This window comes from Eublepharis macularius, chromosome 15 (assembly GCF_028583425.1).
Source record: "Eublepharis macularius isolate TG4126 chromosome 15, MPM_Emac_v1.0, whole genome shotgun sequence".
In the NCBI taxonomy this organism is placed as follows: domain Eukaryota; kingdom Metazoa; phylum Chordata; class Lepidosauria; order Squamata; family Eublepharidae; genus Eublepharis; species Eublepharis macularius.
Window position 1 is genome coordinate 17,405,385 of NC_072804.1, and position 144,179 is coordinate 17,549,563.

The window sequence follows — 144,179 nt, forward strand, 5'->3', positions numbered from 1 at the left end:
CCTGTTCACTTGCCCTCCACTTGAGCTCCACTCAATCCACTTGCCGTTCAAGTGTCATTCATCACTTGTAGCTTGGCCCTAATTCTGTCTAAATCAGGCAAACTGTGTCTGCACCTGGGTCAGCTGGTGTAGATCTGAGAGAAAGATTAATCTCTCTAGATCAGGCGAGCTGTGTGGAAAGGCCTGAGTGGATTTATGTTTTTATAGGTGAGAAGAGAGATTATTCTGTTAGTGAAGACCTGTGCAGAAAACTACTCTGTGTGAATATACCTTTAAGAAGATACAATCTTCCAAAACCACCAAGCTAAAGAACTATTATGAGACCAATAAACTTATCAAAACTCTGCAATCATCACAGTTAAGTTCTTATAAATAAATCCTACTTTTGTTTAAGCAAGAAAGATCCCTTTTCCCCCTCACAATCATCCTCATGTAGGGGTGTACACAGGAAAAAATTCAGTATATTCAGTTTGGTAATAACAAACGGGAGAAAAAGTGCAGTGTTCCCCAAATACCAAATTGATTCGCTAGTTTGGTTCAGTATTATACAGCAAATTTGGTAAAATTTGACCATTGTTTCCTATGGGAAACTTAATTCGGGTTTATCCGGTGACCAAGGAGTGTGTGTCATTTTTTGACCTATTTTCACCAGATTTTCAAGGGACCTACTCCTCCTGACTGTCATCTAAATACCCCCCTAGTTTCATAGAAACTGGACCCCAGGGGGCTATTTTATGGTCCCCCAAGGAGGTGCCCCCAGCAACCTCCAATCTCCATTATCCTCTATGGGGAAAACTATGGGGGCTATTCAGGGGTTGGGGTGGAGTTTTGCAATTAAAAATCACCAGATTTTCAAGGGACCTACTCCTGCCTATATTCTAAAGACTCGTCAAGTTTCAGGGATATTGGATGCTAGGTGTCTCGCTCGGGGCTGCCCACGACAGACAGGTGGCTCACTGGCACTGCAGATGGTCTCAAGGTTAGTTGCCAGGAAGTCAGTAGCCAAGGAGCTGGCAAATGAGAGTCCAGAAGTCAGGCCAAGTGTCAGAGCCAATATGCCAGTCAGAGAGAGGAGCAGGCAGAAGTCAGAATGCAAGCCGAGGTCAGAGTCCGATCAATCAAGAAGCAGAGCAGGGCACAAGGCAAGGGCAGGTCAGGAGCTTCCAGGTACAGAGCTCTAGTCACAGGGAGTGGTGAGCTGAGTTGCTTCCACACTTGGCTTCTTCAGCTTCTCTCTCTTATACTGTCCTAACGAGGAGCAGGTGTTGTCTCTTTGCCTGATAGCCCCAGCCGGTGCTGTGCCTGCAAACGAGCACTTTTTCTCCTCTCCCACAAAGCTGCCTTTGCTTTGTTTTTCCTCTTCTCAGCTGGCCCAGGGAGCTTAGGTTTCTCTTTTGCTCTGGGGGAGTGTTTGTCTCCAACAGCCTCTGCAGAGGCTTCTGGCTGCTCCTGCTGAGCAGCAGCTGTCATGGCTGACTCTGGCTCCAGAGTAGATCCTGCTGGCTCTTCCATGGCTGTCTCTGGCTCTAGAGTAGCTTCTGCTGGCTCTTCCTGCTCATCCTCTGAGGAGGACTCTGGGGCAAGAGGTAAGGTGGCCAGTTGAGGCTGAGGCTGACTCATGACACCGGGGTCCAATTCTGAGGGCCTCAGAACAAGGTGCCCTCAGCCACTCTGTTTGTTCCTATTGTGGAGGGGAAAGTCCAAGCTGACTCCCACTGCAGAAACACATGGATCAAGGCCACTATGGCCAGATGTATACCCTCCAATACAAGCTCCACGCCAGACAGTCTGACAGAACCAAACTGATGCCCCCCCAAACCCAGTGCCCCCGGGCCAGGCAGAACAGCCACTCTCCGTTGCTCCCTATGAGGACCAACATCACACCAAAGAATCGCTCAAACCAAAGTGAAGCAAGGGGGACTCATGCAACATAGCCCAACAGAACCAGTACCATTCACAGCAGGCAGGCACTGGGTTCAGCAAGTGGGGGGGACACCACAGAACAGAACCAAGCAATACTCAACCACAAGCACAAGTTAACAGCAAGCAAGCACAGTCGCTGACTGGTATGTAAACGACCATCTATAACAAACCTATACTACCAGATAACCGAAAAAGTCTACAGCGAAAGCCTTTGGTGGTAGCAAGAACCTTTTGAGGGAGTCAGGAAGTCAGCAATATATAGGTCACACTAACAAATAAAGGAAGATGTCCTCAAGGTAAAAGCCTGGGTAAAGTAGAGAACACCTGAAGCTCTGTGAATGTGGAAGTAGAAGGAGCAGGGCTTTTTTTCAGCTGGAACACAGTGGAACGGAGTTCCGGCACCTCTTGAAAATGGTCACATGGCTGGTGGCCCCGCCCCTGATCTCCAGACAGAGGGGAGTTGAGATTGCCCTCCGCGCCAGCGGCGCAGAGGGCAATCTCAACTCCCCTCTGTCTGGAGATTAGGGGCGGGGCCACCAGCCATGTGACCATTTTTGCCGAGGGCAATTTAAACTTTAAAAAACTCCCTCCTTGTTCCAGCTGACCCAAAGTGATTTCATTGTGCGGGCCTGAGTTCCACCACTGAGTTCCACCACCTCTTTTCCCAGAAAAAAAGCCCTGAAGAATATTGATCGGGACAAAAAGGTTGAGGTAATGTAAGCTGAACTACAGATCTAAATGCGAAGGTTTTTAAAATGTTTTAAAAGTATAATCAAACAGCAAATCCTTACAGGAGGTCTTAAAATTTGTTCTGCAATGGCCCATCCACATAGATAAGTTCTCTCACACAGTGTTCAAGTTATCCTTTAAAATGTTCAGGCCCCAGTTTTCCAGCCAAGAGGCATAATTACGCACAGACTTAATGAGCGATGTTGATTACATTCTATATAACCACAATGTTTAGAAACAAGGTATTCCGATTGCATGAATACATTCATAATGTATAAGAAAACACGGCATAAATAACAACCAGCAGCCATCCTTCCTTCAACCCAATGGATGCACGAATACTGAACTGAAGTTTTAGCTTCGCCAGGATTGTGCAGGAACCATTAAGGAACAATTATACTTGGAAAAGCAACAAATTGACTTCAAGTACCAATACATCCCAATTTGCTTATTTAACTAGATGCTGCTACATTCCTGCCAAATCTGGTTTTCATGAAAGCCAATTTATTTGTTCATTATGCGACATTTGAAACCATTTAAGCAATTGCGAGATGGGCTTTGTGTCTCCAAAGCAACATTTTGTTGGTTGGAAAGCCCTGACTGGCCCTCTTTGGAATCCACTTCATGTGTTGTGAAACAGTGTTTTTTAAAAAAAGCCCTGAAAAATGGAAGCTATTTTACTGATAATCCTATAATTTCCCAGCATTGATACTTTCTCTTTTTTGACCTTTAGTATTTGAACAGCAAATATGAAATACTTCACACTTATTTAGAATCCCTGGATCCAAAGGACTAAAATTTAAACCAATTTCAAAAGAAAATTATCTGATAACATCAGCACTGTTCCTTCACCAAACAAAATTCCATTAACCAGCTGAAATGGGATTTAATAACAATCATGTAAACCAATTACGCTCAATTTATAACTCCATTAGGAGCCTCTGCTCATCTTCCCCTTGCTTTATCGGTCTTCGTTTCCTACTGACTTCAGGCAGATTAAATAACAAAACGCAACCTGGGGTGAGAAACATGAAACGTTAATGTGAATGTCTCGTGGAAGATTTATTTCCTGAACATGGGATCATTTAGAAATCCTATTCCTGACACAAGCAATTAAAGCATTAGGAGTAAAGCAGTTTGGAAGAAAAACGCAAGTACCTGAGCCAGGGTTCCTGCTGGCGAAACGAGATGCTGGATCTCGTTTTATTTACTGCCACATGCCAGACGGGTGGGCATGAGCTTGAGCCACAATAAATTCATTTGTCGAATTAAAATACTTCATTATTTTATTTATTTTTTGTACTCTTGCTTAAGATATTGCATATCAACTAATGTGGAACTCTGGCATAAGCACTGAGCCCATTTTGCTTTAGGAGAGACAGCAGTATGCGCTCCCAAAATATCCCCAGGTTCAGCTTTGAAAACAGTGGGTTGGTCCCAGCCAGCTTTCCCACTCAGGGCTAAACTACATGATACATTTTTTTGGCAAGTCAGATCGGAATTTCCTGGGCCCGACTCACTTTCCCATCAGTTATACAGCAGCTGTAGGGAATGCTCATTCTAAAAATCATTGGGACCCAGATTCAGCTGGGAACTGTGGTATAGAGGGAGGGGCTCTCTTCCCCTTCCTTCATCATTTTGCAGAGTCAAAATGGCCCTGGATGGTTTTGTTTACATAACCTTGGAGCTGCATTTGCTCAAACAACTCCACATGCGGCTCCAACCTTTTACAAATAACTCACTGCTGATGGTGTTTTGGCTAGGGAAAATGGCACAGGGTGGAGGTAGGAGCCACTCCTGCCTCCATGCCACGATGCCAAGCTGAATTGTGCTCCCAACAATTTTTAAAATGACATTTTCGGCAGCTGATGTATGGCTGCAAGGAAAGCGAGTTGGGTTTCCTAGACCGAACTCACCAAACAACAAACGATGTAGTATGAGCTTCAGTCTTGCCTAACTCCCCTTCTTATGTCAGCCCCCTCTCGCATAGCTTTTATGCCTGCAGAACACATGCATTTGCTGGTGATCTAAGGGGACCCCCTCCTTCCCTTTTTAGTGGTAAAAAGGCAATTTGCATCCAACCAAGTAAGTGTCCTGCATGAGAGATCGGCAGGAGGAAATGGTTGCAAATGGGACGCAATTTGGCTCTTGTTTTTTAACTATCACTAAAATGATTCAAGAAATCCAAAACCTCTGGACAGATTCCTGAGTTTTATCTACCAGCATATGAAGCCCATGTTGTACCCTTGCTGGATTTGTCTTTTGGGCTCCCGAGAGAAAGTGCTGAGACAAATTTCCCTTTTTGATGTCCCCAAGTAGAAATTAATCAGCAGGCAAATACATCGGTGGGCTGAGCGTCAACTGGATCTAAGCTGGGGCACAGCTTGTGCCAGTTCTGAGGGTCAGGAGCCTGGGGGTGATCCTGGATGCCTCCGTGAAAATGGAGGCACAGGTCACAGCGGTTGTCAGGTCTTCTTTTTTCCACCTGCAGCAGACCAGGCAACTTGTTCCCTACCTGTCTACCTGTGACTTAACTACAGTGATCCAGGCAATGGTCATCTCTAGGTTAGATTACTGTAACTCGCTCTACAAGGGCCTACCCTTGAGCCTGACCCAGAGATTGCAGCTGGTGCAAAATGCAGTGGCGTGTGTTATTATGAAAGCACCAAATAGGGCGCATATTACACCAATACTGCATGAGCTGCATTGGTTGCCAGTGGAATGCCGGATCAGGTTCAAGGTTCTGGTATTGACCTATAAGGCCTTGTGCGGACTGGGGCCAGCGTACTTGAGGGACCGTCTCTCCCCGTATACTCCCCAGAGGACCCTCCAATCAGGAGAAAAACCATTGTTATCGGTCCCTGACCCCAAGGAGGCCCATCTCGCCTCTCCTAGAGCCAGAGCTTTCTCAGTCCTGGCTCCTACCTGGTGGAACGCTCTGTCTACTGAGACCAGGGCCTGGCAGGATTTACTATCTTTCCGCCGGGCCTGTAAGACAGAGTTGTTCCACCAGGCTCATGGCTGAGGTTGGGCCTCCACTGGCTGAAGGATGGAACATCTACCCCCCTCCCTGTGAAAGCTGCCCACCACTGTTCAGCTGCAGGTTTTTCAGCTGCTGTTACTGTGCTGCTATATCTAGTTGTACTGCTGTATTGTTCGTTGATAGTTGTATTGCTGCTGCCAGGCAAAGAGTGCTGCTATTTTTATATGATATTTTAATGTTTTAATATGGAATGTTTTAAAATGATTTTAAGGTGGTTATCCGCCTTGTGCCCGCTTGCGGGGAGGGTGGAATACAAAAATGAAATAAATAAATAAATAAATAAATAAATAGGTCCACTCACATCCTTCTCCTGGGTCATGATCACATGAGCCAAATCTACAACATGCTGTTTGTCTACAGTATCTGAACAGCTTGCAGGAAAAGTTGACTCTGCATGTCTGAACAGATCCTGCTTTATCACAGCTGCTGCTGCCACTTCCAACTTAATGGCATACTGTTCCAAAGGGAAAAAAAGTTTGACATTTTTTAGTAGAAACTTAGTACTTTGGAGTTTTTGCGTACCTTCAGCTAGTATTCCTTGGTGTCCATCAATGGACAGCCAGATCAGTTAGTGGAAGCATGTTCCTGACCCTAGCACACAGCGATTGCATTGACATCTGAAAAGGGTGTGTGCGTTTTCTTTTGAATTGATTGTTTGGTTGCTCAGGTAATTTCTTCAAACAAAGGTGCGTGACCCACCTGGAGGATGGGTCATACCCCTGGAGGATATATGCTTCTGGTGATTGAAAAGATTTGGTTAACTGCACAGAAGCAAAAGCAGTCATAAGTGGCAACATCTTAGACACGAATGTAGCTTCTTTACCAAGACACAGTCTTCCTGTTTCCTTGTAGCACAGCTACTGCACAGGAGCAAAGCTGTTTGGCATTGTGATTCCAGAACAACAACAGCAAAATGGGTTTGACTCGTGCTCACGTGAGGTAAGTTCAGATGCCTATCATGGGTGTATCAAAGCTCTGCATCCTTGTAGTTCGTAGATTCTCAAGAACAGCATGAAAACTTGAAAAAGAAATACAAAACAGATATCGAATGCTTGTGACACTGGATTTCTCAACTACTCAGCCTCTGGATTTGATCTCCTTGGCAAGAAAATCCAGCTCTTAATTGGAGACAGGGCTCTTCAGGACTCAACCATGGAGCCAGCCTTCAATGCCAGGATTTGATCCAGGGACAGAAGAAGCCTAAATGAAGGTGTTGGAGCCATACTGTACACGATGTCCTAGAGGACATTAGGGCCACCCAAAAAGCACCCATGATCTCACACAATGGATCACTGCCTGAGCCAGTCCTACACATTTCTGAAGCCTACTTCTCCCGATGTCTCTGTTTAGCTGTATTGCCTTGTCTTGAATTAATTTAAAAGATGACAGTGTTTGTCGTGTTGGTTAGAGATATGCAAGGAAAACAGAATTTTCGTGCAACGAAATAGTTCAGAAAGAACCTTGCCAGTTGCAGGGCATGAAAGGTTTGTCTGCAATCTACAAGGTGCTGTCCTTTTGAACAGATTGCAACTGTGCAGACTGCAAATTCACAGTGGAATCCAGTGCACCAGGTTGGAGGAAGAGGAGAGCATTTTACTCTCCCCCCCCCCCAGCACATTTCCCCCACTTCAGCAGCCTTGACCCAACTCCTGTAACATGTTCCTACAACCAGAGGAGTTAGCTGTGTTAGTCTGTAGTTGCAAAATAGTAAAAAATCCAGTAGCACCTTTAAGACTAACCAACTTTATTGTAGCATAAGCTTTCAAGAACCACACCTCTCTTCATCAGATGTATCTGACAAAGAGATCTGTGGTTCTCAAAAGCTTATGCTACAATAAAGTTGGTTAGTCTTAAAGGTGTTACTGGACTTTTTACTATGTTCCTACAACAGTTCTTGTTCTCCCCCGTAGCCCCAGATGTGAGGCTGGGCACGTCCTATCCTGCTTCTTGCCCTGAACCTGGACAGCTCTTCTGATTTCTCCGCAGTTTCCACCATTCTTGCCTTGCTAGATCCATCTTGCCACTAGAATTCTGAGGGGCAAGAATGGGTTGAAGGGGGCAAGGTGTGGGAAATTGCTTCCTCCCCTCCTCTGGGTCACCAGAGCCTTTTGCATTTTTTAAAAAAATCAGCACAAAAACACCACTATCACTTTGTAATGATAGGTGTAGCGGGTCCTATAAATTCCCAACGTTATTTTTTTTTTAAAGTAAGTCTCTGACCCCTGCCCATGCAGACATAAAAGAGAAAAGCAACCAGCAGCCAAGATGGTTCATAAAGACTGTTTGAAAAGGGCCAGACACTTGCACAAACATTTTGCATAGCGCACACAAATGTGCACACTAGATTACTCATACAGAGATCACCTTCTGCTCCGGACTTATCACCCACCACCTTCTTTGCTGTTCTGATGTTGGTGGAGATTTCAGGAAATCCACAGAAGTGGTGATGGAGGCACCACTAACTGCAAACATGGAGTAAGATCCAAAGATGTCACTGTCAAGGCAGGATATCTAACAGAAGAATTCAGGGCCACCTAACGACACCCACTTCAAAAGTGAATACTCATATATTCAATACAAATACAATTTGCCAGATTACATGCAGTTCATACAATATTCAAAATCCATTCACAATGCAAGGTTACATTAATACATACAGTCTTCGTGACAAGACCCATAAAGTGCTCAGTGCTGGTATAGCAAATAGTCCATAACCACAGCTATATAGCTATATACATAAATCCATAAACAGAATAACTCAATGGTTGTTGTGGGTTTTCCGGGCTGTATTGCCGTGGTCTTGGCGTTGTAGTTCCTGACGTTTCACCAGCAGCTGTGGCTGGCATCTTCAGAGGTGTAGCACCAAAAGACAGAGATCTCTCAGTGTCACAGTGTGGAAAAGATGTAGGTCATTTGTATCTACTCAGGAGGGGTGGGGTTGGTACATCAAGTACCAATCCATATGCAAAAGAACCCCCTCAGGATACAGTGAAGCCTCCCGCCATTAGCATTCCACACCCTGGGAAACTCTTACAGGATGACTCAGCTCAACCCCACCCCTCCTGAGTAGATACAAATGACCTACATCTTTTCCACACTGTGACACTGAGAGATCTCTGTCTTTTGGTGCTACACCTCTGAAGATGCCAGCCACAGCTGCTGGCGAAACGTCAGGAACTACAACGCCAAGACCACGGCAATACAGCCCGGAAAACCCACAACAACCATCGTTCTCCGGCCGTGAAAGCCTTCGACAATACATAGAATAACTCAATCCAATGCAATTCAATGCAACAATATAGATGGCCAGGAAAGCACTATAGGTTATAAATCATATAGAAACATCCATCTGACGGGAAACCGGTGTACAGTCCTGTTTCTGGAATCCCTGGGTCTTGTCATGAAGACTGTATGTATTAATGTAACCTTGCATTGTGAATGGATTTTGAATATTGTATGAACTGCATGTAATTTGGCAAATTGTAATTGTATTGAATATATGAGCATTCCCTTTTGAAGCGGGTGTCGTTAGGTGGTCCTGAATTCTTCTGTTAGCTTACTCTGTCAGGACTCTTCAGTTTCTGTTACCTTGTTCCAAGGCAGGATATCGGGCTTCCTCTGGGGGGGGGGTCCAGTAACTTTGTTTCCTCTTCTGAACCATCAGATACAAGTTGTTAGGACTCATAGTACGTGAGGTAACTGTTGTGAATTGTTATGCATACTGAGTTGTACATATAAATCTAGAAAGCTATGTTGCATTATATTAATTCTATAAAAAACTGAATCTCCTCAGATTATTCTTTTGTTCCCAAGTGTTTCTGACCACCATGGAACATAGTCCTGATCTTCAATTCGATGACAAGGAAATGTAATGTTTCAAAGATTCAAAATATGTTGATAATAATGAATGCTGCCTAATCAAGCACATTTGATCTATCTGATTTGTGTTTAGTGTTGGCTGTTGTGCTGGACCATATTTTTGAATGGTAACACAAGAGACCTAATTCCTCTTAGGCTGTCTCTGGAATTTAAAGGAATGAAAGAGGGGTGGTTAAAAAACAGACCCTGAGTAACAACGTTATTCTGTGCTCCGAATTGTGAAATAAAAAGGGGTTAACTCTGACTTCCAGATACCCTGTTTTTCAATGTGTGTACTAGAGTCAGATTTATTTATTTTTTGCTTATAGCACACGTTGTCAGATTATACAATATACCAATTAAACCTGGTGGATCTATATGATAGTTGTGTAATGTTATTTGCAGTGAAATCCAAAACAGAGTTACACCATTGTAAGCCCATTGTGTTCAATGAACTTAAAATGGTTTATTACTAGGATGGCCCTATTAATATTGCCACCCCAGCCAGGGGCTATAGCCCCTTAGGCTGGTGGCAGCCATTTGCCTCCCTGGCTGGAGGGAGGCAGAGAAGACCAGCCCTGCTTATGGGGCTTTACTGAGGGGGGCGGAGCTTATAGGCAGTAGGCTGCCGCTCCGCCCTCCTGCAGACTAGTCTCGCCTCGTGCTCGGCTGGAGAGGACGTTGCTTTGCTCCGCCGGCACGAGGCCTCATAAGACACTGTTTCTCCCTGTGGGGAGACAGGCTTGGTTTATCGGGGGGGCCCTTGGTGGTTGCGGGGCCCAGTTCCTTTGCCCACCGAGCAGTCTTTCTGCCGCTCCCGGGTGGGCGAGACTCGGTGGCGGTTTCTGCGGCTGCCTGTGTGCGCCGCCCCCCCTCATTTCTTCTTCATCTCGGGGGGGAGGCACCCGTGCCCGCACGTTGCGCGCCGCTGCCCGCAGCGAGGCGGCCGCGCCGTCGCTCGCCCGTTTACGGGCCATTTCTCCTGCCCGCCAGTGGGTGAGGCGGCCGCGCCGGCGCTCGCCCGTTTACGGGCTGTTTCTCCCGCCCGTGGGTGAGGCGGCTGCGCCGCCGCTCGCCCGTTTGCGTGCCGTTTTTCCCGCCCACTGGTGGGGCAGCCGCACCAGCGCTCGCCCAGTTTGCGCGCGGTTTTCCCGCCCGAGGGTGTTTGGGTGCTGTGGCAGCTCGCTCAGTGCTCAGCCGGGAACAGAGCGTTTTTGGCCACTTATTCTGTGGCCTGTTCTTAAGGCGAGTGTTAAATTGGCGGCAGCCATTTAGGGAGGACAGGGGCATTGACGGCAGCCATTTTGAGGGCCTAAGGAGGGCAGCCATTTTGTGGGGGTAGTTTTTAAATTTGTTCTGGACCCCTCGGCCTGCACCTGCTCACTGGGTGCCTGCCCGCTGTGGCCTGGTTTGCATCTTGGGTGGTGACTTGCCTGGCCTTGATAGGTGCAGTGGCTGCCGATTTTGCTGGCCTGAATCATTTATATTAAAAAGGTATACATTGGTGCTTAATTAGTTGCTAGGCACCTGGCAGTACCTTTCTTGCGGGTGCTAATAGGTCTCTCCCGAGGGCTGGGATGGGGCCTAAGAAAGGGGTCGGTAGTTCCAAGGGCAAGCAGCCCACCCCACGCCCCCCGAAGCGTGCTGCAGTTACCTTGTCGTCCGACGAGGAGGAGGAAGGGTCTTTAGGTCGAGCCATCATGGCTCAACTTACGGCTCTGGAGCAAGCTAGGGCTCCTCACACAGGAGGGGGGGGCAGTAAACGGCCGGCGCGGTCGGCGCAGTCTGTATCCATGACTGACATTCTTTCTCGTTTGTCTGCTCTTGAGGGAACGTCTGAAGGGCCGGCAATCCCCTTGGCGGCGGTGGATACACACGCTATAGAGGAGGATGTTGTCGGGACAGCAGCTGGGGAAATTGTGGCGAACTGGCCTGCAGAAGCGGGCCAGCTAGCGTTGGTGGTCCAACCTCCTGAAGCGCAGGGTAAGTACGATTATCCCCAACAGGTCACGGCTTGGCCCTGGCCGTCGGGGTCTCAGACATCACAACATAATGTTTCTATGCAGGGACCTCCCACGGGTGGGGCAGGTGGGGGCCTTCGGCCCTCTGATTGCGCCCACTGGGGCCCCCTGTCCTTCCCTCACCAAACGCCCTGGGCCACGGGCTGGCTTTCCAGCCCTTCAAATGCTCCGGGTGATACAGGTGGGGCCAGGGCATGGGGTTGTTGTTCAGGAGGGCCGTGGAGCAATTATGGGACAGTGCCCTACCGGGCTCTCCCTGTGGGTGACACGGCCATGCCGCTAGGCGATCACCTTACCCCAGCCACGCGAGAGAAGATTTTGCGCGGGGAGTATGTGGACGTCTTTACCCTTCTCTTCAGGGATCTGGAGAAAAGGGACAAGGAGGACCTGGAGGATAGAGATAAAGAACGTATTAAGCGCCGCAGGATTGATAGAACCTGGGCCAATTGGCTCCCAGGTTTCTTTATATATGCAGGTGTGATAGCAAGGGTTCAGCCTTGGAGGGCCGCCCCACTCATTCAGTATATGGACATCATATACAGGGTGCATACGGACTTCGGCGGTGCAGCTTGGCTGCAATACGACGAGGAAATTAGGATGCGGGCGGCCCTTAACCCTTCGTTACCATGGGACCAGGTGCACCACCATCTGTGGATCCAGCTCATGACACCTACTAAATTCGGTCCGGGTGAGAGGTCAGATAGTGGCCATATCGTCCAGAGATCCGGTTTTGGACCAGCTGGCGCTACTGCTCCTAGTTCAGGCTCCCGCGCGTTCGCGGGGCAGTCAGTTCAGCCCCGGCTGCTCTGTTTTGAGTTCACCTCGCGGGGGTCCTGCAGCAGGAAGAACTGCCGGTACGGCCATGAATGCCCCATCTGCCGGGGTCCTCACGCCATTAATGCTTGCAAAAGGCAGAAACCCTTCAGTAAAAAGGGGGGGTGGATTTGGGGGGCAACAGGGCCCTGGAAAAGGGCCCCAGCCCAATAAGGGTGAGGGTACATGAAGCCATGTTGGTGGATTACCCTAGAAGGGCAGATGCCCAGTTTTTGTTAGACGGGTTTTTAGTTGGCTTCCGTATTCCCTTTCAGGGTCCCCGCTCTCCCTTCATGTCTGCCAACTTACGTTCTGTGGCAGGCATGGAGGATGTAGTTAGAGACAAAATTGCGCAGGAATGTAGGGAGGGACGGGTTTTAGGCCCTTTTCCCACCCCTCCTGTACCCAATTTGAGGGTTTCCCCCCCTAGGTGTGGTGCCTAAAAAGGCTCCAGGTGAATTTCGTTTAATTCATCACCTGTCTTACCCCAGGGGTGGGTCTGTGAACGACGCGATACCTGAGCACTTGTGCTCGGTGCGTTACACATCGTTTGACCAAGCCGTTAAGGTGGTCAGGCGTTGTGGCCGGGGAGCTGAGATGGCGAAATGCGACATCAAGTCTGCATTCCGGCTTCTCCCCGTGCATCCTGAGGACTTTGAGCTCCTCGGCTTTGCCTTTGAAGGTCACTACTATATGGATAGGACCCTCCCCATGGGGTGCTCTATCTCTTGCGCAGTGTTTGAGCAATTTAGCACCTTCCTGGAGTGGGCATTGCGTCACAGGCAGTGCTGCCGTGACTCCGCCCACTATTTGGATGACTTTATCCTGGTTGGGCCCCTGGGGACGGGTCAGTGTGCGCGCCTTTTGGCTGACTTTGTCAGCCTAACTGAGGAGCTAGGCGTTCCACTGGCACATGAGAAAACAGAGGGCCCAGCGACTGTCCTGACCTTCTTGGGCATCGAGCTGGACACGGTCCAGCAGACTTCAAGACTTCCAGTGGAGAAGCTCTTGGATTTGAAGGCGCGATTGCACACCATGCTGGGGAAGCGTAAAGTTTCCTTGTTAGAGCTCCAGCAAGTAGTGGGCCACCTTAACTTTGCCTGTAAGGCGGTGGCCCCCGGTAGAGCCTTTTTGCGGCACCTTTGTGACGCCATGGGGACCCTCCAGCTCCCTCATCACAAGATACGCCTGTCTGAGGGCATGCAGGAGGACCTAGGTGTCTGGGTGCAGGGTTTCAATGGGGTGTCCTTTTGGAGGCAGGAGCTCCTCCTTGAAGGGGAACTGCAAGTGTCATCAGATGCTTCAGGGGCCATAGGGCTGGGGATTTATTTTAGGCGGCACTAGTGTGCCGCCACCAGGCCCGAGGAGTGGGTTGCAGACGGACGGTGTAGGGATTTAACTTATTTGGAATTCTTCCCAATCTTAGTGGCAGTTTATCTTTGGGGAGAGGAGTTTGCCAACCACTCCGTGCACTTTTGGTGCGATAATATGGCTGTGGTTCAAGTAGTGAACTCCCTTTCATCCAAATCGCCCCGGGTCATGAACTTGGTCCGCGCCTTTACTTTGAGGTGCTTGCACCTTAACATATTGTTTTCAGCCAGGCATATACCTGGTGTCAAGAATGAGGTGGCAGACGCCTTGTCTCGTCTGCAGATGGACTGGTTTCGACAGCTTGCCCCCGAGGCCGATTTGGTTCCAGCTCTGGTGCCGCTGGAGCTGTGGACGATTGGCAAGTGGAAGCCTCCAGGGCCATCCAGTTAGCCATTGCCCCTAGAACCGGGAGGGCGTACGACAGGGCGGTAAGGAACTTTGATGCCTTTAGGCAGGCTGTAGGCCTCCGCCGGATCTGGCCCCTCCCAGTCGAGCATCTGGCGCATTTTTGCGTAGCTCAGAGAGGTAAGGGGCACAAGGTGAAATACATCCGGAGCCAGATTGCGGCTCTACCCTTTGCTGCAAAGGCTTGTGGGTTTACAGATACCACGGGAGACTTCCGCATTCGGAAAATGCTGGAGGGGTGGGCAAGGGAGTCTGCTGCGCCCAGGGATGATAGGCAACCCATCTCTCCGGGCATCCTTCAAGGATTGCAGGCTGTGTGGTCACAGGTTTGCAGCTCTCAGTTTGAGGAGCTGCTGTTTCATGCAGCGTCGTTGATAGCCTTCTTCGGGGCTCTTAGAGTTAGTGAGCTGGTTCAACAGTCCCTTAAGGACAACTCTGGACGTGCCCTCTCTGCGGAGGACGTTAAATTCAGGGGCGAGCAGCTGGTCCTTAGAATTAGAAGGTCCAAAACTGACCAGCATCAAAAAGGGGTGGACCTGACCCTTGGCAGGTGTTCTATCGCTGAGTCATGCCCCATAGCAGCCTTGAGGGGCTATTTGAAAGGGCGGGGTGATCGTTCAGGAGTCCTTTTTTGCCACAGTGATGGCGCCCCGTTGACCAAGTACCAATTTTGGACGGTCACGGGCAGGGCCCTTCGCGAGTTGGGTCTGGAAGGGGTCAAATTTGGGACCCATTCTTTCCGCATTGGGGCGGCATCCACTGCCGCTGTCATGGGTTTCTCGGGGCCTGACATCCAGAAGGTAGGCCATTGGCGTTCAGGAGCTTATGCGTCATACATCAGGCCGCTTGGACACGGTAAATCATGCTGACTTGTGTTTTTTGCAGGTGCTGTGGGTCGTCAGGAGAGGGTACGGATCCTCATCTGTGGCCACAGCATGATCTTCTGGGCGGCGCACCAAGCGAGAAGATCCTGGATCGGGTCCCAGCTTGGACTCAGCCGGTGGGCTACCATCGAGTGGCAGGGCAGAAGAGGCCTACGTTGGGCGGGGCTGCTGCCACTCTTGTTTGAGGGGAGGTCCGCCCCTCCTCCTCATATTCTAGTAGTTCATCTTGGTGGGAACAATCTGGGGCTCATGAAAGGGGTAGCCCTCTCTTGGCAGGCGCGGGACGACTTCTTGGAAATCAGGAAGCGATGGCCCAGTGTCCTGATTTTTTGGTCCGCTATGCTTCCGCGCCGTGTGTGGCAGGAGGCATTGGACCACAGAGCAATTGAAAGGGCTAGGCGAATGGCCAACAGAGCCCTGTTTAGGATAATGACGGGTGGGTTGGGGATTTATTTGCCCCATCCGCAGATTCGGGCCGAGTCTGTTTCCTTCTACAGAGGGGATGGCGTGCACCTCTCTTACAGGGGCAACAGCATCTTCTTGGATGACCTACGGCAGGGGCTCAGGTTGGCTTTATGCCATTTGTGGGGCGCTGAGGCCTAAGCAGAGGCTTGGCCTCTGCGGTGGCAGGATTTAGCTAGGGATATATTTGTGGCGGGCCGGTGAGCACCCTTGGCACCTCCCCATTGGTGGGGAACTGGGGTCTTTCAGGAGCAGCAGGCTGCTGTACGGCCCAGCTGCGAGGTCAGACGCCCTGGGTGGGGAACCCCTGGATAAGCCGGTCTCACTCCGCTGCCGTTTGGCCGGTTGGGGGAGCTTTTCAGGGGTGAACCACTCCGCCTGGCCAAGCCGGGTCGCAGCCATTTGACGGATGGATCGCACCCGGGGCAGCGGGTGCTCGCCCAGACAGGTCAGGGCGGGGTCCCAGTGAATGACCCCAGGGCCTGACCTGTACCGCTAGTTAGGCCCCTTGCCGTAATTGATGTTTGCTGTTTCATTTAATAAAGCGGCCCATTTTACCCAAACCTTTGTGTCTGACTCTCATTCCGACTAGGGGGGCAATAGTACTTCTCTCTCCCCAGGAATTCCAGAGAATCATAGACCTGGGAGAAGGAGCTGTAGACCTTTGAAAATTCACAGCTCTTACTGCAATTCTCACGATTCTTTGAGATGTCGTGACAGTATTTGGTATATCCATATGTAGTGTAGGAGTTTGGAATTTGTCTTTCAGCTAGATGAATGTTTTACCGCGTGTGATGTTCTTGTTGCAAACAATTCCAATTATTCGAGACTCAAAACAATTTGACAAATGGCAAAGGAAAATCTCAGACTATGTGTGGGCAGGCAAGAAACCACGTGTGAAAATGAAAGTATTACAAGATGCAAAGGAAAGAGGTGGCTTGCAACGGCCCAATATAAGACTATATTATGAAGCAATATGTCTGGTATGGCTAAAAGATTGGATAACGTTAAAAAACCGTAAATTGCTGGCCTTGGAGGGACATAAAAAAATATTTGGATGGCATGCATACATGTGGTATGATAAAGTAAAAGTGGATTCGATGTTCTTGCACCATTACATTCGGAGAAGCCTCTTCACAGTCTGGAAAAAATACAAGGTTTATATGGAAGATGGAATTCCTTCATGGGTGGTTCTGTATGAAGTAACAGATCCGAGAACTGTCGATAATGAGCAGCAATGTCTAACCTACAAGGAGATAACACAAGTACAACATTCAATGCTAAGAATAAAAACAGAAGAAGAGCTGTCTCCTTGTTATGGATGGTTTCAATACAGGCAGATCAGAGATCTTTACAATTCGGACTGCTTAAAAGGAGGTATAAGAATGGAAAATTCCAAACTAGAAGAAGTGATGCTACAAGAAGGCAAGAAAGAAATATCTAAGATTTATAAATTACTTCTGAAATGGCATACGGAAGATGAAACAGTCAAAATCCAGATGGTGAAGTGGGCAATAAACTTTCACAAAGAAATAACAATGGAGGCGTGGGAACACCTGTGGAAAAATACAATGAAGATTTCAACTTGTACAAATGTTAAAGAGAATGTATATAAAATGATTTACAGATGGTACTTAACACCAAAGAAAATAGCGCTAGGGAATACCAATATGTCAGACAAATGCTGGAAATGCAAAAAGAATGAAGGATCACTGTATCATATGTGGTGGACTTGTGAGGTAGCCAAGCAATACTGGGGAGTAATAATTGAAGTAATCAATGAGATTTTACAAATCCAAATAAATAAGAACCCAGAATTGTTGCTACTGAATTTGGGAATGGAAGTTGTTCCAATGCAGTATAGAACATTGTTATTCTATATGACTGCAGCAGCAAGACTTTTGTATGCGCAGAAGTGGAAAATACAAGAAATACCAACTATAGAAGACTGGATTTATAAATTGCTGTACATGGCAGAAATGGACAAAATGACAAGGAAACTCAAAGATCTTGACCTAGGACAATATATTGCTGATTGGGGGAAACTGAAACAATACTTAGAGAAAAAATGGGATGTGAAAGGAGAACTGTGGCAGTTTGAGAATTTCTAAAGTGTGATGTTGTAAATAGAAGAGAGAAGTGACTTTACCATCAAGGGGGAAATTTAATTATTACAATCTAAGCTAGTATTATGTTTAAGAAAATCTGATTTAGAACATACAGTTTAACAAAGGAAGAGTAAAACGGATATATTAGAGGATGTATACTATATATTATATACAACGTACTATGGTGTATGCTGTTAGTACATCATACAGTATACTATATTGGGCTGTTCTGTTCTGTTATATTATAATGTATGTTATGCTATATTGTATGGTATAGTATACAAAAAAAATACTATATTGATAGTATATTTGATAGAGTATATGTATAAAAGAACTAGAATATGCTTAGAGTAAGAGATATGATATATATGTTGTAGAAAAATACAAGTGAAATAGAGCTAAGTAATAAGAGGAGGTAAGGGTTGGAAAGCTGTTGGAAGTCAATAGGGAGGGGGGAGGAAAAGGGTGGGGATTAGAATAAATGAGATATAAGGGGAATGTATGTATTAAATTAGAAATTTAAACTCACCAATAATTTTTTTTTTAAGGAATTTGTCTTTCAGCTAAAAGCAGGGGGTGAATTAAACCACACATTGCTTTTAGAAGATTAGATGTTTTTGCAATACATAAAACTCCCAAATGGTACCCATAATATAGAGTTTGTTTTTCCCTTGGAAGGGGCAGTCATGAAGATACAGACAGAAGATAGATACACTTCTTAGACAATTGTATTTATGTACACGCAGCCTTTTAAGATTCCATTGACTTCCATAGGAGGGAACAAGGAGAGAATTTCATACAACAATGATGGGAAAAAGCCAGTTTGGCTTGAGTGTTGTGTTTAGTTGTGGGAAAGCCAGGTTCCTATCTCCACCCATCTCAGCAGTTCACTGGGTAGCCTTGGGCTAGTCACTCTCAGTCTACTCTACCACACAGGGTGGCTGAGAGGCAAAATACTGCTTTGACCTCCTTGGGTGGGTCAGGGTAAAAATGTAACAAATAATGTGAGACGGAACAATGGACTTCTGTTTCCAAAACACTTTCATGTCGCTAGACTCACCAGAAATTTTGGATGGACACCAAGTTTTTAGCAGTCATTTTTTGCATGACTATGCCTGGAACAGGCCAAATCAAAAATGAACAACAAAAATGGCAGTCTTAGTTTCTCTGCTACTTATTTGCCACCGGTGCAAAATACACAGACTCATCCCAGAGACACCTCTTGACGGGAATGGACTATTGAGAGCCAAGTTTGTTTTAAAGCCTTCAATTGCCTTGAAAGTGCTGGGTACAACCTAACTTTATCTCTTTCCAACTGTCCCATCATGATCCCTAAGACAGCCAATAGTGCCTTTTTAAGATGGCCACGGGTTAATCCAGTTGAGTCATCCATGGAATTCGGAGAGGTATTTACTGTAGCTGCTCTGGCCCATATTGTCCTGTGTCTGGAGATTTGTAATGATACTATCCTGAGCTCATTTCAGAATCAGCATAGCTGGGATGGAGCAAGTATCTGGTGGCCAGGGTTAAGGATCATCTAGACACAAGCCCTGTTCAGACAAGTGGAGTGGAGAGTGCCTCAAGTCGGAGTTGACTTATGGCAATCCCTGGCAGGGTTTTCTTGGCAAGAGACTAAGACAGGTGGTTTACAATTGCCTACCTCTGCAGCTCTGGTCTTCCTTGGAGGTCTCCCATCCAATTACTGACCAAGGCCAAACCTGCTTAGCTTCTGAGATCTGACGAGATCAGGCTCAACGGGGCTGTTCAAGTCAGGGCATTTACTTTTAAAAAAACATGGTTATGTTGCTTTTCCACCCAAATAGGGTCTCCATTGTGCTCACAGTAGCTCTCTTTGAATTCCTTTAACTCCTCGTCTTAATAAATCAAAGTGATGAAATGGAGGCTAGGACTTCTCTCTTTCTCTGACTCTCTCTCTCTGCATCGGGCAACGCAAGATACGGGAAGGAACCCAGCAAAAGCGGATACATTTTTAAACTGATGTTTACTGACACATGCTTGTATGTGCTAAATAATTTACACCACACTGTACACACCAAACCTGCTGGCCTCTCTTCAGGATGCAAGAACGGTAAAAACAGGGCTCATTTCGAGGGGGAACGCACAGGAACACAGTTCCGGCAGTTCCCCAAAGAGGTCACATGTCAGGTGGCCCCACCCACCTGACTCTCAGATATTTTGGGCCCATTTCATCCTGCATTGGGGCCGAAACGGCCCAGATTGGGCCTCTGACGGGTGGTGGATCACTCTCCTGCTCAGCAGCGGCCCAGTCCTGACCATTTTGGGCCCCTTTTTGGCCATTTTCAGCCCCTTTTTGCCATTTTGGGCCCAATTTTGGCCCTGAAGGGCCAGGAATGGGTCTATAACAGCCAGGAGAGGTGATGTCAGGGGGTGTGGCATATGCAAATCAGTTATGCTAATGACACACTTCTGATGATGGCAATACTGCTTTGACCTCCTTGGGTGGGTCAGGATAAAAATGTAACAAATAATGTGAGACAGAACAATGGACTTCTGTTTCCAAAACACTTTCATGTCGCTAGACTCACCAGAAATTTTGGATGGACACCAAGTTTTTAGCAGTCATTTTTTGCATGACTATGCCTGGAACAGGCCAAATCAAAAATGAACAACAAAAATGGCAGACACACTTCTGATGATGGCAAGGGACATAGCATATGCTGATGAGTTATGCTAATGAGGTATGCTAATGAGTTCCTCCAGCTTTTTATCTATGAAATGACCCCTGGGTAAAAAACACACAAAAAAGGCTTTAAAATGTAGAGGAGGAAGGGCCTTCCTTTACTATGTCTTCAAGCTACATTTCCATGCTTTTGATTTCTTTGATTACTGTATCACACAGGAAATCTGAGAAGAATATCCATCAAGAGATCAGTGGGTCCCCAAACACTGGGGAATGTACTTATTAAGGACGTGCAGCAAGATGGTGGGCTGGATAGATTACACTGAAAATACTAGTTGGTTCTAAGTCATGGAGTCTCTCTACATGTTACTAAGTATCTAGGGACGCTCAAGAGAACCTCATTTCACGTGTTCCTCCTCCAACTTCCCATGCACTCGCTCGCACAGTCACACTTCAATTTTCTCCCTGTGAGTACATTCATGCATTTCATATCAGTTCCTCTTCAACTGCTAAAAGAATCTCAATCTCCCCCACATCCATTCATTCAAAAGCAGATCTTGTGTTAGATACACCTCCAGCGTATCTGTCATGGGTTATGGATTTCTTGCTGCAGTGTGTAGTGTACCTCTGAGAACATGCAGAGGGAACCTATTTTGCTGACTGGTGGCTAGCTGCTTATCTTGCAGGTGTTTTGGTTACCGTTTCCTGGCCAGCCTGAGAACGTGGCCTTGAAGTTCCAGCCGAGACAGCACCAACCTCCTGAGAGACTGAGCAGAGCTCATCCTTTCCCTCCTCCCCTCTCTCCTGGGTCAGTGCGCCAAAACCCTAACAGACTTTTTTCCCACTGGGGGGCGGGGCGGGGTGGCCTTTATCCTACAATTAACCTTGCTTTGCTACCTTGAGCCAATGATCCTGTCTGACCATCTTGATACTGGTATTCTTCTTTAATAAAGTAACTTTAACACATACACCTGAGTGATGCAGTGAAGTCCTTGGGGAAAATACCTGGCAAGACCTGACATCTTGACAGTTTCTCTCACCTTAGAGAAATGAAAACTGGCAATTCAAAGGAGCCTTCAGCACTTGTTCTTGCAGCAAAAACAGAGCGGAATTGGTGCTTTGCCCTTCAGAATCACTTGCACATGTAATCACACAAAGGGAGCTCCCATGAAAACCGCATTCACATGTGCTGAGCAGGAATAGCCTGCATGTGAATTGAGGACTACACATATAATCCTGCACTTGAGTGTCCTTAGGTACTTAGTAACATGTAGAGAGACTCATGGTTTTATTCCATGGGCCATGATGGGATTTGTTGTGAACTGCCTTTTTAAGAGGCTACCCCAGAAGGCTTCAGTGGAAGCAGTTTGTCTATAGGAACAGGAAGGGAGGGGACAGTTCCACTTGCTTGCTAACTGTATAAAGCCAGGCCAGCACTAAAAATAATAATAATTAAGTTAACCGAAGTTAGTTATTGCTGGTTGCTCCACTAAACAACAGTATTAATAGTTTTCCTTGAAACTTTGGAAAAAAGGAAGATGTTTGTAGATGAGCAAGTGGGGGCTCACTCCTATGTAGACAGGGAATAGAGTTTGAGCTACTGGCATGATCATCTTGACACAAGCCCTGTTCAGACAAGTGGAATGGAGAGTGCCCTCAAGTCAGAGTTGACTTATGGCAAGCCCTGGCAGGGTTTTCTTGGCAAGAGACTAGAAGAAGTGGTTTGCCATTGCCTGGCTCTGCAACCTTGGTCTTCCTTGGAGGTCTCCCATCCAATTACTAACCAAGGCTGACCCTGCTTAGTTTCTGAGATCTGACAAGATCAGGCTCTCCTGGGCTATCCAGGTCAGGGTGTTCAGCCAAGTAACAGCACATATATTCTCCATGCATCGAGGGGACTGGGATTGTTTGTGTCCACTTGATCTAGCCCTGGGTGTCTACACAAACAGACAAATATCTTCTGCAAGCTTTATGTGCATATGGGTAGGCTTTTTAAGTGCAATTGAAATGCTGAAAAAAGCAGTTTCTGGATTGTGCATACAAAGCATATTCACATATATTTGTATACCCATAGAGCTTGCTGCAGATACTTGGATATCCAAGCAGACGTCCACGGGCAGAGCCAGCGGACACAATCAGAGCCTATATTTTATGTGTTCTGAATGAAAGAGAATGCAGAATACAGATGGGTAAACAATAGCAATTTTTGCAGAATTATTCTTTGGGGTAAAACTGGCAGAAGGCCAGATTCTTTCAGTTATTTCATCCTTTTCCAGTTGTATTAAGGCTTTCAAATTTAATTAATGTGGCAAAATATTAAATGCATGTGTACATACCATAGGACAGACCAAGATATTTATTAGATTGTATGACAACTACAGAGCAATGCTGTAAAGAATGACTTCAGTGAAAACCCATTGAAATCAGCAGGCTTAGACTGGAATTAACTGTGCATAGCATTGCACTGCTAATACGAGAAGTAAGAAATGACGAGGATAATGCTGAATCTTATTTGCCCTACCATTTTTTAAAATCCATCTATCCAACATCATTTCATTTGTGGACAATAATAATGATTTCTTCAGTCCTGTTAGCTCTTTTATTAGGTGCAAATGGAAAACACAACTACATGGTCCCTCTTAATCGAAATGTGTGAGAGAAAGTCTTGTAAAGTGCAGGCACAAATCACACTTGACAATAGGAAATCGATACCTGATGGTATGGAGGAGAGATTTTCCTCTTTCTGGAGAAGCCGTTACGTGCAAAGGGGAGCAAGACTTGTTGAAAGTTAGCTCTTTACTTGACGACTCATCCCAGTATTGCCCAAAACCATGTTCTGAAAAAGAACCATAAAATAAGACTTAATTGCTATGGACTGTGCTTTTTGGGGGGGGGGGTCTCTTTGGTGAATTATTAAATGTGATTTTAGAGAACGCATCCATAGTCACACATGATGGTTGGCAGCTTTGACTCCTATGGATCCGAACAGATGAACCAGATGTTTTCCTTGTAGTGCAGGTTGTAACAACCACATTTGGGATGTCATCTATAGCAGCCTGGGTATAATCCCATCATGAATGCGAATGGCACGTTAAGCACTGAAGCAAAAATTGTTGCCCTCCATGTGAAGCTGAACTGAAGGACAAAGTGCTACTGAGGAGGCTTCCTCCTTTCTTGCACCACACAGATGCCCTCAGAAAGGATCAAAGTCAATGTGCCAGTGGCTCTCTAACTTGGCCTGAAATGGGCATGGAAGAGGCCAAGTCAGAAAAAACAGCAGTGGTATACAGTAGACCCTTGCCATTCACAGACATCTATGAGTGGGGAAACTATAAATGGTGAAATCCACTATTACTTGGAGGCGGGGATCTGCTTTCTTTCAGTAGCCAAAGTACCAAATTTTCTGCAAAATTTAATGACGTTATGGTGACAATGATGTCATGGTAGGAGTAAAACAGGCTGGAGAGTGTGACATGTGATCCACTGCAGACCATGAATAGATGAAGAAGGAAAGGTTGAAGCAGCTTGATATGTTTAGCCTGGAGAGGAGATGACTGAGAGGTGATATGATAAGGATGGTGCCAAGTTGTTTTCCACTGACCCAGAAGATCAGACTAGAACCAACAGTTTGAAATTAAATCAAAAGGGTTATTGGCTAAACATTAGGAAGAACTTCCTGACAATTAGAGCAGTCTTTCAGTGGAACAGGCTTCCTTGGGAGGTGGTGGGCTCTCCTCCTTTGGAGGTTTTTAAGCAGAGGCTACATGGCCATCTGACAGCAATGCTGATTCTGTAAACCTGGGCAGATCATGACAGGGAGGACAGAAGGGGTTACATCAATACTTAGTTCTAATGGCCCCTTCTTACATGCCCAGGATCATACCAATTGCCACCTTAGGGTCAGGTAGCAATTTTCCACAGGCCAGTTTGGCCAGGGCTCCTGATAGTGTTTTGCCATCTTCTGGGCATGGAGCAGGGGTCAGTGTGTGTGTGTGTGTTGTGGGGAAGTATTTGTGAATTTCCTGCATTGTGCAGGCGGTTCGACTAGATGACCCAGAGGTCCCTTCCAACCCTGTGATTCTATGATTGCTGCCTAAGCTGAGGCCCGGCGGGCAGGGGACGGCACGTAACAGAAAACAGAACACACCAGAGCTGGGGAAAACAGGCCACAACTTTATTACAAAATGCAAGGAGCATTGGCAAGCAATTGGATCGGATCCCGAGTCTCGGCTGGGGCACCAGCCAGCTGGTGAGACCTCCCCCTCCAGGGCCCCGCTGGAGGGGGGGACCGAGGAGTGACATTAAGAGGGGGAATCACATGGGTGTATACCCCTGCATGATTCCCCCTGCCACCTGGGAGTGATGGACCCCTGCAGCCCCCCGAGCTGGGCATGCTCCTCCCCTCACTCCCAAGATTCCATAGGGGAATCCCCTCCCTGAGGGATCCTGGGCTGGGGCCCTGGATCCCCGAAAACAGATCCGATCCAATGCTACCCGCCAAAGTTGTGACAAGGAACAGGCAAAAGAACATCAAACAGGGAGTGGAGGGTGGGGAATCGTGTCAGGAAGCAAAGTGAGGGCGGCGCAGGGCCGGCATGCTTAAATGTGGCGTGGCCAGACCAGAGGGAAACCCTCGCCCCCACAGCCCGCCGCCGGCCCCACCCCCTGGCAGCCCCTCCCCGGCTGCCCACGATTGGGCAGCCGCGTTTCAAACTGATTGGCTGCCCAAAACCGCGGAGCACGCAGCCCCGGACGTCCCAGCCACCAAGCCGCCGGCAGCAATCCCTCCGCCCGGTAAGTCGGGCGTCCGCTGCTTCTCAATCACAAATCTTGAATGTGTGAAAGGCAAGGGTCTACTGTATTTGGGTACAAATGCATAACTGCACTGAAGTGTTGCGCTGTATTGTATTTTGAAGTAGTATGTTCTCTGCGACTTTTAGATGCCCGTTCATGCTCTTGGTTTGCAATATCGCATGCTTCAGTGTCTCACAAAGGTTTTTTCGGGGGGGGGGGTGTCTATTCTTCTGCAGTATCCCGTCATACAAATTCCAGCAAGTCTGCAACAATCTTCTTTCATTCTGCTTTCTGAAGGAGGAATGGTGATGTGGCAAGTCCTCAGGTTTCCCCCCTCTGTTCCCCAACATGCTCATTCCAACACCAAATCATTCTGTTTTGAACCTGAGGTTTGTGTACAAAACAGCAATGATTTGCACAGATATCTTCCTACTATTGGGGTGCAGTATCTGCACACGTTGTATTTGGGCTGTTTTTACATTACATGACAAACTGTCTTGTGCATCTCACAGCTCTGACTAATGAGATTATTATTATTTCTATTTCACAGTCCACCAGATGTTTGGGCTTGAGGTTTTGGTCCTTCACCAACTTGGAATTTATCCAAGAATCGAAGAGTCAGTGAGGTATGATGATGCAAGCATCTGACGAAGAGAGCTGTGGTTCTCGAAAGCTTATGCTACAATAAAGTTGGTCAGTCTTAAAGGTCCTACTGGACTGTTTATTATTTTGCAACTACAAACTAACACAGCTAACTCCTCTGGATTGATGATAATAATGACAATGATCGTGATGAATGTGCAGAGAAATTTTCCACTGCCATTTCCACTGCCTTCAACGGGACACCCATTTTGGGGCATAATTCTCCATCCATCTGATTGGGATGGGGAGAATTAGGAATTACACTCTTGTTCAATCCTAAATTTCAGACAAATAGGGAAAAGATTCCCTGTTTTAGAAAGAATAAACATGTTCTGACTTGCAGAGCTGGCACAAGGTGTGTGAACCCCACCCCCTTTTTGGGATCCTCAAGTAGGAGGTAAGGAAGGGAGTGAGTCTAGGTGAGGAGAACTAATCCAGCCCTTACCTGATTACACTCTGCTGATTTCAGATTTTTCTTCTATTCCAGCTGGTTTCCAGTACTGGAGCATTTCCCAGTCCGCAAAGCTTGAGGCAGGTCACCCATCACTTTCAGCAATGCAATTACACCACCACCAACTCTCAACATAAGCAATGATCCAAATGTCTTCAAGTAATCTCTTCCAACAACCTAACCAGTGCAATCCTATTGCAGAGTTACTTCAGTATGAGTTTTATTGGGCTTTGATCAGAGTCGCTGTACACAGGATTGCACTGTCTGGAGAACACAAGCATGTGGACATTGTTGTACATGCATTTGAGGTTCTGGCTGGCTGATGCAGGTTCAGGTGATAAAGATTCCCTATAGTATGAACAAATTGGCTCTGTTGGCTTATATCTCAGTAACATGTGGTCCCTTCTTTCCCGGCAGATCTTACAAAAGCCGCACATGCTGGGATGTAGCAGCGACGCAAAGCAAAAACATTCTGATTCAAGTTCTCAGAAGCAAGGAAGACACTGCCAAGAATGACTCTGATATTTCAACGTCTTTTTTTGCTTGCTTGTCTTTGATTTCCCTCTCCTGTTAATAATTAAATAGATCTATTATTTGACTCCAAATGTGTTTTCTCATGCTACTTAGGTTTTGTAAACTGATGGGAACACATTAAAATGTAGCATAGGTTATTTTTAGATCTCAAAATATAATTGTGTCGGCTCCAAGTCTATTCTGTGAAATTTAAAAATATGCTGTCAGTAACAGGAGTCGAAACCTGAATGTCTGGGGATGAGATGTCTGCACCCCTCGGACTTTCCACAGCCACGGCACCCAGCGCCTGCAAAAGGCGTACCACCGCCACAGTGAGTAGAGGGCGACTGGGCATCAGCATACGGAGGAGATACGACGCAGCCCCAGCAGGCAGAGAGTGGCAGGAGCAGCCACAGGCAAGTCCCAGGACCCTCCCCCCGGCGCAAGGCACCAAAGGGCAAAGGCACATGCTCAAACAGCCAAGTAGACAGGCAGGAGATCCCCCCACCCATGCACACACTGGGAGGGGCTGACAAGATGGGCGTCAGGCCCACAGGAATGACACCTGCCCCAGGGATCTGTGTAGCCACATGGAAACCCAGGGAGAAGCAGCTGCCACAGAGAGAGAGAGAGAGAGAGAGAGAGAGAGAGCTGCTGTGCCCATGGCAGAACATGACACTGAATTTTGTAGCAAAAAACAAAGAAGTTTGTTTGCTTGTTTGTTTGTTTTATTTGATTAATATTCTGCCCTCCCCACATCAGCAGGCTCAGGGCGGATTACAATTTATGCAATAATATAAAATGCATGTACCTTTAAAAACCAATAAAACTCATTTAAATATTTAAAAACGCACAAACAATACAGCAGCAGAGTTTAAAAAGACATATGGCAGCAGATTTCTCCAGCAACCACCACCCCACCAACTCCAAGAACATATGGCAGAGGCTAGGCGGTAGGTACCCTTTGCAGGGGCACAGCTATCTCTAGGGGGCCGGCAGGGAGGCCCAAGGCATCGACTATATGCCTGGCGGAACAGCTCTGTCTTACAAGCCCAGCGGAAGGATAGCAAATCCGGCCAGGCCCTGATCACTTTAGACAGAGTGTTCTACCAGGGTGGAGCCAGGACTGAGAAGGCCCTGGCTCTGGTTGACGCTAAATGGGCCTCCCTGGGGCCAAGGACCAGTAGCAGCTGTTTATTGCTGGTTCGAAGCGTCCACCAGGGCTCATATGGGGAGAGGTGGTCCCATAGATACGCCAGTCCCAGTCCGCATAGGGATTTATAGGTTAGTACCAGAACCTTGAATCTGATCCGGTACTCCACCAGTAACCAATGCAGCTGGTGCAGTACCGGTGTTATGTGTGCAGTGCAAGGCACTCCGGTGATGACCTGCGCCGCCGCATTTTGGACCAGTGGCAACTGCTGGATCAGGTTCAAGGGAAGCCCTACGTAGAGCATGTTACAGTAGTCTAGCCTAGAGGTGACCATTGCCTGGACCACTGTAGTTAAGTTGTGAGTCGAGAGATCGGGGGCGAGTTGCCTGGTCTGTCAAAGATGGAAGAACGATGACCTGGCAACCACCTCCATTTCCAAGGAGGCATCCAGAATCACCCCCAGGCTCCTAACTCTCGGGGCCAGTGTAAGTACTCTCCCCATTGAGTATAGAGAGCTGGAGTCCCAAATTCATGCTCCCGTGACTCAAGTACTGGATTTCCGTCTTCGAAGGGTTTAACTTCAGCTGACTCCGCCGCAGCCATCCAGCCACATCTTCAAAGGCATGCTCCAGGGCATCTGGCGCCGATCCAGGCTGGCCGTCCATCAGCACATATAGCTGGCTGTCATCAGTGTACTGATGACGCCCAAGCCTGAAACTTTGCACCAGCTGGGAGGGGGGGCACATATAGATATTGAACAGTAGCGGGGAGAGTATTGCCACCTGCAGTACACCACATACTAGTGGATGGTGGGATGACAACTCCTCCTCGAGCGCCTCCCTCTGTCCCTGACCATGAAGAAAGGAGACAAGCCACTGTAGTGCCGTCCCCTGTATTCCCGTGTCAGTGAGGCGGTGGTTCAAAAGGTCATAATTGACTGTATCGAACGCTGCCAAGATAAAATAGCATTAAAGATTGTAATGAATGAGGAGATAGGTACAAGAAAGCAGCCCTCCTGAATTAGGCATCTTTTCACCTGCTGTTCTCATTAAATAAATAAAACTCAGTCTAAAGGCCAAGGCCCCATCTGACACCAGGGATCCCTGATGGATCTCCCAACTGTCACTGAGGCTAGCAAATTAGATCAGATAAAACCCAATCATCGACCTTCTACATCATAGCAGTAGAAAAGAGCAAGAGTCCGGTAGCACCTGTAAGACTAACAAAATTTGTGGCAGGGTAGGAGCTTTTGTGAGTCACAGCTCACTTCCTCAGATACCTAAGGTGCCTTCTTCAGATATTCCTTCAGAACCTCACCCTGAGATTTTCCAGGCCCTTGTAAGTGACAGCCAATTTATTGCAATAAGAGAGAGGAGCTGATCCCGCCTAAGGGGGTGGTGGTGGATTTTGGCTGATTTTCCCCTCCCGCAGGACAAGTCCCCCTAAGCTATTCCTGCCCCTCCCCATTCTCCAGAAGCAGCATTTTGAGGTATATTTGGGGCTGCTGTAAGAGGGAGGAATTGGATAATATCACACCTCCTTGACCCCTCAAAGATCTAAGCAGGACTGAAGCCATGATAAACATAATGATGATGCCTTGTGCATTTCTTTGGCCAAATGGTTCTAAGGATTTGGTGAGAGATAGTCCTGCATCTCCTGTAACGTTTAGTTCTGCCCCAACGATGGATTTTGAGAACCATTTTGTCCCCCACACAGGTTAACTTTTTGACCCAACAGATAACTGGGGCGAGGTGAGATTGGCTTTTGTGTAAAACCTACCTTGCCCTTTGAATACTGCCTGTGATTGCATTTGATATAATAAAATAGCTTCCCAGTTAAAAAGAATTGGGGCTTTTTTTCTGGGGAAAGAGGTGGTGGAACTCAGTGGGTTGCTCTCGGAGAAAAAGGTCACATTTTCCACTGAGCGGCACGGAGGGCAATATAAACTCCCCTCTGTCTGGAGATCAGGGGGTGGGGCCACCAGCCATGTGACCATTTTCAAGAGGTTCCGGAACTCCGTTCCCCCGTGTTCCCCCTGAAAAAAAGCCCTGAAAAGAATAATAGAGTTGGAAGGGGTCCTGCCCAATGCAAGAACACCCTAAGCATCCCCTGCAAGTATTTGTCTAGCTGCTCCCTGAAGATTGCCATTGAGAGGAAACCCATGCCATCCCTAAACAGCTGATTCCACTGCTGGATTACTCTTAATGTGAAGAAGTTTTTCCTAATATTTAAATGGTACCTTCCCTCCTGTAGTTTAAACTCATTGTTTCGAGTCCTCCTATTCTCTGTTGCAACATTCCCAGAAGCCCAGAGGTCTCATGTTCCTTATACACTAGTAACTCCATTCTCCCTTGCTGTTCATCAAACCTGGACATCCCTTCACCTATCTAACACAACCTCTCTTCCTTCAGATACCTCTTCCTCAAAATGTACTTCTTCGAAGAAGAATTTGGTTTAAGACCGTGGCCATTTTCACACGGCTTTAAAATAGCACGATACTCACAGAAGGTTGCCTGCTTCCTTGTGCAATTTTTGGGGCTGTCTATTTACAAAACACCACAAATGTGTCATCATCTCTGCCTGCCTCTGTTTTTTTTTTAATTTCACATTTCTATTCCACCCTCCCCGTGAGTGGGCTCAGGGCGGATCACAACCCATTAAAATACAATAAAATTCCATTTCCATAAAACATTTTAAAAAGATCTGATCTGCCCATTTGATGGGGACCATTGCAAATCCTATATGCACATTTAACAAATACAGCGAGGGGAAAAAAGCATCTCTGCTCTATACTACTGATCTTACCACTTTTGTTGACCTTTCCCTGCGTCGAATATATTATAATTACAGCAGAAGGAAAGAGTAGACAAGAGGAGGTCCAGATTCAGAAGCAGCATTTTCCTTGGTATCCAGGTTTAGATATGCAGATTTATCATAATGAAGACAGAAAACACTTAAGTTCAGATGAAATTCTTTTACTCATATTGAGTAAGCAACAAACATGGTGGGGGGGGATTTGTTCACAATGAATGCCGTGATACTTAACTAAAGACTGTCAAACTGGTATTTTACAAAATTACTGCTCAGATTCTATAGGACCTGGATACATTATTGTTAAGTATGCAACATTTGTTGTATCATAATAAGCTGTTTTGTAAATGGCTTTGTATCAAAATAAGCTGTTTTGTAAACGGACAGCATCAAAAATTGTGCAAGGAAGCCAGCAGCCTTCCGTGAGTATCGCACTATTTTAAAGACGTGTGAAAATGGCCCAACTCTTCAATTGTTGTCTAAATTAGAGGATAAAACCTAATCTAGCCATCTATTACTTTTATAACTCTCTTTCATCTCTCACCCTGCTGCCAAAAATCTGATTGTAAGGTCATTAGGCCCTCCACCCCTCCTTATTGATGTAGCTAGAACTATAGGAGAACAATTGCTGGATATGACCAAGAAAATTATTCAAGACACCTATGCACACAGTAAAGAGTCCAGTAGCACCTTTAAGGCTAACCAACTTTGTTGTAGCATAAGCTTTCGAGAACCACAGCTCTCATTGTCTTAAAGGTGCTACTGGACTCCTTACTATTTTGCAACTACAGACTAACACGGCTAACTTCTCTGGATCTATGCACACAGAAACAGGGCTAGCCTGGCCCCGTAACTAGATAAGCCACTAAGAGATTCTAGAGGCCTAGAATAAAATAACCTTGGGGAGGGGCATAAAACAATGGAGTTACACAGTTGTATTGCCAAATTTAGATTAGAAGAGCCATCTAACTCACACTAATGCATACAATGTACCAAGGCCCAGATACAGGGAGTATCTGAGAATGGTATGAATGTATAACAAGCCTATTTAAAAGAGAGCATCTTCTTTGGAGGGGTTCCTTGCCAGTGACCTTTGTATCTCCGAGTAAGATACTTTCTTTGGACTCGTGTAATTGCTCTCTTTTAATGATCTATGTAGTTAAAATGGATGGTATGATTTTCTGTTGATTGAATTGATATCAAGCATACTGAATAATTACTTTGTAATAATAAAAGAATGGAAAGGAAGTGGAGACTCCATAATGGTATTACTTGTCTACAATACCCAGTAACAAATCTAAAACATTATCTGTGTTGTAACCAGGGCCGATTCCAGATGGCCCTCCACCTCCCGAAACGTTGCGCGTCATTGCGCGGAAAACGCGAAATATCGCGTTTTCTCGCGTGAGAAAACGCGATATTTCGCATTTTCCGTGCGACGATGCACGACGACGCGCGATGTTTCGGGAGGTGGAGGGCTGTCTGGAATCGGCCCAGGACTTTTTTTCAGCTGCAACGCGGTGGAACAGAGTTTCGGAACCTCTTGAAAATGGTCACATGGCTGGTGGCCCCGCCCCCTGATCTCCAGACAGAGGGGAGTTTAGATTGCCCTCTGCGGAGGGCAATCTAAACTCCCCTCTGTCTGGAGATCGGGGGGGGGGCACCAGCCATGAGACCATTTTCTCCGAGGGCAACCCACTGAGTTCCACCACCTCTTTTCCCAGAAAAAAAGCCCTGGGTGTAACTCTAGCCGACAGGTAAATGATTTGATACAGGAAAGCTAACTAGATTCTCAGGGCTTCTTAAATGCAAGCCTATATCTAAATCAGGCCTGATCAGAGTCATCCAGAACATTATGCTATCAAGAGCAGATTAGGAAGTGAAGATGGCCCCAAAAAATAATCCCAATTTAGCTGATCGTGATTCCGCGGCGGCGCTGAACGCAGGTACCCGAACCTCACCGATCAAGTCCCATTTCCGATACAGAATCGGGAATCGGGAATCAGGAAGGCCAACGCGGGAGGGCGCCCCGCCGTTTCCAGCACTAAAGGAATGGTGGGTGAGGAGGATGGCGGCCGCCGGGCCCGGCAGGCCCGTGGAGGCGGCGGCGAGCTGCCTCCCCTCAGGGGCGTGGGGATCTGTCCCTACGGGAGTGTGCCAGTACTGTCACGGGGGGGGACCAGAGGAGATAGCTCCCTATTCCCTATCTGCTGAAGCCCAAAGCTAAAGCTCCCTCTCTCTCTCTCTTGCACATTCTCTCTCCAAAAGCGGCAAGCGAGAGCTCGCCTCTGTCCCACTCCACCCGCGAGCGGAAAATTAAACTTTGTTGTGCAGCACATGGCTATTTATAAAGCCCGGGTCTGCTACGCAGGAGGGCTGTGTTTGGAGGTAAGAGCTGCCTCTCAGGCTTTGCAGGGATGAGATTCGAGTGCCCATGGCTACAGAAGAACACCCCCTTCCCCCGCTCTCCCCTCTCTTCTCCCAAATGGACGAGACGGGTGCATGCTTTTCTGGCTGCTCCGTGGTTGGATGGAAGCCCTGCTGATCAAGGAAAGCTGGGCTTCCATTCACGTTTCCAGGGCGACAGAAGGAGGGCAAACAGCTCCGGCATTCCCCAGGCTCCGTTTCCACAGGGCTCCATTCCCTCGGTAACAGATGGCTGGTGCCAGACTGTCTGCAGACTGCAATCCCAAACGTAAACCGATCGATCCGATCGAGACCCGATAGAGCGCCCCACCCGAGCGCTGAACCGGGAGCCGTGGATGGAACCGATCAGCCCGGTTCCAATGGTGCAAACGCCAAAATTTTCAGTCCGTAATTCCGATTGTGCCCATGTCTACCCTGGAGCAAGCCCCTGTGCTTATACAAGCCAATACTGCAGGGGTCACTCAGCTCAGGGTGCAAACAATAGCCATTAACTCACCCATTGCTTCCTCCTGAAAACTGACAGCAGTGCAGAAAATCACATCTGGTCAACTGCTACCAGTTACCATTGCTGATAAACCATGCAGCCTCTGATGTTCTGGCTTGGCTCTGCCTGCTTTGGGCCACCAGTTGCCCTCTAGGGCACTGGCCCATTAGGAAATTTCCTGTAAGTTAACTGGCCAGTCCGCCCCTTTATGCTATTCTGTCAAGTGGAATGTACATTGATGGAATGAATGACTAAGCTAGCTAGATAATGTAGTTTTGCTATTTTTAAGTTATATAAATATTTACAGGCCTAAAATGCTATCCGGCCATCCACAGTTTACTGCCAGTGATGGGATTCATTAACATTTGCAAAACTCCATGGCACCTCAGATGTAAAATTCAAACAATGCAAATATTCTGTTCCGTGGTTTTCGTTTCCTTTCGCTAATCCAAATTCCTACAGCAACATGAAAGAAAATAGTTTTTGTTGTGAACCTCACATATCCTGCGTAGTTAAGTTCAAATCAGCTCTAATTCAGTTTGAGCAGCTCGCTGTCCGTATTCTCCTTTCATTCCCCTCCCCTCCTATCGTTTCTTTAATGAAAAAAGAGTAAAAATATGAAGTGAAACATACTAAAATAATTATAAGTGTAAGCAAGTTCCACTGCCATCACATTTCATTCCTAGGCTAGTCATTTGTAACAGGAATTCTGGTCTTGCTGATAAAGTCCTTGATGATAATGATCAAAGAGTCCTGTAACAAGGAGATTTCTTTTACAATTACTGTCTTGAAGCAATGCACATTCAAAAGAGTTCAAAGACAAGACAACATTTCAGCTTGTTTTCACTGTTATGTTTTTTCCTCTCTCTACCCCCGCCCCCCTGTTTTCATACTGTATACATTTCTTGATTAAGATTGTTACACTAGTTGTTTACAGAAAATTATGTTTCAATCTGACATTGTTTGAGATCTCAGATGTAGTTGGCATCAATACCATCACAATATACCAACAGCATTAGATATGTGAAGGCAATATTGGCACTCTCTTGAAAGTCTCAGATTATGTGGCAATCTCCACAGGCTGTATGAAAAAAAGGGTGTATAAAATCTTAACCCTCCCTGTGGAGGCTGTCTACCATCCTGTTTTAAATGTGTATGGATTTTTATTGTATTTTAATATGTTGTTTTTATTGTATCTTGTATTTTAATGTGTTGTTATCCGCCCTGAGCCCTAAGTTCGTCATTCTCACTGTCTAGTCTAAAACTTTGTCTCACCCCAACCTCCCCCCCTTATTAACTGTCCTTTCCCCAAAGGTAGGAATATTCCCTATAACTGACATTGCTGGCCCCATATACGTCACTTCTGCCAATTGCACTGTCTGAGTACCTTGTACTGAATGGATCTCTAATAAACCTTCTTCAACTGGAACACCTGTGTGTTGGGGATCTAACTGCCAGGGACTGACAGGTCCCTTTACCCTTCCAATGGGAGGGGGGAACCCGGCTCTTACCTGTTTACTGATACCATCATGCTGCTTGCACATGGGCAATCCTGTGCTTGCACAATGCCCAAATCAGCTCACTGCAAACCACGGGAGTGTTCTCGGGGTGGTGCATTGATGCCACTCCCAGGAAGAGACGTTGTTGTGCTGCCCTGGGAGCTTGGCTAGAAGGCCTGTTCCCGCACCTCCCCCCCACCATGAGCTAGGAAAGTAGTGGCAAGGGATGGAGGATGAAAGCAGGAGATCCCCTGCCCCCACCAGGGGAATGGAATCCCAACCTGGAACCCCCCACAACATGTATGACTTGGGAGGGGGGGCTTTCCTCTTCTTTGGAACCAGGAGTTCTGGTGGGAATCTTAATAGAAGAGTTCTTCCATTCTCTTGGACTTAGGTATGAAAGATCTAAATTAATATTCCAAACTTGCCGCATAATTTGCCATAGTTTAGAACTGTGGTCATGATATAGACCTTCCATAGAGGTAGAGCTAAGCATGGAGGATAGGTTGAGAAGGTTGGTGGATAATTAGGGATGCTTCTGAAATTCTCTGCTTCAAAGTGTGTCTCTATTGGATTTCTGGATCCTGTGATAGCTTTGCTAAAGGGCAGGCAGGGGCCATTTTCCATTGTCCCATTTCTTATTTCTAAATTTCATCAATAATGCTCTGCCGTGGCTGTTTGTTTGCTGCAGCTTTCAGACACTTTAGTTCGCATCCTTGTCCTCTCTATTTAATCACTGTGATTTTGTACATTGCAGAGATGTTGCCGGGAGTGGGGGGAATTGGAAACACTTGCGTACAGACAGTTGAATCAAGATGATTTTTTAAAATATATGTGTGTTTCAGTAAAACACTGCACAAAAAAATTGTAGGCAATCTTCCATACAATCCCACCATGGTTGCCTCTTGCCCTTTTCTTGTCAATGCATACATTTATTTATTTATTCATTTATTTATTTATTTACTACATTACATTTCTAGACCGCCCTCCCCGTCAGACGGGTGCACTGGTCACACAGAGGGAGGCAAAGGTATATTTGAAATGAAGTTGACCTACCTTCCAGAAATGTTGATCATATTCTTATTTTCTTTGTCTCTTCATTCCCTTCCTAGCTTTTTGTATGCAAAGATCTAAGTAGCTTATTACCATAACATTTGAAAAAACTTCCAAACAATCAAACAGATCGACTAAAAAAAAGATTATCAATGGAGAAAGTGACCGTTCTCAGATTCCCAAAGTTCAATAAAATAAAATAAAAATAAGTTATGCCTTCTAAGATCAAGACTCAACCTACATCTGACAGGGCTTACGATATGAAGAACCCGTTCACAACACAATGAAGGTACTGCAGCTGGAAGGGCCCTGCTGCTAGGAGAAAGCAGCGTGACATAGAGGGAAAGGCACCAAAGAAGAGACCCCTAAGAGTTAAGCAAATTACTTGAAGTATCCATTTCTGACTCTTTGCTTAGGCGCTTCTTCCCCTGCTTTTCTTCCTAACAGGTATCCAAATAAATCAACAGGAAAAATCCAAGTACAATAAATTGAAATTAAAATACTATGAAGATACTAGAAAATAAACTCCAATAGGTTACATCAAACTATGGTATTCCCCATTACTATGTATGGATGTGAAAGTTGGACAGTGAGGAAAGCTGACAGGAAGAAAATTGACTCATTTGAAATGTGGTTCTGGAGGAGAGTTTTACGGATACCACGGACAGCCCGAAAGACAAATAAGTGGGTTCTAGATCAAATCAAGCCTGAATCCTCCCTAGAAGCTATAATAACAAAACTGAGGCTATTGTACTTTCGTCACATCATGAGAAGACAAGATTCTCTGGAAAAGTCAATAATGCTATGAAAAGTTGAGGGCAGTAGGAAAAAAGGAAGACCTTAAACGAGATGGCTTGACTCAATAAAAGAAGCCACATCCTCCCGTTTGCAGGATCTGAGCAGGTCTGTTAATGATAAGACGTTTTGGAGGTCTTTCCTTCATGGGGTTGCCAAAGGTCGAAGGTGACTTGATGGCACATAACACACACAGGTTACATCCTGGGCTGCCCCTAGATCCACAAAGCCAGCATACTGAGGGCCAAGGCCAAAAGACCTCCATCTGGCCATGCCAAAGCTTCCATTATCTGCCCAGATTGTATTAGCTCACACAGATGTTCCAGAGTTCCTGTCCTTTTGTTCAAAGAGCCTCTGGCCATGCTGAGCCTTAAAGCACCTGCAAACAGGAAGGGATCCAGAAGCTCAGTTGAAATGTAACAACGTGAAGTCAAGAACTAACAGATTTGGACTTGAAAATGGAAACTTCATCTTTTTCAGAAGTTCCAAAGTTTCTCAACCTAGCTTGGAATGTCTTCTACATCCTCATCACAGAGAGGTTTACATTTGCTTTGATATGAGGAAATTGTCATCTAAGAAAGGATCCTAGCTTCTCTTTCCCGAAGCACAAGAGAGCTCCTTCTCACCCCGATGATTGAAACCAGCTCAGCGGTGCAATTTGACTGGCACCTATTTCATCATCACCTTGATGATACAAAGGAAATGAAATGGTGAAAGAAAAGGGACTCCCGTTTGAGGCGCACTTGCTAGTTGGGGAAAGTGGCAGGTCTTTGAAGCCGCTCAAAGGTTCAGGGTGCCGAGGAAACAGATGACGGACCAAAGTGCAGGTGACAGAGTCAAAATTGCATGATTAATGAGATCCCATTTGCCTGTTTCTGTTCTTGCTCAAACCTGTATCACTGCCACATGTGTGAAATCTGCGATGGATAAACTACAGTAGGTGAAATACTGATAAAGCAGAGATTTACCTCATGAAGCAAATTACACTCGAAAGACTTTGTAATGGAGAACACTTCTCCTGTCGTATGTGTTTGATTTACTACTTAGCTTTATTCCCCAGTGCAAGTTTCTGAGCCAGGTATTCATTTCTAACAACAGGTTTTAAATTCTGGTTGCATGAATAAAAAATGTTCTCTCTTTTACAGCTTGATCTTAACCATGTTACCTAGAAGTCAGTTATCTTGTCATAGGTAAACATTGGTTGGATTCTATGAACCAAGAGCCCCATTTGTTCATAGAGCTGGATCCTCACCTTCCATTTCCCTCAGCAACCCACTATCATTTCCAAAGATTAGTGCTTGGGGTTAAGGAAACCAAGTGGGCATAATGTATTTTTTTATTTTAACTTCATTTATAGTCTACTTTTTCTCTCCTGTGGTAACTCAATGTGGCTTATAACAGTCTCCCCTTCTGCATTTCATCCTCATAGCAACACTGTGAGGAGAGATGCTAAGAGTGTGTGACTGGCCCAAAGTCACTCAAGGATCTTCCGTGGTAAAGTGCGGATTCAGACCTTGCTCTCCCAGAGCCTAGTCCTACCCTCTAAACACTACACAATGCTGGCCACTAGTTACCTATCTGTTTCTGGGCACAATTCAAAGTGTTGGTTCTTACCTTTAAGGCTGTCTGCTGAGTTACTCCAGTCTAAGCCCATTTAAATCAGTGGGTTTAGATTGGCTCTGTATAGGGTTGCGCTGAAAATGGCTTAGGGGTACCTGAAGGATTCTTTCCTCCCATATTATCCAGCCTGCCAGTTAAAACTGGAGGCTAAAATCCTGCTTAATGGCAAGTAGACAGGGCATTTTCTGTGGTGGCACACCTCATCTTTGGAATCCCCTCCCCCTTGAGGTTTGCCTGGCACCTACTTTACTTTACTTTCTTTTAGGTGCCAGGCCAAAACACATTTTTCTGCCCAGGCTTTTGATTAGGGTTTTATTTTACCAGTTTTTTAACCGCCTGCGTCTGTTATATAGTAAAGAGTACAGTAGCACCTTTAAGACTAACCAACTTTATTGTAGAATAAGCTTTCGAGAGCCATAGCTCTCTTCGTCAGATCCATCATGCATCTGATGAAGAGAGCAGTGGCTCTCGAAAGCTTATGCTACAATAAAGTTGGTTAGTCATAAAGGTGTTACTGGACTCTTTACTATTTTGCTACTACAGACTAACACGGCTAACTCCCCTGGATCTTCTGTTATATGACAGTTTTTATGCTGCTTATATCCAATGACTTGTTTTAATGGCTTATTTATTAATGCTTTGTTTTTATATTGTGTTATTTTCACCTGCAAGCTATCTTGAGCAGGTCTCCGAAGAGGCTGCATAGAAATGTCCTAAATCCTACTATGTAAAAGAGTAAGCATGTTCTAGACGACTCACTTCCTACCCCGGTGCGCCACCAGAGGGCACTGCCACAGAGGGAAGCCCAGATGAGGCAGCATATTCCTCCAGAGAGCATGCCACAGCGGGAAGCCCAGACTGGGATCAGGAGGGGAGAAGGTGGCATTGACTGCCCCCCACCTTCACTCAGCTGGCATCAGGAGTGGAGCAGGTAGCAACACCTGCCCCCCATTCACCCAGCTGGGATCAGGAGCAGAGGAGGTGGCAGTGCCTGCCCTCCACCTTCTCCCTGCTGAGATCAGGAATGGAGAAAGTGGCAATGCCCACCCCCTTACCCAGCTGGGATCAGGAGTGGAGCAGGTGGCAATGCCTTCCCCCTGCCATCACTCAGTTGAGATCAGGAGCAGAGCAGGTGGCAATGCCCACCCCCCTTCACCTGGCTGAGATCAGGAGCAGCACAGGTGGCAATGTCAACCCCCATCTTCACCTGGCCGGGATCAGGCAAGGAGCCGGTGGCAATACCCGCCCCCTTCACCCAGTAGGGACCAGAAGCAGAGCTGGGAGCAATGCCTTCCCCCTTTTACCTGTCCTGTAAAAAATGCAAAGCAGGTGGCAGTGCCCACCAAGACTTCACTTGGCCGAGATCAGGCGTGGAACAAGTGGCAATGCCCACCCTCGCTTTCATCGGCTGGGATCAGGAGCGGAGCAAGTAGCAATGCCCATCCCCTTTACTTAAACTGTATCAGGCACAGAGAAGGTGGCAATGCCCCCTCTTCACCCAGCTGGAATAGGGTGCGGAACTGGAGGCAATGTCCATTCCCCCCTTCACCCAGCTGGGATAAAGAGCAGAGCAGGTGGCAATGGTTACCTCCTTCAACCCACTGGAATCAGGTGCAGAGCAGGCAGCAATGCCCACCCCCTTCACCCAGCCGGAATCAGACATGGAGCAGGAGGTAATGCCCATTCCCTCATCACACGGCTGGGATCGGGAGTGAAGCAAGTGGCAATGCCTGTCCCAGCCTTCACCCAGCCAGGATCAGGCACAGAGCAAGAGGCAACCCACCTTCACCCGGACGGGATCAGGAGCAGAGCAGGAGGCAATTCCCTCCACCTGCCTTCATTGGCCGGGATTATGAGCAGAGGATGAGGCAATGCCTGCCCTCCCTTCACCTGGATGGGATCAGGTGCGGAGCTGGAGTTAATGCCGTCTCCCCTTCACCCTTCTGGGATCAGGCACGGAGTAGGTGGCAATGCCCACTCCTTGCCTTCAACTGGCAGGGATCAGTACTAGTGGAGGTGGCAATGACCCACCCCCACTTTACCCGGCCGGGATCAGTCATGGACAGGCAATGTCCGCCTATCTGCCCTACCTTTTCAAGATCCTGTGATATTTTTTTCCCCACAACAAGCTTTGTTGCTAGTAAATAAATAAAGGAGGCTGCAGAAAGAACTGGGAACTAATAATCCTCCTCCTTCAGCTGGTATAGGAGGTACAACTGAGCAAGTGTTCTGTTTGTGCAAGAGAAGGAAATGCAAGAGCATTTCCCACACACAGTTCATAGGGTCTAGGGTTGTTATGGGGAGGGGGATTTCGTGTCTAAAATTCACTTTTTTAGATGTAGCCATTGATTTCTGTTATTCTTTTTTTCTCTTTTAAGAATGGAATTTCTCTTTCATTTCTCCTTGAAAAGAAATCAAGGAGCCTTTTTGTAACTTTAACTCTTACCATTGTTTTATGCTCGGCATCATGAGGTGATGCTCTGGCAAGAGGGCAAAAAGGTCTGGAAAGATAGTGCCTGCCTCTGAGCATCTACAGAGGGAAATTCTGAATTTTTGCATGACCTCCCTTCCTGCCCCTACTTTCTTGGAATTTATCTTTGATAAAAATGGAATTAGTAACTGACTCCAAATTACTAAAAAGAAGAAAAGGATTGTTGGATTTCAGGAAAATATTAGGTAAAGAGGAATTAAGAGAATTTTTCTTAACAACTGTACCCCATGAGACCTGTGTGATGACATCACTTCCAGGAAGTGACATCATTACTCAGCCTAGGAGTGACTGCCAGGTTTCCCACCTTCCACCCAGAGGGTAAGGGGACCTGGCAACCCTACTACACACAAGTCAGATATTCCTTGTCAGCAACCAATTTTATTAGAAGTCCTGTTTAAACAGAGCGTGAGAGATGGCATGCCAAATACCCCCTCCCCAGCCTGCCAGGAGACCCTTTTGCCATTTACAGTTATAGCTCAATCCCTAATTCTGAATTGATAAATAATGAACATGAAGGAATCCCTCAGAGGGCCAAATCTGAGCCAGGGCTACTGCTTGCTGATCTCCTTAATAAATTAAAAAGGAACAGCCACCCATAGTTCTTAGGTGTCAGCAGCCATTCCCCGCCCCCCCATTCTCAGCTCATAACTGGTGAGGTGAACCAACAGGAGTTCGAGCATCCAAAATCTCTCCCTTTGAAATCAATGTTGATTAAAATGGTTTAGCGCTGCCTGGATTGAGCCAATTATAAAGACAGAGAAAATAAGTAAATAAATAACAAGATTGAACGGGTGTAAACTATTCCTTCTACATGAGGCTTAAGAAACCAGGGAGAACAAATCGCCTGGCTTCCTCACCTTTCCTACAAAAATGGCGCTTAGCCTTTGAATTTGGTAGAGAACCCTTCATGTGCATCCCTCGTTCCAATGAGTGTGTGGCCAATTAATGGCTGGCTTTCACATTCTCAAAGAAGGAGTGCCCTTTTCTTTTTCATGTGATCTTTGCCATGCCGTCAAGTTCATTTCCATCCACCAGAGGAACATTCTGACACAGGATAGGTTATCGCTCTTTAGAGAATACAAATAAGAGAAATAGGAAGGCTGAGTGTTTCCTTCAACACAAAAGGCATCACAGACACCACATTTTGGTTCTACAAAAGGAAAAACAGGACAAAAGGCAACACACTGACATCTTAACAAAGTTATTAAAGAGTCTTGGGAAATGGACAAACTATTTAGCGTTAGTCCTTCCTCAAACATTCACTGCTTTTATAAGCCAGAAGGTATCTGTAATTTTTTAGAAGTCTTCTTATAGGAGCACAGCTGACCACATTTCTCTCCCTTTTTCTCTACTTCCTAATCTCTGCATGTGTTTGCCATATGTTTGGCTTCTGTGCAGAGGAATACAGCACGGCAGAGAAGTCTGTTGTTACTTTCTACGTTAAAATGGTAACTCATATGTATACTCACATGAATTAGCCCTCTGCATAAAACTGCATACTCTTAATTAATCTTCAATGAAAACTGTGAAACTATTGTGGAAGAAGGAGATTTGTGGAAGTGCTACGTAGATGAATCCTTTTTCCGGTGGCGTAGTGTGGGTTGCAGGCACCTGAGGCAACTCCTGGCAGGTGGTGCCCCCAGTGAGCTCCCCCCCGTCAGCACAGCAGGCAGCCAGGGCAGCGTGGGCAGCCTCCCGGCCCTCCTGTGCATGCAGCCGCCAGCTCCGTGTTGCCGTGCCCACTGCCCTCTCTTTGGTGGCACCCGGGTCAAGTTACCCCCCTGCCCCCAATAAATACAGCCCTGCCTTTTTCTGAGAAAAAGGGCAAGTTACCAGATTACTCAGGCCTTTCAAGTGAGGGCTTAATGGCTGAATTTCCATATGCTGCAGAATGAGGTAGGGGAGCAGGTAGGATTAGTTCTTTTCAGGCCAGTTCAATTTTCACAATAAAAGTAGGAACTGTGGGCGAGATCTGAATTTCCCATTTAAAAGCCCTTAATTCTACCTTTCCAATGGCTGATCATAACAATTTTCAGCCACTATTTTCCTCCCTGCTGCATTTATAGCCATTTTTCTCCACATTTCACTCTTTTTCAAGGGATAACGTATTGGACATGAGGACGTCACAATTTAACACAGGCCGATATAACCGTGTGCTTCTGCCACTGATGCCAAATGAAAACAGTGAGGTCCAGCTTGGCTACAGAGGTCACATCAGTGATCCTTGCCAAAAAGTGTCAGAGGAGATCAAGGAGATCCAAGTTCATCCTGCCTTAAAATTTTCTGGTGACCTTAAACCATTCGCACTCTCGGAGCTAAACTACAAGAGATGAATTACACAAGGATGCTCACGTGAAGGGCGTCGCAATGATATCTGGGAAGCTGAGTTTTAAAAGACAGATCGGAAGGCTTTGTCAATTTCCCCTCTCTACAGAGTCAGCAAAGATTGCTCTTCAGGGGGTTTATTTCTTCTTCACCTCTTGAAGGCTCTGACAGTTTCACCTCCCCTTGGAGGAGGCAAAGAGGAAATAAACCTTCTGAGGAGTGATCTTTGCTGCTCTGTGGAGAGTGGAAATTGACAGAGCCTTCTGACCTGTCTTTTAAAATGAGGCTTCCTGGCTAACATTGTGACTCCCTTCACGTCAGCGTCCTTTCGTAATTCATCTCTTGTAGTTTAGCTCTCATTTTCTCCTACCCACAGGGCAGTTGTGAGTACAAAATGGGGAAGCCTGTGCTTTGTAGAAAGAGGGAACAGTAAAAATGTTGGTAGGTAGGTAGATAGGTAGATGGATGAATGCTTGACTCCAACCCACTGCATTTGCTGTGTTAATCTTCTCTGTCATTGTTTTGAGAAAAATATTTAGCGCATGACCCAGCCCTATAGAAGAAACTTGAAAGTTTCTTTAATTTCAAAATTTCTCCCTTTGAAATCAATGGTGTTTAAAATGGTTTATTGCTGCCTGGTTTGAACTCTCTAAAGAAAGAGAAAATAAGTAGATAAATAATAAGCATCAAAATGGGTGTAGGTTATTCCTTCCACATGAGCCTTAAGAAACTGGGGAGAACAAATTGCCTGGCTTCATGACCTGTCCTACAAAAGAGGGGTTTTGTTTTTGAAATCAATAGAAAATCCTTCATATGTTTTGCAGCAACTCTGAATAATCCGTACTATGCAGGTATCATGAAATGAGTAGGTCTTTCAGGTTGACTTACTTTATGGATTAAAGATATAGGTTAAAAAAACCCTTTTCTATGAGACTCTGAGCCAAGCTACAAGCGACGAATAACACTTGAATGGCAAGTGAACAGACTCACGTGTATTCCTTCCTGTTCACTTGCACCTCACGTAGTGATCAAGTGGAGCACAAGTGGAGTGCAAGTGAACAGGGAAGAATACACGTGAGTCTGTTCACTTGCCGTTCAAGTGTCATTTGTCACTTGTAGCTTGGCCCTCTGTTAAATATTCAGGAAACTTCTTTCTTTATTCAGTCGATAAAAAATTCACTTTTGTATGCAGCATACTCACTGGAGATTCATATTCTTCTCATAAACCTTGTAATAAATTTTTTACCTCTGATTTCAAATGCCGTGATACTTTTATAATAATAAATGTTATCCCAATGGGAATGTGAATATGCTAATCACAAAAAGAGAACAAAAAATTGTCAAGAGAAGTTTCCGAATTATGAATAGAGACCTCTTGCTTTGACACACAGAGAAGAAAAATTCCTCCTGACTTTTTGTGACTGCAATTTCAATTTACGGTAACATGATTTGGATTTATTTAGTTCTTTTCCCCCTGCTGTATGCATAGGGTCTCAGGGATGTGTTCCACTAATGGCAGCAGTGATGGTGGTAACGTCCCTGGAATCCTATGCAATTTGTTATACTTCTCTTCAAACAAATATATTTAATGCATAAAACAGAAAAGTTTATTTGCCCCCCCCCAATGGCATGAATTGGAATACTCAAGTGTTGGGAACTAAGGCCATTTATTTGGCAACAACATAACATTAAACATAATATGGTAAGGGCCTGACTAGCAGTACAGGTCAAAGTCCGAGGTCACCCTGAACCTCTGCCTTGACCTGTCTGGGTGAGCCCTTCTGCCCCAGGTGTGAGCCATTCAAGTGAATGGTTGGGACCTGGCCAGCCAGCATATGGATCTCCACCAAGCCTATAGCACCCCAGCCATCAAACACGAGGGCCATACTTGTACAGGGGATCCCACACGGCAGTCTGCCATCTCAGCTGGCAACCATCAAACAATACCAGTGATCCTGACAGGCTCCGATTCCTCCTCAAATGAGGACGTGCCAAAGGTGCTCACTGGCCCACTCATTTCTCCCAAACCCTATTCTGCCAGAGAGAAAGCTATTTGTGGCTCCACCACAAGGCCAATTACCACAACTTATGCAAGAAGTGCAAGGTAAGTGAAAAACTCCATACTCCGTCAGCTAATTGAAGTAAGGAGAAGGAATTTTTACCTGGCCCTGGTAACCGGCAGCGACTAGCTAAACCGGCACTACTGCAGGGTGATTCAAGGCAACTGCTGAGGAGTGCTGGGTGGAGCCACCTTATAAACACTTGACTCCACCCCTCCTCAGATCCCCAGATAGCTGGGAAGAGTGTGCTGCAACTCTTCCTCCAGCAGGGTAGCAAAAGACAGCCCCCGGCTCAAGGCAGCTTCACTGTTAGCTGAGAGGGCTGCAATGTTAAGAAATATTCATTAAAATACTTTGTAAGATTTGTTTGTTTGTTTGTTTATAGCCTGCAAATGTCATTAATATCCAAGGCAGCTTACACAGTGTAAGTTCATGTAATCAACCGGAGGGACATTCTGTAAACAATGAAATAAGGTATGCATAGCAGAAATGTGAAAAGAACAGTAAAATTCAACTACAGGAATACAGAGATGAAACTTAGTGGAAACAAAATATAAGTAATTTGATGTGACCTATTAAACAATGTGTAAACTACCCAGTAGGATCATACCTACATCTCTAGATAGTATCCAGTAGTATAGTCTATAGTCCGTGTCTCTTTCCAAAGCATCTCTCTGAGCCATTCTTTCCAGCACAGCCCTATTGCCAGAGTTTAAAAAGCCCCTTTGAATAATTCAGTTTTGCATAGTTTGCAGAAAGCCAAGAGACCGGGAGCTTTCCTGACCTCCTCAGGCAGGCCATCCCATTAGGTGGGGCCACTGCAGAGAATGCGCATGTGCAGACAGCTGTTGATTTTTCCAGTTTGCAGTGTGATATCTGCAGGAGTCCCTGTTCAGATAAGCAAAGCTACCTTGTCATGGAAGAGCAAAGATATGAGGGGCTAAGACCATGAAGGGCTTTGTATGTGACAGCCAAAGCCTTGAACTGAGCCCGGTAACTGATTGGTAGCCAGTGGAGCGACTGCAGAATAGGACTAATATGCATGCTTTGTCTAGCTCCTGAGAGTAAACGAGTGGCAGCCTTCTCCTCCTGCTGGAGTCTCAGAGTCAACTTTGAGAGGAGTCCTATACAGAGTGCATTACAGTAGTCTAGTCTTGATGGTACCGTGGCATGAATCCAGGCAGCCAGATTGGCCATGTCAAGGTAGGGGGCCATACTGCATCTCCAGGAGGAGGATTCATTCAGTGTGAATTGCAGCTATTATGCCTCAAATGGCACCAGCTCTCTGGCCATTATTTCCCCTGATATCTGAATGTACATAAACATCACTCATAGGTTTGTTGGGGTTTTTTATTTTAACTTCACAAATGTAATTTTTTTCTGCAAACCTGAGCAGTTCACAAAACTCTCATTGTTATTAGTCCAGGCTGGACTGATTGCACAAGTGTTGCTATCCATGAGAGATAGAAAGAGAGAGAGAAAGAGAGAGGGAGATTTCCCATTGGTTAGAGTTAGTGAGACAAAAAGGAAAAAAGTAAATATTTAAGGATATTTTCCTACATAACTACATTTCAGCTTTCTCAAGCAACTGATCGCTCAGAATAAAATTGTAGCATGTTACTGTAATTTGTCATAATTTCCATGGAGCAGACGTACAACAGCAAATGAGTATTTGGGGACAGTGCTGGCTTCTGCAAGCCATTGTTTTACGTGGAACATTTAGCAGAGTTGAACAGTGTTACATGATTAAACTCCCATATGTCGAACTGCCAAAGCGGTTGTTTATTTTAAGTGGTTTGTATTTCTCCTAATAACAATCTTGGGATATTACTAGAGCAAACAAAATGTCTTAATTAGATGGTTTGGGGATTTAAAATAAGTTAAGTGATCATCGGCTAATTAGTCCTCTCACTAACTTGTTGATTAAACAACTCCTGAGAGGTTTCGAGATGTCATCTGTTTAGCTGAAAATGATTTTGAGGGCATACAGATTAAATGCAATGGTATTTATGCCTCCCATTTCTTTATTCTTATTGGACACAAAATTCAACGAACAAAATGGGCACACCTCTAAATGAAAACTTGCTTTCAGTTGAAATTTCAAAATTTAACCTTGAACGAATACATTTTTCCTCATTATGTATTCCAAATGACGCGCGGGGGAGCATCCCTTTCTTTCCACCTATTCATGCCTACTCCGTGCCAGCTGATGTTTTTACTAGAGTCTTGGCTTGAACAGAATGGCTTGAACCAGTGGTTGGCTCACCACCAGCTCAGTTTTCACCCAGATCGTCTTGATCAAAGGTGACAGCGATGGCCCATCAGAATCAGCATTCTGTATACAGGAGTGGCCAGCCAAATGCTTCTGATATGCTGATAAAGGAGGCAAAGGTTAACTCACAGCCTTCCACTGCTGTCTGTCCCATTTAGCTCTCATGGCCGATAATCACAGATAGATTTATTCATCATGAATGAGTTTAATCCTTTTAAACAGCCTTTTCATGGCAGGGTTTAACTATGCAGTGCAGTCAAATGAGTGAAGCCAAACTCCAGTGGCTGGTCCTCTCAGGGAACAGAGGCTTTAGAAGGTGGGTGATTTTCTGCAGAGCAGTAGCAGCACAGGCTCAAGGAGATCTGCTTAACTCTTCCCCTTTCCCACCATTTCCCTCTTTCACATCCTTCCTCCATGACACTTTTCCCATACATGATTTTTAAAAGGTTAATGTCCATGAAAAAAAATTAATCCAAAGGTGGTTGGCATACCCCCTGGATTATGAACAAGATGGGTAGCCATGTTAGTCTATCTGTAGCAGTAGAAAAGAGCAAGAGTCCAGTAGCACCTACAAAACTAACAAAATTTGTGGTAAGGCAGGAGCTTTCACATGAGTCACAGCTCACTTCTTCAGATACAGCGAGAATGTGAGTCCATCTGTCCTTATATCTTGGAGAGTGGAGAGATTTCAGATGCTGAATGACAATAGCTGGTGAATGACAATAACAGGCATGATTTTATTAGGTGTTATATGCAGAAGAGTGGTAGGTGTGGAGGAATCAGCATTGGTAATGAGACAAGAAGCCTAGATCTTGATTCAATCCAGGTGGAGGCATTGTCTTGAGCTTCGTTATCAGTTGCGATTCAGCAGTCTCTCTTTCTAATCTCCCTTTGAAATTCCTCTGCAGGACAACTGTTACTTTAAATCTCCACTCTCCAAGGTAAAAGGACAGATGGACTCACATTCTAGCTGTATCTGAAAAAGTGAGCTGTGACTCACGAAAGCTCATACCCTACCACTAATTGTGTTAGTCTTATAGATGCTACTGGACTCTTGCTCTTTTCTCCTGGATTAAGGTACAGTAGAAGTTAGCAAACATGGTTGGGACCTCAATGGATCATGAATGGATCAGAGGAGGGAGGATGAATAACTAGGTGAGTCATTCAAGGGTTAACTGAACTGAGATTCTTGCATTTTATGTTGGGGAGGGAGAAAGGAGCATAGAGATACTTTGCAATATAATTAATGGATGATGTTTAGAAGAAGGTTCCACTTCAAAAAATTTAGAAAGACTAGAGTACAGAATAATGAGGGTGCCCCTTCAGTATCCTGGCCTGCCACTTCAACCCAGTAGATTAAAAAAACCCTTTACCTTTACCAGACAGAGAGCATTCAAGTTGCTCTTTAGAAGATTTTGTGATTGAATCCCAGTCACCCAGGGGGCATTCTAAGGAGTAGCTTGAAGGAACTCATTGGCCCGTTGTCCTTTTGTTTATCTTCTACTCTGGCTACTACAGATAGAGTCTCTCTACACAAAACAAATTACATGAGGACACAAGTGAAGGGAGATGCAATGTTGGCCAGAAAGCCAAAGTAGAGCTTCTTAAAGAATTCCTGCCGTCGTTCTGTCCTGCGCTGTCCTGATTTTATTTATTAAAAAAAGGTCATTCTTGGCATATTAGGAGAACAAATACTATTATCCAACCTCATCTTTCCCCTTCTAATATTAAAGTATTAAGGCCTAGTTCACAAGTATTGATTAGTGATGCGAAAAACCCCAGCCTTGAAAACTGCTCAATTTTTATGAAGATGCTTGATAAATACGCAGAAAACCTTAAAAGGTTTGTCAAGTCTCAAAGGATTTGTCAGAGCTGCCAGTATGGAGACACAAGGAGCTCCAAGCAAATAAGCGCCGTGGGATGCAGTAGAGATCTTGGGTCACTAACTGACAGCTGTGGTCAAATGGTTGAAAGGAAACAAATTGAAACTAAACCCAGACAAGATGGAAGTGATGCTGATTGGGAAGGCAGAGATCTTGAAGGACATTGTACTTTCCATCTATGATGGGGTTCAGTTGACCCTGGCTGACTCAGTTAAGAGCCTAGGGGTTATACTGGGTCCAGCACCACTGCTTGAAAAGCAGGTTAAGGCAGCGCAAAAAGTGCTTTACACAAACAGCCTAACTGGAAGATGGCCCCCTACCACAACGTGGCCAATCGGGCCACCTAATCCCATGCCAGGGTAACACTGAGACTTGACTACTATAAAATAATAAAAAAGTCCAGTAGCACCTTCAAGACCAATCAACTTTATTGAGGCATAAGCTTTCAAGAACCACAGCTCTCTTCGTCAGATGCACCAACATACATAGGTCTCCCCTCTAAGGTAACTATGAAACTCGAGTTAGTGCAGAAGGCTGCAGTTTGGTTGTTATTGGGAACTAGGAGGAGCATGGATATTATTCCCATTCTGCAGTCATTCTACTGGCTGCCTAGCATCACCCGGGCTCAATTCAAGGTATTGGTTGTCACATACAAAGCTCTTCTTGGCCTTTTCCCATCATATTTGTGGGACAACCTTTCTCCCTGTTCTGCCATGGCAGCTTATCTGAATAGGGCCTTCTGCAGGTGCCACCTTGCACAAGGGCAAAATCAACAGCAGTATGCCCTCATGCATTCTCTGTGGTAGCCCCCAGCTTATGAAACTGCTGACCTGAAGTGGTCAGGAAAGATCCCTCTCTCCTGGCTTTCTGCAAACGATGCAAAATTGAAGATTCAAGAGGGTTTTTTACTCAGATTGGACAGTTGCACTGTAAAGAAGCAGTATCAAAGAGATGCATTAGTAAAGGGGTAGGGTCTACAGACTTTGCTACTGTGTACTGTCTGCTGCTGTAAGTATGACCCTGCTCATTAGTTTTTATGTTTAATATGTCAGATTTAGAATTGTTTCTGCTCTGTTTCAGCATTTCTTCAACTCTGTATTGGATTTCTGCTGCTTTGCAAATTTGCATTTATATAGCCTATTATTGAAATGTCTTTGAAATTGGCTGTACCGACTCAGCCTGTGTAAGCTGCTTTATTTAATGTAAATAAATAAATAAGCAAGTATCCTTGGTCTGATGAGCAGCTTGCTTCTCAATTCAAGCAAAGAATTGCTTGTGCTGAAGAGGCAGGCCAGATTTTGTGGTTTCATCGGTCTAGGTTGTTACCCAAATAGAAGGTCTTCTTAATTAGCTGGGGATTAGCATTAAGGAGGCAATGAGAGGTCGTAACTGAGATTCTCCACTTATGTCTACAGGGATTATTCACTTAGAGAACTCTCAAATAAATCAGGTGGATGCACAACAAGAAATGCTTCTTCATTTAAAGAAGAATAAAAGGCAATCAAGTAAGTGTACAGAACATACACAGCTCACATTCAAGGCTAGCTAGAAAACAAGGAGGAAAGTTGGAGAGAGTAATTGGGATGGGGTGATATGTACCAGTCCTGAAGGGGATGTGTGTGGGAACAGCAGCAAAATGACCAGCATTTCATGGAGAGAAGCGGGGGCTCAAGTGAACTTGAGAGTGGGTGTTTGTTCCAGAACACACACACACATAGTACATGGCTGGACAGCCCAGTAATAGATCGAAACGTACCTTGGAGCAAAACTGATGTCTTGCTTCCAAAAACAATACCTTAATGGCTTGCCCAGAGGTGGAACAATAAGTTGGGAAAGGTGTGATATGAGTATCTAGGTGGGACTATAGGTGAAAATATTGCTTGATGAACTGGTAAGTGGTGGGCAGGAAGGCTATCAGGTTCACTGAATAGCTTAATTAGGCTAGCTGGGTGACAGGAAGCACAGAAGGGCATTGATGGAATTAAGCTGGGAGTTTCCTCTGGAAGTTTCCTCGTTATCTCTGCTGCTCTCCGAGCTGTGGGGGCTGCCAGTCAGTCATTCCTCTATGACTCATGTCTTGGTAACTTTCCAGTTTCAAGGCTACCTGGCATCTGCGCTGCATTTCAAGGCAGTGTTTTGTGCTTATGGCACGTTGAGGAAGGGGCTTATATTTCATATCCATAAATTGCCTTTTTAGCATGAGGGCAGGGTCTGACTGCATTACCTGACAGTGACTAGTAAATAGCAGGTTCAGTATTCTCTTCTGAGTAGCGTCTCCTAAATGCAGCAAAGAACATGGATACCATCACAGAAGCCCAAAGAAATAATAAATCTGGATTTTGAAAGATTATTAGAGTTATCATAAGCAGAAGATCAAAATTTGAGTCCAGTAGCACCTTAAAGACCAACAAGATTTCATCGGATCATGGCTAACCACCTGAAATTATCCTAAGCCGAGTTACACTCTTCTAAATCCATTGAAGTCAATGGGTTTGGAAGGGTATAACTATCGCTTAAGATAGTACACCACATAATTTAAACAAAATGCCCAACCTGTGCACGGAGACAGCTTGAGATTTACACTTTGCATGAGATGATGGCCAATGCAGGGAAGCTGAATTCAAGAGATGAGATGAAGCTGACTCAAGCTATTGGGGAGGGGGGTAGAAGGTAGGAAGTAAGAAACAGCTAGAACCGGGTGGGCTTCCAAGGAAAAAACTTTCATGACTGATGAATCCAAGCAAGTCTATATAGGGTCATTTTATTGGAGTGATTTGTTTAATTCTTTAACAAATACTCATTATTGCTGCAGAAAAGACACACTGAGGAATGCAATTTACTGCTGATGGTGTGGATTTCTGGACCAAATGTAAACTGAAGAACCTTGTTCTCATTTTTCTACATGGACTGCAGTTCTCAAAGTGAGATGTCACGACTGTTCATAAATGCCTTCTCTATCGCTTTAGCTTTCTTCCATATTAAGAGACCATACCTTCTGCTGATTCTACTCATTGCTGCTCATTCTTTTTCTCAAATTTTGTCTGTTCCTCTTATTTTGGGTTTTTTCCTTTATTGGGAGCTTCACAAACTAACCTGTTCCTGAGCATTTTCCATTCATTTCAACAAGTTTGGACAAGAGAACATAACAACAGCAGCAATAACAACATACAATTTATATACTGCCCTTCAGGACAACTTAATGCCCACTCAGAACAGTTTACAAAGTGTGTTATTACTATCTTCACAACAATCACCTTGTAAATCACACTCCTGGATGTTTTCAACAGCCGTACTATCATAATTTTGCCTCCCTGTATTGCTCCAGCATAGCTATGCAAAATGGCTGTGTAGAAGCAATTGTTAGTTCCATGTTACACACTGGGAGGGGATGGGTTGAGGGCTGATGCCACAAGGCGAAATGGAGAAAACTAGAACGAGGATCTGCCCTCCAGGGTTCCTCCTTTCCTCTGAGTGTGCTCCCTTGTAGCCTCAGAAGCAGAGAGGAGGGGGGTTTACAGCCCCCTCTGCCCTCTCTCCCTTGAACAAGTCGTGCTCCCAGCAGCAAGGAGCTAAAGACTGTCTGTCTCCTCCCTGGCTGCCTATGGGAGTCCCCCTTTTAAAGGGTCCTCTCTGGGAGTGGTGCTGCCCTCTCCCTCGGCCCCACCAATACCCATAGGAGGCTCCCCCTCCCTAGTGAATTGACCCAGATATGGACCTATCCCTATGCTCTGGGGCTTTCCCCCAACTCCTCCCCCTTCTGTCCCATTAAAGCCCAGACATAGGGTAGGGCCAGCCAACCCTCTCCAGGCCCTCCCAGTCATAGGCACCATCCTCCTTTCCAGCCGCTCAACTGCTGGGCTTGCTTCCCTTTCTTTGCAAACACAGGCGGCATCTTGGCGTCCATCGGGGCTGAGGCCAACCCTGCTGGAATGTGCAGTGGTGTGGAGTCATCTGCCATCACTGTTGGCTGCCTGCCCTCAGTCCAGCTCTCTGTGCTGGGCGTCTCCTTCTCTAGTGTTGGGAGACATCTTGAATGTGAAGCAGCACAGAGCTGTCTGCCACCACTATCTGCCTTTCTTCTGCCCAGCTCCCCTCCCAGGGTGGCTCTTTCCCAGTGCTGTGGCAGCTGGGGCTGCTGCTGGGAAAGGCCTTGGCACCTGTATGGATTCGGTTCCTGGGAGGAGAGGTAAGGATAGGGGCAAGGACCTCTCCAACCCTGGACACAGGGCAATACTTACTGTAATAGTGAGGACAGCAATGGTAGATTTTGCCTCCTCTCCTGGGAGTTCTGGAGCCTGTTCCCACAAGCTCCAGAACCTTCATAGTCATGCCAGGAATGACGCCATTCCTGACATAACAACAAAGGCAAGGTCCGACTCCTGACCAATTACAACAAAAATACCCACATGGAGGGGCGGGGTCTCTTTGTTGTCACCCTGGGAATGAAGACATTCCCAGTGTTACAAACAAACCACTGTCTGGAGGTACAACAAATCAAACTACTCATGCATAATGAATTTATGAACATATAACATATATATGTTTTTGTTAGAAAGTGCAATGGTGCTAAAGTGCTGAACTCAGAAGACATAAATCTGATCCAGAATGATGACCCTAATATCCACTCACTCCTAAGTCAATCCATAAATATTACTCAATAAATATGAATAATAAATAGTAAACATGAGGTATTGTACATTAAATAATATTCACAGTAAATAGATAACATTCATAATGAATAGCAATCGTTAGATATCCTCAAAGTCTAACTGGTAAAAAGGAGTCCTCCATGGAAAAATACTCTATACCTCTTTTACAACATGAAGGTAAGTACATAGAATAAAGTTGTAGAAATCATGATAATTCCATGTTTCTGGTGTTTCTTCTAGATGATGTGCCTCTCGATGTGAGCAAATTTTTTAGAGAGTTTTCCAATTGTCAAATATGAAGCCAAGCAAGAATCAAAAAGCCTGAAGCCAAGCCAGGATTCAAGAGCCAAACGGGTTTTGTCAGCATATTATATTTCTTCCATTTTGCAACAAACTTCCTCAAAGGCTCATTTTAATAAAGTATACAAATCTGAAGGTAGTTACAATCACATTTCCAAGTTGGGATTAATGTGACGGTCAAGCATGACGTTCCCAGTGTGACAACAAAGGGTCCAGAGCGCAAACGCAATTTGTGCACTTGTACAATGAGTATACCTACCCAAGTACACAGCCCCAAGTTACCCACCGTCCCCCTGTTTGGAGACAGGGGAACTTGGCAATCCTATCCTCATTTGTTCCTCATATTTATAAACTACTCTTCCTCCAAAGAACTCTAAGTAGTATAGATAGATATCCAGTGTCCAATTTTTCCCCTAACAAAACCCATGTGAGCTTAGGCTGAGAGAGAATGTAAATGTATCTAGCCAAGAGTCACCTTATATTGGCCCCCTTCAAATTCACACTCAGATTTCTCCTCTAAAGTCACCTCTCCCCAGATCTGAGGAGAGGGACAAGTTTTGCTATCCTTCAAATATGTGCCAGATTACAACCCTCAGAATTTTATCTCTCAGATAACTTACTTGGGCAGTACTAAGCAGGGCTTTTTTCGGCTGGAACGTGGTGGAACGGAGTTCCAGCATCTCTTGAAAATGGTCACATGGCCGGTGGCCCCACCCCTTGATCTCCAGACAGAGGGGAGTTTAGATTGCCCTCCGTGGCACGGAGGGCAATCTAAACTCCCCTCTGTCTGGAGATCAGGGGGCGGGGCCACCGGTCATGTGACCATTTTCGCCGAGGGCTACTTAAACTTTTAAAAAGTCCCCCTTGTTCCAGCTGATCCAAAGTGACATTATTGCACGGTCCTGGAAGCGTGTGCGCACTTTGCGCGTGTGTATGTGGTACCGGGGCACCACCTCCCTCTAGGAGTTGCCCCCTGTGCTGGCAACCCACTGAATTTCACCACCTCTTTTCCCAGAAAAAAAGCCCTGGTACTAATGATCTGTCTTACCTAGCCTTACCTTAAAACCCTTTTCTTGGTCGCACAAGAGTAAAAAGACAGAATCCACACTCTAGATTTTTATCATGTTTAGTGGAAGGGATCCCTAATTCCCCTTGGAGTGCTTTCAGCCTCACAGTGAAGAAAAATCACTTTATTCCTGGAGACCCATTCAATCAATACGGCTACAGTAGCAAACCAAAGGAGGTACATGTTTTACGTAAATGACAAAATGAGATTTTTTTTAAAGATTCCTGTTGCTCTGGTCAAAATGTAGGTCAGCCAAACCTTGCCCAAAGCCAGCATCTATCAGTACAGATTTGTTTTGAAAAAAATAAGAGTGACAGAAATCACTTATCTACATCTATCTCATACAAAATTCTGATGATATCTCTGAGCAAGAGCTTCAGGAAAGGCCATACCACAGAAACCCCTCTGAAATACAAGGGTATGTATGAGAGGCTGACTTTTCACCGTCCTTGAGAAAGGTCAGTTATACGAAATAACTACCATTACAGCAGGGCAGGAAGCATTTTCTTCAGTCACAAGGAAACATCAGAGTTGCCATTAGTTTGTTCATTTCAGTTACATTTTAAAGGCATAAATGCCCTAAAGAGCTGCCATTTCATTCAGAGTTAAAATTTAAATGATATTGTAAGCAACTGTAAGGCACCCTTTGGGTAGAAAAGCGGGGTATAAATAGATGTTTGGAAGACTTGGCCACAAAAGGGAATGGGGAAGTTTTGCATCAATATTGTTTCCCAAATTATGTTGCATTTGAGTTCAGTTTTGCGCATTTTCCCCTCCTTCAGTTTAAACACACAGGAACCTGACCTAACAGTACTATAAAAAAACATTTATAGCAATGCATTGTGTACATGGTTAAGAGAGGCAAGACTCTAATCTGGAGAACCGGGTTTGATTCCCCACTCCTCCACTTGAAGCCAGCTGGGTGGCCTTGGGTCAGTCACAACTTCTAGCTCTCTCAGCCCCACCCAACTCACAGGGTGATTGTTATGGGGATAGTAATAACATACTTTGCAAACTGCTCACAGCAGTATATAAATTGAATGTTGTTGTTGTCATTGTTGTTATTATTACATATGTGCTTATCGTTCCCTTCTTAAAAAGGTGCATTCATTCCAAAGACTGAACCAACTCTGGAAAAGTTTGAGGAAAGGTAAAGGAAATTGAAAGGAGTTGGCAGAGACAGAAGTTGGCAGGAGCATGAAAATTCCTATGAACTGGATGGTTGAATTATGAGGAGCTGTGGGGAGAAGTGGTAAGAATGTTAAATTTAAAGGCAGGGCTGTGCCTTGTGCAGTCATTTTATGGGTGTGATAGAAAAGTACCATTTAGAGTGTAAAAGAGTAATACTCTAAAACAAGGTAGTTGTTTCTGATGATTTCTAGAGAAAAACTCTTAAAAGGGGAGGAAGCCGAGTTATTTGTGCTCCCCAGTTGCAAATGCAAAATGAGATGTAGCTTTCTCCTGGAGGGATTTACTAGGGTGATCTAACAGTAATCCTGTTCTATTCAGTTCATTCCCTAGGAGGGATAACTTGCACTATCCAAAAGACTAGTGTTTTTTTGTTGACTGTTTACTAGTCATTCTGCAAAGGGCTAGAAGTCTCTCGGGACAGACAGACCTCTGCACTATATGTCCCTGAAAATGAATTAAGTTGTTGGGCAGGGGCCAAAGTTTTGAGGAACTCTTGGCTCTGCCCAATTCTTTTCACCCAAAGCAGCTTGCACTGCTAACCGCTCTCTGTTCCTCACCATAATCAGCATGTTGTCTAAACAGGCTATTCTTTGGAGCCCTGGCTCACAGAAGGTTGGTACCATGGAGCTGACAAGAGGCCAAATGGTAGTTTGGCGCCCTGCCAAAAGATCTCCTTCCCAGCAAAGCTGAGAGGAACCTTTGACATTCTTTTACTTGTCAGACAGAGAGGCATCCTTCTGGTCTAATCTCGGCAGCCAATCATCTTGCAGCAAGATGTCTCTTAGGAGATGGAGACTGTCAATTTACAATGTCTGTTATTAGTATAGTATTCAAGCTTTCAGTTCTCACTGATTTACTCTCTTGTTATTTTGGACATTGCTTGCAAAATGCTGTTCTCCTCGGGGAGTTTGTACCATTGCCCTTTTCTTTTCATAAAGACCAGCCTGTTCTCTTGAATCAGAGTTTTATTTGCATTTCATGGAAAGAACACACATACATGTATAGGACTTTTTTTTTCTCTGCTTGATTACTGTACGCTTGGGGCTAGTTCTCACATCAAGTGATAACTTGCATAAGTGAAATGGTTCACCCCAGATGGAATGCTGCAGAATTTCTTTCCAGCTGATACTGCCTTGATGAACACAATGTTTTCATTGTTTTATGCCAGTTTGGAGTAGTGGTTAAGAGTGGCAGGATTCTAATCTGGAGAGCTGGGTTTGATTCCCCGCTCCTCCACTTGAAGCCAGCTGGGTGACCTTGGGTCAGTCACAGCTCTCTCAGAGCTCTCTCAGCCCCACCCACCTCACAGGGTGATTGTTGTTGTAGGGATAATAATGACATATTGTAAACCACTCTGCGTGGGCATTAAGTTGTCCTGAAGGGCGGTATACAAATCAAATGTTATTATTATTATTTCTAACAGAGTCTGTTCACACATTCAGTTGCCAATCATGAAGCAGGCAGTAGGATGCATACTGAACCAGACCTTGATGTTGGGCAACTGAATGTGTAAATCAGTTGTGTTTGAAATGCTACAAAAATTCTATTGGCTACAATTCATTCATGCATGTGAGACATTACAATATTTCAGCCATTTGGGAGGACCAAAATTGTATGAGCTGGCCCTTTGACATGATCTTCTACCTAATAATTGCCATAGGTGAAACTATCTACTCTAAATGACAGCTTGTTGTACAGTCTAGTTTGGAGGAACTTCCTGTCCTTTCCTGCTGAGATGCTTTGAGCTGTAGATGGCAGGGATTTTTGTGCCTTGACACTAGTTAGTCTCTCACTAAGTAGCACAGATTTTTAAAAAAAAAACACTTCCCAGTTTGGAAAATGAAGATATGAGACTGGTGGTTGTTGTGATTGTTGTGTTGCCAGTCCTGAAAAACACCAGGCTAACAAAATACTCTACACCCTACAATAGCCCTGCAGAGAAGATTAGCATATCAAGCACCAATCCATATGCAAAAGAACCTCCTCAGGATACAGTGAAGCCTCCCGCCATTAGCATTCCACACCCTGGGAAACTCTTATAGGATGACTCAGCCCAAACCCACCTTCCTGAGTAGATATAAATTACCTGCCAACATCTTCTCCACACTGTGACACTGAGAGATCTCTGTCTTTTGGTGCTACACCTCTGAAGATGCCAGTCACAGCTGCTGGCAAAACATCAGGAACTACAATGCCAAGACCATGGCTATACAGCCTGGAAAATCCACAACCACCACCATTCTCCGGCCATGAAAGCCTTCGACAATATAAAGATATGAGACTGTTTACATAATTTCTTTCAGTCTATCTGATTTGCATTAATTGTGGTTTAGTTAGTTCTTCATGGCGCTCTTGCAGCTTTTCCCTTGGAAACTTCAGGTGGTGGCTAGAGATCTACCAGAATTATAACTGATCTCCAAGCCACAGAGATCAGTTCTCCCCTGGAGAAAATGGTTGCTTTGCAGGGTCGACTATAGTCATTACTCCATGCTGAATTTCCTCCCTCCCACAAACTCCACTTCTCTAGGCCCCACCCCTCAAATCTCCAGGACTTTCCCAACCTGGAGCTGGCAGCCCTAGTGGTCTAGTCACAAGGAGAGCAACACGCCTGGAGAAGGGTGGGGTGGGCTTCTACTCCTAAATGCTTCTCTCTCCTCATACAACAGCCCAGGTCTCTGGACTCAGGTCTGAAGTGTGAATGGCCATTTTGGGGAGTGCCATGTTTGGACACTGTGCATAAAATGCCTTGTACGAAAAATGCCTGTCGGGCGTTTTGGGCTACCTCTTGCTTAGCCCCTTGGATACAACTCCACCGGAAAGAATACTTTACCATTTGACTTCATTGACTCAGCTCAGTCCTTCGGACAATTTCGGACTTACATGTTGGATGGTACCTGTTGGATGTCTTCCTTTCCAAACTTGGTGTGTTGTGTATATAGGTGCACGCTTTCCAATGGGGATGTGCACGTGATTTTATAAATAATTCATATTTGATTGTGGTTGATTTTCTTGACTGTTATAGAGAGTTGGTACTCCATTATATTTTTTTTGATATATTCTGAGACTGTTTTTTTCCTACTCGTGCGTTTTACACCTTGCTAGTTTGTATGAAAAAAGCAGCAACAAATAAAATGCCTTGTATGAAAAAAGGAAAAACAAAGAAAAACAAAAAAATGCATCCAGAGATGTTCTCCTTGCATAGAGGTTTGAGAACTGCTATAGAATCTGCCTGCTGTAGTTCTTTATGAGTTCTGCCATCCTATCTGGTGGCTTTTTGCCTTTGATTTACAGTTCTTGGGGTCCAGTTCTTTCCCTCTGTTATCATCTTATGCCGTGGGAAGCTGTTTTCCTCCCTCTTGATCTCATTTGCTTGTTTTTCAAAACACTTAGATTGCAAGATGCTCTATATGGTTCAAAACCGAGAAAGGCCCTGCCTGGCAGCTTCCAATCTCTTTAATCTCACAACAGGCTCTTGATAAAATGGCCAGATTGTTGTGCGTTGCCTTTGAGGATTTTGCCACCGTCTTCAGCAACATAATGATTTTCACAGGAGCACAAGCTGCGGTTCATGAAGCTCAGCTGAATAGAATTCGTATCAGACGAGCCTGAAGAAGAAAAGGATCAATCCGCATTTGTGATAAGCTCCATGTGAAGTGACCTTTAAAACAGGACACAAGGCTATATTCCCTACACAACACTTGGAGATAATTGCAAAAGATCTAGACATTGACAGAGGGAGCTCACCTTGAGACAGGCCATAGTAATAATGCTTATCATATTGAACGAAGGTTTGGGAGGGTCCTGCGAAAAACGGATAAGGACAAGCTGAGAGATTCATTGGAGATTAAACTTTCCAGGTTACTGAGAATGTGAGACCATTTTTGGACCAGAATACAGCAAAGTGCCATGTTAGGTGCATTATAAGCGCAGCACAGTGGCTAAGAAAGGAAGGAGCTTGAAGGAGCTTGAAGATCCCAATTCACCTCTACCTCCTTTAAATAAGCCATTTTCTTTCATTTCAACTCCTCATTCAGCCACTGAACTCACTGGGGAATTTTGGGCCCTGGCAGTGGGTTGGATCCAGAGTAACAGAAGGTACTTTTGTCAGTGGAACAGAACTTCCCCGTCATTTTCTCTCCTGCTGCAGCTCCTTCATCTCCAGGAACTGCTCCTCCTGGGAGACATAGGCCCCCCAGGAATGGCACGAGGGGTAAATCAGAGGTTCGTGGCAGGAAGTGGGAAATGGCAAGAATCACACCACCCACCAGTGGACAATTTATTTATTTATTTATTTATTTATTTATTTATTTATTTATTATTTATTTATTTATTTATTTATTTATTTATTTCGACTTATATCCTGCCATCCCCACGAATGGGCTCAGGGTGGCTCACATCATCTTTAATTGAGTCTGGTTCCTACCCAGAATCATTCTCAGTTTAACAGACCTCGAAGTATGGCTGAGAAGATAAAGCAAGGAATATTGAATGCCATCTGAGCTCCTTGGATGAAGGGAAGTGTTAGCAGTTAAATCCCTCTTCCTATTGAGAGGCAGTTTATAGATATGAAATCATAAACACCTTTCCTCATATAGCGTAAGTGTAAGACACTGCCTGGCCTGAAATAAAAACAAAATGAATGCCAGCCAGGCAGGTGCCTGGACAATATTTTTGAAGGAAAATCAGAGTGGCTGCTTGACTAAAGACCCCCTCCACATCTCAGAGAAACATATAATTTGGGATAATGAGGTCTCCTAAGAAACTCCTGACTAATCTCATCCATACCCTTCTTCTCACCCATTTACCCTAATTTAGCCCACTTACCCCTATTCACCAAACTTGGTAGCTTTTCCTATCCGGCACTCAAAGGGCCATCAAGCACCATTTACACCCAGAGTCCACCTTCAGAAAATCCAAGTCATTGTTTTAGGGGCAAAGATGTCAGCTTGCCCCAGAGATTGCATGTGTCTTTGGATGTGTCTTTGGACAAGCTCCTACTCTCCTGGCTTTCTACAAACAATGCAAAACCGAATTATTCAAAAAGGCTTTTTACTCAGAAGGGAGGGCTGTATTGTAGGGATGGGATCTCAAAAGATCCACTAATGAGTTAGGAACCATAGACTTCACCCCTATGTTGTATTGGATTCCTGCTAATGCTACATCTTTGTGAACTTGTATCTCTTTATCCAATGGTATTGCTTATGGAAATGTTCTTGACCTTGACTGTACTAATATCACACTCTGTAATCCGCCTTGAGTCTCAGTGAGAAAGGCAGACTATAAATGTCATAAATAAATAAATATAAATAAATAAATAAATAAAAATGCTGGTAGTTTTGCTGCTGCCTCCCTTGGATCTCAATCCTCAAGAATGCTAACTACAACCTTCCCCAAAATTGCTTTCTCCTCCTTCGTCCCCAATTTCCTCTTAGTTAGCCTCTTGTGTGTGCTGTGTGTGTTTGTACGTTTGCCCTTTTATTTCTCTTTTAATAAAAAAAATCTTTCAGGTTGAACATCTGGCTAGCTTTATTTCGAGATTTCTCTTAAGGGAATAATCCCCATTAACATAAGTGGAGAATCCCAGTTACCCCCTCTCGCTTGTCTCCTTTAAGATAATTCCTCCAACTAATTAGGAGACTGCCTATTTGGGTAAAAGAGAGATAAAAATATAGGAAATCTGACTGGTGATCCCTGTTTGGATGGGCTCTTCCACACAGCTTTTCCAGGCAGGAAGAGGAAGTAGCAGTTGGAAGAGAGGGAGGGGGATGGCAGCCAGGAGAGACAGTGGCATGAAACACGATCCAGAAAGAGTTAACATTTATTATAGCATTTATATACTACCTTTTTCTAAACACAAATAATAACAGCATAACTGTGCTATTCCGTGCAGAGTTAATCCAGTCTAAATGCAGTGAAATAAATGGCCTTAGGCAGAAATAACTCTACATAGGATTGCACTACAAGTATTTTACAGATAAATTTCCACTCCACCAAAATTACTGGCTTTAGTGAAAAAAACAGAACACAGAAAATATTCAGAGAACTGTTATTAATTAATAATATTACTCAAGGAAGTTTCCTTGGCAGATGTAGATTGCCTATGAAGTCTGTTTAGTATCCTGATACCTGAGCCCTCTTGGCTTCTTAGAGAGGCTGTTTGTGATCAAGAGGATGATCTTAAAACTGAGAGCACAGGTGATTTTAATTTTAATTATTCTTTTTTTTTTAAAGAGCATCTAATGTTCACATGTTTTGGCTAGAGGTATTGAACACATTAAGCTACCTTAAACTGATTCAGACCAGTAGTCTATCAAGGACTACCCCGACTGTAAACCACTGGTCTACTGTCTAACTTGGCTGGCAGTGAATTTTCATGATCTCAAGCCAATGTCTGCCACATCACCAATTTCATGATCCTTTTTAAATGCAAATCCTGGGGATTGAACCTGAGACCTTCTGCATTCAAAACAGATGTTTAATACTAAGCCATGCCCCTCTCCCCCTCCTTCTTATGCAGGTAGAGTAAAGCAGGCCATACCATCCCTGGACTAGAATCAGCATTAGGGGTGCCAGATGTCCTGCTCCGGTGGGAGATGTTCCATTCAGCACCTTGGGCCCCTGCTGCTGTTGCTCCATAGAACAGTGGGAACAAAATGGGAACACATCAGTGTTGTATGGATGCCACAATGCACTTCTGGCATAAACTCAGAAGTGATTCCTGTGTTGAGGCAATACTCTAGGATTTACCTGAAACTCTATGGGAAAAACCATAGTGTCAGGTGAATCCTAGAGTATGATCGCAACATGGTGACATCACTTCTGGTTTTGTGCTGAAAGCGATGCCATGGTGTTAGCACAACACCGATTATGTTGTCCTGCCTCTCAGATTCTTCCACCAGCTGTCGGCACTTATTTGGCAACCCTAGCGAGTGTGTGCCTGATTTTCCTTGCTTCTTCTAGGGGACTTCCTTGTTATTTTCAGCACCAAGTGATCGCTTTGTGAATGTGGGGGGGGGGGGGGAACACCTATGCAAAGATGCCCTGAGAAGTAGGGAGGTAGAAAAAGCTGCTCTAGGGTTGTACCTTACGGCCCACTGGCCATCCCTTTAATATTTAGCATTGTACTGGGGGTTGGACTAGATGACCCCAGAGATCCCTTCCAACCCATTCTATGATTCTATGATTTGGAGGAGGTAAAGTTCCCTGATAGAGTACAAGCTTTTCACATAGAAGATTTCAGATTCCAAGTATCACAGTTGGTAAAGTACTCCACCTGAGATGTTTAAGACCTACAGCCTATTAGAATGAGCATTTCTAGGCAAGTTGAACCATTTTCTCTAATTATGCACAAGACAATTGCTTGTATTCTTTAGAAGTTACACCTTGGAGAAAATTTGACCAAAACAGAGTTCATCTTATTTAGGTTACACCATAGCCAACATTCAACAAACTTATGATTTACTTTTAATTTCATGGAGGAACTCTGTTCTCTTGACAAGACAGTCACACACACACACACACAAAGTTTATTTCAATACAGAATCAGTTCCAGAAAGTCAACAGTAATAATGAGAAGAAAAGGAATAAGAAAAAAAAGGTAAAATAAAATAAGGGAGGCACATGGAGTGAGATGAGCACAGAACTGTGAGCACAAATTGCAGGGGGATGGAGAGAGGATGCCTTCCTCTGACAGGGATTTATTGAGATTTTTTTGTTCATAATAATTTTTATTTTATTAATAAGATTAAAGCCCAATAAAGCGGCAGAGAAAAGAAAAACCAAAGAAAAAGAAATGGAGAGAGAAAAAAGAGAAAAAGAAAGGAAAATTAAAGAAAGGAAAAACAAATAAAAATAATACATATTTCGTTTTCCATTTTCCTCTACAACACCTATTATATCTTTACACACATTGTACTTGTAGTTTCAATACCTGTAAAATTTACCTTTTCAGTACTGCTCCCTTCTATTTATTTCCCCAAATTTATCTTCTTAGAAATCAAATTCTCAAATTATTGAGATTAAGACAAGATGGTAATGTTCGCTCCCCAAAGATTTTGTGTAACACTTACGGTGTTCGCTCATTTAGCATTCCAACTTTTGCTGCTGCTGCTGCTGCTAATAACAACAACAACAACAACCCATCACTGTAGGTGGCATTTTCCAGACTGAAGGACTGTCTCTTCTCATATGTCCCCTTGTGCCAACTATAACCCTCAGATTGCCACCTATTGGTTGTTCTCCTGCTTTGGGTATCAGATGTGGCTTTTGCTATAGTAAATCACACTCTATGGAATAGGTTCCCCGAGAAGGGAAGTGGACAGCCGCTTTGAGAAGATTTTAAGAGGAGTTGAAAGGCCATTTTATTCACTAGGGTTTTAAATGACTGTAGGCATTGACGGGGGCATTAGTTGGGAATTTATTGTGCTTTGTATGTATTTAAAATTAGAAGTGAAAGCCGCTTTTAACTACAAAGGAAAGGTGGGGTATAAACAGGGCTTTTTTTCAGTGGGAATGCTGTGGAACGGCGTTCCAGAACCTCTTGAAAATGGTCACATGGCTGGTGGCCCCGCCCCCTGATCTCCAGACAGAGGGGAGTTTAGATTGTCCTATGAGCTGCTCAGCGGCGCGGAGGGCAATCTCAACTCCCCTCTGTCTGGAGATCAGGGGGCGGGGCTACCAGCCCTGTGACCATTTTCTCCGAGGGCAACCCACTGAGTTCCACCACCTCTTTTCCCAGAAAAAAGGCCCTGGGTATAAATATTTAAACAAAACAGACAGGTCTCTGTCCTGAGGTGCTCACAGACAACTGCATCATTGTGCTATCTGGAAATCACTGCAACTGCATTTTCCTGTGTGGACTAGTGAATCTGGTTATAACTGAGTGCTATAGCATGATGATAGCACAATCATATGAAGGCTGCCAAGATTTCAACATTGGGAAATTGACCTGTGCATCTTTTCTAAGGCACCAAACAAAACCTTTTCTCATCTTTCTTTTCCTACCAATAGCCTAGAATTTATAAATTCAATAGAAAATGTGTCTTTTTAATTTGATTTCCCTGTACTGGACAGGAGTCATAGACAGCACAGGATAACACTTTTTCTAAAACTCATATTTAGATTTTGTTTAAATTGTACTTTATTTAAAAAAAGGGGGGGTCATTTTTGACACCGAAAAAGATCAGATAAAAAGTCTCACAGTGAGGAATCCTACTTCCACTATGTAGATCACGACTCTTTACTCAAAGTTTAGAGCATAAGTTTCTGTTGTCAAAGTTCCACACAAGACAAAAAAGTGCAGCTGTGTTTAAGAAAACAGGCCTCTCTGAGACAATCAATTCTGTTAGGTAAACTTCTTGCATTCATCCAGTTTATTCTAACTTCTCTTTGTTGTAAAACACTGAAGAATGAATGTTGTGTCCAAGAAAATCAGAACTAGAGGGATGGCAGACACAGCAGATTTATTGAATGGAGACTGTCAGATAAAAATGATGGTTCAAACAATGGATCAGAGAGCTGAATTATGGAGCTGGTCCAACCCCACCATATTTTCTCCAGATTGGCGAAAAAGAAAAAAAAACCCCGAGAATCCAGATGTACTTGTAAAACACCAGACAGATACAAAATACAAAACCAGGAATCCCATAAATCATGGAAGAGCGTTTTGTTTATTTCTCTCAGGATGTTACAAATACCAAAGAGAGGTCATAAAGAGCAACAGAAGGAGAGGTTTACAGGACCAGGTACTAAACGAAACAGAAGGGGGCAATGGAGAAAACGTCATCTCTGATCACAATCATATACGTATCATGGCCTAATAATACGAATGAAGCACTGTGCGGATTTTTTCTTACAATACAGCCTACTTGTGAAGTCTGAGATGCAAAATCCATCAGCTATGAATATGAATAACAGACTTGTTGAGAGCACATTTATACTTAATACACACACACATTAGATGTTCATTTGCAACATGCGTCTGTTTCTATGCTGAAATGTCTTATTTAGATTTGTGTGTGCGTGGGGGTGGGGGTGCTGCAGACTCTCTTTTTTTACTGTTGAGTTTCATTTCCTTGGTATTTCCAGTTCAACATGGCCAAGACATTAAACCATGTTTCTGGTTTTAATGATATGTCACTGGTTTTTATTGTTCTTCATGATGGAATCTTTTCCAGAATTTTTCAATATTTATGGATAATAATGTTAAAAATTCTTTCCAGCTTTTTAGGAAAGATGACTGACAGAAGATGACTGACATGAATAAGCTTTGCTTATTTTGACACATTTTTACTTATCCTTTAATAATTGGTCATCATTGGTATTTCCAGGAGTTCCTATTCTACAGTTCTGTGCAAAGACAGAAAGAGCACAGGCCTAGACTCACAAGTTTGGTATGCCCAGTGGGTCTTTAGATATATTTCTCAAATGAAACTGCTTGGACACATAGCAAACCTCTTTTCAGACTGAGGAAACATTTAGGGAAAGATAAGCATATTTCAACTTGTTCCTTTATTGGTCTGGACTTCATTCATCCTGAATCCAGTTTCGTTAGGAGAATTTCTCTCTATCTCCTGTCCACAGAGGTGTAACAGAAAACCACAAAGTGAAATCTAAGAGAAACTTCTCTTTTGAAGGAGAAAATGAGAATAAGGGAGAATCAATGGCTATATCTAAAAAAGTGAATTTTGGACAAAGAAATTCCACTTTATTCTGAATGTCAATAAGCCAAATGTCTATAAACCAAAGTAATCCCCTAAACCAGTTTGGTGTAGTGGTTAAGAGTGCGGGACTCTAACCTGGAGAGCCAGGTTTGATTCCCCACTCCTCCACTTGAAGCCAGCTGAGTGGCCTTGGGTCAGTCACAGCTCTCTCAGAGCTCTCTCAGCCCCACCCACCTCACAGGGGGATTGTTGTGGGGATAATAGTAACACACTATATAAACTGCTCTGAGTGGGCATAAAGTTATCCTGAAGGGCGGTATATAAATCAAATATTATTATTATTATTATCTATAATCCCTCTTCTGTAAAATCCCCCTAAAGGCTGGGAGATATTCAGCACCATCCTAACAGGCACTGTGTCAGAGGAGTATAGATGTCCATGTAACTTCAGCCATGTAACTTTTTGTTGGTGTGAATTAATAAAGAAGAGTTGCAAAGTTTAATATTAGTGCATTGGAAATAAGTAGACAGACTTCTGTGGTTTTAGCTCTGGAAAACTACTTTTACTACATATCAGGGGAAAGAGTACATTTGATAAGAAAATAAAGAATAGTTAACTAACTACAGAGAAAGGCTGAGACTTACTTAGAGACTGAACAAAGAGCAATAAAACCTTATTATATATTGCTAGCTAATTGCCTCCCAATAAACTGGTTTATCCAATAGACAATCCTGGATTCCTTCATTAAAACTAAAAAATCCCCTTTCTATGGTGGGAACTTTTACTCGAGGCCTAAGTAGTGCTATGCTAACTAGCTATCTGACTAAATAAACAGAATAACAATTTAATTCTTTCATGACGGGAATGTAGGACACTTGCTAAAATCCCAGCACTTCTGCCCCCAAGGACTTTTGACAAGGAGACAACCAATGGACTTACCTGGCCAGGCATGGGCAGCAGAGCAAGCTCTCTAGTCTCCAGCAGCATCCATCAATCACTCTATAACTGCTGTTGACAGCTCTGTGAGTAGCAGCTACAGGCAGAGCCAATCCCTAGCTGAGAACATGGCAGCTGCTTCTCAATGCCACTCCCCTCACCCAAGAGCCAGAGGACAAGGTAGAAAGATCCTTCAACAGTGGCATCCCAACAGAGGCACTTGACTTGAGAAGCCTGCTCCCAAGCCTGGAGGGATACACGCTAGACATGGGCACAAACCGCATTACGAACCAAAAAAACCCATGAACTGCCCAATCTTCTGTTCGCGATCTGGCGGTTCGTGAGCGTCCATGGCCAATGAACCAGCGTTTGTTAGAGGCGCATTTCGGTGCATTCTTCCGCGGTTCATGAAGCCAGACAGTCAGACATTATCAATCAATTCCCTTGGAAATGGAGCCAGGGGGATGCCTGAACTCTGTCTGCACTCCTCCTGTTGCCCTGGAAACCCGAATAGAAGCCCAGCTTACCTTGATTGGCAGGTCTTCCTTCCAACCATGGAGCTGCAAAGCGGTTACAAGTTGGGAGAAGACACCCGGGGGAGGGAGGGGGGAGGGGGTGTTCTGTAACCATGGGCACTCCAATCTCATCTCTGCAAACCCTGATAGGCAGCTCTGACAACCAACCACAGACCTCCTGTGTTGCTCAATGGGATCTCAGCTTATAAAAAGCAGTGGGCTCCCAAGCTGGGTTTCACTTTCAGCGAGCAATGGAGTGTCAGAGCTGTTGCTTGCTCCTTGCTAGCCTTTGGGGAGACAGACAGAGAGAGTTTAATTGGAGCTTGGATCCCTATTGCAATCTTGACCAAACTTGGGTAATGGCTGGAGGAGAGCTTGTTAAACACTCCCCAGGAATATGGGCTCTCTAATTCCAATAGGGGCCGTTCTGACACCCACAAACCTTGAACCGATTCAGCAATGGGAAAAGTTCGTTGCGGTTCGCTGGTTTGGGTTCGTCGTCGGCACCAAACCATGAACCACCGGTTCATTAAATTTTTTCGGTTCGTGCCCATGTCTAATACACACCCCAGCAGCAGATAGGATGCCTGCTCCATTGCTGGTGAGGGCCAGACTGGCAGCAAAAGTGCTACCCACTTGCAAAACACTGATGCTCTGAGTCACACACACACTGCCCAGAAAAGTAAAAACAGAAAGGCATAGAAGACCTAGACCAGGCTTGAACTCACAGCCCCCAACTCTCAAGACCAGCCCCTAATCCAGGGGCAAGAAGAGAAGGTTCCCAAGAGACATGCCAGCAGGGATGAGACACCCTGCCACAACTCTGATACCAGTACCAGCCACATGGGGGGGCAGTGGATGTCATACAAATCAGCATGTCTCAGTGGAAACACATGGGGATAGCCTGTCTGGGGGTCCTGGTTCAAAACCCAATTGGGCAGAAGGGAGAGGCTGGCTGAAGCCCTAGGCAGATATCTTGTTTCCCCACCACCACCAATGGCAAAAGGAGGAGCAAGATGGCCCAGCTGGTGTGTCGCCCCGGACAGCAATCATTTTGGCCAGAATGTGGCTCCACAGTTCCCTCTGTGTGGCACCCATGACTGTAGCACCCTAACATCCACTTTGGACCCCCTCCCATGTGCTAGCAATCTGCATAGCTTATCAAACACCAGCAGTGATAGGGGAAAGCATGGGACCCGTCCCCCTTCCACCCCCAGAGCGTCCATATACTGTCTTGGACCACCTTCCAAGCACCCTGTGGTGTGTGTTAGGGGGAAGAAGGGAAGCTAAGCATGGGCTCAGTTTTCCAAAGTGCCACAGGACAGCAGCAGAACAAAACAGAGGGCCAGTGACATCTGGAAAACCGACCCCACCATCACCATTCCAGAGCCAGAGCCCATCCTCTGGGATTCTAGGAAAAATGGAAAATGTCCTTTGATTATGTAGCTGAAAAATAAGAAGAATTAAGAATAACTATTACTGAATATGATGACAGATGGAAAGATATTTAAATAGATGTGAGAAATTAGAAATATATAGGAGCAAGTTCTATATAGGTCTATGATTTAATTAATAATTTAATTTAATTGATAGTAGTTTATCTATTACATTTCATCCCCACTTCCAGGAGAGCAGAAAGCCCATCCCTCCCCATTGCCTAGGAAACTGATTGATCAGTGCCAGGCTGTCTGCAGTAACGAACCAAAAAATGAACCAAATGAACTGGCTTAAAAGTTTGCGGTGGTTCGTCAGAAATCAGGCGAACCGTTGATTTGTGAACCATGAATTGGCCCAGTTCATGACAAATTTTGATTTGTATTTCGGTTTGTGCCCACCTCTAATCAGCATTGTTAGTGCTAAGAAATATTTAAGTAAAAGGTAATGACAAAATAAGGGTAATAAGGACTTTTTCATTTCCTAAGATAATAGAGTAGAGTAGAGTAGAGTAGAGTAGAGTAGAGTAGAGTAGAGTAGAGTAGAGTAGAGTAGAGTAGAGTAGAGTAGAAATAGATTTGAATTCCGCACATCTGTTTATTTGAAAATATATACCTTTAATAATCTCAATATTATTCTAACACTCGTAAAGGTTATGATAATTAGTTGCATTAAGAAATCGGCATTGATATTGTTAAGAAAAGGAATAAGATAGGGGTAATACAGGAATAATGAGTTTCTTACTTTTTTAAAGACAAGAAGCAGAAATAGGTTTGAATTCTGCTGTTTATTTGAAAATACACATACTAAACAGTTTTAATTATTATTCTAACACCTTTAAAGGTTATGATTTTGTACTCTGTACTTCGATAATCCTTGTAGCACACGGCTTTATATTTGTTTTTCTTGCCCCTTTCCTTTATCTCTCTTTTTTTGTATTCCCTTTTTATTTTAATAAAATAAAGTATTTTTTCTTAAAAAAGTGAAGTGTCATTCCAATCTAAATTTCTTATTTGCAGCCTCAGATTTATTGTCACAGTAGACCGGTTGGAAAGACCTGCAGAAGGGACTGGCACTTAAATCCATGCCCTCTGCCTATGATCACCTGTTGTTCTTCAAAAATTCTCAGTGTTGCTGTGCTTTTGACCAAGGACTATGCCATGTATACTATTACCATGATTCTTTGTGTTGGGGCCTCGATCTGATCCTCTATATTAACTTAATTTAATTTATTTAATAAAAAAGATTTGCATTCCCTCCCCTTCAACTGAGTTAAATGAATGTTTCCAAAGCTGATAGGCAAGGAGAGGTCCCCCCTTGCAATGATCCAATTGGCAGGGAGACATTGCCATTGTCTGGGTCACGGCAAAAAATTGCATTCATGCATGTTGCATGTATTCCTCTCTCCCACCTACAGAGTTAATTAAGTGGTGTTTCCCAGGTAATGCTGAAAGAAAAAGATGCATTCATGTACATTGCACACATTCCCCATTCCCACCAACGGAGTTAATTAGATGGTATAACATAAAGTCTCTCTCTCCCCTTGGGATCCTACTGGTAGAATGCCATTAAGGCAAACAAGATACTGCTGGCCCGGTGCCTGTCTGCCCGCTGCTGCCACTGCATATTAAAAACTGTAACAAAACACACAAACTTTTCCATGGGACTGTGTTGTTACAACTTGGTTTTCTGGATTTGGGTCACCATTCTAGAAACCACTTTAAAGAAACAAAACAATGTGTATTTCCGGCTTGTTTATTTTGTTTTGCACACCCCTACTGCACACATCACAGTTATATTGCTCCCCACATGTATAAAACATAGGGCATGAGGGAGAAGTCCCTAAACCTAGCCCTTCACATCTATGTGTGCTTGCTATCCACTTATAGGGACCCTTTGAAAAATCCCCCTCTGCACTTCATTCTGCTGATAAGGCCAAGGTTGTCATTGGCTGACATCCGCAACATTATCCTCGAGATCCTTTCTCCTAGTTAGAGTGAGCTTGCCAAAAAACAAACATCCAGCCCTATAAAGCTAAAGATACGAAGGGGGCGAGGGGAGCACAAAAAGGAATAATGAAAAATAAATAAGTAAATGTCCTTCATAAAAAAAAAATGGTCTGTTACATTCCAGCATGGGGCTTGGGCTAAATGTGTTTCCCCTCATTCTTGTGAAGAAGCCACATAATCATGTTTTTAGTGGTTGTGTCAACTTCAGAATGTTCCAGTGCAACAACAACAAAACGATCCATTACACAACAGAGTCACGTACAGGCACCTCTTGTTATTTCATTTAATAACCCACAGCGCTATTTTTGTTGTGATATCAAACCACGTTACATACACATATCATTAGCGCAAAATAACTATAGAAGGAGAAGGGGCCATTGAGTTGCAACCAACTCAAGGAGACCCCGATGCTGGGCCTTCCAGGCAAGAGAGGATCAAGACGGTTTGCCATTGCCTGCCTCTGTGTAGCAACCCTGGACTTCCGTGGTGGTCCCCCATTCAGGTACTAACAGTGGTCAACCCGCCTTAGTTTCTGAGCTCAGACAAGCTCAGGTTAAAGCCAGAGGCAGGAGCAAGTGGTGCTGTGTTGGCGTAGGATCTGAGAGACCAGGTACTAATCTCTTCTCTGCCATGGAAGCTCCCTGGGCAACCTTCGGCAAGTCATATACTCTCATTCTAACCTACCTCACAGGGTTGTTATGAAGATATCACATACAAAGCTCTTCACGGCCTTAGTCCAGCATACCTATAGGGCCACCTCCCTCCCTATGTTCCTCTATGGCTTCACTCATCTGAACAGGGTCTCCTGCAGGTGCCACCCTGCACATGGGTGAAATCGACAGCAGCTCGTACATGAGCTTTCTCTGTGGTGGCTCCTATCCTGTGGAATGGCCTGCCTGAGGACATCAGGAGAGCCCCCAATCACCTAGCTTTCCGCAAATGATGCAAAACTGAATTATTCAAAAAGGCTTTTGTATTGTAGGGAGGGAGTCTCAGATGCTTCGCTAATGAATTAAGGACCATAGACTTCCCCACTATGTTGCCTTACGTACTATCTGTTGCCTTAAATATGTGCTTCTATGAGCTACCTGTGCTTCATGTTGTTTAATGTAAGCTCTAGAATTGCTTATGTTCTGTTCCAGCATTTCTTCAACTCTGTATTGGATTCTGGCTAATGCTATGTCTTCGTAAACTTGTGTGGCATTGTTTATGGAAATATTCCTGATATTGACTGTACTCATCTCACACTGTGTAATCTGCCTTGAGTCTCAGTGAGAAAGGTGCACAATAAATGACATAAATAAAATAAATAAAAACAAAATAAAACAGATGAAAGGAGAATGATGTAAGCTGTTTTGGGTTGCCATTTGGGAGAAAGGTGGAGCATAAATAATGTAAATAAATAAATAAATATACATTGGTGAACCAATCAAAAGGGCCATTTTTGACAGATAGTAGTATTAGGGGTGATTGAACACCCCTACAGTTCAATTCACATTCTGTTTGTTAATTGTGAACAGGACGTCAGTTTTTTCATCTGGCAGTTCGGTTGTTTGCAAGCTTCTTGAGTCTGTTTGCTAGGTTGCTTTCTGCTTCTTCAAGCAGTACAGTATAGTACCATTGGTAACATTTCATGCATGAGCATTCTCATGCAGCCCAATGAGAATCCTAAATTCAATTCAAGTGCCTCCCACACAGACCCATCATCAACGTATAACTGTTTGCATCCATCTTTTTTTTCAAAAAAAAAAGTCAGCAAACCGCTAAGTCAGTTATTTTTTTAAAAAAGTTTTGCTGTTCTGTGTTTGTTGAAGTCTGTACAACTGGTGTTATTTTGAAGTTACATGCACATTTTCACACATCTTTATGGGAGTCATAGCCCCCTCCCTGGTGTCATTTAACTACCCGAACCATCCATAATTCTAGGGGAGAATTGGTTTCACCTAATGGGCAGATATAAAAGCAGAGGAAAGGAAGAAAGAAATGGGACTGTATAGCCATAGTTACTGTGCAGCTGCAAAGCTGTTTTGTGTGTTGTTTCATTCACACAGCTGCAAGGTAAGCCGATCCAAGGCTTGGATCACTGGTAGAAATAGCTGTTTTAAATGGTACGCTTGCCAGCCAATAGGACTTCCAAGCCCCAGGCAGCACTGCAGGCATGATGATGTCACCAGTAAAGCCATAGAGTTTCCAGCTATTCCTAGAGGTACTCACAGTCACAGCTGGGTTTTTGCCAAAAGGTACATCATCACACCCACCACAATATCCCCCACCATGTCCCCACCCTCAGACCTCCTGCAGGTTGCCAGGATCAGCCTGGCAACCCTACACGGCAAACGTGTGATTCCTCACAAAGTACACAGTACCTTAAGTCATACAGTGCTCACATCCAACCAATGGGTGTCATTCAATAAGAAGAGTTACTTGAGGTTAATGAGTGTTGAAAGGTATTTATTTATTTAATTACATTTATTTATGCCACACCTTTCTATTCAGAGAATATTCTCAGCTTTTAATAAATATAAACACAAACATCCTATACAATACAAACATTAACTAATTATTAATTAAAATAGTACTAGCATGTCTATTACCAGTGGCAACCAGGGAAGAAAATATTTTGTCTTGTCAGACAAAAGGCAGAAGTGAGTTGCAGCAGTCCCTTTTCAAGGCTTGAACCACCATACGTGTGTGTGTGTGCCTAATTGTACTGATTTAAAGAGCAAAGACATTAACCATTCCATAAGCACCTTCCGACTTTTGATCGTTTGTACTTCAGGATAGTTACAATTTTATGCTTACTGCAAATGAATTTATAAATGTGTGAAAGGGGCATCCATCTTAAAAACCTATTTAGCATTATTTACCTACTACATTTAATTCTCCTTTCAAAAATTGCCCTTGCCGTTATTTTTTTACTGACCAAGCAAACTAGAACAACTTTAATGCAGGGGTGCCTTTGATTTTCTGTGGTTTTACCCATGAGAGCCAGTTTGGTGAAGTGGTTAAGAGCGGCAGAACTCTAATCTGGAAAACCAGGTTTGATTTCCCCCCTCCTCCACTTGAAGCCAGCTGGGTGACCTTGGGTCAGTCACAGCTCTCTCAGAGCTCAGCCCCACCCACCGCACAGGCTGATTGTTGTGGAGATAATAATGGCATACTTTGTAAACTGCTCTAAGTGGGTGTTAAGTTGTCCTGAAGGGTGGTATATAAATTGCGTGGATAGATAGATAGATAGATAGATAGATAGATAGATAGATAGATAGATAGATAGATAGATAGATAGATAGATAGATAGATAGATAGATAGATAGATAGATAGATAGATAGATAGATAGATAGATAGATAGAATGTTTCATTCAGTGTACCTGCATTGTTTTTAATAGCTGCAGTTCTCAATATCTTCTGCAGGAATCATTTCCAAGTCTGTTTTAACAAGAGGATGTAATCTGTATCCCCAGGTGTCCCCTAGGGGATTTTAAAAGATCACTCTAGTTACTTAACACTTGTTCAGAATTAGGAAAGGTGCTTATGAAGTGATCTGTGCTAGTAAATGATAAATGCTGAAGCATATATGTGAAGCACTTGCTCTGGAGGAAGTTCATGTGGAAACGTGGCCATTATTTAGGTGACAGCATGATGGGAAATGCGAGGAAACAGAGGAAAGCATGGTTTCCATTAGGAGATCGGTACTTGAATTAAGGAGAGGTCCTATTAGGCTGCATCACTCAATCTACAGGGAAGATATAAGGGAAGATCCACTGCGTTGGGAGAGATGAAGTTCAGCATAGCAGTGCAATCCCAAGCAAAGTTACACTCTTCTAAATCCACTGAAGTCAATGTGCTTATACGGGAGTAAACTCTCCTTGGGATTATATTCAGGTCTCATTTTGAGGGGGAATGTGCAGGAATGCAGTTCCGGTAGTTCTCCAAAAAGGTCACATGTCAGGTGGCTCCACCCACCTGATTTTTGGCCATTTTGGGCCTGTTTCGGCCTGGATCAGGGCCGAAACAGCCCAATTTGGGCCCAAAATGGCCAGGATCAGGCCCAAAACAGCCAGGATTTGTTCCGAAATGGCCAGGATTGGGCCTCTGACAGGTGGTGGATCACTCTCCTGCTCAGCAGCAGGCCAATCCAGACCATTTTGGGCCCCTTTTCGGCCATTTTCAGCCCATTTTTGCCATTTGAGTGGCCCGGATTGGGTCCAAAACAGCCAGCATAGGTGATGTCAGGGGGAGTGGCATATGCAAATCAGCTTTCCACGAAATGACCCCTGATTATATTACATGTCATGCAATGACAGCTTCCATCATCCCCTTTTCACCTGTCCACCCTCCATTTAATTATTTCTCGAATTCTTAGAATGATTTGTGCATTTAGGTTATCAATCTCGTCAAAGGGATCTTCTCGTCAAAGGGATCTTCTCGTCAAAGGGATCTTCTCTCTAAATCCATTTCATTTGCTATGCATGTGAACGTATGAATTTATATTAAGTTGTGAAAACAGCACAAACACAGTCCTCTGTGCATAACTAAATCCAGTTTATTTATGGGGGGAGAAATCTATCTGGACAATCCAGGGACAACTTGGAATATACAATGAAATTAGAAAAAAAGTTATTTATTTCCAGCTTTCCCCCCAATCTTTCAAAATAGAATCTAGTAAGACACAACACAATATTCATTGTAAAAGGGTTTAAATAGTTTTATAGTCTAATTTTATAGTTTACTGCAAGCTAGGATTGAAATGTAGCTCGACTACTGCTTCCTGTTTTCTTCCCAACCACATGAACTCATGTTCTCTCCATTGTGGTTCTGCCTAATTTTTAAAATTTTAATAGCATGTCACAATCCTTCTGTTCATCACAGAAGCTCTGTACACATGCTCAACCAAAGCATTTCTGCAGATGGAAGGATTTCCTTCCCGAAATGCTGCCCCAAGTGCACCACCAATGCTGTTGCTTGAGGTCTTCTGTCCCCCAGCAGAGATCCTCCAGGACTGATCTGGTATTCAGAAGGGTTCTGCCTCTAGACAACAAGGTCCCATTTATTAATTATGAACAGTATCCATTGATGAATGTCTCCTCTGTGAATCTATTGAATCACCTTCTAAAGCCAACTAACCTGGTTGCCCTAGCTACATCCAGTGGCAATGAATTGTACAAGTGATACACTCTTTGAGTAAAGAGTATTTTTTAAAAAATTCTTTGTTGGCATAAAAATACACAGAGTGAAGCATGATATACAGACTGCATTAGGGTTACAAATAAATACATATACTGTCAGAATAGCTCTTTATATCTTATCAGAGTGCAGCTTAATAGCACATTGCAGAAATATAGCCACCTTCTCAGTTATGTCCAGAGGGGAGTCATTCAGAATGAAGTAGATCTTAGTGGGGTCAAAAAGTCCCATCTTATTTTCCAGAATTAAATTCAGATATTTGCTACGGATTTCTACATAAAAAGGACAACAGAGAAAAATGTGTGAGATTTTTTCAATGCAACCTAGCTTACAGGGATAATATCTAGCTGAATATGGAACCTTTTGGAATCTTCCATATAGGATTGCAGATGACATAACATTAAATCTGGCACCAAAAAGGCTCTGCGCTGTTGGGGGACTTGCAGAGAATGGAGATATGAAGCCATCTGGCCTGCTTTCAATGAAATCGCCAGACTCAGGGGAGAGCAAGTTTTATTGGTCGCACTACGAAGATTTTGTGATTCCATGTCCAGAATTCTACATTTAATCCTGTGATCCTCCAGGAGTGATCTGGTGTTCAGATCACTCTAGATAAGAAGGTTCCATTGAGTAATTATGAGCAGCATCCATTGATGAATGTCTCCTCTGTAAATCTATCGAATCGCCTTTTAAAGCCAACTACCCTTGTTGCCCTAGCTACATCCAGTGGCAATGAATTCCACAAGTGACACGCTCTTACCACTATCATGTCTGTCTATAAAAACAGGCAATGGAGCTCTATTTATAAGTCAGTGGGGCAGCAGAACCCTTTCCTGCCTTGCCTCCCTACATTATGTCATTTAAGGAACCTTCCTCCTAGCCAGCTCAGTTCTGGAATCAGAACGAGGATGAAGGATAAAAGTACCGGGAGGCAAACCTCAAGGGGGGGATTTATCTCCCTTAGCTAAGCTACCCTTTCCTGCTGAAATCAAAGAGAAAGTAATAGTGCAATCCTAAGAAGAGTTACATCCTCTGAAATCCATAGAAGTCAATAGGTTTTGAAGGGTAGCTCTGCTTAGGATCGCAGTGTAACGTGTTCGAGTTTGGCTGGATCACATTTGATACTTTTCTGTACAGACTTGCAGTAAAGGATAAATCACTGCAGAAGGTTACTGAGGATAGGCCAATTGGCGTGAAGTGGAGTGTGGTCAAAGCATTTAAAGACCCACTCTCCTTCAGAACTTCCATGTGTCTAAAAAACCGTTGCAAGATAGGATTTAAAAGGGACAAAAGTCTTTGGGGCCAATCAATAAATGCCCCTTAAAAATACATTCTGCATAAATTTCAACAATGCCTGCCTGCATCACAAAGAAAGGATATTTCATCTCCTCCGATTTCAGGTCTTTGTGTGTGGTGCTTTTTTTTTAAAAGACTCTCAACAACTTGCATGTTTATCCATGTTTTGAGCAAGAATGTGACAGGCACTTCCTTGTCTGACACTAACAAATGAAAGAAAAGAGACAAATGGCTACACAGCAAAGGGAAAGGAGCCCAGATATTTCACAGCAGAGAACTGGTTTCAGATTTCAAAAACAGCAACTGCAGCCTTAATGGATTAAAGAAGTCATGACAACACACACACAGGACAATTCTGAGTAGACATGGACACGAACAGGAAAAAAAAGAACATGGTGTTCGTTGTTCGTTGCCATCCATGAACAAGGAACAATGAACATTGACGAACATGACCTGTTCATGAACATGTTCGTTGTTTGTTGTTCGTAGGGGCCAGCAGGCTCTCCTCCAGCCATCAAGATCCCTACCGCACCACTCCCAGAAACCTTACCTGAGCAGGCAACAGGAAAGGTACCAGTAATAAATAATAGCTTGGCCCCAGAGCCTGGCAGCAGCCCTGGAACCTGAAGGGGTAGATCCCTACCGCACCACTCCCAGAAACCTTACCAGAGTAGGCAGCAGGAAAGGTACCAGTAATAAATAATAGCTTGGCCCCAGAGCCTGGCAGCAGCCCTGGAACCTGAAGGGGTAGATCCCTACCGCACCACTCCCAGAAACCTTACCAGAGTAGGCAGCAGGAAAGGTACCAGTAATAAATAATAGCTTGGCCCAGAGCCTGGCAGCACCCCTGGAACTTGAAGAGGTAGATCCCTATCCCACCATACACAAAGAAAATTCAAGCGCAAATTTGGAGCTCTACATTTGAAAGGAAGACCTGCCTATCAAGCTAAATTGGGCTTAGATTGGGGTTTCCAGGGCAACAGCAGGAGTTCAGACAGAGTTCAGGCAGTCCCTGTCTCTGGTTGCCAAGGGAATTGATTGCAGGTGCCAGATTGTCTGGCTTGACAAACAGCAACGAACAGCAAAAAATAGGTAAGATTGAAAAGGAAGGAAAGGAAATAGATTTCATCCTCAAGTGACAGATTTTCATTCCCATTAAAGGGTAACAGTATCTGGCACATCTGGCTACTGCTTGGCTTCCTTGTCAGAGCCCTTCATGGTGTGTTGGATGAAATGGGAAAGGGGCAATCTCATATCCAGGCCATTTTTGGAGGCTCTGGCATCACTCTCCACCAGCTTTGGTTAGAGTGCCAGGCCAGGATCTGGGAGACCATGGTTCGAACCCCACTCTGTCATGGAAGCTTGCTGGGTGACCTTGGGCCGGTCACATACACTCTCAGCCTTACTTACCTTGCAGGGTTGTTGTGAGAATAAAATGGAGGCGAGGAGAACAGTGTAAGTCATGTTGGGTGCCCATTGAGGACAAAGGTGGGGTATAAATGAAATAAATAAACACAGTGTCTCTTTGTTGCAACTCTCATGCCTTAGAAGCTTTTACTGCAAGTGTTGTGTGCATGGTCTTTGTTGAGAACGCCTGAGGAAACCAGATTGCATGGGGTTTATGACCCAGCTGGATGGAAAATGGAAGCAGAAATACAAAGACTTGTTCAAAGGAGTGGCACTTCTGGCTTATTTAATTGTAGGAGGTTGAGGAGTCTCTGGTCTTCGCTTGTGCTGATTGTGCGGCACGAGGATCTCATGGAAAAAATGTGCACTGTCTGTTTGCTCCGGATCTTCCCTGAGAAATGAAAGCCATCTGTTCATCTGTGCTGGTAGCAGCAGTTGTGAGCAAGGACGTTCCCAGAGGCAGTCGTGGCCACAGGGCATGTTGGGCAGCTCCCGCCGCCCTGCAAGCAGTGGCCCCAGCTGCTGCCCTGAAGTCTCTGACGTTGTGGAGTTGTCGCTGATCATCCGCACTACCAGAGACTCAGGAAGTCCAGAGGGAGAACAATCAGCTTTAGGACAGTGCTCTCCACCGCAAGTCAGAGCTGAGAGCTGAGAGTGAGGGCCAAGCTACACATGACGAATGACTCTTGAACAGCAAGTGTATTTCTCCCTGTTCACTTGCCCTCCACTCAATCCACTTGCCGTTCAAGTGTCATTCGTCATGTGTAGCTTGGCCCTCAGACAGTATAGGGGAGGAGGGTGATCTAAGATGATTGGGTGGCCCCCACTTCCATACAACTGATGTCTCTTTCCTATTGTGCAGCCTGAATTATTCTGGGATGGACCCCATCCTTGAGTTCGCTTGGGGTCCTTGGAAGTTCCTGTTTTAAATTTCTCATCTCCGCCATCAACTCTCTTCCACAAATGTTCCAACTCTATTTAGCAGGAGACTCTGTGTGTGTGTGTGTGTGCGCGCGCACGCATGCTTGACTGCACGTGCATGCTTGACTGCACGTGCATGCATGCATGCATGGGCATTCATGCACGTGCGCAATCCATGGCTCGTGATGATACCGTGAAGTCTGAGCAAAATGGTCTGGTGGGATGCTGTTAAGAATATGTGCTAGGGATTGCCTATCTACCCTCTAGAATGCATGTAATGATGCAGATCTTGTCGTAAACACATTTGATGGTTGAACGTATCCTGTTTGAGGGCGGTGATTAGATGTGAGCTGATCGCCCAGTCTGTTCAGTACATGCCAAGCAACAGTGAAATCTGGCCAAACTAGTTTGTACCAGATTTCGCCAAACGGCACATGCAAAGAGGCTGCCAATAGGAGTGTGCATCAGGAAAGTTTCCGTTTTTGTTTTGAATCCGGGTGTTACGGAATAATCTCACCTCATTACTGGTTTGTTCTGACTGGGGTGGTGCCAGCTTGGAATTGATCTGTTCGGGGTTTTTTGTTTGTTTGTTTGTTTGTTTCATGAGTTTTGGCTCCTTGCATGCATGTTGGCCATGTGTGCACAAATGCATGCTCTTCTTTTAATCAAATAATAATAACAGCACTTATATACCACTCTTTTAGCCAGATTAGTGCCCCCCCCAGAGCACTGAATAAGTTAGTGTTATTATTATCCCTGTGATACAGCTGGGGAGCTGGGGCTGAGAGGAATGGCTTACCCAAGGTCACCTACTGAACGCATGGCAGTAATGGTATTCGAACCACTAGAGTGCTGATTCACAGCCGAACTACTTAACCACTATGCTACAGTAGTGGTTTTCAAGAGGGCAAGGCTCTGGGGCAGATGTTTGGCATGCAACAGCACCAAAATCATACAGAAAACACAGCCCTCCCTTTAAGCCATCAACCCACCAAGTTTGAGAGCGTGCAACAAGGGAGTTCTGTGTTTGCGGACCCTGAGGAATGGGAAAGGCACATGGCAAGGCAAGTGCTGGGCAGCTGAGCACGCACACACACACACACGCGCGCGCACTGTTCTTTTCACATCACGCAAAGCCTCATTGATCCGATGAGTTTCTCCTCAAACACATGAAAACTCACACAATGGAACTCAAAGAAGGTGAGCGTTGGCAGTGGCCATGCACACTCAATGGTGGGAAACAAGCGGTGTCAGCATGGCGCATAAGCAGGAGAGCACTCCATTGCCAACCAATCCAGCACCATGCAGTGAATTAAAAAACAAACAAACCATTCCTGTTTTAGTGACTAAGCCAATGAATTTTACCTTTGAGTCCTGCTTAATAAGGAGCAAATCCTTCTTACCTTTATCCGCTTTGCAGCAGCCCGGGACACCTTGCTTGTATTGCTGTTAATGGTGTATATTTGTAAACTTGTATCTATTTGCTTTATGGTATTGTTTATGGAAGTGTCCTTGATATTGACTGTACTAATCTCACACTGTGCAATCCGCCTTGAGTCTCAGTGACAAAGGTGGACTATTAATGACACAAATAACATAAAAATTAAACCCACAAGCTGCCAGCCTGTCTTTGCACTATGTGTAAAAGCGCAGAGAAAGGGAGGGTTAAATGTTAATTTTTTCCTTCACGTGAAGTAGAGGGAACCCCCCCCCCCATTTTTTACTAGTAAAAATGGGAGACTGCAGAGGTTGCTGGCAGCCAGTCTCCCTTTCCGATTAAAACCATTAACCATTAACTCAGAGCTAATTGAAGAAGACAAAATGGCAGGAATAACTCAATGACGGCCAAGCTACAAGTGACGCCTGACACAAGTTGGACACTTGTCAGCTTCCCTCAAGTTTTGATGGGAAATGTAGGCATCCTGATCTCGCTGCTTGGCTCTCCCACTGCTGTCCAATGGACTTTTCAACTGTCACTTGCCCAACATTCCGCCAAGCTGCCTACATTTCCCATCAAAACTTGAGGGAAGCTGACAAGTGTCCAACCTGTGTCAGGCGTCACTTGTAGCTTGGCCCTGAGCCTCCTTGCTATCATCTCTTTGAAAAGTTTTTCCTCATCTCTAAAAGTTTATTCTGGTGTTGGCATGAAAAGACCCACTCCCCATCTCCTTCCATAGCTGCCACTTGTTTTTGGCAGTTGATTTATCATTTCTTGAAATCTGTTTCTGTCGGATCTGTTTTTTTTGAGGAAATGCCCATTTATCATGGCACATTATTATTTCCTGAGCTGAATCTTCATTTCTGGCCCTGTACCTGTTTTCAGCTGAGGTAATTATTTTTATAGAAATTGAGAAGTGTAGTTCTGTTACAGAACACAATGATAGGATGCCCTCAAGTGGTAAAATGCAAACTCCACCCAGAAAACTTCAAGTGGTTAATCACATCACCATTTCTTACTGACGGAGACACCTGATTCAATTGCCAATTTCCTGGGCGTACTTTTGGCTTTCCTTTAGTGCAGAGATGAACGAAGAAATAGGTACAGTGAAAGGCATATTGGCTAGCCGTACAAAGAATTAGGTGCATCCAACCTTGACATGCTGTCTCGATATTTCTCTCTGTCAATAAATTGAAGTAGTGCGAATACAGTTTGCTAGCTGTGATGTGAATATTTCTAGCTGGCCCCCTGCAGTCCATGCAGTTTTGGGGGAAAGTGTTATTGCACGTACGTGTCAACAAGATGACAGCTGATTAGGGTAAAGTACCCGGATCCTATGTGAGCCTCAGGTTTTTTCTGTCAAAGGAGTCGCAATCCCAGATTGTGTCACATTAACATACACACCCCTTCATTTTACAGCAGAAAAGTAAATGCAGACAGGTTGTGTATTTGCTGAGCGGAGCATCTTCTAGGCAACAGCAGGGAAACCACACTCTTTCTGTCCCCTCTAAAATCTTGAACCATAGTGGAGTAGTAAAAGAACTACTAGCATGAGCCTTGTGGAGGGCCCCTAAGCTGAAGCCCCTTCTCTCCCAGCACCATGGTCCCAAGCTAAACTGTGCCCTGGAGCAGTTGGGAACATTAGCTCCCCAATGTGACATTTGCCTACAAGTTGGGTTGGGCAACCCTGACCTGAATTGTAGGAAACATGCCTAGCTTGGCTCTCAGCTTCAGTCTCTGGTATCTTGCTTCACAAGGTCTCAGGTAGAAGTTGTTGGGAAAGAACTTTCTCCGCAGCTGCCAGTCAGAGTAGGAGATACTGTGCAAACTGAAGAATATTCAAAGGCAGCTTCATACGTTCATACAACATTAAGGCAAAGTGTGTTCATATGAGTTTTAGATGAAGAGAAGTTTAAATTTCCAGACTGAATTGTAGTAGGAAAGGGTTGAATAGAAAATAGTCTCAATACATACTACATGTTACGATTACAGAAAATTCACATGGCAACTTTTTTAAAATTAAAAGGACAGTTTGCTCACCTATGAGCCTCCCTTCATTTTGGATTTGCCTCAGGGCTTTCCTTTGCATCTCCTCAGCTCTTGACAAGCTTGCTAGTCAACTCAGGGCTGGCTACAAGAGTCTCCTCTTCTCCTGAGGAGTCCTCACAGTCGCTGAGCACTGGATGACTCATGACACCTAACTGCAAGTGCCACTTATCTCAGACTTGGCCTGCAACAGGTGAGTCAACACCCATTGTAGACACTGCTGGCTGGACACAATATTCAATGTACTATGCCAGTGGTAAAAATGATGTAACTGATGATTTGGTCTTTGATAGTACCTCAAAAATCTGCCCCTTGCACATCCAATTTCCCCGAGCTCCACATTTCTCTGGCTTACCAATGGGTCACACAGCTTTCTTACAAACAATCCCATTTTATGGCTCAACCATGTTTAATGCAGATAATCTGTTGTTGTTGTTAATATTTGGTAAAGTGACTGATTTGGTGGAATTATCCCAATTTTTAAAAAAATAGGAGGAAATGATAAGATATACGACAAAAATCACCGTCTGTAACATGCTTCATGAAGTCTCATAATCATCAGTTAAAAGCCTTGCTAGAGTTCTGGTACCAAAGTTCCTACTAAATGGCTGGTGGAGAACAGAATATCCATGCAGTATCAGAGAATGTATGCGCACAGAGCTTTTTTTAAAAAAAGCTGAAATACTACCTATCCATTGTTGGGCTGGGAAGAGTGAGGGGGATAGGTGTAACATCAATAGCACATGGCTGAGTATTTCGTTGAAGAAGAAGGGGGAGGCAGCACCAAGGCAAAACCAAGATGAAGAGACAATTGGTGAAGAAGAAAAGGAATCTTTAATAATCACATGATTATTGAGCATTTCATTGCCAAGTTTACAGCATGCACCACCAGTCACAGCCAGCCCCATCCACCATATTGCAATGTTTTTTTTGCTGCTGAGAACGTAGCCTGCCCACCAATCAGCAAAGACCGATGTCTTTCTTAAATCAAATCAGAAACTATGGGTTGTTTGTTGCTCTACTTTTAGTACCTCTATGATCATTCCTACATTCTTCACCCAAACCTCATCCTGATGGCAGTTAGATCAGTGGATGTGGACATCAGTTCACGCTCCCAAGCAGGGCTTTTTTTCAGCTGGAACGTGGTGGAACGGAGTTCCGGAACCTCTTGAAAATGGTCACATGGCTGGTGGCCCCGCCCCCTGGTCTCCAGACAGAGGGGAGTTGAGATGGCCCTCCACGCCTGTAGATTTTGTGGAATTCTAAACTCCCCCCTGTCTGGAGATCAGGGGCGGGGCCATCAGCCATGTGACCATTTTCTCCGAGGGCAACCCACTGAGTTCCACCACCTCTTTTCCCAGAAAAAAAGCCCTTCTCCCAAGTAACTACCAGTGCAATCCTATGCAGAGTTACATCAGCCTAAGCTCATTGAGTTCAACGCACTTAGACTGGAGCAACTCTGCATAGGATTGCACTGTGCAAGCACAGTCCTAAGAACATTTGCTTGAGAATAGCCCTTAGTGAGTAAAAGGAACGGACTTCTATGTGCCCACTTCTTTATTTCCTTGTTTTTTGACCTCAGTGCAACAGAATTTTTTTTCTGCTGCCCCTCCAACTTAAACAGTCACCTTACACTCATAGAGGGGGATGCAACGGCAGATCATCTCTGTTTAACAGGCTGGAGACGTATGTGATGCTGCACATGTCGGCTTTTGACTGGATTGTGATGCATGAAATTCCCCATTCAGCCAGGGATGTGTGATTGTCGGGAACCAGCAGACTTGGGGCATTTATACTGGTAAGCACCAAAATACTAACAGCCTCTAAAGTAAAACTAATACCTCAAATACCTCAAATTTAAACAGGTGTCTAAATGTGAGGCCCTGTTTGAACTTGAGGTGCAGGTCAAGCGGTCTTCCTATCCCACTTTCCAACTTCCCCTGATTATTAGGGGTGTGCCCTAAAAAAAATCTGTTTCAGTTTCATATCAGTGGTTTCCAAATAATCTATACAGCATTATTTTTTTTCCAGGTGGGGTATTGGAACTAATCCATTGGGTTTTTTTTTAATCATGAGTGCTATTCTTTGCAATGAGAGCTTCCAGGCTCTTTGGGGGCAGCTGTAAAAACACTTAATGGCACTGTTATGACCTTTACTTTCTTTTGAGTAGACTTTTCTTTTAATCTCTCCCTTAACACCCTCTGGGTAGTTTGCTGCCACCAGGAATATTATATTCCAATATATTTTATTTAAATTTTCCCTTTGGTAACATTCCCAAAGCGTCAGGCTCCTTCGTGGTTCGATGTGGCCCTGAGGATAGGAATGGGATAAAGCAGTGACAGCTACTCTGGGATATAACAAAACAAAATAAACTTTTATTTAGTCAAGAAGCGTATCGGTTTCATAAACGTAGTTCTAGGTTCTTAAAAGTTACTTCCTATAAACTAATTCACACAGATCTCTTCTAAGGCCTCACACTCAGTTAGCCTCTTTCTCTAACTCAATATTTCTCTCACAGATATGCTTAAAACTCCTCAGGCAGCACACAGCTAGCCTGCTTTCCTCTGACTCCTATTCACAGAAATATGAAACCTGCTCAGGCAGCACACAGCTGGCCTCCCTTTCCCTGACTGAGTGTCCTTTCACAAACATGCTCAGTTCAGGTTCCACACAGGTTATATTTCTCTCATGAATCCTCCAATATACTCAGGCAGCACACAGCTTACCTGCTTTTTTCTGACTCCCCCTTTGCTCTCTGCACTGTCAGTCAAAACTGCATTTACTCCTCCCACACTCTCAGTCATCAACCAATCATATCACTCACTCTTCCCTCTCTCACCCCCACTCTTCACCTAGCTCAAACCAAGCATTTAAAGACACATGCACCCATTTACTTAAAATCAGTACTGGCACCAAAATCACACAGAACACAGTCCTCCCTCTAAACCATTGATCCACCAAGTTTTTCTACAGTTACACTTCACTCACACACAATGGACCCTGAAGGCAAGTGTGGGCAGGTGTACACTATGTCTGGAAACCGGTACACTATGTCTGGTGAAGGGTAGCAGGGCAGCAGCAACGGCAGCATTAAAAACTATCCTGCTTTATGCTCACTTTTTTTTCTATAGCAATAAGATTATACATAGGTAAAGGTAGTCCCCTATGCAAGCACCGAGTCATTATTTATTTTATTTTATTTTATTTATTTCAAATTTGTATTCCGCCTCCCCGCAAGCGGGCTCAGGGCGGATACCAACATATTAAAAATACAATTAAAATACAATTTAAAATTCATATTCATTAAAAACAACACATTTAAAACAATATGGTGGACAGCTTTCAGAGGAAGGGTTTTATACACCCCCCTTTTTTTTACTGACCCATGAGGGGATGTCGCATCACGACGTTTCTTAGCAGACTTTTTATGGGGTGGTTTCTATTTTTCCTCCCTTTTAGTATGATATTAACAATTTTAACATTTTAATGTGTATTTTAAACCTTATGATATATTTTCTATATTCTATATTGTATATACTGGAAACTTAAGGTGTTCTTCATTTTTGGGAATGTTGTAACCATTTGTTGATGATTCCTAATGGTCATTGACCATAAAATAAATCTGAATTAGTGCTAATAAGTTTGCATCAAGCTGTTGCCTATTGGTACCTTCTTTTCTTGTGCTTTGCAGTTTTGTTCCCACAATGAGGGGCAAATCCTTCATTTTGACTATGGTTGCCAGTCCTCCGGTGGGGGTAGGAGACCCCCAGCTCTCAGACTCCTCCTCCCGCCAGAATTCACCTGGCTGGCAGGGGAAAATATGTGGGAATGGGCCTCCCAGGGTGCTCTCCCAGTGTGGTTTAATGACACCACACCCAGGAGTGACATCATCATGCTGCACTGGGAGTATATGCATGCAAAGTGCATGTGAGGACATCTGAGAGGTAAGTGCCAGGTACCCCGCCCACCGGGAAGGTAAGAGAACAGGGCCTCCAAAGATGACCATAGTGATCAAGTAGGTTCATTTAAGCTGCCTTGTTCTTAGTGTAGTTCTATCATTGAACCATGGCTCAACTCCTTTTAACAATCCAGAATATCAGTTTTCCATATTTAAAAAACGTGACAATTATATTGGATGAAATTTTTAGTTAGCATTTATTTATGGAGAGATACTGTCAAGGCAAGACCCAAGATCACCTTGACCAGTCACTCTATTTCTGCCCAACAGAGTTGTAATGATAAGAGATTAAAGTCAACAACATATTTTGCTGCTCTGAGGTTATAGTTGTCATTAGGGGTGTGCAGTTCGGGTTTTGGAAACCCGAAAAAACCCGAATCACCCCGATTCGGGTTGATTCGGGGAAACCCGAATCGATTCGGGTTTTCCGAATCACCATAACCCGAATCGATTCGGGTTGATTCGGGTTGATTCGGGTTTTTCAATGGGAAAATGCCTCTGTCTTCCCGGACGCCTGGGGGAGGCATTTTCCCACCGAATCAAGCCAAAATTGGTGGGGACCTTCCTCTAACTCCTCTCTAACAACTTCCCAAGTTTCAGACCGATTGGACTTTGGGGAGCCATGTTATGGCCCCCCAAACCAGGTCCCCCCATCCTCACCAAAGAAAGAGGAAAGTGAGCGTCTTTTTAGCTTGCTGCTGCTAATCTTCTTCATTATTTCCTATGGGGAAAAAATGAAGAGGCAGGCTTCCTTTGTCAGGGGTGGCATTTTGCAGGCAAAGTGCCCCCCAACCCTCAGGGGCCCTTCTCCCACCTCTACTCCCACCCCCCACCAAGGCTCAGCCAGCTCCCACTTGGGGGGGCACACCCATAACCCCAGGAACAGGCTGGCAAAGGCCAGCCCTCTCCCTTTGTTCCCTATGCTGGGAACTTCTAAACTCTCTTTCCCTGGGCAATTCTGCACAGCCCAGGGGTGCCACAATGGTGGGCACACTTCTGAGTGCCAGCTGGTCCCTGTAAAAGAGCACCTGAACCACAGACACCCTCCCTCAAATTCCCCCACCACCTACAGAGATGGCTGGCCAGCCAGCCCCCTTGTTCCCTATGATGGGAACCAACTGCACAACAAAGAATAAAACACGAACAACACAAAATAAAGTTTTTAAAAAATTATTTTCTCCCTTTCAAAGTACAAGTAGGCAAAGCATTATGACACATTACACCAGCAGTCCCCCACACAGAAAAATAACACAACTCACTTAACATCAGAGAATCACAAAGCACAATTCCTGTCAAAAACACTTTATTTCTTGAACAGCTTTAGGTTACACAGTAGGAAGGCAGAACAGGGCATGAAAGCAGTGTACTACACAAAAATAACACAACTCACTTCACATCAGAGAATCACCCAAACACAATTGCTGTCAAAAACGGTGAAGTGGGTTGTATTATTTTGTGTAGTACACTGCTGTCATGCCCTGTTGTGCCCTCCTACTGTGTAACCTAAAGCTGTTCAAGAAATAAAGTGTTTTTGACAGGAATTGTGTTTTTGTGATTCTCTGATGTTAAGTGAGTTGTGTTATTTTTGTGAGGTGGGATGCTGGAACATTAGCCCCTCACAGACCCAAATCCACCCCCAGCAGCCCCATACCCATAACCCCAGGAACAGGCTGGGTCTGTGTGTGGCAGCTGGGGGGGAATTGGGTTTGTGTGGGGCTGTAGGGGGTGGACTTTGGGGGCTGAGAGCACCTACTTGGGGAGGCCATGAAATGCCCCCCCCCAAGTGGGAGCTGGCTGAGCCTTGGTGGGGGGTGGGAGTAGAGGTGGGAGAAGGGCCCCTGAGGGTAGGGGGGCATTTTGCATGCAAAATGCCACCCCTGGCAAGACAAGCCTCCCCCAGCTGTAGTAGAGGAAAGAGCACCTACTAGGGGAGGCCGTGAAATGGCCCCCCAAGTGGGAGCAGGCTGAGCCTTAGTGGGGGTGGGTGGGAGGAAAGGTGGGAGAAGGGCCCCTGAGGGTTGGGGGGCATTTTGCATGCAAAATGCCACCCCTGGCAAAGGAAGCCTGCCTCTTCATTTTTTCCCCATAGGAAAAAATGAATGAAGATCAGCAGCAGCAACCTAAAGCTATGCCCTTTTTTTTAGGCGAGGATAGGGGGACCTGGTTTGTGGGGCCATAACGTGGCCCCCCCAAAGTCCAATCGGTCTGAAACCTGGAGGGTTGTTAGAGAGGGGTTAGAGGAAGGACCCCACCAATTTTGGGTTTATTTGGTGGGAAAATGCCTCCCCCAGGCTTCAGAGAAGCCTGGGGGAGGCTTTTTCCCATTGAAAAAGCTAATTCTAATCAACCCGAATCAACCCGAATCGGCATACCCGAATCGGCTGGGCGATTCAGGTTTCTGCTATACCCGAATCGGCTTCCCGATTCGGGTTTGCCAGATTCAGGAAACACGAACCAGGGTGCCTTTGCACACCCCTAGTGTCATATGCCCACTGGAGGTGGGAGATCACCCACCTCCAGTGGCTGTTGCCTATAAGCACTCTAGCAGCTGGCCGTGGGAGGGGTGTGTGTAAAAAAATCACCTTTGGCAATGGCATGACAGCAGTCATGCAGTTCTGGGAAAAAACTTGGAAGTGAAGCCTGTCATCTCTAGGAATCACAGGAAACTCTATGGTTTTCCAGGATTTTCCAGAGGTAATGCCATATTGTCACCAATGGCATCCTCCCCATATCACCCATGGACTTCCACTGGTTGCTGAGCATAGCCTAGCAACCGTACCGAAATTTAGATAAAAATTCAATTAAGAAAATACACTGGCAAGCAAAGAAGCAAAGAGAATCATCTCATCTAAAAAACAACCCCTTATTTGTATTAACTTTGTTTGAACTTTGAAAAACACACCAGAAACTATTGACAGGTTCTCTTGAAGTATGTTTCTCTCTTCAATCTTACTATCATAATGTAATTATTTATTGTTGGAGTGGGGGTGCTACTCAAAATATCAAGTGTAATTAGGTTATATTATTGTGCAGTTGCATCACACAGGATTTTTATTTGCCAGGAAACAACAGGAAGTGAACATGTTTACGTCTGACACATAAAAAGAAGCTTTGTTTTTGCTACCAAGGAACAATATCACAATTGTGGGTAATGCTCTGAGAATTTTTTTTAAAAAATTCTGATGCTAACTTTGGGGGGAAATTTTATGTTGATTGCTTATTTTTGGATAGGGTAATATTGGTTCAGAAGGCAAATCTGTGGGGTTTTTCTCTTCAGGACTATTATTATCAATGGGAATTCTGTTCAAGGGTCTGAGGCAGCTGTTTATAAAGATAATAGCACTACATTTGCACAGCAGCACTTCTAAGTTTCAAGCAGATTGAACAAAGTAGGTCCCTCTCTGTGCAGCTGCACTTCTGTCTACTGACTTCTAAAAAGGTGACAGCCTAGCAGGAGAGCTCCAGCCTCATCCCCCACCCCAATCTGCATTCATTTCATTTTCCTACTCATACAGTGACTGACAATTAAAAAACATTTACCTTTTCACTGAAAACTGTCCGTTTGCCATGCTTCCTTGTTGTAGTCTGTTTAACAAAGTAAGGAATGTGATTGGCAGTTTTTCCATTATATCCTATGGGGCTTTTTTTTTGTGGGGGCTGAAGTCATAGTTTTTCTACCAAATATCAACAAAATTGCAGCTGAGATTCTTCTACCTATCAAGCAAAGAACCCACAAGCTTCAAGAAAATTAGACAAAGGGTTTGAATTCTACAGGCTCCTGAATAAATCCAAGCTCTCTACTTTCAGAAGGAAAAAACCTCTCCAACCCACAAAGAAGGGAGAAAGTAGAATTGCAGGTCTCTGCAGCTTGGGATTGGCTAGGAGTGCTCTGTGGTCCTCCTGGGAAAATGTCTGATTGGAAGGGAGAAATGCCATTGTCCAGGAAATCAATAGATTGGCTGGGAGTGCTCTCTTGCTCCTCCCATGCAAGGGTCTAGTTGGATTGAAGAGAAGATGCATTTCAAGGAAATCAATATAATCAAAGAAAAACACGAGCTCATGCTGAAAGGCTGGTAAGTATCGGAACATGAAAAAAAAAGTTTTTTTTCAGGACAGGTGTCAGGTCTTGCCAGATAAATCCCTCAAGCATTTCACTGCAGACACTCAGGTGTAAGAGTTAAAGTTACTTTATTAAAGAGATATATCGGTATCAAGGTACTCAGACAGGGTCATTGGCAGAAGTGACGCAAGGTGGGTGAGCAGTGTTAATTATAGGGGAACGTTCCTGCCCCCGAGAAAGGGAGATCGTTAGAGTTTTGACATGAAGGGTCCAGGCCTGGGAGAGAAGGGAACAGGGAGGGATGAGTTCATCGCAGTTCTCAGGGAGGACTGGCTCCAGCCGGCACTCCAAGGCCACGTTCTCAAGCTGGCTGGGAAAGCGAAAGCAAAACACCTGCAAGATAATCAGTTAACAGCCGAGTAGCAACTAGGTTCCCTTTACACATTTTCAGAGGATCAGAGCATGATGATGCATAGAAACGAACATGGCAGATATGCTGGGGTGTATCTGACAGCGGATGTTTTTCTATTCCCCGGCATCTTGGATTGGTGTTACTGTTCCAGAAAATCAAAGTAATGATTCAAAATAGCAATTTCCATGAGCAGCTTCGGCTCAGGAGTTCCATTTTGCACCCCACTAATCAAAATTCAACAAGTCATTCTGGGTTACTCTGAGTTAAGCAACAACATTTTTCTTCTCATGCAATGATTCACATCCAGGGAAGCTATAACCCTTGAGAGTGTACAATTGTGAGCTACTTTTGCTTCATGTTGTCTAATGTAAGCCTTAGAATTGCTTATGTTCTATTCCAGCATTTCTTCGACTCTGTATTGGATTCTGGCAAATGCTATGTCTTCGTAAAGGTTTTGCATTGCATTGTTTATGGAGATATTCCTGATATTGACTGTACTCATCTCACACTGTGTAATCTGCCTTGAGTCTCAGTGAGAAAGGTGGACAATAAATGACATAAATAAAATAAATAAAAACAAAATAAAACAGATGAAAGGAGAATGATGTAAGCTGCTTTGGGTTGCCATTGGGGAGAAAGGACAGCAGAAGAATCTGCAGCAGATCCTTCCACTGTCGCTGCGGCTGAAGCTTCACCAACGCAGCCACTTTCTCCAGGGCAGATCCCCGGGAGCAGGCAGCCTGCAGGACGCCCTGGGAGAAAGTAGCACCTGCCCGCCCCCAAACGAAGCCCTCTTGTGGTTCTTCAGGCAGCGATTCTAACAGAGAGGGGAAGGACCACTCGGACTTCACTTCCCAGGAAACCTTGCTAAAAAAAATCTAGTGTTCTCCACGTGGAGAAAGTCACTTGTAGCTTTGCTGTGAGAAGTGATCTTTGCATCTCTAGAGAGGTGAAACTGACAGAGACTTCTGATCTGTCTTTTAAAACTCGGCTTCCTGGCTAACATTGTGTCTCCCTTCGCTTGAGCATTCTCGTGTAATTTGTCTCGTGTAGTGAGACTCTCATAGTTCCCAGAAATACAGTTTGAAAACTACTGGGGGACTTGGCCTCATCTTAGCAAGGACTGACACCCTCCAGGTGGGGTCTGGAGATCTCCCAAAATTAAAACTAATCTCCAGACTACAGAGATCAGTGCCCCTGGAGAAAAAGGCAGTTCCAGATGGCATAATCTATGGTATACCATAAAATCTATGTGAAATCCCTCCCCAAATTCTCCCTTAACAGGTTCTACCCCCAAATCTCCAGGAGTTTCACTGGCCAGAATTGGCAATCCAAATCTGAGCCTTAACACAGTGGAAAAGATAAGGGCCAGTTTTGATCATTTATCTGATGCTATGAAAGCTTTCATGTCTACAGAAAGCTTCAGTAAAAAAAAGAGAGAGATTCTGATTTCTTCACCAAGGATGCTTGTGATGCCGCGCCATGAAGGGGCCGAATGTTATACCCCAGATCAGATCATGAAACCCATATTGAGGGGTTCTTTCAGCACTCGTTCGTCCTGAGGCTCATCTGCTGTCCAAGTCAGTGAGAAGCAAAGCCAGCTCCCCTTCCACTTTTCCCTCGGAGGAAGGGCTCAGGACATGAAATGCGAAACACTCAGCAATTCAAATGAGTGGCGCTGTTCCATGCAGAGCATTTACTGTCTGCTAGCTACACTCCCAAACTACTGAGCTGTTCTTCAAAGAGGCTTTCCTTAAAGAAAGCAATTGATTTTCTTCCTATCGGACCACACAACAGACAACTCTCCGACATATCAATGAGAGGTGGTCTCTTCCTTCCTTCCCAGAGTCTTTCTTTTATTTATGCCATGTGGAGCACAAAGTAAAGAAATCCCACTGTTCACATTTTTTAAATTGAATTGAGGCTTAAAAACTTTGGTCAAATCTTTCAATGGACAGTTGGAAAGTAACTATTCATATAAAAGTGGGAAAGATCCTGCAGCCGAGGATGAATGGAAGTGCAAAGACATGCTCGCTGGCCAAAGGCAGCCATAATGGATCTTGGGTGGAAAGAGGAAGTGGGCATTGGCTTGAGAGGAAGTAGGAAGTGGCAAGATGGCAGAAACTGGGCTAGAAAGAGTTAGGCCACAGGTCATTATTTGGAGCACGTCTAGGGTTCCCAGGTGCCCACTAGCAGCGGGCAAACTCCCACGGATTTGCCCCCTTGCCAGCGGGAGGTAGAAAGCCTCCTGGAGGTTGCCCACCACTTGCAGGCATTCAAGTAACATGCACCATGCGCACACTCCCTGGGGGCACAGCAACATCACTTCCGGAAGTGACATCATTGTGCCAATTGTAGGAGCATTCCTGTGCTTCGTTTTGGGCTGATTTGAACCCCAAACTGGCCAAATCAGTCCCATGCAGAGCGTGGGACTGCTTATGTGGCCGGCACAGTGATATCACTTCCACAAGTGATATCGCTGCATCGGCTCCAGGGTGTGCGCAAAGCACGTGTGCACAGAAGAACCTTGTGCCCAACACGAGGTAAGTGCCAGGTACCCTACCCTCCCAGTGGGAGAGGAGAGGGACTAGCAATCCTAAGTATGGCTGAGAGCCAAGCTACAAGTGACGCCTTACACAGGTTGGACACTTGTCAGTTTCCCTCAAGTTTTGATGGGAAATGTAGGCGTCCTGGTTTTACAGCTTGGCTCTTCATTACAGCTGCAAGACCAGGATGCCTACATTTCCCATCAAAACTTGAGGGAAGCTGACAAGTGTCCAACCTGTGTCAGGCGTCACTTGTAGCTTGGCTCTGAGTGTTAGGAAGCTTAGCCAGGAAGCAGGAGATGGAAATGCATTTATTTATTTACATTTTTTTCATTTATTCTACTTCTCTTCCCAATGGGGGCACAAAATTGTTGCAATGTTCTCCCCTCCTCAGGGGAAGGGAGAACCAGCAGAACTTCAATACAAGGATAACGCATTGTCCAAGAGTTGATGTTTCCATTCCAGCTGCTCCTGGTAAGCAGCTATGGAATTGGTGGAGCTCTTCCTCTCCTCTAGCATCCTGTGCATGAAAAAGGAAAGAGATCCTTTTCTAAAAATTCCAAAGATTAGAAGAGATCTCTCAATGAATTCTCCTTGCATTCAAGCTGCAAGGCCTCTGCTAGAAATATATATTTTTTCACTGCTATAATGCAGTGAATGGAGATTTTGAGTGAGCTCCCCTAACAACAACAACAACAACAACAACAACAACAACAACAACAACAACAACAACAACAACAGAATGCTTATATATCTCCCTTCTAGACAAATAAGTGCCCACTCAGATATGTGAACAAAGTCAGTGTTGTTATTATCCCCACAATACATCTGGGGAGCTGATGGGAGTGGCTTACCCAAGGTCACTGCAGAGCTCATGGCAGTAGTGGGATTTGAACCAGCAGAGTGCTGATTCGCAGCCCAGCCGCTTAACAGTGCCTTACAGCAGATCTTTCATGACACTACGGTTCCTTTTCTCACCAGGTTATTGATAAAGTTAGGATTTTATGTCCGTGTGTGAATGGCTTTGCACATGTGCTTATTGAATCCCATTTGGTTTTTCAATGTATATTCAATCAATTTGGAGAAGTCTTAGGGGAGGAATTTGCAATAAGCCCTGTGGGAATTTCTCCATACACAGGATTATTTCTTTGGGGAAATATCATGTTTTTAATACGTAGCTCTAATTTTATATACACTAACCTGAGTAAAAAGATGTGGTCAAGTTCAGTGTAATTTGTAGACCCCCTTGCAATATCTCTGTGGCTCCCAGGGGTCTGCAGCACACTGGTGGGGAACCGCTGACCTTACGGTTGAGAGGTCCCCCCAGCAACCAGTGGAGGGGGGTTTACCAGGTCACAGGAGGGGGTCTCCAGTGACGCTGCCGGTGACACACTGACATCACTCCCTGTGCACCAGGAAGTGATGTCAGCATGTCACTTGGAGATGCCGGGGATCCTCTAGATTTGGGCAAAACTTTATGGTTTAACTCTATGGCTTCATAAATTGTCAATAGTCGACTTCCTTCATGACAATTTAGCAGAAGTTGTCCAGCAAAACAAGTGTTGCTTATTCATTTATTTAGAAAATGTGTGTGCCACCTTCCCAAAGACCTGCTTATTTATTGCTCAGCTTTTTATCCCGTTTTCCCTTCTCTTGTAATATGGACAAAGCAGTGTATGGTACTTCTGAGGCTAGCTTATCATCATCTAGGACATACTGGACTTGTTTTTATTCATGACCCTGTTTTAGGTCACCAGGGATAGTTTTGATAAGTTCGGCTGGCCAGCCTTTGTCTTCCTGTCGATATGGAATGCTGAATGTGCCTGTGTTTTGTTTGCCATAACCCTTTATTAGTGCTGCTTTTACCTTGCGGAATGTCAGACAAAGGAAACATTGGCTTGCAAACAATTCAGCAGTGGTACGCTCTTTGTTCTGTTCCTGCTACCTGAGAATTAAAATTATGTCAAGCAATGTCTAAGGCTACGTGAATCAGATTTAGATTGTGATTACAAAGGGGCATTGAATTTTTTTAAAGACAGAATTTAAACATCAAAGAGTGAAACATTACAAAAAAAAGTTTGTGGCATTGCTTTGACTGGGTGGGATGTTGGCCGCAGGGGGCTGAGAAAAGAAAAATGGCAATGATGTGGGTGGAACTTTCTGAAATGTGCACCTTTCCATCCAGATAACTTATATGCTTACTCTGCATTCTTTCCAGAAATTTTGTACCAAACCAGGTTTGAGAAAGACTGTATGGAGGATAGGTAAAGCCTGGATGGTGGACGACTAGAGGACAACTATCTGTAAATGTTCAGAACAAGCAATCAAAACCCCTGAGTGCTTTGGGAGCCAAGGCAGGAAAAAAACTCTGTGTGTGGATGCAGCCTGAGCTGGCTGTGTGGTGGTTTGCTCACAACTCCGGACTCTACACGCATAAGTTGACTGTGGGCTCCCTCGTCCACCACTCAGTACATACAATGCAATCCTATGAAAACTTACCTGGAAGTAATTCCCTTTGATTTTAGTTGGCTTGCTCTCAAGTAGGTGTGCATAGGTTTGTAGCCTTAAAATGTTTGTATGAACCGTGGCCAATGAGTAGGTACTGGATGATCCATACAGGTGGAAATTGTTTGCTTACAAGTGTAATGTAATCACACTAAATTGTCTTGGTCTCTATGGCTCAGGGTTTGGACTGAATTTTCAGGGTTTTAGTCTTTCACAGGAGAAGGCGTGAAAAGGAACAGGGGCCAGAATATAGAGCACAGGCTATTTTTAACTTTGCTTGAGAGTATCTTTTTATTCAATCCAAATGTGTTGGAGAGTGCCGTCAAGTCATAGCTGACTTGTGGCGACCCCTGCTGGGGTTTTCAAGGCTAGAGACTAACAGAGGTGGGTTGCCTGGGTCTGCAACCCTGGTCTTCGTTGGAGGTCTCCCATCCAAATCCTAACCAAGGCTAACCCTGTGTACTTTCTGAGATCTGGCATGATCAGATTTGACCAGGCTGTTGTCAGGTGGTTAGCATCACTTGTCATACCCAGAGACACCCTGCTGTTAGGATTGTATTCTAATGCTTTATCTCATGGTTCTGGTTAAATGCTGAGGCTATTCTTTGACTGGACTGCTAATGTTACTCGCCTTGTCTTCCGGACCCGCAATGTGAAACTATGCAAGGGAGGCGTTTGTTTCTGCTGTTATCTGTATACTCCTCTGAACTGCACCAGGAGCCTCTCTCCTTGGTCTGGGAAGAGGCACCGTGACCTTGAAAACCCCATACATCAGTTCTGTTTTTTTCCCACTTAGATGCTTGCCCGCTGAGCTTAGCTGACCGTTAGACTGGGGGGGATTGCCTGTGCTTTGGAAACCTATATATGTTTGGTGCTTGCATGTGTACATTATTCCTGGCAAAGATGGAGTAAGCTCATGATATTAGCAGCTTTTCAATAAAGTTCTTTTACTGCCTGCAGTGAAGTCTTTTGAGATTTGCTTGGCAGATCCTTACAGCTATCTAGGTCAGGGTATTCACTCCAACTATTCAAATGTGAAAAAGAAAGAAAATGTTCACAAAAGCTTTGACCCAACAACACCTCCAGCAAGCACACCAGGGACTTCAGGGAGGTCACACACTCTCCTTAAGGGGGGAAATACTTTGTATGGAATAGCAATGGAAACATGAAACTTTTCTGTACATTAAAATAAACGAGGCAGACCCGCTTCCCAAGGCCCTGACCCCACAGACAGATCAGAAAAGAAGGCAAAATGTTTCTTCTTTGGAGTACAGGAGTCTAGAATGCTATTTTTATGTCATCTGCTAGTGAGCAGTTTGCATTCCAGAGGCATTTCCTATTGAACTACCTAAGCATTCCAAGATAAGGCAAGATCTAGCAGCACCATGAGACTGACGCTTTAGGCGGAGTTCTACACAATCCAGCTTAGGCAACACACCACTGCCATTGTCAGTTAACAGAATACTTGTCTGGTCTGGACTGAGCTATAATCCTCAGTCTGCCATTAATACTTTCTGGAACCTAGAGTCTAAGAGTCTCTCTACACGGGCCATCTTTCACAGGGATGCTCAAATGTAGGGAGACGCAATGTTAGCTGGGAAGCGTAGTTTAAAAAGACAGAGCTGAAGGCTCTGTCAATTTCACCTCTCTATGTCAGGCAGGCGAGTGACCTGCCTGCCATACTCAGTGATTTCTTTTACAGTGGGGGATGGGGGGATAGATTGTAGGTCTGCTGTTCTCTTACTTTTTTCTCTGCTGTTGCTGTTCTGTACTCAGCTATCTTACCCGAAGGCGCTTCGGCACCAGCCAAATGACCTTGGTGCCTGCCTTTTTTTCCCTTCCAGCTTTCCCATGAGAAACTGCATGCCAAGACTAAAAGGCTTCTGCTTGGAAAAGGGGGAGAAGAAACGAGGGTATAACTAGCCCACTGGGCCTTCCCCTGGTATTCCTGGCAATTACATTGTACTGTGCTCTGATGGTGATAATCTCTTAATAAAGACCTTTAACTCATCCAGCTTTGTCTGATGAAGTGAAGCAGTCTAGGAGAATCCCCTAGCAGAGCCTGACACTCTGCATGAGGGGAGTTTAAAAAGACAGAGCTGGCGGAGATTGCTCCTCAGAGGGTTTGTTAATTTCATCTTCGCCTCCCAGAAGGCTCTGTCAATTTCACCTCCCCTTTGGGGAAGCAAAGATGAAATTAACAAACCCTCTGAGGAGCAATTTCTGCCAGTGTCATGTCTGACTGTACCCATTCGTAACATGCCAATGATATTTCTGTATCTGTTATATTGTCAGGGGTAACTCCATTTTGCATGCTTCCATAGAATCTTGTTGCTATCATTCCAATGAATTCTCACTCGTTCCCAGGTGGCCGGGTGTTTACCAGTTAGGCTTCCTGCTGATGTTATGTCTTCTCCCTCTCTGGAACTGATAGCCAGAATGCAGGCTGTTCTCACACATATCACACAGCACCAAGTTGTTTGGGATAAGGGATGGGGGATTGAGCAAAGTAGAAGAGGCTTGTAGTTTTCCTATGTAACCATTCTGGTCAACTTTCTACTAGAGCTACCTAGGGGCCTACCTTGCTCTTAGGTAGACGTTTGGATCTGATTATGGGAAGAACTGATTTCTGAATAAAAGTCATTTAATCAAGCATCAGTGTCTTGTTGCAATGAACCAGGGATCTGTCTGCTGTAGTTTGTCATCCAGACCCTGACAGCCAGCTCCGCCTTTTTAAATTACGCTTCCTGGCTAACATTGCATCTCCCTACACTTGAGCGTCCCCGTGTAAGATGTCTCGTGTAGCGAGACTCTAAGAACAGAACATAGCGACCAAGGGACTGTGCTAGAGATTCCCAGCATTAACTTCTGGAACTTGACCTCAAGATAGGAGCTGAACCAATAGAGTAAAAAGCCACCATCACCTAATCCTAACAAATGTTCCAAAAAGACTCAAGCTGCTGACATCCAAGAGAACCAACATCTACATCTTCTCCTGCAAATAGAAGCTAAAATCAGGCCTCAGTCCAGATGGAAATTGGTCTGGATAATGAATATCCTTCAGAAGTGTTTGAAGTCCATCCACCACCACCACCATCATGAGCACCTTGCCCAGGAAGAAAAGATTTCCAATTGACTGAAAGTTAAGGACAACGCTGCAGGGTAAGTCTGTAGCTGGGGTTGCCAACTTCCAGGTGGAGCCTGGAGATCTCCAGGAAGTACGACTGTTCTCCAGACTACAGAGAAAGAGAAAATGACTCTTTGGAAAGTGGAATCCAGGGCATTATACCTCACTGAGGTCCAAGATAAGTCATCCCTAGACTCCCCTCCCCTCCCAATCCCTAGGAATTTCCCAACCCAGAGATCTCAATCCGATCTGTAACTTAGGTAGGGAACCTCCTTCCTACAGCAAGGTATTCATTTCCCCCTGGACCCTTCAGGCCATTTCTCTTCCACTAGATACACAGTCACATACATCAGGTTTCAATATCAATAAATCAATTTATTTCAATACAGAATCAGCTCCGGAGAGTAAAAGAATAGAATAAAAGCAATAAAAATGAGGATGGGAGGTGGGGCAAAGGCACTGTGATGAGCACAGAACTGTGGGCACAGGTTGTAGAGGGGACAGAGAGACGATACTTTCTTTGACAAGGAAGTACGTTATTAAGGTTCAGTCCACTGCTTGCGGATCCCACACACCTGAAGGCAAAATTTGGCAACTTTGTTAGTTAATTTAATTTAATTTAATTTATTCAATTTATAGTCTGCCCTCCCCACATCAGTGGGCTCAGGGCGGATCACAACAAAGCTTAAAAACACACTACACAAGAGTCTTGCAGACTCTTCCCAGTTATCTCCTGGGAAGAGTCTGCAAGAAGGAGGGAGACGTAATGTTGTTCAGATCTTCCTGGTAAAGTGGACAAGATTGGAGATATATAGTGAGATGGGATGTTACTGTAGAACAGGCAGCAGTGAAGCATAACATGTTCAATAGACTCTACTTTCCCTGTATGGCATGGGCAGAGCTGCTGAGGGAGTGGAACAGACGGTATCTGTCTTCCAGGAGGGCTGAAGGTAAAACATTGAAGTGTGTGAGGGTAAAGGATTTCCAGTATTTTGAGATCTCAAAGGATCTAAGAAAATCTGCTGGTTGGAAGCATTTGCCATGCCACAGAATTGTTGGGTATTTCTGTATCTGCGCCCTATCTGCGCCATTTCAATATGATATGCTGTAAGTTTTAGTATATGATTTATCCACGACTTTTAATATCACAAGAGTTTTATCCCCCCAAAATGATCTTCCATACAACTGTTTGGTGAGCCAATTTGGTGTAGTGCTTAAGAACACACAGGACTCTAATCTGGAGAGCCGGGTTTGATTCCCCACTCCTCCACTTGAAGCCGGCTGGGTGATCTTGGGGCAGTCATAGCTCTCTCAGAGCTCTCTCAGCCCCACCCACCTCAAAGGATGTTTGCTGTCATGGGGATAATAATAACATACTTTGTAAACCACTCTGAGTGGGCATTAAGTTGTCCTGAAGGGTGGTATATAAATTGAATGTTATTATTAATATTATTAACATGATCCTCTGTATTATCTGCTGACCTCTTCTTCAAAGATGTATGGTTTCCTGAACCTGTTGTATCATGGTTTATATAAGTGAGAGTTTGCAGAGGAAAAATCTCATTCCTTAAGATGCTTACTGTCATATATGCCTGTCTGCATATTTGCCATGAATGTATTCTGTCTGCATATCTTTCATGAATGTATTGTGCGTTCTGTACTGGTTCTCTGAAGGCATGTGAAGTTTCTTATTGATATTAAGGCAGTAGGTTATCTCTCAAGCATTTACTTTCTCTTTCCCTGCTGCTTCCAGAGGTGTCCTTGAAGGCTGCTTGAGGCCAGCTCGAAATGTATCTCTCTTGGGAACTGTGATGATTTCATTCTTTGTTCTGTCTAGTCTAAACCTAGCTCTTCCCTGGCAACCCCCCTGGCTAGTTCGCGCCCAAAAACTTTAACGGCCCTTATCCTGATGGTGGGAACGTTCCCTATAACTAACATCACCAACCCTCATTGTGTCACTTCTGCCAATGCACTTGTCTGAGAACCTTGAACTTGCTGAATCTCTAATAAAGTTACTTCAACCAATACACCTGTGTGATTGTTGTGGAGGACTGGGGATTCTACCTGCCAAGGACTGACACTTGCTATCATTGTAACTGCAGCATTCAGCCAAATTACCCAGGATCAATCTATATATTACTTCCATCATGACTTCACCACAGAACCAACCTGGGCTCCAGCAAATACACAGCAGCTTTGAGGAATGGCTTGCATAAAAAATGAGAGCCCAAATGGGCTCAGAAAGACACTGCTGGGGGAGGGAGAGCTCTTGCCTTTCTCCCACATGCAAAAACAGTGGGGGAGAAGGGTTTTTTTCCCTTTCTGCTGCCACACATGCACACAATACCTCCACGCGGAGCAGCAGAAATGGGAAAACTCCCCCCCCCACTGTTTTTGCATGGGGAGAAAACTCAGGAGAAAGGCAGGAGCTATCCCTCCCTCAAAGATACCATTCTGAGCCCGTTTGGGCTCTCTTTTTTCATGCAAGCCATTCCCCAGAGCTGCTGTGTGTCTGTGTGTGGCTCCACAGTGAACTTGTGAAGGAACTAATGTTTAGAATAGCCCTTACTGAAAATCTTCCTTCAGTGATGTGAGCAGCATAATCAAATTGCCTCCCTAGATCAGTGCATGAATCTTAACATTTTGTATTTGACTCTTTCGGAGCCACAAACTGCTCCTCTTAATGGAAAAGGCACTATAAACCTGATTCGAATTTAAATATGAATGAAGTGTGAACGAAGCCGACAGCAGCCTTTGTACTTTTAAGAAAAGTGCTTGCAACGTAACTCCTTGGTTTCTATTGTGTTGTGCTATATCCCATGTACAATTTATTTGTTCAAAGAACGATTAAATGCTCCACTAAATAATTGACAGGCAATGATTAATTTGGAGGTGGAAGTAGAAATAAGGCATTGTTATATATAATGATGGCACTGAAGTTCATGCTATTCAATCGGGCATATGAATTTGTCCCACTTGCAATGCCTAACAATAGCGCCATTTCTTCCAGAATGTTTCGTCCTGCCTGGAATGCTGAGGGTGCACGAGTAGTTGTTGTTCTGTAAAGCATTTTTATTTATTTCATTCATAACCCACCTTTTGTGCTGAGACTCAAGTTGGAATTACAAACTATAAAACAATTCAAACAGACAGCATAAAATATCCGATAAACAATGAAACAGAACTAAGATTATCAAATTTTTTAAAAGATGGGTGGGAGGGGGAATAGTCTAGGCATGACTTACCACAATTCAGAAAGTGGATTTCAAAGGTAGGAGACTGTGCGGTAAAAGCAATTTGAAACATACAATAAACATTGCAGTAGACTACCATCCTATTCCCTTGTAAAAACGTTCTTCTGGATAGTTCCATTGTATTGCAATTCTAATCTCTTTATAAAGCATGCTAGCAGTTTTTGTATCTGCACAAATGACTTTCATTGAAACCCTTGTTGGTTTCCTGAGTATGCACTCATGCCATCTACCAAACACCTTTGCGTGGTCTCCTCACTTGGGAATATCCTCTCAGGGCCTGACTACAAATGTGCTAAATTAAACTCACGTTTAACATGTGACACCCCTTAACTTCCAAATGGTGTATCTGTGGGAGCAAACATGAAGGCAGGAATGGCTTCATTGGTCCCTGCTTTCCACCCAGCACATTTTTGCTGATAGAAGTGGGCTGGGGGTGGGGGTGGGGACTGTTCGTCTTACTGCTGGAGACATGTCTCCTGGGCCAACACGTGTTTCCAGCAGTAAGACAAACAGCTCTACTTCACATGGCCCTTTTCTATCTGCAAAGGCACTCAGAGTCTCGCTACACAAGACATCTTACATAGGGATGCTTAAGTATAGAGACACAATGTTAGCTGGGAAGTGTAGTTTGAAAAGACAGAGTAGACAGAGATCACTCCTCAGAAAGTTTGTTAATTTCTTCTTCGCCTCCCAGAAGGCTCTGTCAATTTCACCTCTGCTTTGGGGAGGAGAAGATGAAATTAACAAACCCTCTGAGGAGCTATCTATGCTGGCTCTGTCTTTTTAAAGTACACTTCCCAGCTAACATTGTGTCTCCCTACACTTGAGCATCCTGTGTAAGATGTCTCATGCAGAGAGACTCTCAGTATGGAAAGCAGGTACCAACAAAGCTGCTCCTGCATGCTTGAGAGCCCATCACCCCCCCCCACACACACACCATTTTAAAGGTGAGTGCAGTCACACATCAAACATGGGGTATCCCCAACCCACCTTGCATTTCGCTCATGTGTAATCAGACCCTCAGATAGATGAACACTCTCTGGTGACTCAGTACTATGCACTCTCAATCTGTACAGAAGTGCTACATCTCTTGAAGGTACAAATATAGGCAAGGAGGAAGAGGAGAGAAAGAGAGCAGTACAAAGGGCAGGGGTGGCCAGTAGGGAGGACTGGCATGTGACCCACCTTCAGAGGTTTTGCAGCCCACTTCTGGGTCCAAGTCCACAGGATGAGAAACACTGATCTAGATAACTGCAAATGTACCCACATAGTTGATAAGGGGCTTGTGCAGTGGGTCCAGCTGAGTATAAGTATTAAAGGTGCGCACTGAAAAAAAGTTTCCTTTTCAGTTTCAGATCTGGAAGTTCTGAATCAACTATGCACTGTTACTGTTTTTTCAAGCTGAGGTGTTGCTGACTCTGACCTAATCCATTTGTTTTGTTTTGTTTCATTATCATGAATTTCAGCCCCACTCTGTGCAGTGCAGGCTTCCAGGCTCTTTGGGGCAGCTGTTTTTGCATAGACTGGCATCAAAATTGCACAGAACACAGTCTTCCCTCCAAATCATTGCCCCAGTGAGTTTTCCTCAGTTACACTACACACGCAACAACAACAACAACAACAGACCCTGAATAAGGTGTTGGTAGTGCAAACTATGGCAAGAAACTGGCTGGCTAAGAGAAAGCAGAGCATAGGCAGCTGCATTAAAAACAATCCTGCTTTAACATCCATTTTTTTCGATTTCTATAAATTATTACCTTTGGTGTCATGTTTCCTTGCCATTTCCCAGGTAGTGACAGGGGGAAAAGAGGCACTTGTGCCCATTGCTCACAGTCCCTCTTCCTGCCAACAGAGTTAATTAATAACGTAAGGGCTCTCCCTGCTTGGGATCTGATTGGTGAAGGAAAACATGATGCTGCCATGCAAGCCCAGTGCCTCTTGCTGCTGCTATGAGGTACAAACAGAAATAAAACACAAACTTTTTGGTGGGATTGTGCTGTTACAACTCGGTTTCCTAGATTTGTTTCAGTGTTCCGGAAGCTTCTTCAACAAAACAGAACAGTGATTTCCAGGTGTACTTCCTGCTTATTTGTTTCTTTTTGCACACCCCTAGAAGCTAGGTGTTTATGTATCACCTCATGCCTATCCTGGGCTGCATCTCCCTTCCTTCCTCAGGTCTTCTTTTTGCCAGGTTGAGCACAGTTTCCCTTGTAAGAGAAGACAGAGGCAAAGTAGGAATTGAGCAGTTCTGCCCTTCTTTATTACCTGTTAAAATTCCTGTTTATTCTCTCCACAGTGGACCTACCACTTCCTTGTTCTTTTTCTTGCTCCGAACATAATCAACTCCCCTTTGTGTGTGTGTGTTTAGCATCTCTTGCTAGCCTAAGCTTATGCTGATCGTTAGACTTTCTAACACTCTCCCTACAAGCACAGTGGCTATTGGTTTATATTCATCTTTGGTTATACTGCCCTCCTTACATTTCCAAAATGTGCCTGTTTTAATTCCTAGGTCTTTAGAAAGCTGTTTATGGAGCCACCATGGCTTCTTTCGGTTCCTCCTGTTTCCCCTTCTCATTGAAATATTGTGATTGTGCCTTCAAAATCTTGCTTTTTAGAAACTTTTATCCCTCTTGAATTCCCTGCTCCTTGAGTATTTCTGGCCATAGGATTCTACCCAGCATTATAGACCCAGAAATCATAGATGCCTCCAATATCCTGATGCAATTTTAAATAACATGCATTTGTGACAGACAGTGGACATCAGTTTAGACTGCTGAGGAATTTGTTTTTCCAATGAGAAAACATGAATCAGCCTTAATCCAATTTCGGATTGTAACATGTAGGCCATTCACAGGATAAAAGTTCTATTTCTACTGAGGACTGACTTTTGGTGAATGCTTCGTCCTTCCAGTTCACTGTTTTTCATTGTATTCCCCATCATATTAGAGTCGAGTTGAAAGTGGCCTCATATATCATCTAGTTAGGTGTGTCAGCACTGCCTCAGCAGAAGCCAGAAGATTCTGAGGGCAGAGTTTGGGGAGGATGTGGTGTGACTTCTGGGTGAAGCTATAGGAATTTCTCCTAATCTCTGTGGTACAGGCCATAAAGATACAGGAAAATAACTGTCACTACAGAGGCCTTTTTCTGTCCATTTTTATTTCTTTGCCTCAGTTTCTAGAAGGAGGGGGATTGGGGGTGAGGATAGTGGGCACGTGAGCAGTCCTAGATATAGTTCAACACTCTGCTCAAAGGAAAAAATCCCAAACTAGATTATTATAAAAGATACCTGGTCTGTGCTTGAAGAGAATTCATATGTACACATAAGTAGTAATCCTAACTTGGTCTACTTGGAAGTAAGCCCCCATGTCCTTAGGGTTGCAGCCCTTTTTAGCCATGTTAGCTAAACAAGACCTCCGCTTTCAGAGGACCCAAGCCTTGGTACCGTATAGAGGTAAAGTCCAAAGGTGCCAGAGAAAACAAGACCAAATGCAGATAAAGGTCTTGGGGGACCCCAAGGATCAGAAAAAAGTCCAAGGGGCAGAAGACAAAGGTAGCACCTTGATTTGCTGAAGACTCGCATGAGTGTTGAAGGGGCAGAAGCAGGCAGTATAATCACTGGTAGGCCCGGTCTAATATCTGTGGTCATGGCTTACGAGTTGTCCAGAATGAATGCACACCAAGGCTGTATACAGTCTGAGACTGTATATTATGTGGATTGGTCGATAGGGTTACCAGCACTGCCTCAGCAAATGCTGAGAGATTTTTGAGAGCAGTGCCTGGGGTAGCTGGAATTTGGAGAGGATGTGATATCCCTTCCAGGTGACACTTTAGGAATTTCCCTCAATCTCTTTGGTAAAGACCATAGACACATTTTTAAATGCCTACAATGTCACTATGGAGGCCATTTTCCAACCATTTTTTTTCTCCCACTCATCAGTTGCTCAAGGGTGGAGGATGATGGCCAAGGACAGGCCAATATTTATTTTTACTTATTTATGTCATTTATAGTCCATGTTTTTCACTGAGACTCAAGGCAGATTTATCAGGAGTGAGCAGGAGCATGAATATCACTTTCATTCTGCAGTCACTCCATTGGCTACCTGAGCCAATGATAACTGCTAACTGAGTAGTTACTGTGCTCAGTTCAAAGTACTGGTTATCACTTACAAAGAAAGCTCTTCATGGCCTTAGTCCAGCATACCTACGGGACAACCTCCCTCCCTATGTTCCTCCACAGCAGCTTCACTCATCTGAACAGGGTCTCTTGCAGATGCCACCCTGCACATTGGTGAAATCAACAATAGCCCATACACAGGCTTTCTCTGTGGTGGCCCCTACCCTGTGGAATGGCCTGCGTGAGGAGGTCAGGAGTAGAGACGGGCATGAACAGCAATATGAGCAAAAAAAAGCCACGAACAGCCCAATCTGCTGTTTGCGAACAAGCTGTTCACGAGGCCCCGTTCTAAACGAGCAGGTGGTCGTTGCAAGCTTTGTTAATCACTATTCATTGCTGTTCATCAAGCCAGACAGTCTGGCACCTGCAATCAATTTCCTTGGCAACTTAGGCAGGGATTGTCTGAACTCTGTCTGAACTCCTGCTGTTGCCCTGGAAACCCCAATCTAAGCCCAATTTAGCTTGATAGGCAGGTCTTCCTTTCAAGTGTGGAGCTCCAAATTTGTTACAACAAGGGAGCAAAGACCAGGGGGGAGGGGGACTCCCAGCTCTGACTTTGCAGATAGTGAAGAGACAGTTGCTGTTGGCATTTTGATAGAGTGCACTGGAGCTTGAATTTTCTTTGTGTGTGGTGGGATAGGGATCTACCCCTTCAAGTTCCAGGGCGGCTGCCAGGCTCTGGGGCCAAACTATTATTTATTACTGGTACCTTTCCTGGTGCCTGCTCAGGTCAGGTTTCTGGGAGTGGTGCAGTAGGCATCTTGGCTTGGATGATGGCTGAAGGAGAGCCTGCTGGCCCCCATGAACAGCCAACCACAAACATGTTCGTGAACAGGGCCATGTTCATAGTTGTTCGTAAGTCCCTGTTCGTGGGTGGCAATGAACAACGAAATTCATGTTCATTTTTTTTCTGTCCGTGCCCATCTCTAGTCAAGAGAGCTCCCACTCTCCTGGTTTTCCACAAATGATGCAAAACCGAATTATTCAAAAAGACTTTTGTGTTGTAGGGAGGGGGTCTCAGATCATATTGGTCCCAATCACGTGCTGACAGTTGGGAGGTGCCTGAAGCTGAAACAGACCTTACAACCCCAGATGGAGCTGTTGGGCAGCTCAGATTACAGCTCCCCCTTGCCTTCTGTTCTGCAGCTTTGTAAAATACTGCATCATGGTTGTTTGTAGACCTGATTTGAGTCCCAGATGGGTGCCAGATGTTGGGGGCAAATAACACAGAAGAATGTTTCCTTCACATCATCCATATGACTTTCCTAAGGCATTTGTCTGGCCACTGTTGGGACAAAGATCGAGAACCGCATGAACACCTAGTCTGATATCACAAGGCTCTTAATTTATTAAAATGTTATTGAACGCTAGGCTATATTAGACCGACTAAGTATTCCCTACACTTTATTTTTAGATGTCTTTCACCTACTTATGTGTCATTTCTTTGGGAATGACAGATCTTTCTTATTATTTATAGGATTAACTGAACCAGAAGTTGGAAAGATGTTTTTTAACTTCCCTTCTGATGAATAATAAATGCCGCATAGGAATTAGATAGTAGGAGGCGGTTGAGTGTGCCATCTGCTGCGTATGGGAACAGAAGAAAGATATTAGACTTTAAATTAGGGGTTGCTTCATGGAATCTACAAGATGAAAAGAGAGCAGGCTGATCACTTGGACGGTATTAACAACCCCGATCAATCACTCTCTTCTGAGGAAAGCTCGAAGTTAGCAGGAGGGCCTGGTGAGCCCCAGATGAAAAATGTGTATTGGATGTACAAAACATGGAGCTAATAGGGACAGAACCTGGATCAGTGCCCTGGATTTATTTGCATATTTATTTAGCTGCAGCCCCACCGGGCTTCAGGGAGGAGGATAGGAGAGCTGCATTTCCGGTATGCCCCCCCCCCCCTTTGCAATGATATACTAATAATAGCTTTAGAATCTGGATGCTCGTACAAGAATGGATGAGTATGTTTAAAATAAATGGGGCTTGTGTGTGATATCTTGGCTGTCTGCAGTAATACAGCAGTTGTTCTTGGATTGTTCCTATGAGAATTTCCTGCCAAACTCATGGAAAATGTTTAGGTTCTGGTATCTTGAACGAAACACATTAGCATGAGAGAATTTCCCCCATGCTGTTATTTCATTGTTCTGATATCTTGCTCTGCCTTTCTTCTCCTCAATTTTTAAATAGGTAACTACCCTGACCTGGATAGCCCAGGTGAGCCTGATCTTATCAGGTTTCCAAAGCTAAGTAGGGTCGTCCTTGGTTAGTAGTTGGATGGGAGACCTCCAACAAATACTGGTGTTGCAGAGGCAGGCAATGGTAAACCACCACTCTTGGTCTCTTGCCATGAAGACTCCAGCAGGGGTTGCCATAAGTCAGCTATGACTTGAGGGGCAAAGTTCTAAACTAATTCTGTAATCATGCACAGCCTATAGTGACTTTCAGTTAATTTTCATGTTCTCCCCATCTCTATGTTCTTGAGGCATGCATATGCATTGATCAAACACTGCAAAATCATCTTGATGTGCTTATATGTAGCGTAGTATTGCATCAAGATTCTTTCTGTTGTTGTTGTTGTTGTTGTTGTTGTTAATTGTGCCCAGAAACAGATTGGGAACCTGCATAGACCAGCCAAGAGTGGAGTGATATGGCTCCTATGACCCATTCCAGTCAACATCCTGGCTGCAGTATTATTCACCATTTGAAGTTTCTGAACAGTTCTCAAGGGCAGCCACATGAAAAGCACATTGCAGTAATTTAATCTAGACGTAATCAGGTTATGCACTACAGTGGCCAGATCTTTTATGGTCAGGAAAGGCCAAAGCTGGCTAACCAGTTGAAGCTGGTAAAAGGATGCTCTGGGACACAGCTGCTGCCTGCTTATCCAGAAATAGGCCTAGGTCCAAGAGAACCCCCAGACTACAGACCTGTTCTTTCAAGGGCAGTGCAACCCCATCCAGAACAAGTGACACCTTCTGCTCACTAGTAGCACTTTCATCTTGTCAAGATTAAATTTCAATATTTTTAGCCCTCATCCACTGTCTCCAGGCACCGGTTCAGGGTTTCTACAGCCTCCTTGGGATCACTTGGAAGAGCAAGATGGAGCTCACATACAGATGACAACTTACCATAAATCTCTGGATGAGCTCACCCCGTGGCTTCATGTAGATGTTAAAGAGCATAGGGGGGAAGATGAAACCTTGCAGGACCCCACATGCAGAAGGATAAGGGTCTGACTAGCAGTCCTCTAGCAACCACTTTTGTAACCTCCCCTCCAGACAGGACCAGATTCGTCACCACAAAACGGGGCCTCCCAATCCTAGCCCAGAGAGGTGGTCCACAAGGATACTATGATTGATGGTATCAAAAGCCGCTGAGAGGTCCAGGAGAAACAACAAAGTTGATTGGGCTGTTTGTGGCTTTTTTGTTGTTGTTCGTATTGCTGTTCGTGCCCATCGCTAGTTACAGCCAGCTCTTTGGGGTAGTAAAATGATTACATTCTATAGTATGCATTATGCTGTGATGTGCCCCTGCCATCTGATGTTAGGTAAGTGGCTGGCAACAAAAGAAGGGACTTTACCTGTTGGGCACCAAAACTTTGGAATCCTCTCCCCAGGAACATTAGTCTGTCTCTCTCTATTGTTGTGTTCCTCCAGTGGATGAAGACTTTTTTGTTTTGGTTGGTATACCCCCAATAACTGTTTTGGTGTTTAGGTGTTGTATGTTTGTGTGTGCATATTGCATTATTTTATTATTTAAACTGCTGTTTTAGTGTTAAAATGTTTTCATGTTCTCCACCTTGGAGACCCAATTTGGATGGAAAGGCAACATAAAAATGCTTTAAGCAATAAACAAAACAAATAAAATTAAGATCAGCACAATAAAACAACCCTAAAAGTTTAAACAATAAGCAAATCAAAACAACAGCAGACAATTGTGACTGAAATTTCATCCAAACTGAAATGTCAAGCAACTGCAAGGGGAGGAGGTATTTCCAGTGACAAATCTGAAGAATTCCAAGGAAAAACCAAAAGAGTTTTGATGGCACGGGTGAAATTTCTACACAGCTCTTAAGAGTCACTAGATTTCATTTAAAATGAAATTCAAAATAAATCTGGAGGTTCCTCCTCAAGGGAACATCTGTGAGAAGAAGAAATTGAAAATACTTTTTAATTTGCATACATTGTTGACATTTCATGCAAAGTAGTAATGGCAGTTTGCAGATCTATTACTCAGGGCTTTTTTTCAGCTGGAACGCGGTGGAACGGAGTTCCAGCACCTCTTGAAAATGGTCACATGGCCGGTGGCCCCGCCCCTGATCTCCAGAGAGAGGGGAGTTGAGATTTCCCGCCGCGCCAGCAGCGCAGAGGGCGATCTAAACTCCTCTCTGTCTGGAGATCAGGGGGCGGGGCCACCAGCCATGTGACCAATTTCTCCGAGGGCAATTTAAACTTTATAAAACTCCCCCCTTGTTCCAGCTGACCCAATGTGACGTCATTGTGCAGTCCTGAGTTCCACCACTGAGTTCGACCACCTCTTTTCCCAGAAAAAATGCTCTGCTATTACCTAATAAAAATAATCAACCTGTGATTTGGCAGCTATTCAAGAAAAGTTTGGTCATTTTTATCTGCTACTTGAAGTTATCTCTGGGCAGAGCATTCCATAAAGAGGCAGGAAAATAACAACCCTTGCCTTTGGTAATGTTAATGAATGCAAATCATTCTCATCTTTCAAATTCCATTTTAATTTTTAACAAGTTTTTGTATTAATTACCCCATTGCTTAAGGCATATTGGATTATGCCACAGCATTACTAAATACTTGCTTTGTAATTTTAACTACTGACAATAGCGTCCAAGGAAAATCAACATTTTGACTACCTTCTCCATTTAGTGTATTTTTATCCTACCCTTCCTCTTTGGTAGTGTTGTTAAGAGGAACTCTTAATTCTTCTATACCCAGGTTCTCCCTAAAATCCAACCATCCATTTCTTTTTGACTTTTTAGGAATTTGGATTCAGTTTCTAATAATTTCTGTTTTGATCAAAGAGAAGTTTGAAGGAAGGGGTGGGATGAGAGTTTCTGCAAGATTTCAGAGTTTCACACTGTAGATGCTCAGAGGCATGCAATGTCTTCCAAACCTTCCTATTCTCCTTCTCGAGCATGTTACGGTGGTGTGCGACATCAAAAAAAAATTGCAAGGGCTGCTTACAAAAGGGAGCATAGAGCACCACTGTGTGGTGTGACAGAAAACTACAAAGAGAAATCAGAAGAGAAATTGCTCTTTTGAAAGCAGGAAAAAAGGCTAAGAGGACTCAACGGCTATATCTAAAGTACTGAATTTCAGAAAAATAAATTCCTTTTCCCACGACAACACTACCACACAATGCTCAAGACAGTCTGCATGGTCCTTCTTTCCTCATTTGGATCCCTCAACAATGTCATGAGTAGGTTAGCCTTAGGGAGTGAAACCATCTCAAGGGGTCAGCTAGTAAGCTTTGTGACCATGTGGAGATCTGAACACAGCTCTCCCAGGTTCTTGTCCAACACTCTAATCTCTGCGCTGCAACAATACTTTTCTGATACTTAACAGAGTCCATTTGGATTACATGATCTTTCCTGTAGAATCTATTTCAGGTGGGGAGCCAAGTTGGACTGCAGGAGAACAGCAAGATTCTAGTCCAGTAGCACCCGGAAGACCAACAAGATTTTCCATTGTATATTTTTTCAATAACAACAACAACATTAAATTTATATACCACCCTTCAAGGCAACTTAACACTCACTCAGAGCGGTTTACAAGGTATGCTATTATTATCCCCACGACAAACAATTACCCTGTGAGGTGGGTGGGGCTGAGAGAGCTCTGAGAGAGCTGAGAGTGACCCTTGGTTCCCCAGCCGGCTTCAAACGGAGGAGTGGGGAATCAAACCCGGCTCTCCAGATCAGAGACCCGCAACTTTGTTCAGGCTCTCCTGAAAATCTTGTTGGTGTTCCAGGTGTGAAAAAAAGGGGAGGGGAAGTCTCCAAGCAGAACGCCGAGCAACCAAAGGAAAAAATATATAAGGAGACTAAAGTACAATCTAATGCCTGAATTCAATGGATAATAACAATTTTTTATATACAAAGTGCAAGTGCTCTGAAGTGCAACTGTATAATAATGGATTACAATAAATACAGAAAAATTTATTTTTTTCCTTTGGTTGCTTGGTGTTTAAGGTGCTACTGAACTTGAATGCTATAGAATCTGGGATCTGGTCCCTGGTATTTTGCATATACACCCCCTTCCTTTTTAGAAGGATTGATGTCTTTGATATCCATATGGTATTGGCTCATTTAACAGCTTATACGAACGCTCCATGTGTAGAATCAAGTCAGTGAGTGGACAAGAAGCACGGGTGGTCCTCAGAACCGGGTATGGAGGGGTGACTCCCCTCCCCCCTTTCTAAATATCACCCTGCACACCTGCCTGCACGGGATATGGATTAGTACTTCCTGGCACCAAAGGGAACACATATCCAGGGCTGGCAGGGTAGTTAACATGGAACAGCAAGTGCTTAGCAGTTCATTTAGCCAATGAGAAGTGAGCTAAGAAAGATTTGCACACTGGACTGTAATGGCTCCTTGACAGCTGCTCCATTCCATTAAAGCAAACTGTGCTTAAATATTAACCGTATCCTGATCAAATTTACCACATGAGAGTTCCATAGAAACCAAGCTATTACTCGGAACATATGGCCTGCAAGCCCAGGTTTCCCCTTATTCCCTTTATATCCCATTATCTCTACCGTTCTGTTCTATATTCTGCATTTTGGCTCCTCCACCCCACTTTCTTAAATCTAATACCACTGTCCATTAGTATTTAAGTTTTTTGAACATTGCTGTCTTTGAGTCTCCTTATCCGTCATTAATCTCTTCATATGAAATTCTGTCCGTATGCTTCAAAATCTCTCTTGTTTTTGAAATCGTTTACTTTCTAATCCCCCATGTCCACTCATGTATAAAGCAGTTGCACCTCCCCACAATGTTTCCCATTTTCTTTGTCTGGTTTCCTGTTTATTTCCTCAGAGCCATACCCTTGACTATTGTCAAGTCATGCAAATAGCCAGAAATTCCAGCCAGATAACTGCCGTGTTGTTCAGTCACAGGAAAAACCAGCCGTCTTCTGGCCAATCTGATAAAGTGGGATCTGGCCCACAAAGTCTTACACCACAGTAAATTTGCTAATCTTCAAGCACTACAAGACTCTTCATTTTTTTTTTTACTATAACTAGGATTTCATTCTTTTTAAAATTATCTGCTACTGATTAGCATTCTCGGAGTAGAGAGAAAGGTCAGTTTGTAATTCATAGCTTCCAGGTAATTTCCCCCCTCCAAACTGCATGCGTATTTTTTTTTTCAGATTTATCTTCAAAAACAAATAGTACTGCCTCTGTGATAGTAAACCACATAAATCAACAGACTGCAAACTTTTTATTTTACTCAAGAATATATGACGAAATATTCATTTTGTTGTTCATCAGGGTTGAGATTAGATTTGGGGCTACAAAATGGTGATGGGGGAGGGAATGCCAAACCCCTCCCTTTTTGTGGCTGTTTGTTAATATTTATAACATAATTCATAGCTTTGCAACCACTTTTTTACTGTTTCATTCCTCTTCCCAAACAATTAGCTTAGACATACCAGATGTGATGACATTACATGGGAACTTACTCAGTCAGCTTTAACTGTCCATGGACATCAACAAGGGGAATAAAAACATATTAATATATCGATCATATGAGAAATTCTAGCCAACCAGGGATCTCAGAACAAACATTTTTGCACAGACTTTGAAAAACTGCTAGAAGAGGTGTGGTCTCTATTCCAAGAAAGATTGTCTCAAAATTCCAGACATTCAGCCCAGCCCAATCATAATTGTTCCTTTTTCCATCTTGTGTTACCCACTTTATCATTCTATATACCAAAGGCTCTCATGTTTTAATAAAATATCCAATTAATCTTTGAGAACTTCCATACCTCTGGATATGTAGAGGAGTCATCCATAAGCCACATACTCTGTTTTCATTTCAACTGTTGTGTGAAATCAGATGTACTAACAGCCTCTCCATTGGAGAACTACTGTTATGCCAAAAGAGCACGTGCGGGTACGAACTTCAGCTCCTCTTCTGTCTTTTATAAGTCCCTTCCTACTTGCTCTTACAACAACAGTGTGTGGAAAAAATACCCTTAAACTTTTGAAGAATGTATGCTCCCTGTACATTTCTTAGATTCTTTGGCAGTTCTAGTTTGACAGCTACTCCATTCATCACTTCTAATATTTTAAAGGGTCTGATTTAAAGGGTTCTAATATTTTAAAGAGTCTCCTCCTGCACCTTGGTGGCTGCCACTAACACCTCCTTCTTCAGACTCAGACGGGGTTTAGGCTTCGGCCGACTCTCCGATGGTCTCTTTGGCCTCTGCCCTGGCTCGGTGGGGGCTCACTCCACTGGGGAAAAGTTGGCAACAAAGTGACCCACTTTGCCACATCTCCGGCACAGCCATTGCCTCGTCCTCCAGTCCTTCTCACTGGGGAGGGGAAGGCTGCTCCATCCTCTTACCTTCTCTTGTGGTCGTACCTCTCCAGGCTTCCTCCATTGCCCTGCTTGATGCTACTGCCAAAGTAGCTTCACCACCTGCTCCTGGTTCTCGATCTCACAAGCCAATGGGATCCATCCCAGCAAGGTTCACGGATCATCCTGCACAAGGGGTTTGGCAACCAGGTTGGGATTCAGGACAGTTCTGAATAATTCAATCTTTACTCCCTCCATCCAGTCCCTCAACTTGGCCACGTACTCATGGAACTCAGCAGCGTACTCACGGACAGGACAGTTGCCTTGCCTCAGGCACTTCAAGCGGGTTCTCGTCCTCTCTTCTTCCAGAGGGTCATCATACTGTTCTTTAAGCATGCTCATGAACATGTCCACTCTTCTCAGTTCAGGGGCTCGGGCGGCATACAGGGTCACATACCACTTCGCTGATGGATCTCTCAACCGGTAGCCTAGGTAACTCACTTTGCTGGCTTCGTTTGGGAAGATGTGTCCCCATTCCCTCAGGAACTCTGCCACTTGTACGAGGAAATACCTCAGTTCATTGGAGTTCCCTTCAAAGCAAGCTTCCAGTTTGTGTAGTTCCACTGCTGGCTGAGGTGGTACCCCTGGCACCTCTCCTGGCTGCCAGTCAGCCCCTCAGTCAGGAGGGATCATTGGCTCCTCAAGCACCACCAGTCGGGTTACTGCCCACGCCACCGCATGGGTCAGTCCCGTAAGGGAGAGAAGGTCACATCTCAGCACCTGTAGCTCTTCTCGAAGTGCGGCCATGGGGCTTCCTTCCACTTCCCCTCGTTTTTCTTCCTCCATCTCAAGGAATCCTTTCCCCAGGAACAGACTTCTTCAGCTTAGGCTCCTCCACCTCCAGTTCCTCAGTTTCCTTGCCCTTGTAGATGAGTCCTCTGGGGGTGTCCCATCCAGCGGCATCACCTTCAACAAGTTAAGAAAACTGACAACCCATCGGGGAAACCACATAGAGGTTTGCACTCCCTCCTCCACCAACACAACCACATTGGGCCCACGCGAGATTGTGTGGTCTTTTTGTAGCTCCTTGGGTTTCACTGGAGTGCCAGTGCCCATTCATTCTGCCATGGCAGGTAGAGAGATCTCTTTGGTTCTCCGGGGTCTGAGGTATAAAGGACAGTCAAAGGGAGGAGGTGGTGAATACAATGTTCTCTCCTGCACAGCTGGGAGGGGCTGTTGTCACCAGGAGCCAAGCTCAATCACCCTCCCTCATCCCCCTCCAAGTGGAAGGAAAGAGTAAAAGCTAAATTGAGGAAAGAAGAGGAGCGGGAGCTGCCAGAGCTGCTAGAGAGAGGAGAGAATGGCTGCTGGTATAGGAGCAGAAAAATGTACATCCCACAAAGGTTGCCGGGGTGGGGGGAAACTGTCACGATGCCAAACTGGCTGGGCATTTTGGCTACCTGAAAACATTGAACCTGGTGCAAAGCCAGTTTTGGTGGCCAAAAATGAGGAAAGATGTATCACAATATGTAGCTACCTGCCAAGTTTGCTTGATGGGGAAATGGAGCATGGGGAAACTGTTGGGACTACTACAACCCTTAGAACCACCACCCCCAACCATGGTCAGTAATATCTATGGACTTTATCACAGACCTCCCCCCCCAGTAAAGGAATACCGTGATATGAGTGGTTACCACTTGTAATTTATTTTGCCCTTATTTTGACAAATTGGCAAATTGTACTGTATTGCCATTGCCATTGCTTTCTTGACACTTTTATTATGCCGGTAAAGGTTACTGGAACTGGAACTGGATATGGGTGGTGGTGGACCTATTCTCTAAACAAGCCCATTTCATCCCATACACCAAGCCACCCACAGCTAAGAAACTAGCCACATTATTCATGCAGCATGTAGTAAGGCTCCATGCATTTCCTGATAATTTCAGATTGAGGCCCACAATTTGTTGCCAAATTCCAGAGAGCGGAAGTGACTGACATTACCCAAAGACTGTCATCTGCTCATCATCCAGAGACAGACGGGCAATCAGAATGAATTAATCAGATTTTGGAGCAATTTTTAAGATGCTACATCAATTACCAGCAGGATGATTGGACTGAATATCTTGCCTTTGCTGAGTATTGCTATAATAACAGCTTCCACAGCTCAACAGGAGCCTCCCCCTTTAAAATCACCCAAAGGTTTGAGGGCAAAGCACTGTCCTTCATTAAAGACATTCTTCCAGAGAAAGAGAAAGGAGAAGGGCAGACCTTATTAGCTGGTGGAAGGCAATAATAGAACAATGGGAGGTGATTAAGAGGACTCTGGAGCAAGCAAAAGAGGATTATAAAAAACAGGCAGATCAAAAACATTCTCCCCGGTGTCGCTCTGTGGGGGCTGGACCAGGCGAGGAGATGAAGTGGCGCTCAGTGCGATGGGAGGAGGCAACTCCATCCCCCTCGCCTGGCTCAGCCCCCACAGAGCGACACTGGGCTGCACCGGGAGAGCAGGAGGAAAGGCTCCCGGAGCATGCTGCATCTCCCCCTCACTCGCCCGGCCCCCACCAGAAGCCACGCAGCCCAGAACTGCGGGGAGTGGGCCAGACGAGGGAGGGGGGGAGATGAAGTGATGCTCAGTGCGACAGGGGGGGGAGGCAGAGCACGTGCGGCTATGTAGCTCCGGGCCACGCAGGCAGGGGAAGGAGAAATGCAGCGATGCACCTGCAAGGACGCCTACACTTCCCGTCAAAACCTTGAGGCAAGGAAACCCAGGTTGAATTGAGGTAACTCGTCACATCTGTTTCGGCTCTGTGTGCCAAGACTAACAGGCTTCTGCTTGAAAAAGGGGGAGGAGAAAGGAGGGTATAACTAATCCACTGGGCCTTCCCCTGGTTTTCCTGGCAATTACGTTGTACTGTGCTCTGATGGTGATAATCTCTTAATAAAGACCTTTAACTCATCCAGCCTGGTCTGATGAAGTGAGACAGTCTAGGAGAATCCTCTAGCAGAGCCTGACAATAACAAAAGTTTAGAAGTGGGATTTTCAACTGTTTACATTTTATTTATATATTTAGCTATTTATACTCACTGTTCGCCCCTGTGGGGGCCCATCAGGGCTTACAGCATCATTCTCCCTACCTCCATTTGATCCTCACAACAACCACCCTGTGAGGTAAGTTAGACTGAGAGTGTGGGACTGGCCCAACATCACCCCTGAAAGTTTCCATGGCAGAATGGGGATCTGAACTCTCCCAGATTGTAGTCTGACGTTACTTCATGCTGGCTCTCAGAATTTTTACTTGATCCATCTGTATATTACCAAAACCTCAATATTGGGGTCTTTTCGAAATACCACAAGGAGTCTTCAGATACATCTTTTAAGCGTATCTAATATGGAGCAATTAATGTTCTCAAACTAGTTCCACCATCAATACAGGGAGATCTTCCGTAGTAGAGGAAGACAGATTTGCCACTTCTGTTGAAATCAAGAGGGCAGATCTCGTATGGGTGGGGGTGAGTGCTCCAAATGTATACTAAAGCTCCTGCGTCCTTTCTGCACTTTTCCTTGTGTATTACAACACTCTTCACAATTTGCAGGTATTTTTCAATGGCCAATACTTTTTTCATACTTTCCAGTGCATGCCAATTATTTTATGCCCTGTGGTTATGCCTAACTCTCCTGTAGTGTACAACCTTGGAAACTGAGACCAACTTCAATAAAATCAATGGGACACCAACTTTAGCAGCTAAAGAACTGGATCCTTAATTTTCAAGCTACACATTCATTGAATGACTGTCATTTAGAAACAAAAACAGATTGATGATCACCAAAAGGCGTTTGAGTTGTGTGGTATATTTTTTCCCTTCAACATTTCTATTTTACTTATGGAGATGAGATTGAGATACATAAGACATTATACGTGTGGAGCACTGATTCCTTTGGGCATTGCAACGCATAGTTGTGAATGTGATTTGATTTTGCAATACACAAGGACCTCCAAATTGAATAAATAGACCTGAAATTATAAATGTGGGGGGGGGGGGGGTAATTTTCACCGCTACCACGCTTTCTTCTTCCTAGTGTTGTCAGGTCTCTATAGCATCCTGGCGGGGTTAGGAGACCAGGCACTTATTGTCTTTTTCCCATATGCGCGCGAAGCACGTGTTCTCCTGGTGCTGGCCCAATGACTTCACTTCTGGGAAGTGAGGTCATCGCACCAGCAGTGGGCACTCTCCCATGCTTTGCAGGGGGCAGTTCAGTCCATTGGGGGCCCAGATTGGCCCCTGTGAAGCACGGGAACATCCCTGCCCCGGGCACAATGATGTCACTTCAGGAAGAGACAATGTCGCACCTGCTGGAAGTGTGCCCACTACACACTTGCATGGGAAGTTCCCAGCCTCCCAGGCCTGTAAGCTAGGTAAGTGGTGGCAGGGGAAGACACTGGGAATGGGAAATCCTCTGCCCACATCAGGGGACTGGCAGCCTTACTTCTTCCCCTTTCCTGAAAGCCTCTGTAGCCTCTCCCCTTTTCCTGCCACCTTCTCTGCTTTCCACCCACCAGTCAATCGGTGTTTATCTGCTTCCTTCTTTTAATCATTCCCTCATCCCCCCCCCTACCTGTGGCAGCCTCTCAATGGGAAAACTCTGTGTGGTTCTGGCCATCTGGGCCCAGTTTCATAGTTTGCCTACCTGCTGGTTTGGTCCCAGTTGCATGGTAGGGAACCTGCAAGAACTTGTGGGGGGACATGATCATGAAGTCACTTTTGGCTTTTACAGGAATTGACATCTGTGTGCCTGCTCGATGCCAGTGTGCACTTCAATCCCCCCTCCCATTTCTTTCCGCCAGTACTTCAGATGCTGGTGTGAAAAAAACAAGCTATCGGGGGGTCTCTCATTATAGCAGCAGGCCTGGCAACCATGACTCAGTGGTGTAGTCCACAGTCCCTTTCCCTTTAATAAAGCACCTTTCTGAACTATTATGTTACAGTATAGACCTATTACCTTTATAGAAGAGCCCTCCTGAGCAACTCCATTTTACATAGTTTGTGGCATGCGAGAAGTGGGGGTACCTCCTGGTCTCTTGAGGCAGCCCCTGTCAAGCAGGCCAGTACGAATTTTATCATGCAGCAGATAAAGGGTTTATAGTGAAAAAATAACTTGCTTAAGGCCACCAAGCATGATTGTGGTCAAAGTTGGACTTCCGGTTGGACTTCCGGGTTCACTCTTTTCACCATTCTCGATACTGTTTAGGGAGCCCCGTGGCGCAGAGTGGTAAGCGGCAGTACTGCAGTCCAAGCTCTGCTCATGACCTGAGTTCGATGCTGGAGGAAGCTGGGTTCAGGCAGCCGGCTCAAGGTTGACTCAGCCTTCCATCCTTCCAAGGTCGGTAAAATGAGTACCCAGTTTCCTGGGGGTAAAGTGTAGATGACTGGGGAAGGCAATGGCAAACCACCCCGTAACAAAAAGTCTGCCAAGAAAACGTTGTGATGTGACGTCCCCCCATGGGTCAGCAATGACTCGGTGCTTGCACAGGGGACTGCCTTTACCTTTTACCTATACTGCTTATCCATCCTCTCGGTACATACAACCTTTCCACAGTTTATTTAATGGTACTTCATGCCACCCCATGGACATTCCTTGCCTCTTTTCTTTGGCCTATATAACCAGAAGGACCATTTAATTTGCCAGAAGCCCTTTGGGAGCATCATCTTCTAGAGATGACAGGGAGTGAATTTAACTCTAGGAATGAAGATTGAAAGAATGCCAAGTTTTATTACCACTTTGCCAGTTGACTGAAAGAATGTCAAGAACAATCCAAACAGCGCTTCCTTGTTGCTGCATGACTACCAATCGGAGCAGAGCCAGAAAGGGCAGTTTCTGCTAAGAATATGAATAATGAACAAAAGAATTTTAAGGGAAATACCTTCAGGCTATAAAAAGGAAGACTAATCAAGGTATTGTTTTTCGTAAAAACAAGACTCACTTTGAAGGCTTTAAGTTACTTCCTTATGATTTCCTGAACGGTGTGTTGTGTTTTTGACATTTATTTAGTTAAAAACCCAGTTATTTTCTGCACTTGTCTTATGTTTTCTTCCTCCCCGTCTCCTACTAAACTTAGATCTCCCCTACCAACCATTAAGAATTATGCATTAAGAATCATGTAGATTTACTTTCCTTAACTTGATTTATTTCTCTCAGAAATTTTTCAGTATTATGCAGCAAACATTAATCTATTTCTTATGTTTGTCTATAGCTGCTGGGGAAACTCTTTCATGTGGAGGTTATTCTTGTAGGGGGGCAGTTTTTAAATGCTATTCTGTATTCATGCACCATCAGGATTGATTTTCAAACCCAGCCAAGGCAAAGTTTGACCACAGAATTAAATTGTTATAAATGGCATGCTTTTTTCAAATAAATAGACGTCATTTGGTGGTGTGTGTGGAGGGGAGAACTATGGTGGATTTGTTCTGGTAATTCCAGAGACCTTTTGGATTTTTGTACATTTTGATTTAGAAATTGAATTGATTATTCACCTTTATATCACGTGTGAGCAGTCAGCCTGGCCTCCACTATTTTAAGAGCTGGTTATGCAGCTGGCACCTGCAATCAATTCCCTTGGCAACTTAGGCAGGGATTGTCTGAACTCTGTCTGAACTCCTGCTGTTGCCCTGGAAACCCCAATCTAAGCCCAATTTAGCTTGATAGGCAGGTCTTCCTTTCAAGTGTGGAGCTCCAAATTTGTTACAAGGGAGCAAAGAGCAGGGGGGAGGGGGGCTCCCAGCTCTGGCTTAGTTTGCAGACAGTGGAGAGCGAAAGACAGTTGCTGTTGACATTTTGATAGAGAGAGTGCATTGGAACTTGAATTTTCTTTGTGTGTGGTGGGATAGGTATCTACCCATTCAAGTTCCAGGGCTGCTGCCAGGCTAAGCTATTATTTATTATTGGTACCTTTCCTGGTGCCTGATCAGGTCAGGTTTCTGGGAGTGGTGCAGTAGGAATCTTGACCAAACTTGGATGGTGGCTGGAGGAGAGCCCGCTGGCCCCCACGAACAGCCAACCACGAACATGTTTGTGAACAGGGCCATGTTTGTGGTTGTTTGTGAGTCCCTGTTCATGGATGGCAATGAACAACGAACATCATGTTCGGTTTTTTTTCTGTTCGTGCCCATCTCTACTCATGAGTCACCATCCTGAACATTCCAAACTCCCCTCTTCCCATTGATTAGATTCTGTCCTGCAATCAAGGGCCATCAATCAGCTCTGATAAGTTCTGATAAGTTCTGAAACTCCTTCCTGGAAACATCTAATGGAGAGTCTAAATTCATCCGCTAAGCTCCAGGAACATTTAATTAACTGCTGTTTCTTTGCTCTCTGCTTTGCAATCTACTTTCTTTGTCACACCCTGGCAGCGCCAACCAAGGTACTCAAACCTTTTGTCTATCCCAGGAGGTGACCTTTAAGGTTTTTGTCCTAATGGCTGAAGTCACTCCAGCCTCAGGGCACGTTCAGCCCAATAAGAACCCTAGCTCTGCCCCAATCAAACCGAGCAGTGTGGTAGGCACCTACTTTGAATCTTAGCACTGCTCCCTCAGAGTCTCTCTCTCTCTGAGCCTTCCTCTCTGGCCAAAGATGCAGGACATTCGAAACCTTCTTCCTCCATGGACTACACTACTCCTCTGATGGTAACTATATCCTGAATCTCTCACTCTGTTCCAACCTCTGGCTAATTTCCTAGGACTCTGGTGTGCTTGTGTGAACCATTTATTTGTCTCTTGTGTGTGAAAATTTTCTCCTTTAAATAAAAACGACTCTTTCAAAGAACACTCATCTCGTCAGTTTCCTTGGGGAGGGTACCCTGTAAAAACTGGTGGAGTATCTCGCTTTGTTATCCTTCTTGCATAGCCTTCTCCTTGCTTCTAATTCCCCCCCTACTTGCAAAGAGATCAATTCTGGTAACACACCCTTTTGGTGACAGAGATAAAGCTCTTGGGATACTTCAATTTTGATTTGGTGCATGTGAGAGGTTTATACAATTATGCACAGGGTAGATAATGTTGATATAGAGACATTTCCCTTCCTTTCTTTTAATGTTAAAATTTGGGCTTACCCAATGAATTTGACTGGAATCTAATTTGGAGTTCACAATTTGTTTTTTCCATAGGTTATAGTATGTTTATGGAATTTTGTTGCTACTGGAATAGATCATTTTTAAAGGACTTGGACCAAATTTGCAGAATACAACAGTGCAATCCTAAGCAGTCAGGCACCCTTCCAAGTTCACAGACTTCAACAGAAGGGTATCAAACGCTTAGAATAGCACCACAAGTCTACAAATGTCTATCAGCCTTGCTAACCTCTGTTGGTCAGAGGCAGAGCTCCTCTGCATAGTAGTCGCTGGGGACATGAGAAAGTTAGTTGCCAGGTTTCCTAGAGTTCCTTGGCTCTCCGTTGTGAGAAAGGAAACCAGGTTTTGGATTCATGGATCCGTGGATGGATTCAACAGGTCTTTTATTCTGGTTTGATTGAATTAATTCCACTGCCCCCAGGCGTTTGATAGTCAGGATGTTAACAAGATGGTAACTGCTGATTTGCCATTGCAATAAATCTGAGAATAACAAACATGCTGCCATTAGTATTTGTTGCCTTTGATTGCTGATATGTGGTAGCTGTCAAACACTTTGATGGTTATCAGACAGAAATAGGGGTCAAAATTTGACAGACAGGTAGTCCTTGACCTTTCCCTGCAATCACCGACAAAAGGCACCAGTCAATAGATAACTATTACATGACTTCTAAAAGGATTTAGTAATTGCATGCAGAGGACACCTCTATGAACTTGGGACTGCCAGTGAATTGAAACAAACCTTGCCACTTATTAGGTTTATACCCTGAAAGATAAGGAGAGTGAAAAGGTAGAGATCAATTTGATGATGCCAGAACAAAGAGATGAACCATGAACCATTTTAGGAAAGCTTGGAGTAGCGGTCTCACAGGTTTTTTTTTCCTTCCACACCCAGAGTTCAGAAGCTTCCTGCCCCAGGTCTCTACCTGGTAACATCCCTTAGCTCTTTACTCTGGGATTAACCCTTTATTTTCTTTCTGCCATAACCCAATCAGTTATGGAGGATTGGGACCATAGTCCCTCTTTCTCTGTTTCCAGATCATCTTGCATCTTACAAGTATCTTCACCTTTGCTTTGCTTTGGAATACCTGCCTTGGGAACAAGCAATCTTTTGGGATTTTAGCAAGTGTCTTATATCCAGTCATGAAAGAGTTAAATTGTTGTTCTGTTTGTTTAGTCATATAGTTAGAATAGATCCAGAGGAGTAAGCCGTGTTAGTCTGTAGTTGTAAAATAGTAGAGTCCAGTAGCACCTTTAAGACTAACCAACTCTATTGTAGCATAAGCTTTCGAGAACCACAGCTCTCTTCGTCAGATGCATCTGATGAAGAGAGCTGTGGTTCTCGAAAGCTTATGCTGCAATAAAGTTGGTTAGCCTTAAAGGTGCTACAGGACTCTTTACTAGTTAGAATAGCACCACTTAGGCCTCAAGTGAAAGTCCTCACCAGAGCAGGGGGAAGTGTTATGCTTAATGAAGAGATCTAGGATTCACCATTGAATCACCCATATTACTTTCCTCCATTGGAAAAACCATATTCATGTCTTTTAAGTATCGTGTCAGAAGAAGGATCTTTTCACCAGAGGAACGTGTCTCCACAATCTTCTTTTTGCTTCCATAAAAATTCCTGTTTTTTTCCTGAGAAGAAACCTCTACATTTAAGTCAAATTTTTACTAAGTGAAACTTGGTGCTAACTTAAAGATATGTAGAACACTTGTGATGAATTGTACAAATCTTCAAAGGTTTTTTTTAAAATGATTTTTTAAAATTCATTGAATGTTTTGCCTTAGCAGGAACTTCCCAATTTAGCAGCAACTGTATGAAGTAACTCATACAGACCAGAGTGTTACAGAAGTAAGAAAAAATATCTGTTGAAATGACCACCATTTGATAGGTGGTTCTTGTAGGACACAAAGCCATCATTTGATAGTTTAGGGAGACCCGAGGAGTCCAAAACTTTTACCTCCTGTGCAAAGTATACAAAATTTAACCATTCATATATGATTACTCAGCTAGCTGCTTTATACATGATCCAGCTACATTAAAGAGCATTACGATTCTGTAATTCAAGGCGTTGCTTGATTTGTGATGGCTCATTCAACATAAGAGTAATCTCTTGATGCTACACTGATCAGTTGATGAACAAAATTATTAAGGCCACCTCTTCAGACATCCGTATTAATCTCGTCTCCTTCCAGCATCTCTGCCATGTGAACCTCCTTCCCTTCCAGCTGTTTGCTGGTACAAACTTTAATTAAACATGCAGAGCACATCCTTAGGGATGAGGATAAATATGGAAGATCTTTCCTCATTGAATTCATTGGATTAGATGATCATCTGGATCCTTCTAGGACTGAATCTTGAGTAATGGAAATCTGTCCTCCTACTTGAGAGAGTGCCCTGACCTGAATGGCCTAGGTGTGCCTAATCTTATCAGATCTCAGAAGCTAAGCAGGGTTGGCCTTGATTAGTAATTGGATGGGAGACCTCTGTCAGAAACCCACATCCAACTCAGGCTTAGGCTGACCTTTCCATACCCTGAGGTAAAACTTCTCCTCTTTAAGCCTATGAAGCTGTATGCTGGGCTGGGAAGCCTCTGGTAGCATGGTTGATGTTAAGCTTCAACTTTCCTTCTTGTTTCACCCTTAGGAAATATTAAAAATGGTTACCCAGCCAAGTGTTAGTAGGGGACAGATCAGGGGTTTGCGCTTCCCTTTAGCAGAAACTGGCACACAAGACTTGGGGAGGTTCAAAACATAACAGAAGGTTTATTTACAGAAGGTTAAAATCAAAAGGCAGGTAGGCAGATGTTTGAACTGAAGAAACAGAAAGGTTTTTGTACAGGAACTTCACTGGTGTGAGGCACTTGGTATAACTCTAAGTTGCTGGCTTATTTCAGAGGTTGACATTGCTTAACAAATGCTCTATTTTCAAAGCACAGACACAGCACAACTTCCCCTCCTCTCCAGACTTAAGGGTGTTCCACTGAGATGAACCTTTCCTAGATACTGGGCAGGCGTTATAGTTATAAGCTATAACCCTGTTCCTGGCACTGAAGGGGAGACTCCTTTCTACCCACTTCCTTGGCCCACTATAATTCCCAGATCTCTCAAGTCTAAGCAGGAGTTAGTGCTGGTTTTCCCACTTTAGTCCTAGGACTAACAGTGCTTCACAAACATTTCTTCCTCACACAGAGAATTCTCTGGCTGACCCTCTCTGGTCTAAAGCCAGGCTCCAACTCCCTTCCACTCTCTTGTTTACTCTCCATCTCCAACTGACAGCTTCCCCAACATTCCATCCCCAACCGCCATTTCAGGCTAGCCGCATGCGGGGTGTGGGGTGGAGAGGAAACATGTCAATCATATGTTCACTGATTGGAAATCTCAGCCTCTGAAGCTGAGGGCCAAGCTACACATGACGAATGACACGGCAAGTGGATTGAGTGGAGGGCAAGTGAACAGGGAGAAATACACTTGCCATTCAAGTGTCATTCGTCATGTGTAGCTTGGCCCTGAGTCCATCACAACCTCCAACGAAGATCAGGGTTGCAGAAGCAGGGAATGGTAAACCACCTCCATTAGTTTCTTGCCATGAAACCCCCTCCAGGGATCACTATAAGTCAGCTATGACGTGAGGGCACTCTCCACCACCACCACTTGAGAGAACATGGCCTCTCCGTTAAGGTCAAAGATCAGGACAAGTTTATATTAATAACTTACTGTATGATTGAAGGTATATTATTTCAAATTTACTTCATCATTGGAAAAAATGGACACCTTTAGTGCAGCAGATAATTAAATCAGAGACTTCTTCCCTTTCCTCTATCTAGTCCTTTGATTGAAATGTCAATGCTCTCTTTTAAGATGTCACAAGTTTATATTTGGTTTCTCCGATGCGCACGTAATGAAACTGAAGCATGTTATTAAATATAAATGATATAATATGAAGCACACATCAGCTCCATTCCTTATGAATAACAGAAAATTCGTCTCCCATGGTCAAAACTGCAGTTTTAGTCTTGCACCCTTAAAAAAAAAAGTGTGAACATGGGAGGTTAACAGAAAATCCTCATCAAATGAGAATTTCAGGGGAGGGGCCATGGCTCCATGGTGGAGCATCTGCTTTCCACACAGGAAGTCCCAGGTTCAACCCCTGGCATCTCCAGTTCAAAGAACCAAGCCGTAGGTGATGTGACTCTGGAGAGCCGCTGCCTGAGGCTGGAGATCCGCTGCCCGTCTGAGTAGACAATACAGACCTTGATGGACCAATGGTCTGATTCAGTATAAGGCAGCTTCATATGTTCATGTGCAATTTGAACCTATGTCTTCATGGTCTAACCCCAACACACAAACCACTCAATCACACTCAGTATCAGTGTAGATCAGGGGCATTCTGACTTGTTTAAGTATCACCACAACACTTCTGGCTGCCAGCAATGTGGAACAGGGCATAGAATACACCCATTGCACATCTGGGCATAGGGTACACTCATTGCCTTTGTCACAGCAGGCAGGGACCAGGGAAGCTCTCTGTAGGCTTCCATCATTCTGGTACAGGTGTCCTCAGAAGAGCACCCAACCGACCCATTTTGTTAACTCTTTCCCAGTAGGTTTTACTTTATGTGTGACAGAATGAGGCGTGAGGACCCAGACAGAATAATAAACAACTTTATTTAAGAGGGTCAGTAATAACGTGTTCAGAACATTGTAGATTAATGAGAACAGTAAAGGTTGGTGGACAAAAAAAAATAAAAACCCCTAATGCGTCTATCTACTGTTCCTAGCTGTCTCCTGATGACTGGCTTCTAGCTGACTCACCCCTTCTGAATGAGGGATCCCTCCATCTGCAGCAGCCTCTCCTCAGCTCTGCTCCCTAGGAATGACCCCTTCCCGCTGTGGTCAAGACCTTTTATCCCTTTTCTCAGGCACCACCCCCCTACTTCTCTATTGGTGCATTTTCCCCCTCCAAATCCCCTGTTAACCAATCACAGGGTCCAAAGGAGACATGCGAAATGTAGGCCCTGTAGTCAATCTACTATAGGCTTGCTTGGAGCCACTAGGCATCACTACGGAGGCCCAGGTTCATATCAGCCTTCCACACCACTAATGGATAGAAGCAAATTGAGAATAAGTGGAAAGAGGGAGAAGGATTGTAGAAGCTCTGCTGTCTTCTCTATTTCCCATCACTGGGAGGAGGGTTCTCTGGAATTTGAGCCTTATGACCCACCTGTGAGAGACATGTGGTCCACTTTGAGTCATGATGACCCACAGTTTGAGAACCAGTAATGTGGGCTAAAATATGATACATACATAACTGGATGCTCTAAAACTGGGTCTAAGCCTGGAACTACATATTAGTACAAATTGCCATAGATACAGAACCAATAAAACCAGCCGTGTTTTGGCCCAAAGGCCTTCCTCAGTGATATAAAAATATCACAGAGAGCACCCCATCAATAAAATACATAAATTAAATGTACATGCCCTGGCACTCAATGAATGCTGAGATGAAACTGAAAATAACATGGAGTGAATGCCTTAAAATTCTGCCCCAGAACAGCATCTAATAAAGTCATAGTGATGTATCATATTAGGAATTCCTTTCCCCATAAATCTTACATAGAAACGTTTCATCTTTGGTCAGTATCCAGCACCTCATCTTGAATTTTATATTCTTCACCTGGCTATACAAGATTTAAGATATATAAGATCCAAGGCCATCTTCAAAAACTGCAATAACATGTTTAAATTTTTAGTTCCAGAGGAGTTAGCCGTGTTAGTCTGTAGTAGCAAAATCAAAAAGAGTCCAGTAGCACCTTTAAGACTAACCAATTTTATTGTAGCATAAGCTTTCGAGAAGAGAACTTGATTCGCGAAAGCTTATGCTACAATAAAATTGGTTAGTCTTAAAGGTGCTACTGGACTCTTTTAAATTTTTAGTGTAACTCATGTATTATTGTGATGTTATAATGACGTGTTTCCTTGCCCCTGCTCCAAATCATTGACTCCTAGTGACAGTTTGCAATACAGAACAAAGTATGTATCATCAAGTCAAAGAGGTCTTTCCTTTTTAGATTTGCAGGGGGAAATCTCACCGTCCTTCCAGTTCAGTGTATGGTGAGATGTCTGTGAAAACCAGGGCCATTTCCGCATGTCCTTAAAGGGACGGCCCAGTCACCAAACATGGGCAGCTTTTCCATTTCACTCCAGGCGTCTCCGTTTTCAAAATGGTAGCAGACTGTTTGGCTTCCGTTTTTTCAACGCCTTTTCTGGGTCTGTGGAATGTGCATTCTCAGAAAAGGCACTGAAAAAACGGAAGCCAAACAGTCTGCTACTGTTTTGAAAATGGAGACATCTAGAGTGAAGTAGAAAAGCCACCCGCGTTCAGTGAGTGGGCCATCCCTATAAGGCTGTGTGGAAACGGCCTAGATCTTCCAGAGTCTGTTGTATAATTTACACCATACATTCAGGCTAGCCATTGTTCTTGCTCATGGTGCAGTGATAGCAGCATGATAATTTGTTGGTTCACAGGCTTGAATAGATACAGATAGTCTCATAGACCATAGAGCAAAGCACAATGAGATTGCTAAGGTCTACCGTCAAATACATTATATTACACGTTGCTGACCTGGCCAGAAAAAAAAGAGACACAGCCGTCACTTTTGGAAACAGCATCGTATTTCATGTAACTTGTACTTCCAGCCTTTGTGTCTACATCTACTAGAAAAAAATCAGCCAAGGAAAGTCATGACATACTTCCAATATGCATGTCTTAATTTTCAAAAAATTAAATTAAAAAAAAAACCCTGACATCATTCCAAAAGCATTTAAGTTGCTTCAGTTCTTCAGGAACAAAAACTTGTGCACCCACGAGTTCTGAACATTTTATGTGCCTCTTTTGCTTCCTATTTGAAAAACCATACTAATTATAATTCTATAGCTTTTTAATACATAATATTATACGGGGAAGCTTTGGAGAGAACTAGAAAAAATCCTCCCACACAGCACATTTGTATCCATGTATATAATTTTTGTGCTATATTTGCAGGATGATGCAAGAAAGAATCAAGTAATATGCTATTTACTAACTTATTTTTGCCAGATGTGTTTGGAGTAAGGTTGATGCTTTTGGCAATTTCCTTCTAACTTCTTGAGACTAATAAAAATCCTGAATATTTATGAAAAGAAATAAAGTTTAGAAATATTACCATTGGCAAAATCTCTTTTCCTTCCAGAGCACCATGACATTGGAAGCATTGCTAGTCCTTAAAGTGAATACATTCCTTTAAATGTTCATCTAAAGTCTTTCCTTTTAAGGGCAAAAATCAATGTTTTTGTGGCTACAAGGTTTTTGTAGTGTCCTCAAAACCAACCCCTGTGTCAATCTAAGCTACAGACCCGTGTCAATCTAAGCTACTCAATTTGTTTTTAAAAAGTAGCAACAATACATAACTAAAATAAATCTCTGAATGGATTATCTTGATCACATCTCTGTTATTAGGGACGTATTGCCCTCCTATGTTCAGAGCATATATTTGTAAATGTAAATGAAAATTCTTTTATTCTTGTCTGGATGCTACGCTTGTCTGGATTCTTGTCCAGACAAGAATAAAAGAATAAAAGAACATGAAAGACACTGCAGACTTGGACAACCTGAAAAATCAGCAGTGGCTGAACATAGCCTAACGCAAACAGGGCACAGTATCTTATTCCAGGACACCAAAATACTGGACAACACTTCCAACTACTTTGTCAGACTGCACAGGGAAGCCATTGAAATTCACAAGCATAAGCAAAACTTCAACAGGAAAGAAGAAACCTTAAGAATGAACAGAGCATGGGCTCCAGTTCTGAAAAACACCAGGCCAACAAAACACTCCACACCCGACAATAGCCCTGCAGAGAAGATTAGCACATCAAGTACCAATCCATATGCAAAAGAACCTCCTCAGGATACAGTGAAGCCTCCCGCCATTAGCATTCCACACCCTGGGAAACTCTTACAGAATGACTCAGCTCAACCCCACCCCTCCTGAGTAGATACAAATGACCTACATCTTTTCCACACTGTGACACTGAGAGATCTCTGTCTTTTGGTGCTACACCTCTGAAGATGCCAGCCACAGCTGCTGGCGAAACGTCAGGAACTACAATGCCAAGACCACGGCAATACAGCCCGGAAAACCCCCAACAACCATCGTTCTCCGGCCGTGAAAGCCTTCGACAATACAACTCATGAGAAATTAATGAAGGGAATACAGCAATTGTCTCAGCAAAGGCAACAACTGCATGGAATTCATAAAAAAAATCATGTTTGAGATTTAACACAAAAATAACTGCTTGAGTGAAGAGGTCAAAGACTAAGAGTCCGATTAAGTGTCTGATACGTCTAATGCAAATTGGATTGAGGGTTCCCCCAAGTCAACCCCGTTGGCAGTCACACACATGACTGGAGAACTCATCTTCCAACAGCAAGGCAAACAGGGATCCTCATGGAAACATAGAATCGAGTTGGAAGGGTCATCTAGTCCAACCTCCTGCTTAATGCAGGAAATTCACAGTTACCTCCTCCCCACACACAAACCCAGTGACCCCTGCTCCATGTCCAGAAGATGGCAAAACACTGTTAGGATCCCTAGCCAAACTGGCCTGGGGAACATCGCTACCTGACCCCAAGGTTGCAATTGGTCTTACCTTGGGCATGTAAGAAGGGGCCACAAGAACTAAGCACTGATGTAAGCCTTCTTGCCCTCCCTCTCATGATCTGCCTAGGATCACACAATTAGCATTGCTGTCAGATGGCCATCTAGCCTCTGCTTAAAAACCTCCAAGGAAGGAGAGGCCACCACCTTCCAAGGAAGCCTCTTCCACTGAGGGACCGCTCTAACTGTCAGGAAGTTCTTCCTAATGTTTAGCCCAAAACTCCTTTGATTTAATTTCAACTCGTTGGTTCTGGTCCGGGTTCCTCATCGAATTTCCATTAGGGAAAATGGCAAAGGAGGGAAGGCTGAAGCTGCTCCTTCCTTGGTGCAGGGCTCTTGAGCCATATAGAGCAATGGAGGTGAGGTTTTTGATTATATGTATGACTGCACGTCGGTTTTGTCCGAAGAAGGGACTGGTGGTGTCTCTTGCTCAGGCCTTTAGGACTGCCAGAAGAGAAGAAGGAAGGCAACAACCATAGAGTCAGTTAGGTAGATAGCCTGCTATCAGTCTCCTTCCTGCCAGGGGAACTTCCTTCCCTTCTCTCCCCCTCCTCTCTCTCTCCTTCCCTACATGCACCAGGAGAGGCAGCATGGTGTCTCCTCCTGAGAGAGATGGCCCACTTTCAATCTAAAGCCATCCTGGCTAGTTAGATCAGTTACTAGTTCTTTCTCTCCACTAAACTTATGTAAATATATTTCTTTAGGTAAATAAACAGTTATTGGTTCTCTAGCTTGGATGAGAGCTTTCTGCATGCAGTTTGTTTAGTTAACATGCTTTAACTAAAATTCAATGGGTTTGGGGGAAACCTGACCCAACTTGCATCGTGCGTATTGTGTACTTTGGCCCTAACAGTGTCATGTTATACCTTTATAGAGTTAGACCTTTGTAAGTCCATTGAAATTAATGGACTTAGAAGGCTGCTTCAGATTGTACTGTAAATGAACAGTCTAGTTCCAAGCAAACCAGGGTTCAAACAGACAAACTGAAGATTGCACATCTCGTTCCATTCATAGCATGAAGATTTGTCCAGCCTTCATTTGGCCTCAGACTCCCTTTTTATTATTAATATTATACAAGGAAATAATTGTTTTTATAGAGTGCATCATTTACAATGCTAACAACGAAGTAGGAACGATGGTTTAAGGTTGCCAACTCCCAGATGGGCCTGGAGATCTCCCAGAATTACCAGTGATCTCCAGGCCCATCTAGACCAGTTCCCCAAGGTCCCTCCCCTCCCCAAAATTCACCCTCTTGAGTTTCTACCTTCAGATCTCCAGCAATTTTTCAACATGGAGTTGGCAACCCCAGCTGGTTCCAAATGGTAAACCTGAATGCAGGTTAAAAGGGTAGATGCTTTCTGTCTTCCCTGATTGATCATAAGACTAGCTGTGCCAGAACAAGCCTGCAGCCTGCCTGCTATGGATCGGGTGAGATGCATGGTCTTCCACTAATCTGTGAACCCTCAGAAGGATCACCATACAGCCAGCGCCTCAACATCAAGCTGAGTGAGCTGGGTACCCTTTGCCAGGGATTGGAGGTCCAAGATGGGGCCTGTCTGGGCTACAAACCCAAGATTGGGTGCATTTATTTTAGCTTAGAAATAAAATTATTTTTTTCCCTTTGTGAGTCCCGATAGGATGTTATGCAATTGGACTGGAGGGCATGTTAGATCTGCATATTGGGTCCAAATAAGTTATGCCTAGAGCCTCCATAAGGTTCAGTGGAGATCCTGTCCCTCCCGACACTCACAAGCCACCATATAGCAATTGTTACCCAGAAGGACAAGGGCTGCAGAGCAGGATTAATTTTTACGGTTGTGCCTGTACAACTATCTCACTTCAGTAGAGTTGTAGAGGTGGAGCTAGATGGAAACATGAGAAGTGGACCGGCCTCTCACTCCAGGCCACAGCTGGTATGCTGGGCTGCCTGTGTAACTTCTCTTTTTAGGGGTTCTATGGGGCTTAGGAAGCAAACTTTCACACAATTAATAAAATACATTTTTTTAAAAACTGACATGTATGTGCAACCATACAGAAAACTTTAAATCAACAATGTCTTTGAAAAGGTAAAACAGTTCAACGTTCCACGAAGCAGTGAGTCCTTTTTCACTAATTCAATGCAACTGTAGCCCAGGCTTCCGTCCTCTTGTTGGGGAATTACAGCCCTAAGAGCATATAAATTATTATTCAGCTCCCCAGCAACCAGCTTCTTCCTCAGCAGCCTGCCTCTAGCTACGGACTCTGCCCTGCTGGGCTAAACCAATTACGTCATAGGGGTTACACCTGCATACTTGTGTTTATTACAGAACGTACCATGGACTTAAGAAGTTGCAACGAGCCTTACATTGAACACATGAAACTGCCTTAAACTGAATCAAACCATTGGTCCATTGAAGTCAGTACTGTCTACTTAGACCGGTAGTGATTCTCCAGGGTCTCAGGTTGCAGTCTTTCACATTACCTCCTACTTGACCTTTTTAACTGGAGTTGCCAGGGATTCAACCTGGGACCTTCAGCATGCAAAGCAAATGCTCCACCCTTCCCTAACATTCAGAGGCAGATTGTTGAATTGGCCAAGATTTCTTTTAGGGCCTGCTCAAGCAGCTTTGCCCCCAGTCTCAGGGGACTGCACTTGTTCTCATGAACCAGCAAATTGCCCAGTTTACCGAGCTGTACAGCCTGTCAGAAGCTGTTTTAACCTAAGTAACGCCATATTTAATCCTGTAGTGTTTAGTCTTCTTTCCCTCCAGGCAACACCTACAAGGAGCCGATTCCATGGGAAAGGATCTGTCTTATCTGCTGTCTCGACCTTGGCCAGCTCAGTGGTCCTCTGAGAAGTTTTGCTGTATGAACTCGGCGGGGGGCGGGGGGGAGGCTGGGCTCAGGGAGTGTGAAATGTAACAACCTTTACTCTGTGATTCATTCCTAGCAACGCTTTGCTCGGCCAGGATCTCTAATCCTGGAATATGTACATCTGGACTTGAATGCTGTCTTTCACAATAAACCTTTTGAAATCAAAAGACCTTGTCTTCTTGCAGAAGGGAGTGAAACAGACTATCAAGTCTGGAATGCCATAGCCTGACACAGCCTCAGCATGCCTGGTCCTTGTTCTGTGATAAGGAGGAAACAGAGACATCATGCTTGCAGATGCCCCAGCAAAAGGTGGGAGAAGTCAGTTATAGCCAGGGCTTTTTTTCAGCGGGAACGTGGTGGAATGAAGTTCCGGCACCTCTTGAAAATGGTCACATGGCCGGCGGCCCCGCCCCCTGATCTCCAGACAGAGGGGAGTTTAGATTGCCCTCCACGCCGCTCCAGCAGCACTGACAGCAATCTAAACTCCCCTCTGTCTGGAGATCAGGGGGCGGGGCCGCCGGCCATGTGACCATTTTCGCCAAGGGCAATTTAAACTTTAAAAAACTCCCTCGTTCTAGCTGACCCAAAGTGACGTCATTGTGCGGTCCTGAGTTCCACCACCTCTTTTCCCAGAAAAAAAAGCCCTGCTTATAGCCATTAAAAGTCCAGGATCAAGAAGGTTGCAGGTGACTGAAAAATCAACAAGGAGAACAGTCTGCTCAGCTGCAAATAAAAAGAGGAAAGGGGTATGTGCTGCCTCAATCTATTATTGTAATGGATGGAGTCAGAGATTTCTGCAGTTTTTTAAGGAATTATTTAACACGAGATTTAAATGATTTGTAGCAATAACCGCATCAGCCCAACTTGCAGACAAAGGAGTTATAAAGGATTTCCTTTTACTCCAGAAAAGGGGAGAATTTGGAATTTTTTTTTAAAAATCCCTAAATTATAAGCAAAACTTTAAAAAGGGAAGTTTCTATGCCAGACTTCTCTCTGGCATACTCATTTTGCACAGATCGGGAGTTTTTTATTATGAGAGACCAGTCAGACATTCTGTTCCCCAGTTGCAAGCTGGACATGTTGTGGTCCAGGAAATGGGAATCTTGTACAACTCAGCTCTAAGTGCCCCCCCCCTGGGTACATACAGACAATAATTTAAATATGGCCAATAATGGGTAGGATCCACTTTATCAATGATATTCGCTCCGCATCTCACAAAGGGACATGTTCACCATTACCATCACACAAAAGAGCCACATGACATCTACAATAAGATAAAAATTATTAATATTAAATATGTCTACAACTTTTTAAATTACCAGAGTAATCCTGAGCAAGCTGGCCATGGAGAAAGGGGAGTAAAACCACCGCCACAACCCCACTGTAGCCAGACTGCACTTTTCCGGACTGGTGCCATGACACTGGTGGTGATAGTAGTAGTGGAGGTACCTCCCAAGCGTGGTGATGAAAATACAGAGTCTGCTGAGAAGGGGGGGGGGTGTTGGAGAGGACAGGCCCTTTACTTCCATCCCAAGCATGAGGCCTGTAGCTCAGGGAAGTTTGCACTTTACAGTCCCTGTGTTGGTGGCTGTTACAAGATGAGAACCACCTGCCAGTGCCCACCACAAGTCCTACTGGACAATGGCCTTTGCATGCTTTCCTGGAAAATGGGGTGGGTGCCACATTGGGGTACAGTATTCTTAAGAGCCACAAGTGTTCCCCACCTGTAATTTGGAAATGTCCCATTTCAGGAAATGGGAATCTTGTACAGCTCAGCTCTAAGTGGGTGCCACATTGGGGTACAGTGTACTTAAAAGTCACAAGTGGCATGTCAAAGAGCCACATGTGGCTCCCGAGCCACTGAGTGAATGTCACTGCACGATATGATGTTAATTTCCTGCACTTATAGAAGAGTCTCTCAGAGAATGGTGCTACCATTAGCAGAACAGATATATGGGATCCAACAGTAGTGGTAGTAGTAGTAGTAAGCAACAGCAAGGATTCTAAACCTTGCTTCCTCTTGTGCTACCATTTATTTATGTATTTATTTATACCCCACCTTTCTCCCCAAAGGGGACCCAAGGTGGATTACATAATTCTCCTCCCCTCCATCCCATTGTGGTGGTGGCGGTCTGAACCGCCCCTATAATATTAGAAGGCTTATGATTATGGTTATGCCATAAGCCCCTTCTCTGAATGTGCTTCAAGCACTAAAACTGCTGCCCAAGCAGGCAGAAAACGTGGAAGCTGCTGTCCAAGCAGGCAAGCCAGATGCTGCCCGGGAGAAGGAATGTGCAAATGTGGGGATGGCAGTCAAGGCCAGCTCACCCCCTCCCATGGCCTGGAGGCACGCTAAGGATCTTGATACAATAGAGCATTCCCAAAGTTCCTGAATTAATTAATACAACATACCCTATCGATCTCTCCTTAACCACTTTCTTATTCTTAAGAGATTCTGAGAACTGATAGCCTCACCCGTCCACTTCACGGGTTGTCAATCATAATTTGATAACTTTAGTTCCACCCGGAAAGACCTAATCATACCTTCCTAGTTCATTGTTACACCCTGGAGATGGTTTACCAGTTCGCCAGCTCTTTGTCTCGCCCCAGAGACAACTTCTCAAGCCTTTGTTCCACTCTGGGAACAACCACTCAAACTTTTGTTCTTGGGGTAGAAGATGCAATCTTGCCCCTGGGTAGGATCCATAGTATAAAATAGACTGCCCCTATGCCCTGAACTGTGCATGCTTGGATCCAGTATTCCACCCTCAAACTCTGTTCGATCCCTTCTGCCTTGAAGTGCCGGCCGCTCAATGCTCCTCCTGTCTTCTGGATGTCTGGATGGTAAATATTCCTTGACCTTTACTCACTTTCCTAGTTAGCCCTGAATGCATGTTTTAAGTGTGTGTGTGTGGTGTGCTGTTGATCTTTGTTATTTTCAATAAAAATCCCCTTTTTGTTGAAATATCTGTCTGGTTATTGAAAAGAGTTCTCTAGCTGGGACAATCCCTGTATACATTGGTGGAGATCCCTCAGTTACCCCTCTCACTGCCTTCTCCTTGCTGCTAATTCCCCTCAACTCACAAGGAGACCTTCCCTTTGGCTAATAGTGGGAACAGTGCTGTACTGCTGAATACATCCCTCTGACACTGGGCACTTCCACTCATGCAAGATCAACATCTTCCAATGAGCCAAAAAGTTACTAGTACCAGATGAACCTGCCCCACAGCGGACCACCACCTCACAATGGTGGGGGCACTACAAGCCAAAACAAGGCTTTGTATCCAAGACATCACTTAAATGTAGTCACTGGTGACCAATTACCAAAATGTGCCTTCAGCCATTTGTAACATCCTGCCCTCTGGAGAGGAAAACATTTCCATACATTCACACCTGCACAGAAATTAAGGAATGAAAGACAATGGCAACATTTTCACAGTTGAGAAATCACAGCGAGAGAATACAGGAGGCTAAACTATCCAATGTGCTCTCTCACCCTAGTGCAACCTGATCTGCCTCAGCCCCTCAAGTGGTATAGAAGACTGTATCACGTGTCAGAGACAGCTGGATGCTAAGATGGTTGTCTGGCTTGCCCCAGACTGACAGGCAAATTGTGGTAAATTAACAGTTGGTAACTGGTTGTCTGAAACGATCATTTCTACTGATATTGAGTCATGCCAAGTACCAATGATGATAAATAATTCAGCGAAGAACATTCAGCTGCCCATAATTGAGTTCAGGTTAAATCTAGTCAAGCATTAAAGATCTACAAATAAAATGGGGTACTTCTGTACTGTGGCTTTTCTCTGCTATTACCATTTATTATCAGTTTCACATCAGCCAGAAACTGTTAATAGCATCTGAGTAGAGCAGCAACGGTAAAAAGACTCCTTATGATCCAACTGTGTCCACTACAGACAGGCACCAATTTTCCCACTTGAATTATTGGGACTGTCCCTGAGTGGCAGGCGTGACCGACTGCTTTTTAATCAGCTAGGGCAGCGTTTTATGACTTTCCAGTAACAGAGGCATCCTTTTTTTTCTGAATTAAAATGGAAAGGACTTTTGCCCTTACAGTTGAAAGAATTTACATTTAGCAGGGACTCATTTCCACAGTATCCCACCCCATTTGTTTCAGCATATAGCACTGTTCAACCATAATTATAGCAAGTTAAGTCCTGCCGCTGACCTCTTGCCTGATCTGTTCTGCTTCCATTGCTTTGATTTAATTAGATCTGCCATACCTCCTTGCAGTAACTATGTCTGAAATTATTGGTCTGAAAACCATATCTTGGAAATCCTGTTGGACTTGTATTTTCCCGTTTTATACTGTTTCATGCTGTATTTGAGTTTTTCGCGTTATTTGGTGTAGTGGTTAAGAGCATGCGACTCTAATCTGGAGAACCGGGTTTGATCCCCCACTCTTCCGCTTGAAGCCAGCTGGGTGACCTTGGGTCTGTGACAGCTCTCTCAGAGCTCTCTCAGCCCCACCTGCCTCACAGGGTGATTATTGTGGGGATAATAATAACATACTTTGTAAACTGCTCTGAGTGAGTGTTAAGTTGTCCTAAAGTGCAGTATATAAATTGAATGTTGTTGTTGTCATTTTTTATATTGCTGTTATTGTTATGATGTTGTGCCTAGACATGGGCATGAATAGGGGAAAAAACCCAAACACCCTGTTCATCGTTCATTGCCATCCATGAATAGCGGACAATGAACAACGAACATGGATGAACATGAACTGTTCCCGGACATGTTCATTGTTCGTTGTTCATGGGGGCCAGAACCCCCCCAATCCCCCCCACTTAGCTCCCTCCCCTCAAACCCTCTTACCTGGCCCTTTAAAGATCCCTTTAAACTATCAGGGGATTCCCCCCTGCTGCCTGCCAGCTGATAGTTTAAAGGGCCCTGTCCTGGCAAAAACAGCAGTGTCTGCTGGCAGCTTCTTTGAGGGGTTACCAACTGACCTTCCCGATGCCCAATACCCACCAAATTTGCAGGGGAAATAGTCCTTACTGTCCTCCAAAGACCCCCCAAGTTTGAGAGAGATTGCACTCTGGGAAAGGCATGATCCTCGGGTCTCCCTGTTGGCTGTCTTTTTCTCTTCATAGTGACAAAAATGGGACTCTCTGCTGGAAGTACTTTGAAGGGTTAAAGCCAGAAGGAAAGGCGGAAGGAGTTCAGACAGAGTTCAGTCCCTGCCTCCAGTTGCCAAGGGGATTGATTGCAGACTGTCTGGCTTGACGAACAGCTGCTGAAGGCAACAAACAAGGCTTGCAATGACCACCTGTTCATTTAGGATGGGGCGTCACAAACAGCTTGTTCGTGAACAGCAGATTGGGCTGTTCGTGGTTTTTTTCTGTTTGTAATGCTGTTCATGCCCGTGTCTAGTTGTGACCTGCCCTGAGCCTGCTTGCAAGGAGGTCAGGATATAAATCTAATAAATAAATACATAAATAAAAACAAAAGATGTACTACCCCCACCTGGAAGACTCTGTTTGCCCACCTACATTTTTTTTTAAAAGTCTGCACAGGGTTGTATCCTAATAGAATGATACCTTCAGAGTTGGACTCCGCTTCTTCTGCTGCATCCCACCCAGTCCCTTTCCCAAACTGGGGGGGGGGAGGTAGGCAAACTGGAGGTCTGCAGCGGGCAGGGAAATGAGTAGAAACCAAACCAGCAATATGATACCTTGGGATCCAACCCACAAACTTTCGCCGGTGGAATGGTGGCTTCTATTTAAATAATGGAATAGAAACACAGAAACTGGAAGGAGGGAATGCCAAATGAGGGAATGCCAAACACAACAAAGAAGTCCTCACCCACTGTGAAGAGACAATTTACCTTTAAGCTTAGATCAGTGACGCATGCACCAATAAGCAGGCAGCTCCATTTTGGAACAAGAATTTATACTTAATCTCTGCATTAAAATTACTGAATAATCCAATTGCACCCAATTCAATTGCATAGGAGAGCCACACTGCAAGGAGGCAAAGGAGAGAGCAGTAGATCGTGGTGAGGTATAACAGGTGCCTCTTATTTGGTTAGGTGCTTTGGACTTGCAGGGAGCTCTAAGGGATTCCTCATGGCAAACAGGCTACAAATTACTGGGCTAGCAAATAGCATGGGATTATAACTTACTCCTGACCACCAATAGTGTCATAGTATGGTATGGATGGTGCTGAATGTTCGGAGGCTGTTTTCTGTTTATCTGGAAAAGTCTAGGGGGGGGGAGGCAAAGTCTAGCCTCAGGTTTCTGTATCTCCCCTGAGAAGAATGAAGTTTTATTTATAAAGGCTTTCAGAACTTAAAACTTTGAAAGCATGAAGAAATATTCCTTTAAAAAGTTCACTGTTCCCCGAAGCGCACAGAAGACTTCATGTCAATTTTTCCTGCGCTAACAGTGTGACTGGGGACACTTGAACCCCAGAGACAGGCAGTTAGGTCTTTGATGGAGGTTGCATCAGAGTCTTCTCTGCCTTCGGGCAGATTGGCAGGATGGCAAAGCCCTTGGAATATTGGGATAATAAATATTGATTTGTTTCAATGGTAGTTTCAGCATCAGTGTTGAGGGTATCCATTCAGAGAGATGCTGAATACAGCCTGGAGAAAGGCAGTTGTTTTGTTATAAAAGACAAAAAAAGGGTACCGAGGTGGCCTTTCTAACAGTCTTGATTTCTGGGTTCAAATATGGAATTTCAGTGGAAAAGAATTCCCACCAACACAGTTATAATTGCAAAATCTTTGTTCCATCGGATGGAATAAATTTAACTAATTTTCCAATCAATTTTTAATGGCAGCACCTGTTACGCTAGATGAGGAAATGCCTTTCCTAATTCCCTCCACACCCAGGCACAGATATGTAAAAATAAATATTGATGGTTTAAATACTATCATGAGCTCTTGGCAAACATCACCACAATAATGAGGGCAGTGCTTTCATGTCCATTCTTCCTGGGCTGGCACATCAGTTTTTGAAAGATGAGGAATATGGACAGGAGCAATCACTTACGTTGTTTGCATCTAATTGTTGCTGTAGCACAGTGATTAAGTGGTTCGGCTATGAATCGGCTATTGGTTCGAATCCCACTTCTGCCATGAACCCAGTAGGTGGCCTTGGGGAAGCCACTTTTCTCAGCCCCAGCTCCCCAGCTGTATTGTGGGGATAATAATAACACTAACTTGTTCACTGCTCTGGTTGAGGCAGTAATCGGTCTGGAAGAGTGGTATATAAGTGCAGTTATTACTATTATTATTGTTGCACTCCCAGAAGAACCTATTCAACTGACATAATCTTGG